This window comes from Eleginops maclovinus, chromosome 16, assembly GCF_036324505.1.
Source record: "Eleginops maclovinus isolate JMC-PN-2008 ecotype Puerto Natales chromosome 16, JC_Emac_rtc_rv5, whole genome shotgun sequence".
In the NCBI taxonomy this organism is placed as follows: domain Eukaryota; kingdom Metazoa; phylum Chordata; class Actinopteri; order Perciformes; family Eleginopidae; genus Eleginops; species Eleginops maclovinus.
Window position 1 is genome coordinate 13,893,823 of NC_086364.1, and position 130,654 is coordinate 14,024,476.

General features: G+C 40.5%; 9 protein-coding genes across 15 annotated transcripts; 3 read left to right on the forward strand and 6 right to left on the reverse strand.

Annotated features, from left to right (window-relative positions):
- Positions 1–5,731: 5,731 nt before the first annotated feature.
- On the reverse strand, positions 5,732–44,594 carry cyth1a (cytohesin 1a). 4 transcript variants are annotated; one of them, XM_063904219.1, is made up of 13 exons: positions 44,338–44,594; positions 19,443–19,525; positions 17,290–17,354; positions 15,828–15,894; positions 15,620–15,738; positions 14,586–14,666; positions 14,359–14,471; positions 13,315–13,463; positions 13,121–13,233; positions 9,326–9,404; positions 9,157–9,225; positions 8,593–8,747; positions 5,732–8,282 (listed from the first exon to the last, which is right to left on the reverse strand). In XM_063904219.1, exons 1-13 carry the CDS (start codon positions 44,354–44,356, stop codon positions 8,204–8,206), a joined length of 1,191 nt encoding a protein of 396 aa, XP_063760289.1. In that variant the 5' UTR covers positions 44,357–44,594; the 3' UTR covers positions 5,732–8,203. The 4 variants fall into 4 exon arrangements, with proteins under 4 accessions (XP_063760289.1, XP_063760287.1, XP_063760288.1 ...); XM_063904217.1 differs by lacking the exon at positions 44,338–44,594 and adding an exon at positions 39,343–39,702 and having other exon boundaries at positions 9,326–9,402; positions 13,122–13,233; XM_063904218.1 differs by lacking the exon at positions 44,338–44,594 and adding an exon at positions 32,284–32,539.
- Positions 44,595–45,902: 1,308 nt separating this feature from the next.
- On the reverse strand, positions 45,903–60,577 carry usp36 (ubiquitin specific peptidase 36). The gene is made up of 20 exons (XM_063904141.1): positions 60,473–60,577; positions 57,359–57,624; positions 57,016–57,237; positions 56,624–56,734; positions 54,808–54,910; positions 54,567–54,634; positions 53,766–53,836; positions 53,572–53,654; positions 53,358–53,469; positions 53,130–53,270; positions 52,047–52,147; positions 51,817–51,955; positions 51,356–51,715; positions 50,472–50,696; positions 49,895–50,019; positions 49,092–49,781; positions 48,669–48,892; positions 48,272–48,460; positions 48,057–48,172; positions 45,903–47,947 (listed from the first exon to the last, which is right to left on the reverse strand). The coding sequence occupies exons 2-20, from the start codon at positions 57,609–57,611 to the stop codon at positions 47,816–47,818; spliced, it is 3,465 nt and encodes a 1,154-aa protein (XP_063760211.1). The 5' UTR covers positions 57,612–57,624; positions 60,473–60,577; the 3' UTR covers positions 45,903–47,815.
- An 889-nt stretch (positions 60,578–61,466) lies between these two features.
- On the reverse strand, positions 61,467–68,562 carry timp2b (TIMP metallopeptidase inhibitor 2b). Its single transcript, XM_063903509.1, has 5 exons — positions 68,174–68,562; positions 63,358–63,458; positions 63,160–63,265; positions 62,934–63,058; positions 61,467–62,836 (listed from the first exon to the last, which is right to left on the reverse strand). Exons 1-5 carry the CDS (start codon positions 68,301–68,303, stop codon positions 62,639–62,641), a joined length of 660 nt encoding a protein of 219 aa, XP_063759579.1. The 5' UTR covers positions 68,304–68,562; the 3' UTR covers positions 61,467–62,638.
- A 6,543-nt stretch (positions 68,563–75,105) lies between these two features.
- Positions 75,106–79,145, reverse strand: LOC134877459 (galectin-3-binding protein A-like). The gene is made up of 6 exons (XM_063902958.1): positions 78,975–79,145; positions 78,627–78,733; positions 77,673–77,879; positions 77,198–77,332; positions 76,484–76,775; positions 75,106–76,338 (listed from the first exon to the last, which is right to left on the reverse strand). Exons 2-6 carry the CDS (start codon positions 78,709–78,711, stop codon positions 75,309–75,311), a joined length of 1,749 nt encoding a protein of 582 aa, XP_063759028.1. The 5' UTR covers positions 78,712–78,733; positions 78,975–79,145; the 3' UTR covers positions 75,106–75,308.
- Positions 79,146–79,269: 124 nt separating this feature from the next.
- cant1a (calcium activated nucleotidase 1a) lies at positions 79,270–85,973 on the reverse strand. Of its 4 annotated transcripts, none has more exons than XM_063902963.1 (4): positions 85,791–85,973; positions 80,920–81,588; positions 80,229–80,432; positions 79,270–80,140 (listed from the first exon to the last, which is right to left on the reverse strand). In XM_063902963.1, exons 2-4 carry the CDS (start codon positions 81,563–81,565, stop codon positions 79,770–79,772), a joined length of 1,221 nt encoding a protein of 406 aa, XP_063759033.1. In that variant the 5' UTR covers positions 81,566–81,588; positions 85,791–85,973; the 3' UTR covers positions 79,270–79,769. The 4 variants fall into 4 exon arrangements, with proteins under 4 accessions (XP_063759033.1, XP_063759030.1, XP_063759031.1 ...); XM_063902960.1 differs by lacking the exon at positions 85,791–85,973 and adding an exon at positions 84,003–84,126; XM_063902961.1 differs by lacking the exon at positions 85,791–85,973 and adding an exon at positions 82,828–82,995.
- Positions 85,974–87,356: 1,383 nt separating this feature from the next.
- On the reverse strand, positions 87,357–90,946 carry syngr2a (synaptogyrin 2a). Its single transcript, XM_063902964.1, has 4 exons — positions 90,711–90,946; positions 89,169–89,406; positions 88,880–89,019; positions 87,357–88,744 (listed from the first exon to the last, which is right to left on the reverse strand). The coding sequence occupies exons 1-4, from the start codon at positions 90,807–90,809 to the stop codon at positions 88,544–88,546; spliced, it is 678 nt and encodes a 225-aa protein (XP_063759034.1). The 5' UTR covers positions 90,810–90,946; the 3' UTR covers positions 87,357–88,543.
- A 1,014-nt stretch (positions 90,947–91,960) lies between these two features.
- LOC134878561 (transmembrane channel-like protein 6) lies at positions 91,961–99,653 on the forward strand. Its single transcript, XM_063904667.1, is given in 18 exon segments — positions 91,961–92,149; positions 92,665–92,927; positions 93,017–93,166; positions 93,245–93,353; positions 93,441–93,528; positions 93,600–94,025; positions 94,027–94,034; positions 94,120–94,264; positions 94,691–94,834; positions 95,790–95,944; positions 96,172–96,262; positions 96,434–96,531; positions 96,604–96,699; positions 96,793–96,868; positions 96,960–97,093; positions 98,123–98,299; positions 98,429–98,507; positions 99,176–99,653. Coding segments are annotated over 18 exon segments (2,388 nt in total). The 5' UTR covers positions 91,961–92,081; the 3' UTR covers positions 99,257–99,653.
- Positions 99,654–99,839: 186 nt separating this feature from the next.
- On the forward strand, positions 99,840–101,728 carry LOC134878562 (heterogeneous nuclear ribonucleoprotein A2 homolog 1). Its single transcript, XM_063904668.1, has 5 exons — positions 99,840–100,313; positions 100,425–100,523; positions 100,630–100,725; positions 100,860–100,988; positions 101,159–101,728. Exons 2-5 carry the CDS (start codon positions 100,443–100,445, stop codon positions 101,279–101,281), a joined length of 429 nt encoding a protein of 142 aa, XP_063760738.1. The 5' UTR covers positions 99,840–100,313; positions 100,425–100,442; the 3' UTR covers positions 101,282–101,728.
- Positions 101,729–101,933: 205 nt separating this feature from the next.
- Positions 101,934–105,134, forward strand: cenpx (centromere protein X). The gene is given in 6 exon segments (XM_063903139.1): positions 101,934–101,980; positions 101,982–102,033; positions 102,926–102,977; positions 103,184–103,237; positions 103,313–103,401; positions 103,945–105,134. Coding segments are annotated over 6 exon segments (309 nt in total). The 3' UTR covers positions 103,960–105,134.
- Positions 105,135–130,654: the final 25,520 nt, after the last annotated feature.

Genomic DNA, 130,654 nt, shown 5'->3' on the forward strand with positions numbered 1-130,654 from the left:
TATGCATGCATACAGTATTCATATGCGAAAGAATAATGTACTTGTTATCCATATGGGTCTACAGTCATGAACACATGCAAACATGGACACACACACTTCCTCTATAACACAATAGTAGTAACTTGATCCTCAGCTGTGCCAGTAAGTCCGACATTTCCGGATAGATTTAGTGTGTATGTGCAAGGTTCACACATCATGTTTGTGGTCACTGTCAAGTTAAGATTGCTGATAGCAGCGGTGATATGTGCCAGGCAGAGGAAAGGGACATTTCAAAGAATCTACAGGGATTTACCTGCTACATTGTCTGTAATCCTAGAGCAGCCAGGATAAGGATCACCTTTTCCTTCAAATTCCAAAAATCTAAAAGGGCCAGATGTTTGAAGATACTACCCAGGATGCACCAGTCACCAACAGGAAAGCTTTGATCATATTATTCCAACAATCGGTAAACGACTCCACATGCGTGTATGACTTGGCTTTTCATGACCTTGCAAGAAATAACTTTACAGCAGAAACAATGAAGTCATATAAGGGGACTAAAAAGAACCTGGAGTCATTGGGAGTGTTGAATAGAGCCTATTGTTACTGGTGCAGGTGTGAGCTACAGCAGCGCTCTTTCATCTTCTCAGTCATCATCTGTGAGTTTTTGTTCCCTGCTTTTAGATTTAGCTTTTAAATACGCTGCAGCTGCGTATTCGCTCAGTATATATTTATGTATTCCTTTGTCCTTTGCACTTCAGTTCTCTGGGCATCAACTGCAGATATCCCCTTTTGCATTGTAGATGTACAACTTGCACTTTAAAGTTGTTTACCTCTGCACACAGAAACCCAGTTTCCCCGAGAGGCCTAACAGAGAGAGCACTTGTATCATAAGCCTTTCCTACATATTTCAGATATGTATTCTGATTGCAAGCATCACACAGAGGAGCTCAATGTGGCTTTTTACTTTGACTCTGACCATCAAATGCTGTTATAGAGTTTTGGATCAGGGATTAGAAAAGGAAAACTGGAGGCCTCTCTTGCTCCTTCTCTTTTCAAGGTATTTCCTTTTGTCCCCTTCGAGCTAGGCACTCCCTTTAGACAGGAAATTCTTTTGGAGGCGCTCCAAACCATGGCCTCTCTTTTCCCTCCTTAACTAGGAATCTTGGAAAGAGGGTACAGTCTGTTCCAATCTCCGACATGCATGTAAACAAACAAATTGCCTCTTCCAGAAATCGCTCCCTTTTACACATCAACCAGCAATTCTAGTCTGAGATTTCTGTAATGCCTGTACTCATTTAGTTGCACAATATTCTGCAATCAACATTAATTAATATACAGGATGCTACGTTAAGATTGTTTTTTTTATCTTTTATTATGAAAATAGCAGTTTTTACATGTTATTTACATTTTTACATAATACATGATACATCATACATATGTATTCAAGCAATATCCTTTATGGACATATTTATTTTCTCTTATTCAAAATCATAAAACTAATAAACACCTCCTCCAAAAGCAAATTCAGCAAACCAATAAACAAGAAAAACATACAAAAATCAAGGAAATTAAATAAATCATATAAGAACAAATTTGTCCTTTTTTCTCACAGAAATGAAGCAAAACCGTTGCTTTTCAAAAATATATTTCCAAAACTCCGTTCAGTACAAAACAAAGACCTTTTGTGCTTCTTTTCACACCACACTGAAAAAGTTTCCCAGAATAAGAGCCACCCACAGTTCAATGAATGCTCAGAAAAACATCCCACAATACCATTTTCCCACTGGGACAAACAACCCTCTGTGTTGTTCACACAGTTATACTGCAGCCCTGCATCAGCAAGTTCAAATACCAAAAATATTACCAGAAAAAAAGTTTCCAGTAATTTGAATTGGTGTAACACTAAGACGGCATCTATCTATCCCTTAACACTGATCTTTTTGGTCAAAATGTATTAAGAAACTTATACTTACATTTAAACGGATTTCTAAGTTTTAATCCTAAATACCAGTAAATGTCATGAAACCAAACTGCCTTCCTGTAAAACAGTTCCAGCACTTTTTACTAACTACACATGATTATGTCTATTGTTTAATAACTAGGGTCATGAAGTCAAGCATGCTTCTGTTCAACCAGAAGTATGTTGACAGGAAGTGAGACGGAACCAGTTTGTTTTTACACCCTTTTAATTTCCTTACCAATCTAGGAAGTCCTTGTAATACCAGGAAGTGTTCCTTTTGGAAAATTGCATTCAATTTGAAGAGAGATAAAGAGTATCTGGTCTCAAACATAATCCTAAAGTGATTTATTCACTAAAACTAAACATGCAGACTGCAGCTGCGCAGTGTTTTTACTATAGTTTAATGTTAAGATTCAGCTGTATAATTCAGAATTCCAACTAAAGCAAGGCCTTAAATCTTTATTTTCTTTTGTTCTCCAACTAGTTTTAATAAGATGTTTTGCAAGCTTTTGCAAGCGGGCATTTTTTTTTTTAACTCCATGTTTGTGGGAACATATTTTTTATGTGTTTTACTCGCTGTACTGAACCCAAGATAAAGCTTTACTTATTTTCATTATCAGCGTTATTACCTCATTTTCAACTGTGGCTTACACTCTGGTGTTTGCATTAAGTGTGTGTGAAGAAGCGAGCGACAGAGAGATACGGAGAGAGATAGTGGAATGGGGGAAGGGAGGGCGAGACTTTGTTGTGGTTGTTTGCTTTAACTCCCTTTCTCAGAAATCCTGCCCCAGGGATGAATTCAGGGTCCTTTAGCAGAACAGGAGATTCCTGAAGTGATTTGAGAAGGATTTATTTTTCCAGTAAAGCAAAAAATCTGCTAGCACAGTACCTGACATGTACATGCACCCCAAACACTGGTTTTTAAGGTAACTGCAAAAATAATGTGAGTATGAGCTTGTCTCCAATCAGTCTCTGTGTTCAGGTGTTTTTTGCAAAAACATGCCAATGGTGTAAAGGAAGATCTGATGTTCTGAGTTGGTCTTAGCTGCTTGTTATTGATTAAGAACAACTGCGACTTTCAGGACTTAGTTATTTTATGCACAACTTAGAAACCTGTTGAAGCGTGCTATGATCAGGTTTGAAAACATCAACCATGGCTGGGTTGCATTTAAGTTTGCGTGACAGCTATCATGTGTGCACAGGCCTGTCTGTGTGTAACATTCTTTGGCTGCATGAGCCTCATACGAGAAAGGGTTCTTCTCATGCCAGCTGAGGTCAGGTCCGGACACCGTGGGGTGCTCCCTTCTCCCGCCGCGGTGGGCTGGGAGGCAGGGGGAGGCCTCAAGCTCTTCTGGGAAACAGTCTGGGCCTAATTGGAGCCTGACTGGTTTCACATGTCTCCACTTACTGGAGGAGACGGAGGATCGCTCTGCCTGGCCTATGAGAGCGACAGTACAAACCAGGCCTTTCCCCCTTCATCAGCATAACCACACAGAAGTGAATTCGCCAGCAGGCCTGACGTGACAGCATGGCTGAGTGATGTGGTCTGCTGTGTTTCAGTGCAGTGAGGTCAGGTGGGCTCTACTGAGCATTATATTATGTTTTTTAAAACTTATTGGACCTTTCGGTACAGTTCGTTCCAAGGATCTCATTTCTGTACAGTGTATGCACCCTCCTACCATTGTTCCCTGTGAACTCATTCTGGGTCATGAATGATGAAACCTCCCCTTCCAAAAGCATATCACATTCCCCTTGTCATGCACTCAGAAACCTCAATCTCACAAAAACACGTACAAGAACAGCCTCCTCATGTGCCTGCATATCCGAGCTGCAGTAAGAAATATGAGAAGTGAAGATGGTGAAAAACTAAAACTTCCCTGCTGCTGCTGCCTCGACACCACAACACATTCTCTAACTTTTCCCCCCCTTGCCTTGGCAACATGCCTCCCATTTCCCATCATTCACGGTCACCTACTGGGACCTGCGTTGTGTTTCTCAATATCTTCTTTATCATTCTGTTTGATAGCAGTGGTGCTAAATATTTTTTTACTCCAATGTAAAAACAAGAATGGTCTGTTTCCAATCCAACCATCATTTCTTCAATAGCACTATGCAAGGATGCATAACAGGATTCAAATTTTGCAATTGTTATTATGTTTGTTCATTGCACATCTGGAACAAATTGTATCATAATTTGTCCCCAGTTCCCTTTAAACACTGCAGGCAATTGCCCAAAGGAAAATATACAAAAAGCCTTGGATGTAAGATTTGCTGAGAAAAACAATATTTTAATCTTACACAGATCAAAGAATTGTTTTAAGCAATTCTCTCAGTCAAGATAAACATGTCTCAACCTGAATAAACTCTCACAAGATAACTGTTTCACTTTATCGCTGTACCTACTACTAAACGTTACTCGCATGCATCGGCAGCTCTGTAACTACACTGCATGTGTCAGTACCATTTAGCATTTACTGTGAATGTTACAGAGACTCAAGCTAATCTGTGTTCCTACGAAGTGCTTCTGTAGCTGAAATGTCGACCTAAACTGCTTTCAACTGCGTTCTACTCTCTTACACATTTACGACGCTATCAATCGTACATACAAACACGATGTTGAATTGAAGAAGAAAACAACATTTGCTTCACTACTCCAACTTTTTACTACAGAGACTTTTTGGCAACTGCCCCATCGCCAGAAGTGGATTAAGTATTCAGATGTTGTACTGAGTAAAAGTAAAGGTAACAACTAAAAGCCCTGCATTCAAAAGTACTGGCGTATTTCAGAATAATATATATGATGTTTTAATTATAATTATTGATGCATTAAAGTGTCATCAAAGATGGTAAAGGTGCTTGTGAATTTTCCTCCAGGTGTAACTGATTTGAGTGTCGATTATATTCCACATTATTAATGCAAATCTGCAAAGTAACTAAAGGTAAAAAAATAAATGTTTTGGAGTAAAAGAACACCATTCACCTCTGAATTGTGGAGTACAAGTATAAAGTAGCAAACAATTGAAATACTAAGTACAAGAACCTCAAAATTGTACTCAAGTACCGTACTTGAATAAATGTACTTAGTAACTTTACACCTCTGCCCATCGCTTATTCATACAGACAGAGGCACACAATCTGAACCCTCCACAAGGTTAATAAGATTATTTATTTTGACCTATAAAATCCAAGCGAAGTTCACTAGACACTAACAGAAATCCAAAGACATGCATATGTATTTTCAACTACATTCCCTGAATGCTCATTCCATTGAGAAAGTCATTTATATTGATTGCTTTTCCAGGCATCATTTAATATGATACATATTCACTTGTAAATATCGACCTCTCCCTGCTGCCCTGACATTTGTGCCATAAATACTTGCATGCAAGCTTGTGAAAATATAGGAAATGTTAAGTTGCTGCATAAGACTGGATTCAAACAGTAGCAGGAGAATGGGCTTTTTGTTTAACCAAGGGTAAATGTGGTTAGAGTAACGCATTTTTTGGCAGTTGTGCAGCAGAGAAGGAATGATTCAATTTTCAAGGCTGCCCTCAAGTAGCATTCAGTTTTCATAGACATACAGCAGGATGGCCACACTTAACCCATCATTTAATGTGTGTTGATTTGGCATAACTGTAATTTGGTTACAACTAATAAGCAGTATGAAAATACAAGTTATCTTTCTAGTTGTTGAGCCCCAACACTGCTGATCATATACCGCCCCCTGCTGGAGTGACTTCATGACTGTAGAGAGCTGACCGGTTGTGTAAAAGACTTTCCTAGCCAGTGTTGTGACAAATTTGTCTTTATTTTTAGCTTGATTAAATGGCAATGATACAAACCTCAAATCAAACATCATTAAAGAGAATACCAAAAGAACAATGGCACAGCTAATAGGAAACAAAATGAAGACAAAATACCCACTATACATTTTAAATATGTACAACTTTGATAAATAAACCAATACTGTCTAGAATTATGATTGTTTTGCATTTTTCATAATTTCCCTAGGATTAGTGCGTAGAGAAGAGCAGAGAGGAAAAGAACCAGGAAACAAAGAAGGCAGTGAGTGAGGGTCATGAGCAGCAGGCACAGATGAAAAACACGACCGCTCGACGCCCAGCGCCGACTGTGATGCAGAATAGTACTGTCACACAGTTCAGTTTGCCATTCGACAAACCGACTGCTTCAGCATGACCATTCGCCACCCTGACCTCCATGTTTTGGTTCAGCGCAGTACATTCCTCTCACACCTAGCAGTTTTGTATTGTTTCACATCACAATTTAGATCCTGAGTCGGGACAGCCCATTCTTTCGCAGGCATAGCTTTTACTGAACCACACATTTATTTGTGCCACGTTAAAGCCTCTATAACAATATGTCATATATTATGTCTTATACATAAACAACCTGAAGCACAGTTTTGTACAAAGATCAATGAGGTCTGTAAAATGCATGTGATTTGTTTTACCATTGATAAAGGTATCCCTGTACAAAGCAAATCAATATTAAATGCAGGAAATAAAGATGAAATGTTGTCGAATGGGGGAAGAAACTGTCGCTAACCAGTAGCTTTTCTCGTGATGTTTCATCTAGATCAGTGGTTCTCAACTGGCCAAGCTTCAGGGCCCACTTTTTCCTTCGTCAATCAATCACGACCCAAAGTTATGAACCACTGCAGTTATATAATATATATATATGCAAGGGAGATTATATCCCTTCAAAGAACTAAAGTATACTTTAAAAAAAGTTTAAACTGATGATGGTCATCACGTTTTCTAGAATCAGAATTGAACTTTAAGAAATAAAAAAGGCACATATTGTTTGTATTAAATAATAAGAGAGATTTAGAATCAATCCTGGTAACTCACCGCACATGAAAAATGTGACAAGCTGAAATCCCAATCCCTGAGATTTTTAAAAATACTATCATGTAAATTACGTATTCTGGTAGAGTCTGAGAAGAAAATAAATACATCTATTATTATTACCCGGCATATTTCATAATATTTAATGCCATTTACCGTTTGTTATTTTGTCCTGCCAGCTGAAGCTGCTGCTCCTCACAGACAGGAGAGAGAGAGGGAGAGCGGCTGTGTAAATGACTTAAACTTGTGGATAAACTTTTGGGTCGCGAGAGAACCACTGATCTAAATCGACCCGGCCACATGCAGCAGTAACTTTACTAAGAATAAAATTAAGTAATGGATTTGTTTTAAGACAAAATAATATAAAAATGTATGGGAAGAGAAAAAGAAATAGGGCCACCATTTCTAATTTCCAGACAACTTACGAGCTCAAAAAGAAGCCTAGGGTCACAAACAGTCGTCCCTTTAAAAGACACTAATCCTCAGGATGCGTCTCCAGAACTTTCAGGAAATGAAGAACATGAGTCAGATACAACTCTGAGACCCCGTCCAGACATGCATACACCCTCACCTGCAGCGTCCCACAATGCAGCTTCACATTTACAAAAACAGTTCAGTCGGGGACACAGATGAGGCTTCCACTCCTCACATGGCTGTCCTGAACAGGATCCGTGTCACGTCGAACCTTTCAGAACGTCATACCAAATCTCCTGAGTGGCAACTTTTTTATGTTTTCTTTTTTTTTTTAAGTATAAAACTAACAGTTGGCAAATCCGACCCTCCCTCCCCCCCACCCTACCCTGCAGTTTCAGTTGCAAGACCTTTTGCTTATTAACAAAAGTAAACAAACAAAAGAGGAACAGACATTTAAAGCTGTAAAAATAGACACGTATTACCGTTACATATTAAAGCACGTCAGAAAAGGTATTTACTTTTCTATCAGGAAGCGAGGAATATTTTGGTTGGAGTGTCACACGCGGTCAGACCTGCTGAGTTTAGAGGATGTGTGCTACGGGGGACTGCATGAGTGTATGCATGTTGTGTGCGTGTGCAACAATGTATATGGGAATTATGTTGTTGGTTTTCTAAGCATCTTCAAAAGGGGACTTTGCCAGCTTATACAGCAAGATTTCCTTTCAGCTTCATAGACAGAGAGCACAAACAAAGCTGAGAGAGGAGGTTAGAGGAGGTTAACGGACACTTTGGCCCGACTCTTATCTAGAAACCCCAGCATGCTTCCTGTTTTTCTGGCCTGTAGAGTCCCAAGTCCTAGAGAAATCCCCTGCAGAGGTCTACAGACCTAAACCGCGGCCTCTGCACCCACCCCGGCAGGGCGAGCAGATACCCGGGCCCCCTGCTCGGTCAAGTGCAACATCTGGAGCGCAGGGTAGCTCTAGTGCCTCTTCATGGACGACACCTTCTTCTTCCTGGCTGCCAGCATCTCGTAGAATGGGTCCCTGCTGATGGCAGCTCTGTGGACGCAGAGGGAAAAGTCAGTGTTCCTGCTCTTTCATACTACTGGGATGTAAGACATTAGCATGCAGGTAAGGCACAATCATGTGCAGAATGTGTATGCAGACTTGTTACATCTAACATCTGCAATAACAATTTCAACATAATCAGGACTTCCATTTTTTTCCCCTTCATATCTTATGGTTCCTTGAAGAAAAACCTTAGAGCGTGATTAATCCGAGTTCAAAGCGACACAAAAATAGGATCTATTGCACTTCACATGCACTTCATAATGGCAGGCCTTTCAGAAGAGAAGGAAACGTGTTTTACTTGATGCTGTTCATCCATTCGTCCTTTTCCTCCGCTGTGGGGGCGGAGATACGGTAGAAGGTGTGGTTGCCCTCCACAACGCGTCCGTCGGCCTCAGTCTTGCAGGCTTTTATAACCTGGTCCTTGTTGTCTGGGATGAAAAGCTCAAAGCAGTTCTACAGGTGAGAAGAAAATGGAGGTTAGATATTATAGAAAACATAATGCCTACATAAAAACAACTGTATTCATCAAAACAATTCGATAAACTAAAACCTAATTTACCGACAATTCTATTTGTGTGCACTATCTAGATTAAGAAATCCCTCTTATGGTATTTTGTTCACTTCTTTATTGTGTTGTTAGGACCTTACTGCCAGTGAAATTGATGAATTAAACTGCCTTTCAAGCTGTAATTGTCACTTAAATGTGAAAAAAGCAGTGAAATTCTGCAAATAATCCCAGGTTTTAATTTCCTAAAAAGGGCAGCACTGAAATGAATCCTCCATTGTTGTCAATTTAGAAAATGTCCAAATCCCAGTTCTGTGTGTAATCAAAGAAATGTCCAGCAGAGGAAGCTGTACTCACAGGCTTCTTATCCTCCACCTCCTTGATGCTCAGGTTCTCCAGTGGGATGATTCCTCTGGGCTCTTTGTCCTGAACAAACACAAAACCTGTGAGTGAGAGTGCTGCACACGGGGGACAGCGAGAACAGAGATTGTTCTCCACTGTGACTGAGGAACTGAGTTGTACTCACTGTGGTGTACTCAAAGTAGTACAGACAGTTGTCTGTGAGGATGAACCACCTTCTCTTCCAGGTTTTAACACGTCCTCCTGTGGAGCAAACAGCAAGCGTCAGAGAGGCTCAGCACAACGAGAGACAGCGAGAGAAACGAGCACCGAGGCACCGGGTCGAGCAGCAGACAGGCAGACAGATGTATGGCAGACAGACAGATGACAACTACAGAGGACTTCTTTAACTGCCAGCTATTCACCCTCTTCCACCATTGCATCATGCGCTCACCATCACCACTAGTTGAGTTATTTTCCTGACTTTATCCTTTCCCCTAATGCTATGCGATAGAGCTCCATGAATGTATTGGTGTGTCTGGGAAACATGCTCACTGTTTCTCTTTCATTAATAGCTGACTCGGAGGAATGAGTGTGGAAAGCCAGGATCAATAGACAGGATTCCGATCTATTTGCTTTGCACTCACTGAACTTAATGAACTACTGTCCAAATGGAGTAACTAAGAGACAGGTATAAACGTGGAAAGCAGCTCAAACGACTGCAGGAGGAAAGTAAGGCTGAGGATTAACTTCTCTTCCTCGCCCAGCGGGGGCTCTCTGATCTGTAGCTGACCTCTGACCCCTTTTGTCATCCATAGTTCCTGTGAGGGGGATGCCTGATCACAGTAGCAGATGGCACTCTCTATCTGGGAGGATGGGATGCCAGCAAACAGAGGCTCATTGAGCTCTGCGCCTGCAGCTATGCTCAGCTTCTCTACAGGCATCTCAGACTTGAATTTCCTGTGTGTTAAGTAACTTCTAAGTCTTATAGTAGCAGTGTCCGATGAGTGGGGGGGGACTCGATTTCTTTCTGAACTCGACATGAAGACCTAAGCTTCGTCTAGACTAAGTTATCCCACCACCAATGTTAGTAGAAAGCTGCATTGTGAAACCCATCTACCAGGAGAGTGGAGGCTTAGAGGGAGTTTGTATACATTTAGAACACACACATTTGATCATATAGCAGCAGCAGCAGCACTGTATATGATATCCCATCACATCACAGATGCCATAACGGGTCAAACACTTCAGTCTACACTGGTTATGATCTACAGACACCATCAACACACGCTTCACCCGACAGGCAGAGATGGAGAGCCCCCATCGCCACATCTCCACTTGTCAGCGTGATGCCAACAGAAAAGCAGACACACAAGAAACACACAGACGCGATGGCAGAATCACACAGCTGACGGCCCGAGGTGATTGGTTCAGTCGGAGGTTGAGATTCATGGTCATGTCAGTTCCTGTAGCTCCAATGTAAGAGAGATGACCGACTCCCCCTGCAAGAATATCTGGGACGAGGCGGGACGTCCCAGCAGATTGTTGCAGGGGTATGTGCCCTGGACCTGAGAGGAGGGGGGGAGGGGGGCACCCATGCAAGACCGGACTGTGGGAGGCTGGGAGAGTAAAGGTTTGGTGGGAACAGGGTTTGTTGTCTAGTTGTTTATATTTTATGATTCAGCTGAAAAAGAAACTGATTTTATTCTCATTTTTTTTTTCACTTCCTGTTTTGTTCCAACAACAATGCAAAACCAAACCTCTAAAACAGGGGAGTCCAAACATTTTTCGCAGAGGGCCACATACAGAAAAAGATACAAAGGGCTGGGCCCCTCACTAATGGGGAGGTATACATCCTCATAAATTAAGTCATCAGTGAGTAAAATCCATCAAATGTAGGTAAATTTATCTTGATAACTGAATATGCTTTAAGGAAAAACGGCTTTCCATTAATAAGCTTTCATTTATTTTGTAACAAAAAGGTGTTGGCAGCTTTAATTGACCGAATTTATTAGAAAATTGGGCTTATTTACAAATTAATACAGTGTAATATATGTTTACATTTAAGAAAAGCACAACTTTCATGTGTATGTCATGTATATTCCATTATCATGCTCAGGCCAATTGAAATTGGACCCCGGGCCATAGTTTGGACACCCCTGCTCTAAACTATGTAGATTTCATGTGCATGGGCAAGCAATCATGAATAAATCCCCTTCAGCTCGCTCCTCTGCCCACGCTTCTCTCCCACAGTTTGGTCCAGTCCAGCGCCAGCCGGTCCCCACGGTTACCCTTCAGATCCATTTTACAGCATACGATAAGAAGAGCAGAGCCACATGGTGGTGCATTATTCCCTTTCCGTGCAACCAGAGAGCAAACAACAATAAGCTGATGGGTTCCTGGTGAATTTGGAGAGTCAAGCAGAACTCTTTTGTTGTGCTCACTGTGTGGCAAGAAGGGCATAATGCAGCTTCCAAAAAAACACAGATCAAAGAGTGACCACCACGGCATACAGAGAAAAGAGAGGCAGGCTGGTCACAAAGCCTCAGCTCCCCGAGCCGAGCCCATGGTGTGGCAAAATGAACCCGCTGAGTGCCCAGCCACCACCCACAGAGATAAAAGAGTGTGGACAGACCACCAATGACAGACTGCACAGACAAACATCTGAAGTTCAAATGAGTCAATGGAGAGACAAAAATAAAGACAAATCTGCAGCAAAAAAACACAAAAAAAAAGCCCTGCCTGAACATTTACAAAACATGAGAAATAGAACAAAAAGCATGGCGGACCACCAAAAGCACCCGAGAGATGGACTAGCGTTTGGGAAGAGCAGGTGTACATACCTCCTGAGGAAAGACAACAGCCAAAAACATGGAAACAAACAAACGGAGAGGAAAAGAAAACAAAATAAATCAAATTAAATGATAAGGAATTATTGCACCACAGTCCTGTTAATCTGGTTCCAGGGAGGCTTTGATGCACTGCTTTACAGTTTTCATTTTGAGGGGTCAACAGATTTTACAGATCTGCTGTTGTTCCATCAGCCCACAAGGGGGGGTTGTACTCAATGCCACAGCTACTGTAAAGCACTACATTAAATATCACCTCCATTTTTGTTATATCCAGTCATTTACCCCTGATTGTTTTATTAAAAACGGCCAATCCAGAGAGAGATATTCTTCACTTTCTCGTTTAAATCGGTTGTAAAGATTCACAGTGATTGGAAGATTCAATTTCCCGTTGAACATTCATGCGCTCTTTAATGAAATGAAGTGTGAATCTGTACAACAGAGAGAGTTCTCAGAGGAAACGGAGGATGAAGAGTTCAGGGGTCCAGGTTTGTGCTTTTCTTTTGGTATTGTAAGTACTGTGACATTAGACATCCTGGGAAACATTGGTTACAATACAGCTGCATGTATTAGCATCATTGTGTTTAAGTCAAAATAATGTAAAAATGACCATCAAACATAAAACTTTAAAAATGATGTGTGATGAGAGTTTCCACTAAGGTACAGTCAGTGCGCTTTACTTCTCCAGTAAGATCTGAATTCAAATGTCTACAGAAAAAAGCTTAATCACTCAAAAATGCCCTCTAAAGTAACATTTTCTCAACGTTTTGTTTGTGTATGGACTTGACTTACAAGCAATAAAGTGATCATTGTGCTTGTGTGTATGAATCTGCCCTGTGGTCAATAATTCAAAGGCCTCCACATGAGGTTGTCTGATCTCAAAGTCATATTTATAATACATGTAAGCGGGTAGCGATGTCTTCAGATGTCTCAGGTCGAGTGTCTATCAGCTCATACACACCTCAATTTATACACACACACAAGGTAAACATGGGTTATCACTTTTTGTAGTCTTGAGATACTGGACCAATATGTGCCATTATGAAAACACAATGTAATCAATCAGCAAATGAGAATTAGGTCGGGGGATTCGTACCCAGATAATTGTGCACGTGCATTTCCAGTTTCACTCACCCAGTTTTAGCAGCCAGCCCTCTCTGTCTGGGTTGAAGAAAGTGTGTGTGAGGTCATTTCCGTCGTCCTCTGGGATTTTGAAAGGCTCGTTCTTGATGCTGTCGTACAGATTCTGCGATAACAGGAAGTGGAGTGTAAGCACAGAGCGGGAGGAGAGTCATTCACAGTAACTGTGTCATACATCCAGACTGACCCGGAGCAGGTCTTCAGGAAGGTCTCCCCCTTCGTTGATTCCCCTGTTCATGGAGATGAATCGCTCCACAGTGGGCTTGTCCTTCACGTTGGGGTTGTGAAGGCTGGTGTTGAGCATGATGATGGCAAACGACAAGATGTAACAGGTGTCTGTAACACACACACACACACACACACACACACACACACACACACACACACACACACACACACACACACACACACACACACACACACACACACACACACACACACACACACACACACACACACACACACACACACACACACACACACACACACACACACACACACACACACACACACACACACACACGAGAGTTGAGCAAACGGTTGCTGTTTACCATAAATCTGCTGCCAATGTTTAATTTAGTGCTTAAATATAAATGTAAATCAGCCGAGCTGAAAGGACTGCACTTAGGGGATCGTGGTGGAATGGAGAGGAGCGGATAGGCACAGCTTCGTTAGCGGGGAGAGTGGGCGGGAGTGAAAGGCTGCGAGTGGGCAGCTAAGTATGCGAGTGTTTCTGGACGTGCACTCTAATGTGTGTGTTTACTAAAAGTCAACGTGGCCAGCACAAGACTGATGCAGCAGCACTTAATCGGGCCTGTTAGGCTGTTGAGAAGCATGCATTATTCACATCCATCTGCAGCCGTGTTGGAGGCAGGCTGCTCGCTGATGTGGACATTATTTCCCAAAAGCCAGACGCTGCTGCAGAGCACAGCTCACCTCAGCAGACGTGCTGTCTGCTAAACAAAGCACTTTAGGTATCAGTTCCGACATGCAATTAGATCTCAATGCTATATGGAAAATGAAGTCCTTCATGAAGGAAACAAGTTTATCTGCAGTAAAAAAAACAAGTCTTTTAATAGGCTATTATTAATATTGCAGACAGAAATGGCTATATTTGAGAGTAAATAAACCTTAATCTGAATTCATTATGTTGTTTGTTCCCCTGCTCACACTCGCTCTTTGGATTTTGACGACAACACTGAAAGCTGCTATCCATGGTGTGCTGCGGTACCTGTGGACTGGAAAACGCCAGGGTTGCATTGGCAGTAGCGCTGAGCGAAAGCCTCCATCATGCGATCGATCTTCTGAGCTTCTCCCGGTAGCCGAAAACTCCACAGGAACTGTCTGTGAGGGAACACAGCTCAGTGTTCAGCAACACTCACTTCCACTGTGAAAGAGCTCTCAACACTGAAACTGACAAATGGGAGGATGCATGTTTCTGGGGAGAGGCCGTCTTACCTCAGGGCCTGGACCAGGTTCAGGTCTGTGAACTCATGAAGCTCCACAAAGGCATGAAGGACTTCGATATTGAAGTCATCTCTACAGGGACAAAAACAGAGCAAAGGTCTTACTGGTGTACATCTGAAAATTGGATTTTCTACATAACCAAGGCAAAAAAACACAGGAGATTAACGCTGCAACTACAATGATTATACTCATCATCAACTCATCTTCCAATTATTCTCTCAAATACCCAACTGATTTTTTCAAACTGACTAAAACCGCTCGCTGCCTCATTTGAAAAGTCAACTCCATCAGGAGTGTGATCTGACTCATACTAAAGGCTTGATGTCTGTGGTATTCTGCATTATTCCATCAAATATAATAGAACAGGAAAACCCCCCCACCACCTCCGTCTCATTTATCATCTGATCTTGATCATGATATCATCCCTGACCTTCAGGCCCCTCACAGTAAGTGATCTTCCCTGTGGGATCACGGGAAGGCTCTAAGGGAGCTCTCGCTGACAGGGTCTTATCCAGTCACTACTGTTCCCAGTGGACGAGTGACCAATCATATCTCAGGGCTCTCACGCCATTTCAGCCTCTCTTTGATGAATCAGAAACACTTGGAGAGGTGATGACAGTCATACTAAGAGCCTCCATCCTCTGCCTGAGCTCCATTTCCTGGCCCTCAGAGACACACCCTGACTGTAACGCTGCCTGCCCTACAGCCCCTGGGCAGCGCGTGCTGTATGTCTGGAGTGCAATCGTTGTCTTCCAACACGTGCGTTGTCATGTCTCTTGATCACGTCACATGAGTGAGTAAGATAACCAAAGACAGATGCAGCAACAAACATCTTGAGAGGATAAATGTGGGTCCAATGTACTTGAAAGGAAGGGTGTGTTCCTGACCAAGAGGAAGCACAGCAATACGGAAAATATGCACTCGCCATTCGAGGTTTTTATCGACCACATGGATGGCTCCGGGTGAGTCATGGTGGAAGATGGTTAGATAGAGGAAAAAAAAAAAAGATCAGTCTTCATCCTCACCTCTCTCCGAGGTAATCCCCGATGGCTGTCTTGTTGAGGCCCTCGCCTTTGTAGAGGAACTGAGCAATGTCGTCGCTGGTGTTCTTCAGCAGGTCGTTCTCAATCAGGAACTGGATCCCCTGAGAAAGAGACCCCAGGTTACTTCCTTCCGGAGAGCATGTGGACTGAATCACATTGCTGAAAAACCCCGACTGTTTCTTCCACCTACCTTTTTGGGGTCCATGTTGAATTTCTTACGGCCCATGGCCACCTGTTTATTCCTTTGCATATTTTTCCTGGAACACAAGAGGGAAGGTTGTTTTTAAGTCTGGCTTCGTGTCAACACAATGTACATACAGCTCCAGAAAAAAATGAGGAGACCACTCCACATTCATCTCCATCTCTACATGTATGGCAGCCATTCCAGTGTCCGTTGAATTCCAGCAGAGAAAATAATCACGTAACTCAAAGAAATTTCTACTTTTCCATAGCTGTATATACATGTTCAAATCAAAACTCACCTTTTCAAAACTGCTTTTAATCTGTTAATTAATGTTGTGTTTTACATATTTTAGGTGTGTTGTTTTGAGGAATTTTACCTCTGTAAAGTGTCTTTAAGTTTTTAGAGAACATTATTATCACATAATCAAGCTCTGGTATTTCTGGCAAGAAGGGATTCAACTTATATTACCATTTACAATCTCCCAAAACTCAAGGAAACGTCTCGAATAGCTTGTTTAATCTAACCAACCAAAACCCAAACATATTAAATAAAAAATATCCCAGAAGACTCAAGACCTGGAACTGGTTTTTTTGGGGTTATTTTGGCAAACAATTATCATTGCTCCACTGTGGATATCTGTATGCTTTATGGAACGCAAATCCAACGAATGTCTCGGTCAGTAACACTAAATGCATTTGCTTCACTTCCTGAAAGTGTCTTCCACATAAACATTGGCCGAGACTGGCCTGCCCCCCCCCCCCCCCCCCCCCCCCAATTGTGACGACAAAGCCTCGATAAAGCGTTTAACATCATGCATATGGGAACGTCTCATTTCTCAGGGCCTGGAGTAATTCAGGGGTCAAAGTGCATTCAAAGAGTCCGCTGTCACCATGGCTACATCTCCATCTCCAGCCGGTGAGAGGTCACCACTTCTTCTTCCCACTAATTCGCTCCCAGCAGCATTCCTCTGGGCTCTCCACTGTCTGACGTTCAACAGAAGAGGCGGCACGGCAACACGGACTACAATGCACTTCCTTCAGAAATGGATTGAAGGAAACTTTGAGAAAGTGCAGTTACCCTTAATGGGTTTTATATCCAAGAAAGATAATTCGGTAGCTGATGGGATCCCTATCCACTTGAGTAGACCAAACATCAGCCCTGCCTCCCCTGGGACGGTCCATTGTCTGCCTCTGCCCGTACACCCACTGCATTATTCAATGAGGCCTCTCATAATGGGGGTGCGCCTGATGAAACATTTAAACTGCCTTAAAAGCAGCATTGGCCATTTTAGGAGCGATTTTGGTTGTGAGCAGATCACCAGACCTGCCCATCGAGCATATGAATTATTGATAGCTTCATTTGCTAAGTTAATAGAAGGCAAGCAACAAGCCAATACATGCGAAAGAGAGGGAAATTGTTTGTGAAGGAGGGGGGAGGGGAAGAGAAGGGGCGGTTCCTTTTTCCTCACCTCTCCTCGGTGGAACCCAGGTTCTCGATCTCACTCGTCACTTCTGCTATCTCATCCTTCAGCCGCTGCAAGAGAGATGGAAAATGTTAGATTAAAAAATGTCATCCATCAGATGCCAGATCATTTCCCTGAGCTGGGAGGAGCGTGGATGGGTGTGACCGACACAAACAACATGCAAAGTGTGTGTATGTCTTGATTAAACAGTGCCGAGGGAGAGGCCATCATCTCTGAGTCACCTCTGTTTGTCTAGAAGCCAGGTGGCCTTTTATCATATCCGGCCTTTTATCTCAGAAATACTCACATCGGAAACCAACGGCTCCACAAAGAGCATCTCATGCTCCTGATGAGCTGGAACATCACACACACACACACACACTGGTGCCCTGCCAGCTCTCCTTAGTTCCCTTTAACCAAAAACGGTCTACAGTTAATCTCATATAGACTCACGTGTTTGTTTGTTTGTGTGTGTGTGTGTGTGTGTGTGTGTGTGTGTGTGTGTGTGTGTGTGTGTGTGTGTGTGTGTGTGTGTGTATGTGTGTGTGTGTGTGTCTGTGTGTGTGTGTGTTCTCTCCAAGCAATCCTCTTATTGTGAATTCGATTAGGCGGAAAACATTGAGGGATAACCGCAGTGAGATGGCGTAAAAAGTGGATTGTATTTTGTGTAGCATTTCAGAGATTAATGGTCTTAGAGGCAGGTTTAGTCGATCCAGCCGGGAGCACTGTTGCCAGCCCGGCGCAGGGGGGTGTCAGCGAGATGAAAGTGTGGAATAATAGAACGTAGCATGAGAGGATGTCCCGTACAAGGGTAGAGTTGATCCTTAATCAAGAGAGAGGCTGCGACTAAAAGGTTACAATCACGGAGCCTCTCCATTCAAATCCAGATGTGGCGTTAGTTTATCATTTCTCATCCATAATACATCTCACTATAGGCCAAACCACAAAGGGAACATGTGTGTTTTCAAGGCCTGCACAATCACAACACATTCCTCAGATGCTTTCCTCCACAAACAAAGGCTGTACTCATATGGGAAAGTGGGTGTTTGTGGTCAAAGGAGGGTGTGGGAGTTGAGGAGGAGGAGAGGGGTCAGTGTGCAGACTACAGAGAATGAGAGTAGCTGGGGGGACTCATAAAAAGAGAAGGTGTCGGATCATGCCTCTAGCGTTTGTCCGTCAGGGCCAGGGGAAGGTGAGGGGCCCCCCGAGACGTCTGGAGGCCAACTCTCCAGAGCAGGACAGTACTGTCACCCCAGGGTGTCATCTGCTTAAAGAGCCGAGTGACAGAACTGATCCGAGCTTCAACAACCAGCTCTTCTCTGAGGCATGGATAAAAATATGATCCGAGGTCGTGGACAGGAATCAAACTAACCACTTTAGGGACATTCGGCCAAGCTGATTTGAATCCTGGCTCTCTTTGGAAATCGGAGAGTGTTCGACTGGCTGCATGAGCATGTTCCTAATGAGAGCATAATCCTGTTTATCTTATTTTCATACTCACGTTTCATTCAAAAACACATTTAAATGAAAACATCTAAACGAGAGAGCTTGTATCCATAAAGATAGCTCTTTGTTTATACAGGGCATCCGTACAAACACAAATGGCTAACCAGTTAGAAATGGTTAGCTAAGGAAGTGAGCCCTTTGGCAGGAAATACCTCACATTCCTCTCGGGTTGAAATGTTTGAAATGAATTCCTTGCTAAAGGAACATTTGTACAACTGGGGAGGAGATAAATGTTTAACCAAAAACAGAGGAGTTGTAGCTGAAGGCAGTGGAAGGATGCCAAATGTCTGGACCTTGTCAGTTTGAACATTAAATCCCTGTTCCTCTTGAGCCCCTAAATCTCCAGAGGATGGGCGGTTCACTTAAATATTCTATTAAGATTAAAGCAACTGGGATTTTAAGTGTTAACGAGTCCAATCCTTATAAATATAAAGCTGTATCAGGCAAACTTACTATTATTTTGTTGTAGTCACTTTTTTGTACTGATAAGTAAGTGTATTTTCAAAAAATATTGTCCCAAAAGATCCCAAACACCTAATGAGATTAAAAAGGTTTAAGATTAGAATGCTTTTAAGCCCATTTACTGTTTCGGTTCATTTGTGCACATAATCATAACAACAACAAAAAAACCCTGTATGCTATCCCAGTATTACCTGAATGTCCTCCAGCAGCTCCTGCTTGCGCCGGCGGATATTCTCGAGCTCCTGCTGCTCCTCGGGGGTGAGGTCGTCCGGCACTGGGGAGGGATGAGAGAGAGGATGAAAGGTTAGGACAGTCGCCGAAAATATAATGCACCTTCTCTATCTGTCTCCTGAGGCGTGTCCCTGACTCTCACAGAAATGCTATCAGAATTCTCCCTGATAGAGGGTGACATGATAAAGCGTGCGGAGGTCTAGCTTCAATGAGAGTCATATAAGAGTTTTCCCAGCAGCATCAGATATTGTAGGGAGGAGAGGACCGCAAACACTCTCAGTGAAGGAAACATCTACAGTAATTGAAGTGTGCACTAGCAAGGAAGGAAGGGATCAAAGGTGGTGTGAACTGTCAGACTGAAGCCAGGCAGCACCAGAGAAGCACAAATGTGACAGGTCTCAGAGCTGCTGTCACTCACACTGTAGGCAGCTATAATAAGCTCTGCTGAGTCCTGAGGGGCGAGCTCTGTGTCCTGACCGATGGACAAAGTGTGTGTGTATGTGTGTGTGTGTGTGTGTGCACACAACCTGCCCTACTAGCATAAAGGGACACCAGCAGTGTAACTATAACAGCAATCTAAGCACAACCTCTGTTTTTTTTTTCCTTTAGCCCTGCGCTTGAAGACATTTCACCGTATTGCTTCGCCATTCTATTTTGGACTCCCATTCGTCTACCAAAAAAAGGTGAGAGGACAATATTAAATGGCAACTTTCAATGTATTTAAAATGCCTTCAATCTCGTTTTTACCTGCTGGAGAAATGCATTAATAATCCACCTGTAACAACAACGATTTGTTACTGAGTTTCCTGTAAAATCATAACGAAAGTCTGCGCCCTCTGAGGTTCGAGAAGCAAACCATGTGTTTTTGTAGACACAGAACAAAAGATCCTTAGTGACAAACTTTCTGGACACTTTCACTCATTCCCCCAGTTCCTAAGCACCAGCCCCCTCATGGGCCCTATCATTACCTCAGCAGCAGGGTTCAAACGTTAAAAGGGGTCGAGGCGAGGGTTGACTCTGCTAACGGTTAACAAGCTAATGGTGATAGAGTTATGGAGAGTCCAGAGGAATCTTCAACACAAGGGTTCAGACTACTCATTTCATAACCTTCTGTACCAACGATGAGCTGGAAAATCTTTACTAATTTAAACAGAATAAAAATGCAACATTTTCGCGATTAAATGTGGACGCAGTGTACCTGCAGTAAGAGGTCAGTGAATGAAGGTTAAAAAGATCATCAAAACCTGGCGCAGCAATCGACGAAACAAAGACGAGGCAAACCATCCGGAAACTATAAGCTCATTGTGCTTTGTTCACAACTTTACAGCGAAACATAACAGCTTTTTACATTTTCCCTTATAGAAGATTCAATCCTCGCTTAAAATCCTCAATAAATGTTATCCTAGAGATAAGATCTATATGTGGAAGCACTTTTAATAACAGAAGGTATGCTCACCTGAACATATTGAAGCAAATACCCATGACATTTAAAGGAATGTCTGCTTATATTTAACAGGGATAATAGACAATAGAAGCCCAGAACAAGGGTCTTATAGTGGGCTGATAAGGATCCCCAACACAAAGCCATGTTGTCTTCTCCTCTTTCATTCAGAGAGCTGGGGGAGCCGTCCACACACATCATACCTCACGGCCTACAGTCTCCCTGGCAAACCAGCCGTTTGCATCCCTAACGTTCCGGGTATCCATGGCAACAAAACTGTTCTCACTTACAAATGAAGTCCTTGCATGACTTTTGTTTTGGGTCAGACAGTTCCCTCACATTGGAGGAGACTTGATACAGACTGAGAAGCATAAACAAGCACACAGACACAAATGCTAAGCTAAGTGCTGACAGGTTTAAGTATGTTTGTACTTCCAGTATTTATTGACCCTGTCTGAGCTCGACTGGGTCAGTGGTAAGTTTCTTCCCTTCTCTGGAAGTATGATGTGAGGTTGGACGGCTGGTGGATGCAGAAGAAGAAATCGAGGACCAACACAACAACAGCATTCCTGGTTTAAAAGCAGGACCAAAAAGAAAAGGAGACAGGACAGAAGAGCGGCAGAAAAGGAGACTATAATTTAAAAGGAACTGAGCAAAGGAACGTTATCATTTGAGGAAACCATCTCTGTCTCAAGAGCGCAAACAAAGACCTTGTCAAAAGTCGGTAGCTTAGCCCACGAGCAAATCCTTAAAGGGCAGGATTTACCTACCAACCCATCTGCTGTCAGCCACACAATCAGACTTATAGCCAACTCACATCACTGCCTCTCTAAGTTCAGCAAAAAGGATCCAGACCACATCAGGGAAAGGAAAGGCCCCACCAACGCATGAGCCTGAGGTTGGGCACCAAATGGGTGTCTTTTCCCTAAAACCAGCGGACGAGGGGGGGGGGGGAAGCCCGTCGAGCTAAGTCAATGCTGAGCCCTGCTTGTTTTCCTTCTGTCTGGGAACACTGTCATTCAGCCATCCTCTGTACTGGTGATGTCAATGGAAAGCCGCCGTCATTAAGAACCAATGAGGTAAATGAAGTAAAGAAAGGGTGATGGCTTTAAATCTGTTTCTGTACCCCAAACCCAGTGAAAGCTGATCATCTTTTACCTAGATTAAGATCCATGCATTGACAACTCAATATATCTATCTCTTCGGTGCAGTGAGAGGACGATAAAAGAGGAAATGTGGCATGTTTTAAAAAATGTATCACTACTCATCTGCTCTGTCTATAAGTCAACCCAAGAGCCTCTCAACAGGAGAGGGCCCTAACAGCAATCTGCTGTTTTTTTTAAACTTTTCAACGTTCTGAAAGAGAAACACGGGCCGCCCACATCTTCACTTCTTCAGGGACACTGCTCAGAAAGGTCATTCGAGGAAATTACACGCACACGGAGGCATGCGTACGAGAAGTGAAGTCGTGCACATAGAACAGGCTACAGTCACATGCAATGACATACATGCATAACACCCACAAACACCGACGCCCCGAGCCAAGCCCCAGCTTCTCTCGCTGTGCCTGGCAGTGTGTCAGCACCAAACAACCCGCGTTTTGTTTCGACATTCAACAATAACACCATCTGACTGGAACTGTCCGCGCTGATACTCAGAATGAATCTGTTGCATCACTGAAAACATGTCAGCACAGGGTAGCAACCAATCGTCTCTGTTGGCAAACAAGGTATAGCAAAAATAAAAGGAAGTGATACTGTAATTACTGGCAAACGTAACACTTTTTAACGGATAGGTTATACATTAACTGGGGATTGAAGAACTTTATAACACCAAGTTGCTGCAAAATGATTTGTGTCATTTCGCCAAATGTGGGCCAGTATTTTCTGAGTGCAGTGGCCCTCATTAGTACAGAGTGCTGAATATCATAAATGTATTACTCATTATGTTCCTTTAAATCCCCTTCAGTTGGCTTTCCCTTACGTAAACTGTTCTTGCAAAACATGATGTTTTACCGTAGTTAAATCCCTATGGTGCTTTATTTTGAAACCATTCAACCGTTTGACCGGGTATGTCCTTATTTTGAGCTACTAAGAGCTTCTCCTCGATGGGGTAAAGCAGTTTTTAGTGAGGGCTGGGTCAGCGGAGAGCTGACATCAAGGGAGTTCCCAATTATAGCTCCGTCTCCCACCGCGGCGCAGCCCACTAATACACATCCTGATTTCCATCATGGCAGAAGAGGCAGACGTCTCATTTCCACCCAGGTCACTGAAGAACTCTCCTCGGAAAATAAGGAAATTAAAATCTTAAGTGCTTGTAGGATCTCTCAGCCCAACCACCCCCCCCCCCCCCGTCCTCACCCTCCCTGCAGATGTGACCCAATTTAGGAAGCTCCTCTCAGCTCAAAACGACTCGTATTAGCTGCCCCTAGTGACTCAGTTACTGGACAGGGTCCGTTAGGTGGACTTGATAATACATGTGCTCCACAGTTTAGTGTGACAGCGGATCTATCCTCTCTAGATCTACGGACCCACATGGAGACCTCTCTGAATGTATTTCTGGTCCCTGTGAACTGCTGACTACGCAAAGAGGAATACATCTATTTCTGCAGTTAAGTGTCTGTACATCATTTCATTTTGATGAAGTGTAAGCACTGATCAGATGAATGACACTGAAGATTCTCTCTCCATCTGTTCTGTCTTCAGTGTTTCTCCTCACAATCTTTCAATCAGGCTTGATAACCCTTCCTGTTTTTCCTCTCATGTACTCCATCTTCATCCCTGACTTTCTTTTAGTTTTCTGGCAAATCAAATCTGTTTAATACATCCACCTCCCCACTCCCCCTGTTCCTTTTTAACTGCAAAATGCACCCTTCACCCCACCAAGGTCCCTGAAGGCTCCAATCAATCGACCCTTAGCCAAAACCAATGAAAGCTTAAGCTGTAACAAGAAACAGTCGACTTCATGATGCAACATACGCACACAAACAATCGATTATGTGAGCTGGGACGGGCGAAAACACACACGGGTAAATCAGGGTCTATTAAGAAAGCTTTCTGATCTTTTCTGCGTGAACAACAAAGAGCGATTCAGTCTCATCCGCTGATCTCTGATCCGAGACTGAATCTCATTACTACAGTACACCCCAAGGGGACTGCACACACACACCACACACACACACACACACACACACACACACACACACACACACACACACACACACACACACACACACACACACACACACACACACACACACACACACACACACACACACACACACACACACACACACACACACACACACACACACACACACACACACACACACACACACACACACACACACACACACACACACACACACACACACACACACACACACACACACACACACACACACACACACACACAGCTTGAAACAAAGCCGGGCTGTGAAGGAATGCCAGAACAGGTTCACCTCTGACCTTCAGATCCATTTCTGCCAAACTGGACCACCAGTTATGGATCAGAAAGCCACAAAGCATCCACCATGACCTGGGCCTGAGGGGTGGGAGGATGTGAAGGGAGACAGAGAGAGGAGAGACACCAGGAGAAGAAGTCCTGTGTGTTGGCCAGGGAGGCGTGGGTCAGCGAGTGGCAGGAGAACACAGAGACAGTGGGAAGAGACGTGGGACGATCACAGATTTCCCTTTGTGTCTGAAAGCGGCCACTCATGGAATTCCTCAACAAGGCCCAGGCAGGGGACTGATGGCTTCAGCATCCTTGGCTTTAAATGCGCCTGATATGTATTTATTGGTCATCCCAGCTCTCTTTCGTGCCACTGAGAACATTAGTAAAGTGAAATCACCGTCCGACCAAAGGTCATAAACACTTTGTCTCTGATGACAAACCATCAACAGCAAGAGACCCTACTGACCCCACTGCCTAGTCACTGGCCTGCTGCATCGACTCATTCATCTTAAGTGTCATTGGGTTGAGCTCAAACCAGGCTGGAGATTGACAGGACAGCCCAGCAGACAAAAAGTCAAACCCCCTAGCACTTTAAATGATTTTATATCCTAGCTGTTTTTATTTAGACCGCACACATTATGCCTGACCTCACTGATTTAATCAAAGCATGGCTGTGGGTGGACACAGGATCAATGAACACGTCTCAAATGACATCAAAGGAGAGGAAAACAATACAAGATGAATTTAAGAGCTAACCTGTAAGAGAGTCCTCCAAAAAGCAAATATATGTGTATATCCAGAGAGCTCTTCCTCTTCTCTACTTCACCTAACCTCTGTTCCTTGATATAAAAAAAGTCCTTTCCTCTGTCAGCTGCTGTGGCCTAATGCAGGCGGGCCAGAAGTCCACATGCCAGGCGGCGGAGAGAAGGAGCCTGCTCCTCCAGTCACAGAGAGACACTGCCGGCTTCCCTCAGCTGTACGCTCTCAGCTCCCAGCATGCTCTCAGCAAACTGACACAGTCCATTTAGGAAGTCTTACTCACCCGCCTCTCTCCCTCCCTTTCTCTATTCTGCTGTCACTACCGTTAACGTAGAGGCTCCACCCAGTGGCCGTTCCTTTCCCTGCCGCCTGCTCACTGTCACACACTGACACACACACACACACACACACACAAGCTGGCAGAGTCAGTAGTGTTTTTCCTCCTTTCATTTCTGTCCCTGCGTTGCTTTCTCTGTAATAAGGTGGTGGCAATATCAAGAAAGCCCTAATGCCCAAATGTCTCTCTTTAAATACAGAGAGGTGTTTGATTAATCGGATGTATAATTCATCAGGATTGTCTCAGTGAGATGGTGTTGTGGATTATTAGAAAAATATTTAGGGAGAAATCTGAGCTGTATTCCAATTAGTAGCTGAGCTGTATTCCAATCCATGAAACTATTTCCTTGCTACTATAGTAATGGTTGACACCTAGACGTAATAAAATAATTACAATAAACACATTCACAAACAGAGTTTTAGAAGTGAAGATGGTTTATGCTATGACTATAGAATGTATACTGCCTGGCCAAAAAAAAGGTCCCACACTGTAATATTTCGTTGGACCGCCTTTAGCTTTGATTAGGGCACGCATTCGCTGTGGCATCGATTCCACAAGCTTCTGCAATGTCACAACATTTATTTCTGTCTTGCATTCATTTTTCGCCAATATCTTGTATTGATGACGGGAGATGCGGTCCACTGCGCAAAGTCTCCTCCAGCACATCCCAAAGATTCTCAAACGGGTTCAGGTCTGGACTCTGTGGGGGCCAATCCATGTGTGAAAATGATGTCTCATGCTCCCTGAACCACTCTTTCACAATTTGAGCCTGATGGATCCTGGCATTGTCATATTGGAACATGCCCGTGCGATCAGGGAAGAAAAAATCCATTGATGGAATAACCTGGTCATTCAGTATATTCAGGTAGTCAGCTGACCTCATTCTTTGGGCACATAATGTTGCTGAACCTAGACCAGACCAACTGCAGCAACCCCAGATCATAGCGCTGCCCCCACAGGCTTGTACAGTAGGCACTAGGCATGATGAGTGCATCACTTCAGCCGCCTCTCCTCTTACCTTGATTCGCCCATCACTCTGGAACAGGGTAAATCTGGACTCATCAGACCACATGACCTTTTTCCGTTGCTCCAGAGTCCAACCTTTATGCTCCCTAGCAAACTGACGACGTTTTTTCAAATTAGCCTCACTGACAAGTGGTTTTCTTACGGCTACACAGCTGTTTAGTCCCAATCCCTTGAGTTCCCTTTGCATTGTGCGTGTGGAAATGCTCTTACTTTCACTATTAAACATAGCCGTGAGTTCTACTGTTGTTTTTCTACGATATCATTTAACCAAACGTTTAAGTGATAGCCAATCACGATCATTCAAGTTTTTTTTCCGACCACATTCCTTCCTCAAAGATGATGTTTCCCCACTGTCCTTCCAGTTTTTAATAATGCGTTGGACAGTTCTTATCCCGATTTTAGTAGTTTCAGCAATCTCCTTAGATGTTTTCTCTGCTTGATGCATGCCAATAATTTGACCCTTCTGAAACAGATTAATATCTTTTCCACGACCACAGGACATGTCTTTCAACATGACTAACAAATGAGAAGCTACTCACTGCATCAGTTAGGGTTCAATAACTTGTTGCCAGCTGAAACATAATCACCCAAGCAGTAATTATCCAATGGGAGGCTGTTATCTATTTGCTTAGTTAAATCCAGGAGGCGACTTTTTTTTTTGGTCGGGCAGTGTACACTGTATTTTTAGGAAGTGTGTTTTTTTTACTCCAGACACATCCGGTCACCACAGTGACGTAGTTATGAGCTGTTGGTATGAGTCAGCACTTTTGAGCCAGGTCTTCTCTGCTGAGGAGTCGTGCCATCATTATGACCTCCAAACCTCAGTTTAACAAAAGCCTGTCATGAAGACAACCTTTTATTTTAATAAAAAAATCTGAATCTGTAAAGTTAAAAGTTACTAAAAAAGTGGCTTCAAGTGAGGTTAAACAATGAAGTAGCTTTTAATTAAAACACTCAGTACCTCAGAATTGTACTTCAGCGCAATACTTGAGTAAATGTACTTTAACAAATCACACCAATGGTATTATCCCAAGTGATTCATGCCAAAAGATCGCACAGCATTCCTCCTGGTCGTGTTTATACAGCATGAGTGTTGACTCGCCCCGGGTTGGTCTGCCTCACAGAGCAGATGTGAGCGCTTGCCTCATGTCTGCGTATCTTTATGAGTCAACCTGGAGCCCTCTGCTGAGCCGGCTGCACTCTGCAGCTGCCTCTCACTCCTGTCAGTGTGGGATCCATTTGTGGAGAGGATACAGCCGGCTCTGACACAGAGGGATGATTTATATCCTGGATTACACAGATCATAGTGCAATGACAGAGGGAAAACAGGTTCACTTCATCATGCTATAATTATCAGTATTGTTATTTAAATTGAAATAAAATAAACCTGCAGATCAAGATCCAGCACTTTGTCTTTGAGTTACCTGGAAACTAGAGAGTAAAGTAGATATCTTAACAAGAAAATAAATACGTATAGAGTCCATGTTTACTGCACTAGTTGGCTCATTACTGTTTTAAAGGTCCCCTATTATGCAAAATGCAGTTTTTGCTGTGATTTATACATAACTGTGTGTCCCCGGTGAGTAAGGAGACTCAAAGTGTCAGAAAATACAACCCTCTCTCTTTTCCTCCTTAACCACATCTCTAAAAACGGGGGTACAAACGAGCTGATCCAGATTTGCTGCCGATATGACGTCATATCGGAAATGACGGCTGGCTTTACATTGAACTCCTGGCAACATCCCATCCACGTGACACCTCCCAACCGGTCCCCCATATACAGTCGTGTTGTATAGATATGGCCCTACAATATATTGTTCAAATACAGCATAATAGGAAACCTGTAAACAAAAGCAATGTGTTCTCTCTTCATTAGAGGTTGCAGTATGAGTTATGATCTGGTGAGCCTGTAGATTTCTTGGGAACCACTGCACTTCCCAGTTAAAGAACCCCCCCCCCCCAGCCTTGTCTGTTCGTCTGAAAGCCACCTGTAGTAGTTGTATTGTACCTGAGAGGGGTCAGGTGCATGCCTCACTATCGAGTCACGGTATTCTAATGCATGTTGATCCCCTGATGGAACATGAACATCCCAGAAACAGTTCACAGTCTGCTGGCTAGTGCTTCAGTGAAGGAATGCAGAGACCAGAGGCTGGGTGGAGGCTGGAGCTGGAGGACGTATAGCTCCAGTGTAAAGCAGACATACAGACGGGTCGGCAGCATAAACATCCTGCAGCTTCCCGCAGACAACCCATCAGTCTGAACACAAGAGATCAGCTTTCTTAAATAATCTGCGCTCGGTTTTATTGGCGTTTATCAACATTCATTGTTTTGGTAGGCCAACGGAGAGGCTTCTCAATGTTTTTCCTCAAATGCGGAAGTGCTATTTCTACCCTGAATGCATGCCTTTGTCCTCCAATGCTGCTGGCCTTGATTCTTATCGGGGCTGAACTACTATCAACATCCTCTCCACACACACACACACACACACACACACACACACACACACACACACACACACACACACACACACACACACACACACACACACACACACACACACACACACACACACACACACACACACACACACACACACACACACACACACACACACACACACACACACACACACACACACACACACACACACACACACACACACACACACACACACACACACACACACACACACACACAATGGGAAAGCTGGGAGAGTCAGTAGTGTTTTTCCTCTTCTCATTTCTGTCCCTGCGTTGCTTTCTCTGTAATAAGGCGGTGTAAATGTAAGCCCACACACACAAACTGTGGGATTTCATTTCCTGTCAAGCATATTCACAAACTCTCGGCTTCCTGTTTGTGAGCCAATGTTCAGTGGAGGAGTGAAAGCTGTGGTTAAACTGAAACATCCTGTGGAAAATGTAACAAATAGCTAATATCACAACATTGGGGCATGAGTGTTCAAATGTGATCCGAACCGTGCACAAATAACAACATGACTCCAACAGAGCAGCTATTCAGCTCAGCATGCATTGTTTACCTCTTGGTCTAAAGTTATATGGTGCCATGCATTCTTCCTTTTGAGATAAAACACAAACAGTACATAGTCAATATTCTAAATCATTTGTAAAATCAACAAAAGATCTGATAAGCAATTCTCAAAATCTTCTTTTCCACATCAGGAGCAAAAGATTGAAATGCTTTCAGTTGTTTCCTGCAGTACAAACAAATCGTACACAAATAACGCCGAGCAGACGACGACAGCACCAACAGACCGGGACCAGACCCTGCACGCACCACAGCTGGGATTGGTAGTCAAATCAGCACACTATTAAAATGGGTTGTCTGCCAAGCGCCATTTTACATTTTTAGGCCCCACCAACGGTACGGATCATAGAAGTCCTGTATGTGGAAGATGAATGCAGGCATGTCTATACCCGCTGCAAACAAACCTGTCAGCTCAGGAGAGAAGACGGAAAAATTAACTGCAGGCTAAAATGTGCGAGAGAGAGACTGAGAGAAAAAACTGAATATTATTATAAAAATTAAGCATGGATGCTGAGGGACTGGCAGATCCTGACACACACTTCAGACAGCGTTCCCTCACACATATGAAGATTGTTTGATATATTTGTGGAACACAGAGCGTATGTCTTCTCACAGGCCGGCCTACAGACAAGTTTATGACAATAAATACAGCTAACAAATAACAGTCAACTGTGTTCAGCTAGATTCAGAGGAAACAAGGACTTTGTAATGCAAGTCCTCTCGTTATCCTGACAGGCAGTATCTTCATTAAATCAATTGAATAAATGTTAAAAGTCTAAAATGTGTCTTAAAATTAAGAGACACAAACTATCAGATCACAAGGGGGCATGGTCAAATTGATTTCCTTTTTCTAACTAACATGTTAAGTTATAATTTCAGAGAGACAAATAGCATATTATTAATATTATTATTATTAATAATAATATTAATAATAATAACATGTGAAAGGCTTGAGCTAGCAATCCTTTGGAATGTGTTATTAATAAAGGCCTTAAACAATTAATAAGGACAGAAAACATAGCATTTAATGTCCTTTCTTTTGATTAATTAAGTTTAGACTAGGATAGTGTGTGGGTAAGGTCTTTCTTTAAATTTGATTTAAAAAAGGACAAATTAGATTATTTCAAAATTCTGACCAACATTTTTAATTTGCTTTTTTTTTGGTCTGCTTTTGCTCTGGGTTTACCCGCTAATGACAGGCCATTAATATTTGTTGGCATGTTTGTCTTTGATTATTTTATAAATCTAATTCATTTTGAATGCATATAGAACAATAAATCAACAATGAAAATACTCATTGATCCCCGAGCCACATAAAGCCAAACATTACTGTGGCAGGTTGCCGTGGTTTAAATACTATGTCATTATTTTCCTGCCTCGTTCATTGACTGCTGGTTCTGCCCTCAAACTGTGGGCTGCTGAGATACCTTTCAGACCAACAACAACACCTCACTGCACTATAGTAAACACACATTTGTCCAATTGCATTACAGCAGTAATTGTGCACCGGCCTGAGAGCGAAGGAGCTCCGCAACCGAAGCAGAAAAGAAGGCTAAAATATGATTATGGGCAGAGGATGGCGATTACCAAACCACCGGGGCATTAGTGCCAGGCAGGGCACATTGTTCTGCCGTGCGCCATTAGGTCTCTCAGCACCAATCATTAGGAAACCATTAGTGACAACTACTCTAACTTCCCAGACCACCCACCTCTAAGTGGCAGAGACAAATGGACTCAACTGTTCCCCTCTCTCCTCCTTCATCGCTGAGGCAAAGAGTGTGGAAGTTCTGTCTCTCCATCAGCAGAACAAAAGAGCAGCAGCATATAACAGGATCAGTGGCTCAGATGTTCACTGTTCTGTAACACGATTAATCCTGACGCAGGGCGAGGGTGCTAATTAATGCTGCCAGGCCAACCAGAGAGAGGCTCAGCAACAAAGGGTTTGTGTCTGACTCCAAGGGCGGCTCAATCCTTTATTTCTATATACTAATGGAGTTATAACTATCCTTTTAATACGTTTAAACAGCTGTTGGAATGGGGATAAGAGGATAACATCACAATTTGAACTAGGATAATGTTAAAAATGTAATTAAACGTTACGAATGACAGCGATTTGCTGCAATGCTGCCATAGGAAGGAGCTACTGTCTGTTCTCACACCTGTTGCTCTTACAGACCAGCAGTCACTGAAAAATGTGTGGGGCATCAGGGGCCACAAGATTCAATGTGTTACTAAAGTGATTATACATTTGGTTAAGAAATAACACATGCAGAAATATAAAAGTGAAAAAAAATTATGAATATATGAAACTGACTATTTATTAATAGTAATTTACAAACAAAAATGGCAAAGCTAGCATACAGGGGATATTTTGTTCGTGTATGAGTGTGTTCTGTGAATTAATTTGGGTTTTTAAAAGAAGCATTTTTCAGACAAGTGACTGAATTATATAATATTATATAATTTGTGTTTTTATACACGTTTCCCACGTTTAGAAACCCGCAACAGAATTCACATAGCTGACTGAGTCAATACAATAGAGATGGGAATGGAGCAACACCGTAAACAAGGCCAAACGATCCAGCGCTGTACACACGCTTCATGAGTTTTCCCTAAAGTATTTCACCCGTAAACAAAGCTTAAACTTCCCCTAAACATGTTGGGTATCCAAACTTATCATGTGAGGATATTTCAACGATTTTCAGACGGAGAGAATGTATTTCCTGACTGCTTCACTCACCTACGCCGTCTTCGGATTTTAACACCATGCTGTCTCCACTGGCAGGTCCGAGTTGAAAAAGTTACTGGCTTCCGAGCGACACAACTTTGACCAGTTACCAGTTTCGGTAAATATATTGACCTGTTTTATAGGTTTTTCTGCCGAGTTAACAAACACACTTGGTAATGGTTTCTTCGGTAAGTGAAGGGTTGCTGTGTCGACAGCTCAAGGGAGTGGTTAAAAGAGCCGAAGGAGGACTTTAACCAACCGATCTATCCTACGCGCGTTTCTCTGTCAAGATATGCGGCTGGACAAAAACAATGAGCTTCCGGTTAGGACTTTCACAATACAATCTTCACGAACAACTCATTAAGTCCTTTACGAAACGGGGTAATCACGGCCGAGGTAAGGATGGTTGAAAAGAAGAACATTTGAATTGCTATTGATTTTTGTATTGGGTCTACAAGATAAATAGCTAGATTACCAACTAGCATCAAAAGTAGAAAGTACTTGTGGTATAATTATTATTTTTATCTCCAGTAGTAGCTAGCAGATATATTAATAATGAAAGAAAACATCATTAGCGTAAGCTATCTATTAAAGATATTCATTGACGCTAGAACATTTTGAGTTACATCACTGTGAGTGGTATGAGTTTAACAACTTCCCTCCGTGTAAAATGAAACGTATTAAGGATCCAAATACAACCTTAACATTACAATACGTTTGGATAAGACTCAGCAGATATGGAAGATACAAAAATAAAGCTACTGATAAGTAAAGTTCTTTGCTATTAGTCTATTATTCCAAATTGGAACTTTTATTTGTAGGAACTGCTCCCTATCCGGTTACAGCTTCCCATCACTGCTAACTTTACGTTGCTTAGGCTGAAGGTGCAGCAACTGGGCCAGATGACGAGTCTGCTGTCTGCGTTCTCACGCGCGCGCGCGCACACACACACACACACACACACACACACACACACACACACACACACACACACACACACACACACACACTTCTGTTGGGACAGGGTTGAGTGGGGGCAGGGAGAGAAAAGTGATTGACACACACAGGCACAGCCGTTCACAAGTGCTGATCTTGTTCCTGTGAATTCACCACATCCGCTGAGAGCAGACGTGTTTGCAGTCAGACCTTTATCCCTTCAGAGAAAAGCAACAACACTGGTCTGTGGCAAACACATAGCCTCATATTTACAAGCAAACACATTTTAAAATAAAATCACAGTCGGGCTATAGTCCCATAAGTCTGATAAAAGCTTCTTAATTGATAGTTTGACCACACTTTAGCTTATTGAATTAGTTGCAATTTATTTCAGCAACTTAAACCAAGAAAAAGCTAAAAATCGAAAAGCAGCTCTTTTTGTCATTAGGGATGTTTCAGTTTGTTTAGGTAAATAGTTGCTTGATATTAACCATTCGTTATTACACAGCTCAAAAAGGTGAATCACAGCAACAACACTACAACCAGGAAGCAAAGAAACTGATGTTTCGTCAATGGTAAAACTGGTTCTAACAAATCCTGGTGAGACTGCCAGGATTAACCTTGAGAGTTTTGTGCATCTGCACAAAAAAAGTATATTTTTAAGGTGCTTTCATGTTCATCCTGGCCCATCAACACAGTAAATTAACTTTGTATGCTGACTGTGATTTAAGGTGCAGCTGATGGTTGCTCTGGCAGGTAGAAATGTCCTGGATTATTTTTAAGGGAAAACGGTAACAGCAAAGCTAACAAATTTGCCATCCATATGTTAAAAGAGACTAAATCAGCCTGATGTTTGTATAACACCTGCTGGACTGTGCTGCTGTCAGATAGGAGAGGGCCTGTCGTTGCCTGTCGAAATATACACAGGAGTGCCAAGAGGAATGCTGCACTCACAGCCAGGAGATAACACCTTCTCCCTGTTTTTCATTTCACCTCCCCCAATCCTAGCTGTTTCATTCAGAGAAAAAATGTGTCTAAATACCTAAAGCATAAAATCCCAAACCCATCCCTGAAAGGCCTTAGTCTGCATTGGTCACTTCATTTGAGGAGCTCGGCTTCAAGCTGTGGCCTATGAATGCTTCAGTTGTGCTGCACAAACTCAACAACTGACAATGTAGTTTGTGAAGTGAACCCTGTTCACACAAAGTTTCTATTCATTGTTAGAAGTTCATCCATTCCCCAGAGCACTGCTGTAAAGCTGTCCTAAAGAACCCAGTACCAGTGAAACCAGAGAGCCGTTTGACCTTTAAATAAAGAGATCCTCAGTTGATTTCAACACTTTGTTGTCTGCAACTTCCTGACAGCACTGACCCTTGAATAAATGTGATGTTTAATATGCAAGCGTCAAAGCAGCGTCATACTGGATTCTGAAGTGTAAAAGAGGGTTTTGTTTTTGTATGTTTGAGACATTTCCTAAAAGAACAATGTTTTCTTTTTTATCACTCTTCTCTGTTGTTTAGGAGGTTTTAGTTAACAATTGTTAGCCCAATTCCATTGGCAAATTTAAGGCAATACAATTTTTAAAAAACACCTTCGATTTTTTAACAATTTGAACATATTTAAAATGAAAAATACTGGTAGGTGATACTGTATGTTTCCATTATCTGTTAAATTGTTCTGAAAAGCACATCCGCTGCTCTATTGCCGCTATTCGGACAGAGCTTCTTTTGACAACTTTCCAGTAGTTAAATCTGCTTTAGCACAAAGCAGCTCAATAACATCCCTGAACATTTTGAACACACACAAGCCTTGTTATGAAATAGCTGATGTTCGGTCTTGGCATACTTTGTTAAGCCCTTGGATTACAGTGTGGTTGCATGTGACAGAGCCGATTCTAGAGAGCAATCCTGGCAGTCATGTTAAAAATGTGCCTCCGAGCTTCTTGTGAAAACCGGCTGACCAACTAATCAGGTCTATGGACATTGCATAAGCTATGCTGGCTAATGATGTCGCCCCCCATTGTTTCCACAGAAAGTTTCCACAACTGGTTAGTTAAAAAATCTGGCTTTAAATTCTGAAATGTCCTTGGATAGAGTCAACACTTTTTTATATGCCAGGCAGCAATACATTTGGGGAACATGGGGGAAAATATTGTTATAACAGGATTCAGAGGCCAATATATCACTTGTACTGGAGTACTGGATCCTACTCTTCCCAAAAGGCAACTTGATAGTCTTAATATCAGTGTTTAGTAAACGTCAAGTTTTTTAAAATTCAAGACCCCTGTTTTTAAAGCCGGCTTCCTAAAATGTGTACATACAGAGAAAAAATAACAAGCAAATTTATCTTGATGATAAACAACCCTGTAATGGGAGTCTTGCCTGAAGGGTTAGGACTTCAGCTTCTGTTTCCATCTATGTGTGCCTGGGGCAATGTAATGGTTTACTCTCCACAATCATCATGACTTTAACTGTAACTGTACCACAGGGTTGTTCCTGAAAACACATGGCTCTTTTATTAGCCATACCATCATAACAACACAACTTAAGCTACAAAAGCAAATCTATGTGTTTAAATAGCCTGTATTAGGTTGGAAAAGTGAGAAGATCCGTTTTTACCATCAGAAGAGATGCCAAGAATGACCCCTGCTGATCATCTGCAGTAATTACAGCTCAAACTGGACACATATCACTAAAACTATCCTTCAATTATGAATTATCTCTACGGGCAATAATCTGGAAAGGCCTACACACATGCCAAATGTATTAACATATAATGTATTTATGGAATCTATTTACAAATAAAATGAGTTTCCAGAGTTTAGTTCCTGCTTGAAAGAAGGAAACAACAGCCATGAAAAATTCCTCTGTTAACCATTGCGACTTCTACGTGCATGGCAGACATTCTTTGGCATTAGCTTCATCTGGAGTTGTGTTGCTCCATGTCACATGACTCACTGCACAAGCTGATTCTAAAACCACTGCTTTCCTTTTACAGGTGCAGTCAGAGGTAAATCCATCCTGTAATTTTGGGAGGGAGGAGGTGTGTAAACCTGAGCCATTAATTACTGACCTGAGTCATAATATAAGGAAATAGCTCACTTTTCTGATGTGTTACTGAGAGAAAATAAATCTGTGGGCAGCCTTCACTTTGCAATACATGCATAAAGCGTCTACAACATGCTCTTAACGTTTCCTTAATAGCACGATGGTATACTTTCTAGGGTGTTTCTTTTGCAGCAGAACTCACATACTCAAACATTAGATATACATACAGAAATACTGTTATCACAAGATGTGACTTAGCAAATCATTTTATAGACAGAGTATTAAATTCAGAGAGCTCTTGCTGAAGTTGGACAGCCTGTCTAGAGTCACTCTTCCTCAGGCTAGACTCAAAGCCTTCTGCACTGCATACATTTCTGCAGTTGGCATCACCCTAACAAGCCTTGGTAGACTGCAGGCTGACAAAGCATTTGTTCATCTGAGATGCATTATGCATACATGTTAGGGAGGGACAAAATAAAGCCCCTTCTGTTCATGAGTTAGATGAGTTAATGTCAGCATGAATGTACAGTACATCAGCAGTGCAACAATAGGAGATACAGTAGGCCATTAAGAGACACAGTATAACACACAATGAAAACATTATTTTCTACCACAAAATCCAATTTCATCAAGATTAAAACCAAGAACTCAGAGAAGAACAATTCCTCCCATGCAATCAGAAGGATTTTACTTGGCTTACTTTATTGATTTCATTCGCCTTTGTTTTGATTCCCACACACGCCTCTCTGAAGCTCTGGCAGGGTCTGTTTTGTTCAGAATCTCAAACATATCGAACTGTGAGTTACCAGTAGAATATTTATCTATAAGACATCATTATGATCGTCTTTTATGTAAATATTCAGCGTTCATTACTTTATCATTATACAAAGTTGAGATCCTTAAACGGGAAGGTTTTCATCCCTAAAAGACTATGGGGTTTGGTCCCCAAATTACTAAAACCTATGTAATATGAAGTTTAAAAAATAAGCCAAGGATCTCGAGGATCCCACACAGAACATGAGGGTTAGAGGATCAAAAGCCAAAGAGGTTGGGAGGCATTGCTATAATCACTTCACCCTCCTTTACAACAAGCTGATTTGGCAAATATTCTGAACACTCTTTCACTGACGGTGCTCCCAAATAAATCACTTTTTCCTGAGTTGCCACTGGAGCCCACATGGACTAACTTCCATAAGAAAAAATTGTGGCAAAGACCGGGCCTAACAGAGAAGACAGCACTGATATAAAACGGCTAAATTATTATCACTTCTTCTTGGGGCGATACTCTGTCTGCTATCAGTCCCAGTCTGGGAACATTAATTGGGCATGTTGAGTCACATTCACAGTGACTGTGAAAGTTAGACAGTAACATTTACAGTCTGAAAGGGCAGTGACATAACACTGTAGGCCTAATTAGTTAAGAGGCAAAGGGAGAGTGACTGAGAAAACAGAAATAATCTATATAAATCCCCCTGGGAAACATAAATACTTTGGGAAATAAGACGTCAGTACATACGGTCACGTAGTGAAACAGCCAAGGGACAGTTATTTACCCATCGCTCATGTTTACATTGTTTTTTCAAGTCAAACAGCATTTGGCTCCATTTCAGGAGTGATTTAGTAGTGATGCTGATACAATGAGAACTCACGACCGTTTGATGAGTCACACATGAATCACTACCATGATTCATGATTAAAAACAGAAACACCAACACTTATAGAACGCTGCCAATTCTCTTCCCACCACAAGGAGTCCAAAATGCATCGGCTGCCAATTCAACATGTAGGTTTTCATAACAGTTTAAGCAAAAATACTGACACTTGCAGATGGGTGACAGCTGGAAAAAAGCCTTTGGGAACATATTATGTTTAGACTGGAGGCTAAATATTCGAAATGACAAACCGCTGACATATCAAACCAGAACTGGTTCTTCCATTCTACTCAATGTGTCATGCAATTTTTCTTAGCTAGCCAACAATCGGATGAACTCTGCTGTCACCATGTTCCTAACAACAGAACAATCTAGATTACTTAACATTTGAAAAACCAAATCGGAAAAAGAAGTTCCCTCTCTCGCTTGCCTATGGTGCTGATTCAGGTGTTTCTAAAATTACTGAGACAGCACTGTTTCCCCTTAGCCACGCACTCAGTCAGCTGATTCCCCACAACCCAGCGAAGTCACTTGAGTCATGTCAACACTGTCTGCCAACATAGTTTTAAACACTCCCAATAGAAACCTGTGCACCACCCTGCAGTGAAGTGTAGTACCGTTGCATCACCTAACAACCAGCAACCCTAAACAAACAGAAACATAAACCAGCTCCATCACGAATTCAGATTCTGGTATGACTGCAATGAAGTGAAGGGTTACATCTAAAAAACAGATGGGGAGTACGAAAAAGCTCCTAAAGAGGTCAACATCTAATCCAGCTCCACTTCTCCTCCATCTGTTATTAAACTGGGAGTTGTTTGTGCAGGTTAGGATGCGATCTCTGTAAACACAACAACATTGCTGTCCCTGTTATCGAAGAAGACAGCAACAGGGACAAAAAGAGAGACGTTTTCATGCTGGGAAAAAGCAGAAACATGTGGCTGTTTTTTTTATTTTTTTACCTGAGGTTTCAGTGTTGCCATAAAATTTGCTCAATGTGTGAACAAGGTTGTGAGAAGTCATCATGACAGGTCAATCAGTTTGGGCTGTGGATAGTGTGTGAGATCTTCTGGAGATTAGATCTACTCAGTCAGTAATAACATTAGCTTGCTCCCTCTTAGCACCTGTGTGTGTGCACAGAGGTTTAAGTTGTGCTTAATGAGAGAACCTCCTTAGCCACGGGAAGCTACCTCTATTTCTGTCCCACTGCTATCATCCCTGCCATGTGTTTGTGTATGTGGTCAAAGAAGCACGTACAAGGACACATGCACTGCTAATCAACATATTTTTATCGACAGTATGATAATTATTTGAATTGATGTTGATTTATCTATTAAAAGCCACGTCACAGCATGACAATAATGCAACAACAAGCAACCTACAAACAATCGTACAACACCATAGGCACATTTAGACCCACAGTTGTGTGAGTTTACCTGGAGCTTGCTGAAGCGGCTTCACGGCTGGACACAAGAACGTCTGAAGGCTAGACACGCAGAGTTCACTCACTGACCCCATAGCTTCTGAGTGATGTGTGTATCTGTGAGTGATCTGTTGGTGGCTGTGTGAATGCGTCCTCCTGACGATTCAGAGATAGAGAAGAAAAAGGGGAAGATGCAGAGGCCCAGAGGTCCCCGCTTTGGCTGCTGGGAGTCACTCAGTCCATGAAGATACTCCAACTGTAGGGTCCTCCATTCGGTCACTCTCTGCTTCACCTAATCCCTCCCCAGCTGCTGGATGAATCCTGCACTCCCCGGCCAGTCTCTCACACTCACCTACTTTCACTTCGCTCTCGATTAGAGCGAATGTGCAACTTGCCAGGACACTGAAATCATTTCTGCTTTCGCCCAGTTCCCCTTTTTTGCTGGTGTCTCAGCCTCCCTCTATCCTCCTCTGCTCTGCCTCTCTCTTCCTCTCTCTCTCTTTCTCTCCCACTAGCACTCTCTTGGTACTTTCCATACTAATAAAAGCGGATATTCTTAGACATAACAGAATGCACAGACAAATGGAAAAGTCAGTTTGTACTTGAAAGCGTATGTTAATGTACCTTTAGGACAGATCTCTTTGTTCTGTTACTTTTTTTGTTGCTGCAAGCTAGTTTGCCTGATACAATGTAAAAACCACGGGAGGATTAATTTAAGAAACAGTTCATTAAATGTTTGACTGTGCATCAGGCTCATGGAGAAATATCAGCAACACATTGCTTTGTTTTGTGCACTGCAGTGTTTGAGTTCCATCTCTACTGTAGCTTTTTAGCTTCTAGTCACTCATCATTTTTTTGGCTTCAAAAGCCTTGTATATAAATTCAAGATATCATTGTTGCTTGGCAACAGGGTGGAAGAAATAATTTGCTCCTGGGCAAAATACTGTGAGCCATTTGTTTTGATCAGATTACATCTTCAAAGCTATTGAGGTTATTCACCACGACACAGTCACATTTTCTGGGTCTTGAAATCACACACACACACCCACCCAATAAACCGGTCGAGTTCTGCTACAGATGTGCTCCTAATCATCGCAAATCAATTTGATTTTGCACTTTCAAAAATGCTTACCAACTCCTGAACTCCTGCCACTCTGAATTAACCTACCTGTCAAATACACACAGTCTCTAATAACAGCTCTCTCATTTAGTTTCAGTCATTATTCATTTTCAAGTCTGCATTTTGCAAGCATGTCAGGAACTCAGGCTAGCTGGCATTACAGAACTAGCTATAACTGACATATACTGCATTTATTCACCCTGCAAGGCTCTGACATGACCTCTGACCTAATAATCATTGCTCATTTCCTTGCCAAAGGGCTGATTGCCCTGGAGTGACCCCTTGCGTGAACTGCATAGTCAGTCCTGAGCACTTTTTAATGCTGCAGCTGCACATCGCCTTGTCACAGGAGGAATAGCGACACTTCACACGCTAAAGTCAGCACAAATGTTGTCTTCCCTTTTTTAATATGCATATTCCTCCCCTACCACTGAGCTCCATATAACCTCTCTGAATAAGAGTGTGTTGTCAGCAGCAACTTAGTTAGCACCTGCCGTATAAATAAGTAGACAGGTGATACTGTATATAGGTAGGTAGGTGGGTGGGCGGGCGGCGGGCGGGCAGGCAGGCAGGCAGGCAGGCAGGCAGGTCAGGCAGGCAGGCAGGCAGGCAGGCAGGCAGGCAGGCAGGCAGGCAGGCAGGCAGGCAGGCAGGCAGGCAGGCAGACAGACAGACAGACAGACAGACAGACAGACAGACAGACAGACAGACAGACAGACAGACAGACAGACAGATTAAAGCCATAAATGCAAATAAACCATAGCAATAAAGGTAAACGTTAATTTAATATGGCCAATAATGCCTTGTAAGGTCTTGCAGGTTATTTTAGTGCAACACAGACTTGGAAACACTGATTGCAGTCACTAAAGGATGGACTCAAAGGTTCCCTGTAGAGGTTTTGACATAGCCCTGTTAAACAGTTTTTTTAGGATCGGTTCCCCTTTTTGTTTATCTCATGTAACATTCAAGCTTTTTGTATATTTAAAGTTATTTAAATCCACTAAGGATTTTGGGGGAATCAACATTCACATGCATGCTCAGTTCAATTAGGTGTGACAAGTAAACGGTCTGCAGTCATACAGAGAAACATGCTGCTGTCTACCCACTCAGATGGTATTAAATGGATTAAAGAACTTCCTGTAGCATCAATACATTTCACATAACAACAATATGTAGTGCAGCCGGTGCCGCAAATTTAGTCCATGCCTTAAACTAGACCTTAAACTAGACACACACAGTCACTGTTATGCATACATGCCACCAGGTGGACATAGTACGGAACAACACCTTTTATTCTTAAGACCAGAAGGCGTCAGTCATACACAAAGTAAAATGTATCATAAAAAAAATTCAAGTAGAAGAACTTGTGCTAACTTGAGTGTGTGCACATCTAGCAGATAACCTGAAAAATACTCCTGTGTTTCTCTTCAAACAGTCAGTTAGGTAGACACATCTCCTGTGTGATGAAAGAGTTTCCCCATATGAGTATAAAACCAACCGAAAGCTCGCTGAACTGTGTTGGTGGAACTCCTACACTGTAGGCATCACATTCAGTGATTAACAACTAGATGGGTTGAATCAGAACAAACACCTACAGTTTGCTGAAACAACTCAACTAAATGCTCACCAGAATAAATCATTTCTGGGAGAATGTGGATTGAAGTAACCCAAGCCCAATTTTCACTTCCACTGCCTCAGTGCCTTTAACACCTTTCTCTATGTGCTTCTCTAAATCTTCATCTCTTTTTTAGTGGTGTAGATTTAATGATGGAAAACAAAGGCATAATGCTTTCATCAGCCTTTCTTGGTTTAGTAAGTAGGTCTACAGTGCAAGAGCAGATCTGGATTCACCTTGAAGTCACCTATTTCATCTTAATTTCCTTTTAAATCTTTTAGTTTTCATGTCACACTTTTTTTGTTGTTGCTAGGAATACGATATGTCTGCACACATCCTCTGAGATTTGGCTGCTGCTGCTTTGACAGAGTATGCTTTGAACAAGAGAGGAGCTTTGTGCAGGAGTAAACCTGCCTTATGTTTGGTAGAGAGTGGCATTATACAGTCAACATTATTACAGACCAGTAGAAGCAACTATTTTTCAAACTAAGAGCGAAGGTGAAACCCACAACCACAGAAACCACACCTGCAGCTAGTGCACCACACCTATAAACTAGCACACGGTTTCCTTTGTGTGCACACAGATCTTTATGCGAAGGAAAACTGAGCTGCATTGACAGGTGCAGGTATTGCAAAAGAGCACGAGAAAAAAAAAGATGATGATTTTGACAACGTGCAGCTCAAAGCCTTTGAAGTTAGGTTTGAAACCACCCAAAGAATCCCAAGATTGCTGATTTAGGGAACCAGCACCTGGCAACATCACAGTTCAAAAACACAGTATGGTAATTCTGTCATAAATCTTTAGTAGGTCGCTTTACACATGACTGTAAAATGCAAAAATCATTCTCAAATACACAGCATGGTTCTGTTGCATAAGTCTACATCAATAATAAAATAGAGCTGTACGAAAATAGTCTGTTAGAATCTTGACAGCTGATGGATTATTTCTATACTCCCTCCTTCTCAGCTTCAAGTATGCTGAACAGTCACAGCGCTCAGGGACAGAAAAGATGATATGACTAATACTTACTCATTCTGATCCACAAGCTCCTGATTAAACTAAAGAGGTGTCAGGGACAGTAAGAGTGTTATATGAAAGCGCTAGGAGTTTTGGCATGTCCCTTCTCTTTTGCTTCACACTTAAGCAGATAATTACATAATCATTGCCCTATTCATTGCACATAGGAAAGTACAGACAAGGGAAGACAAATTCAAATGAATATAATTATCCTCTCAGTGCCCAGAACAAACATTATGTATGTGAGAAATCACATGTTCCTTGTGTCTATGTCAAAAACACAACCAAGAGGGAATACTTTAGACATGTAAGTGAAGAGACACAATACAGCTTTATCACTTTAAAAGCCCTCATTGGTTGTTTTTTTTATCTATTATATGTGACTCAGTGAAAGCAATGTGGGGTACCAGCCCTCCCTTCTGTGTACAGAGATTCAGTTTGGCAATGAGGCCATTGCTGATGGTTCTATTTTGAGATGCATTATGCTCACAGAAAAACAAAACTGAAGTGCTAAATAATTGAAAAGAAGCCTCTATCATTGCCTAAACTGAGCCATCAGCAACTCATCATGGCCTTACATCATCAGGGTAGGAACGAAATCAGCCTGATTCAGAACTTCCTGTAAAGATGTCTTTATAGCAATGAAGACAGTTTTACAAGAAGGCATTTTGTGAAACTGTGTCATCTGAACAGCCTATATACACCTCAGAAGAGAAGCCAGCGTATAAATAAATCCATTTTGCATTTCAATTCCCCCAGGAAGGGAACTTTTGTCTTTCACTGCATCAATTCTACTGTCTATGTTGATTTATACAGTGTCCACCATGCTCACACTGTAGCTGCAGTGCGATGCTAAATAATTCATCAAAAAGATAATTTTATACCCTTTTGGCAGTGAGGGGGCACCTGTATAAGATGCCATTTAAATACACAACAGTATACTCCCTTTCCTGTGAAAGCGTTTCAATGTAATCAGCTAATGAGTCCCTTTATGAATTAAGGAAATTATACATGTGCACAGTACAGTCTGTTAAGCTGTCATTCTAACAGTCCCAGCACACTGTCACACTGACAGCAACATCTTCACTCAGTAGGCTGTCTGACATTTCCAAACACTTGGCAAAGCAGAGCACGAAATTTGAAGCCAGCTACGCTTTAAAAACCAAACATACAAGGGTAGTCAACTTTAAGGGGCTCGACTCTAAACGTTTACAACATACAAAACAATCTATACAAGAGTGGGAGGACAACAAACCGTGGTTCTCCCCCTCCATCCTGGTGGTCCTGATGCTGCTGCAGGCGGCACAGTCCGGGGATGTCTCTCGCCAAGAGCTCGCAGCAATCCGGATACCCTCCTCCTTTTCTTTCCGGTGTCCTCCTCGCTTTGCTCACCTCCCAGGTTTTAACTTGATGGCAGGCTCTCTGAATATTTTCGACAGCTCACTCGATGCTGGTACTTTCCAGATTTTGCTGTTTTGTTTGTCCCCAGTTTAAAATGTGTGTGTACCGATGTCGGCTGGCTGTTGATATCCAGAGGAGCCGGGGCGCATGTTAGCCCCGCCCATCCCAGATGTGATGTCACGGTCCAACTTTGAGATCTTTAAAACAACTATCCTGAACATTAGGACCTTAAATAATTGATTTATTTCACTATCTCAATTTAAACTCTTTCTTCTAAAATATATTTAACAAAAAAAAAAACACATTTTAAAAACGTGTTTCCCATAAACCTGACTTAACATTATCTGTGTACATGTCCTTCTCCCCCTCATGTATCTTTTTAAAGTTTCCTCTGATATGTTCACTTAATGCTCTTATATTTATTTGTATCACCTAGGCCAGGGGTAGGGTACAGCCCTTTAGCCCCTCTGCAGTGGCTGCAAGAAGCTTCCAGAAAAAAATAACATGGAAATACCTTTAAACTTGATATGTTGTGAGAAAACCAAAAGTAATGTCATATTAAAAGACAGTTCCAGAACAAACAAACAGCTTTTCCAGCTTAATATGTTATACGGGTAAAAAATATATCATAAGCGTTTTAGCATTTCTCTATATTTTTAATAGATCATCGTAGATGAAACAAACTTTTTTTTAAACAAAGTATAATTACATATAAAGACCTCAAATAAGCTGTCATGTTTTGCAGCTCCCGACTAACTTAATTTGGTGGCTGAGAGGGAATATGGCTCTTTTAAAAGTAAAGGTTGCCGACCCCTGACCTAGGCCCTTTACTCATTTGTTGCTGTTGTTTTTTCTTGCCACTTGGGGGCAGCAAGAGTACAGTGAATGGATGTACAGCTAACGACTAGTATTTATGGAGCAACATTATTCATTATACATCTGACTCGTGTTTTGGACCACTGGTTAATTTAAGTCCAATGTTCACTCTTATCTCTTTTTCTATTCTGTACCAATTCCTTACAGCCTATAGCTGCTAAATGCTACACTTAGCTTAGCTAACTAGCTTGTTTAGTTGCCATCTTTCACTGTGATGTTTTGTGCTGAGCAGGAAGTGAACACTGGGTTTAAGATTTAATGTTTTTACAGATAAAAACGTGGATGCTGTGGTTTAAAAATGTTACTATAATTGTATTAGTAGATTTAAAGTTTTTAGGCTAGCCAGCTCAATTGGCCTCACAGAAAAATGTGTATGATTATATTGGCTTTCCCACATAATCACAATCACAATGAACATGTGACTTGACTGATCACTCAAAGGATTTGGATACATAATTGCTTAAAAATATCAAATACCCTCTTTTAGAGTCCTGACTGCTACTTTCACTAAAAGTGAAATGCAAAACAAAAATCCACACCATCTCACAAAAGTCACAACTTTATTGCACCTTTATAGTTAACTATAATGTGGTAGGAGCCACTTTCATTATGAAAGGTCTCCTCCCTGGTCAGAAAAAGTGGTGCAAAATATAGAACCATCAATGCAAACATGTGGACCGTCCATCCACACTGGTAAATGTTCCTGTGTTAATTTGAGAGTCACACCCTGTGTCGATTACACAGCAGACAAACATGTCCTATAGAACTAAACTGCTGTAGTCTCTTGTACTGTACACACCACAGTGACATAGGGAAGGTCTTGCATGAAGACAACTCACTCACACATGAGCAAACACATTTGCAGATAATTGCTCAAGTTAACATCCACCGACTGATCTGAATATTAGTAGCACATAAAAGATCTGTGTCTATTCTTCTTTAAATTATATATTTATAACATTAAATCCTATATTTTTTAATAGCCAATTCAAGGCAACATCTCTAGAATGAGAAGAAATGCATGGGCAAATCTTTACAGCATTGGTGGGAAACAGGTAGCACAAGATGGACTGTACACGCTTCTACTCTGGCAAAGCATTTTTTTTGTATAACGCTAGTTTCTCTACGCATCTGTGCCAGGATTGTTGCAATATGATCCCATTGTTTCCACACCTGAAGTACTTTGTATAAAACTATTTCTACAGGATTTACAAGAAGCAAAATGGTGGTCCTGGTTAGGGACTACTCTATATGGAACAGGGGAGTCTGATCCGTGATGAAAATGGGATTCTGGTTTCCTGAGTCTTAGCCCAGTTTCTAGGTGACCAGCATGAGCATCAGAAAAATTGCATAGAGATATAAGATACAAGGGGAAAATTAATTATTAGCATGAGGCAATCCCAGTCCAACAGTGCCTCAAGTATAAAATGTAACCCCTTTATTCCAGAACATTGGTGAAGAACAGTTTGTGAAAAGTCAAATCTCCAAACAGAGCTCCTGAACGCTGGACTGATGACTGTTACTCCCAACAACCCGAACCTATACATGGCATAACACATTATGAGTTGTCAAAAACCAATAAGGTCCAGGTAAACAGGGGCAAATCATCCAACAAGTGGCTCATGAACACAACCACTAACAGTTGAAACTGTTAATAGAAATTGGCGGAGCATTTTTTTGTGGCCTTAAATGTATCTACATTAAATCTGAAATAAAGAGGATTTGCGCGGGGGAGAAAAAAAGAAGGAATTATAAGCAAAAACTAGCACAACTAAAATCAAAATGAACCTTTGTATATTTTAAACATGCATAAGAAAATAGTGGCAATTTTAAAGCTTCATTTTACCAACAATATGCAGGCAAAATGTGGTCCTTAAAAACAAGCCACGTGGCACAGACACTGCAGCAAAATAAAATGTTGGCGAACAAAGGTATAAAATAGGTAAATCATACAGAAATCTACAATAATATATTTGTTGATCTCTTTAATTTAGAATAGGAGTTTTTAAAATGTCCTACAAACTGAGCTCTTATGTCTGCAAAAGTTGGCTCTGAGATTGTGTTCAGTTTCCAAGCCAAGACAGCCAAAGTGTGGCACACATGTCAGTCTCATTCTCAGCGTACACATCTCGACTATTTCTTTTCATAGAAGCTGAATATTGTTACGGCAATACCAAAAGGCTCAAATGAGGCCAACAAATTAATTTTGGAGGTGTAGAGGATTGTAGAAAAACTTGATTCAGCATTTTGATAAAAAGGGGAATAGATTAGTCAACACTGAAGCCAATATTTCAGGTTTGCTTAAAATTCAGATTTTGAGCTTTTTTCTTTCGAATTAAATTTTGGTTTCAAAACAAGGACTGAGAAATTAAAAAAAAGGTAAAAGTACATAAGTTTGGTATACAGTGTTGTCTCAATTTCCAGTCAGTATGAGCCTCAACAGCAAATCTGGACTCTCATCGGCGGACTCCAAAAACTCTCTTCCCGCCGGGCGTAACGGACCACTTGCTTCGCCTTTCCTGGATCTGTTGGAAGATGCTGCTGCCACCTCTCCACTTCTCTCTTTTATAGTTTTTTATTTTCTTCACCTGTTCATTCAGACAAAACAGGAGAGGATGAAGATGAGAGATGGCAACAATGGGTCTTAAAATGAAACAAAAACGATTTAAAAAGTACTCTAATGTATTTTTTACTCACCTTTCCCCTGTCAAAGTCTTCATCCCACTCATCGATCACAGTGTCACACTGGGCTTGGCGGACATCTTCGGCAGCATCTCTACTAATAGCAGAGACATCTCCATCCCAACTAAGGACTGAATAAGACAAACAAAACATTAAATTCATATAGTCATCTTTTTCATCTATCAAAGTGTCTTCCATACAGATTATCAGACTAACATCCTGTGTCTTACCGTCTGCTCCGTAGGCCTTATCTGTAGAGTTCTTGAGGAGCTCCTCTACCACACTACTTGTCTTTTTGCCATCCCAGGCTACAGAGGCAGCAGGGGCCGGGCTGTCTCCTATCTCACTTATATCAGCCGCAGGCACCTGGCTGCGTTTGTAGCCGTCCTTCACTTGGCTGTCCCACACCACCACCCTGGCTGGAGTTTAGAAAAACAATGAATTCATCTTAAAAGTGTACCGAGTAATGCTCTCAGTGAAATGACTGGCCACAGATGAGGCTGTTGTGGTGCAACAATTTTCTGCAAACGGCTCTAATCAAAACAGAGGGGTATAGTCAATTCTGTGTTGGCATGGAAACAGAGTATGTATGTGCATGCTGTATACAACATGTGCATGTTTGCATACCTGTGTTGTTACTCATTTTGCCGTTCTCCTTGGTGTTCTCTTTGGAAGGAGGTTCCACTTGTTCAGGTTCATCGCTGTGTCCATTCGAGCAGCGCCTGCTCTCCTCCCACAGGCTCACCTCTTCTTTTAGCTTCTTCTTCTTCCTCTTCTTCACCTTTAATTGCTTTTTCAACATTATCAAATCTCCAGTATCGTTCTGTGTGACAGTGGCAATCTCTGAAGTTCTGTTGGGATAAAATAAGTTCAGTAACTTTATTGCCCGCTGGCAGCATCGTGGGAGTTTCTGCAAATGTCTAGTTTTGAGCCTTTCCTATCAAAATGATAAGCTTGAAATTAACTTCAGACAGCATTTTCTGAACAGATATAAAATATATTGGGAAACAAAAACATGCTTAACCAAACCAATCCTAAACATAATCCCACCTCTCTGGTGCGGAGCATGCTGAGGCTGTATCCTCCAGAGCCTCAACCATCTGCAGCTTCTTTTTCTTCTTCTTCTTTTTCAACTTTACAGAGTCCTTTCCCTGGTCTTCCGGATTTGACTCGCAAAGCGTTGGGGTTTTGGTAGCTAACTGAGGTTTTTGTTGAGGCTGCTCTGTATCTGGATGGGATGTAAGGCTCCACATGCCACCCTGGCACCAGTCCTCTTCCTGGTTCGATGTGTCCAGGTGAGAGGGGACACACCCCCTCTCCTTGGCTTCCTCTCCATCTTCATGCTCCTTCTTTCGCTTTTTCTTTTTCTTCTTGCGCTTCTTCTCGCTGGCTGACTCCACAGGGTCGGCCTGTATCAATGTAGCTGCGGATGTCACTGGGTCTGCGTCACCCTCCACCTCAGAATGCCGCCGCTTCTTTTTCCTCTTCTTCTTTTGGTTGGCTTTTTGAGCTGTAGCGCTGTTGAGATCTGGTTCTTGGACCAAGGAGCTGAGGTTGTTGGAAGACTTGGGGCTCTTTGGGCCGGCATTGTGAAGCCCGTTGGTTTTAGGAGAAAGGCTGGCGTTTGGTTTTTGTGGAGTGGAGAGAGGGGACTGTTTCTGAGGGCTCTGCTGTTTGAAGGATCCACTTGAGTGGGCCAAAGGTGATGACTGGACTTTAGGTGAATGGAATGGTACAGCTCTGGGAAGAGAAAGGGAGAGAACATCGGGATTATTTCTGCTAATTTTCAAAAAGATGGACAAATCTGTATTCCTTGCGCTTTTCCTATAAGATATGGGGTTCAGTGTTCATACCTGTGAGTGTGGGTAGGTGAGGCAAAGGTGAGGGGGTTAAGTTGATTTTGATGCGTGGGGTCACTGGACAGCTGGCGTGGCAAAGGGGGCAGAGCATCATTGCTGCTCGGTCTCCGGCTGCGAGCCTGCAGTTATCGACATAAATAAAAACTTGGTGGTCTAAAAAAATAGCCATGAATGTGACAAAAATAAGGAAGAGAATCAAAAATAATGAAGAGGGAGATTAAAGGAATGGCAGGAAGGAAAAGATGGAGGGAGGAAAACAAAGAGGAAAGGGTATGGCAGAGAAGAATTAGAAATGGTTAGAAAAAAAGAACAAACTGAAGGAAAAGAAGACAAACTCTAAACAAGTGCTATCATGTGGTTGATTAGACAGGCAAACTACAGAAGTAGCACGTCACGTACAGCATACAATAAACTACAAAGGGAGAGTACTTGCCTCTATACAACTACTTATTGAAATCAATGGTCAAATTTAGGAAAGCAGTGTAGATTCAGGAAACAGGTAACCAAGGTATCATGAACGTTCAGTAAGGCAGGAGGTGATGCTGCGGCTGTGGATGGGAATGAAGTTCACCTTCTTGGCTGACAGGGCCAGTTTCTTGGCCGGTGGAGGTGACATGGTGCTGGTGGCTTCAGACGTGATGTTGTTGAGGGCCGGGGTTTTTATTTTCGCCGTCTTCTGTTCCTCTGTGCTCTGAGAGCGCTCCACGCTCTTGGCTGGGGACGCCAGGGCGAGGGAGCCTTTCCGTGGGGTGGAGGGAGTGTCTCCTACTGGCGCACTTCTGGTACCCACAGAGTCCTGGCCGGGACAAAAGGCACCCATAGGCTGCGGTTATGCTTCTGTGCAGCTACACCTGTTCTTAAATGGCTTTTATGCATCCCTTTAAAACTCCCAAAAATAATCTGTTGTAGTGTCTGGGGCCATTTTACACATGCTTATTTATCCAAATTCAGTTTTGCATCAGTTTGCATTTGTGTTGAGGAAATCTGACTTTTACATTCAAGGCCCCTACTTGATGTTGTACTTGTGTATTTTTGTTATAAATATTACATATGCAGTCAAGCTGATAAAAAAAGAATCAAAAAAAGTATATCAAAATAAAAAAAAGGTAAGTTTCACTACAGAAAGAATTGTTTCATGTTATCGTAAACGGAATATCTTTGGGCTGTTCAACACTTACAAATTATCTGGACAAAAAAAAGCAATGCTAAGACTGCACCTGTGGCTTAAAATAAACAGTTTGTTGTAAATAGCTTGTATACATACCACTGATCAATTGTACACAAAACATATTTTTCGATCACAATGAGTCTTAATACCTCCAAGTCTAGCATCTAACTCCAACCCCACAAACACTCTGCATCTAGATTATGTCATTGAGTGATAAAAACCGTGGTGGTCCTGCCATTGAACAAAAATGTGTATTTCTCTATTTGCTTATTCGGTGCAAATATTACCTTGGAGTCGGATGTGTCGGCAGACGAGGAGTCAGACAAAGACTTGAATGAGGTAGACGCTGACATGCTTCTGCCCTCGCCACCCTGCTTCTTATCTCCCTCCGTCCTGCTGACCCCGTTGGAAGGGGTCGGGGTGCCGCAGCGGGACTGCACCTGGCTCTGGGGAGACGGCTTCTTCAGCTTCTTGAAAGGCTCATCGATAACCGTTGGTCCACCTGGCAGCTTTGAGGGGCCATTGGAGGACGACCCCCAGTTGTTAATTCTGGGCTGTGGCTGAGAGCCCACACCATTCCTGGAAATGGGCAGGCCCAGACCACCGTCCATGGACTGGATCTTACGCAGCTGTGCAGGCTCAAGTTTCTGAGAGGAGGAGTATGGTGTTTAAAAGTGGTATTTAAGCACAGCAGCCCATAACAAATCCATATTTCCAACAGTAAGCGGGATGTCATGTAGTCTCTTACCTTAGTGACCTGCGGGGAGGAGAGAGGCCCGTTCAGATTAGACCTCTTAATCTGCTCAGACGACACACTGTTCTTCCCAGGATGCAACATGGCCTGTTTGGTAGTCTGTCCATCTGCATTCTTCTTTGTTTCAGGGATCCTTTAAAGTACAAATGAAGACTCCGGTTTATTTCATTACATAACCAGACAACAGCTCGTTTGATCTCTTGCAGCCCTCGACAGCGCCTTACCTCAGGTAGAAAAGCACGTAGGCCTGCTGGTTCAACACCACCTTGATGTTACTAGAGTGCACCATTGAATCATTCATTTGGTACCATTGACCGTTGCTTGCCTAAGAAGAAATACAAAAAGAGATATTCCTTTAAAATAAAGAAGGCTGTGAAATGTTTGAATTGAATGTTTATGATTTACAGCTCAACCATTTAAACAGTTGAGAAACACAGGAAGCAGAACATTATGATGCAGGCTCAGTGAAATCAGTTTCCTTTGAGATCAGATTAGAATTTGTACGCACGACACGATATATACGATGAAACAATGGGAATGTGTTTCCTGTCAAATTTTGCATTACAGTTTAAAGCGATGCCGTTTTCTTTCTAATGTGTGTGGCTGTATTAGCCCATTAAAGGAAAGAATGTTTTGTGGCAATGCTGGACATGCGTACTGTGACTTTGGGATTTTTCCAGGTAATTCTTTGGATTATTCAAAAGCAGACTGCTTATAATCAACTGTTTATCAATTTATTTTCTCAGAAATATATTATATTTGGTTTTATATTGATCATTATGTATATGATATATGATATAAAACAACATATACCATGATAGAAGATTCTTTTGAGCTAGAATTAAGAAAAAAGGACAAAGTAATGCATCTGAAGTCATACAATATTGGAAACAAATGTTAAGACTAAAAGTTACTAATTATTTTGTAATCTGCCATATGTTGGGCAAAGTTTGGTTGTGTAATGTGATAAATGTTAAAATTGAATAAATACATAAATAATAATAAATAACAAAAAATGTTGCTACTGATAAGTGAAGTTCAAAGCCGTTACAAACAAAAGAAGTTTCAAATTGTTGAAGTTTAGTTTTTAGAAATTAAATTTAGCTACTCACTTCTTCTATGTCTATTCCTATTGTGTTTTTGTATCATTCCTTCAGGTATGATGTTAGAATATTTTAAGTAATTCGTTGGTGAAAATGTTTAATTTGAGACTTTAAAGACTGCGTGCCTTAATTGTGCTAATTTTCTTTTTTTTCCTCATTAAATCATCCTCAGATTTTTTTTAGATTGTGTGCTGCTCAGCTTACCTTCACATAGCAGTAGTAGTGGCCAGCGTGGCAACTGTAGCCAGAGTGAACCAGGACTGCGTAGAGGCCGTACATAACAGGGTCGCCCGAGCTCTGAGACATGTAGGGGCGGATGTTCAGAAACTCTGGGTAACCAACATCCTGGGAGGAAAAGCCAAACGAGAAATATGAGATCACTGAGAAATGAAACAGCCTTTTCAAGAACAACCAGTAGTGTTAAAATGTCACCTTCGTTATTTTTCCACCGCTGAAGTTGGCAAACCTCTTCAGTGAAACGGTCAGCACGTTAGATGTTCGATGGACTGTGAAGCGCTTCGTCGCTGGAACCTTCTTTTTGCACCTGCAGATAAGCAATGACACAGAAAAGATTATGAGACACTCGTTAACATTCAAATATATATTTTTAATCCATAACGTTTGCAGAATCCATGATGGCACTTACTTGGCACACATGTAGGCATTCTCCCCACATAGGACGTCTGGTTTCACAAACAGTTCAAGGGCACGAACAATGTTTGCCGCTTGCTGAAACACACAACAAATGAAATGCATGGTGTCGGTGAGTCACGTTTAAAACCAATAAGAAATAATATCTCCATGGAAATAAAAGGTTTAATAAGATCTTGTTTACCATACCCGAATCTCTACAGCGATGTCCAGATAAGGGTCATACGTGTCCGACACACTTTTACAAATAGAGCATTTCACTGAAAGGACATTTAAAAACAAACGCGAGTATTAGGTTGGGTTCAGAAGAAATCAATATTAAAATATCACTAATATTTACATTTCAAGTTCTGTATATCCTACAATTGCTAAATGCTGTATCTTATAAACACATGTATGAGCTCAAAATCGCTAATTATTGGGAGTGAGTTTGATAAATGATATTTAATATCTGAAATTTGGAGAGTTGAGAGACATGCTGCGCTACTTTATCTTTTTGAAATTGTATTTCAAATGAAACTATAAAAAGGCAAGTTACTTGTCCTTATGCAAATGGGATTCATTGGAAGTGTAACTACACATTAAGAGAGTCTCTTTAATATGTCGGGAATGTGATCTTTAAAAGAAAAAGTAAGAATACATGTAATCTTATTTTGCACCATCAGTAAGTTTTTAAAAAGCTCTCAATTCTTATGACCCCCAAGTGTTTGGTTTGGAAATAAAGGCTCATTCAGATAGTTAAAACAATGTTTTTCGTATAAAGCAGCGACTGCATTTTACTTTAGAACTGCATGTGTTAACGCAGCATAAAGAGAATTGAACTACATCAAGCGGTTTTGGCAATAAAGATTTTGTTGACATGTCTTTAGTCAGCTGGGTAATGGATCAATACATAAAAAAGAAGCATCAATTGTCAAATTCATAATGAGAGAACAGCTCTATAGGCAATATTTGTTTTACATTTCTTTCAGAGAACAAAAAAGCTATTACCTCTTGACCTGAGGTAACCTCCAAAGATCTGGTGAACCAGGGTTGTGGCCTGGGTCGTCCTGTCAAGCCTAAAAAGACAGGGAGAAGAACTGCTCAGAACTACCTTCATCCCTTTGCTGCTGTTTAACGAAAGTAACAGAGACTCGCCAGTGAGCTTCCCTACCAGGTCTAGCTTCACAAAGGGGCTCCAGTAAAACATACACACTTGTAACACTTTAATGGAACCATTGTAAAGCCTTACTTAGGGTAGCCATTGAGACAGGCCTTCTGCATGGCGTCGATGGTGTACCGCAAAAATTCATGAGCATCCTCTTGGCTTCCAAAGCGAAAATGTCTGGCAATTTCTGTGAGAGACAAAAGAAAAAGTAAGCTTTGTGCTAATTAAAGTATTCCAACCCTGAATGCATTAACAAAATGAGGACAATGAATCATGATTTAGCCTCATCACTTACTGGAAAAGGAGAGTTTAGAGTAGATGTTGCAAGATTCTTAACGGGCAAGCAATCATCACTGCTTTAGGCTTATTAACCGTTTTAAATAAAAGCGGAGCCGAGTGCACAGAAGAAAATGTTCATAGAATAAATCTTAAACATTTAAAGCTTATATGTTTCTTTTAAATGATTTCCCACAATTCAGAGACATGATGACAACAAAAGGACAGCAGAGCAGCTAGAGGAAACATCAACAATCCTTAAGTCAGCCAACATTCGTGTCCTGTCAAAATACGTTTCTGCATAAAAGCAAAGGGGCTTCATAACCAGACAACTTCCTGTCGGTATTATGGGATGCAAAAGGTGCAAACAAGCTAGTGTTTCCTATTTAATGACGGCAACTGGACAGCCATTTTTTTTTTTTTTTTAAATGAGAAAATGTATTCACAATATTTATGCAAAGTGGTGGAGCATATGCGCACATTATAGAGTAGTAATCAAGGAAGATGATTTATTGAATATGTTGTTAAGTTTAAAGAGTACACTCTACTGGCTTCTTACAGTGACTATAACAAAGGTTAGTTCCATATGCAGTAAAATGACCATGACCTCATAAGCAGCTTACGACGTCAGCAGACTGACATCCCATCTAAAAGCCTCACATTAGAGATAATGTACGGTTATTTCCTAATGGAAAAAGGCCTTCAGAATTATGTGGTCATTCCTGGCATAGCATCGCTGTGCATTTATGGCAATGAGTCACCCCTGAGAGGGAAGGAGGAATAAGACACCATGCTCTAATGACCCATTCAGGGCGATGCATGGGGGGGGGGGGGGGGGGGCGACAACATCTAGTGTATATGAACTCTGTTGGCATATGATCCTCTGGTTTTATTCAGTGTGAGAGGCAGTGGCTCTGAGACCTGTGGTGCTTTCAGGATCAGTTGCAGTAAGCTCTTTTGATTTTAGTGTGATGACATTGCGCTGCATTTGTATTTTTTGAAGTGTGTGGGGGGGGGGGGGGGGGGGCCACTTCTAACTGTGGGGATGGCCACCAGCTAGACGCGTGTGAAAGGGAGACCCTGAAAACACAGGGTGCATCTTAGAGCTCGGTTTGAAACGGAGTGAAAATGGTGGACTGCACAATTTTGTGCTAAAGCTGCTCCTCTCAGCCTGCAGTCACAAGGAGACAGAGAGGGCATTGGGGAGGGAGGGGGGTGAAGGGGGGGAGGGAGAGGTGGAAAAAGAGGCGCAGGAGGTGGAGACTTGATTGCAGCAGCACATAAGGAAGTAGCAGGCAGGTAGGGAGGGAGGGAGGGAGGGATGGGAGGGGGAGCTTTTGTGAGACAGCAGCACAGTACCTCACCGTGTCAAGGTGCAACTCGCACCTCATCTCTCCTCTACATGCTGTTCATTCACAGCCAGCACTCTCACCGCTCTATTTTGCACTGTGGTTACCGGCTGTCACATGGGACACGGTGGCCAGCGCTGCGTCACCGCGCCTCGAGCATTTTCAAACAGGAATTCAGGTGTCTGTACCTCCTGACAAAACCTACTTTGATACTAGCGAGCTCAGAAACAATCACATGGTGTTGAAGGAAGTGGAGGGGGGTGGGGTTTACTTACTTTTCAGGTCTCTGATGAAGGAGACAGGCTTGATGGCATTGCCTGTGTTGGCAAAGGCTTGGATGATATGGTTCTGCATTATACAGATCATACAAAAGCCTGACTGGTGACCTAAAACAAAGATAAACACAATGAAAATCTGAGTTATTCTGAGGTCTTTATCAAGGTGGGAGACCCTCATCACATATGGGCTAATTCAATTGTCATTTTGTATGTTATGCATGTCACCTGTAATAACAACACATAATAAGTCTGGGTGAAATTAAGTCAGTAAATCACAGTCTACTGAATGTTTCAGGGCAATAATTAAACGTGTGGGTTTAAATATGAGTCAACAATAGTAGGAAAGCTGGGAGTTTGGCAGAATTGAAGAGCATGACTCAAATACTCACAGGCACGGCTGTGCTCCTTTGAGAGTAAGTAGTTGGCAAGTGGCGGGGTGTAGGTGAGACACTGCACCGTGGAGTTGAGGAAGCAGGTGTTTCCTAGGTTGTGGAGACCGGCTCCCACCCTGTACACCCGCTCCCATTTAAGGGCGAGCTTATTCCCTGGAAAGAGCATCTTCTGTGGGGCAGGGATCCCATCGCTCTGGCCCCCAACTATGTTCTCTGAGACTGAAGAAGAAATGCAGTGAATCCTGTGTAATTCTCTGTTGGGTTCACTTTTATGGCTTGAACTAAAAAGGTGAATATGGAAAATGTCAAACCATCAAAATGTTACAGTTCAATTGCTTACCTTGCCTCTTTATTGGGGTGGGCTCTGTGGCCTTCTGGCCCGTAGCGCCCTCGTTCCGGGGATTGAGGATAACATATTTGTTCTTTAGGCTGTCCAGTTGATATGAGAAACCCTTGCTGGCAGGCTCAAACTCTATCTTCTGCAAGAGGACCTTCTTGGCAGAAGAGGCCAACAGTTTGTTGAGGTCGCCCTCATCACCAGTGTCCTTTCGACCAGGCTTTAATGCCTCTTTGAGTTTATCCACTATCGGCATTGTTGGAACATCACTGCAGAGAAAGTTGGACGTCATAAAATGTTCACAAAATGACTTGAATAGGCTCACAAAAATGAATAACACTCATTTCCTATAGGGATAAATCAAATGTTCTATTGGATCTACAACAAAGCACCTCACAGTACCTTGACTGTCTTTCTCTTTTTCATTTTCAATGTGTTGAGACTTTAAACTGTCACTATGGCAGTGTCAATGGCCCTTTGAGCTGAACAGCACCATAAGTAAACCTTCAGTTGAGCAAATAAATGTTGAATTTATATCTCAGATAATCACGTAAGTGCCCAATAACACCCTCTCCAGGCCACAGATCCTGACGTGGCTCCACAAGAGATATAAGGACTGAATGCATCCGAGAAGCCAGCTGGGTCTTGGCAGCTGTCCCCACAGTTATGTAACACAGCAGACGTTGGTACGGAGGGTGGCGGAGAGTGTATGAGAAAGGGAGAGGACAAGCATGAGAGCACATGAGGTGTAAACAGTTGCTGTTAACTGCCATTTATCATGCCTGCATCAATGCTTTATTGTTATCTTCCACCGATAGGCATGTTTCTTCAGTTTTATCTGCAAATCATCGTGACTATCAATCACATGATAAATAATATTTGCATTTGTTATATATTTCAGTGTAAACAAAAAGAAATGTCTGCAAGACGTAGCCCATTGATTGACTTCTGACGTGTTAAAAGGCAGCAGGCTGGCAAAATATGTTTAGTGCTGACCAAGGGGCATTCACTATCCTACTGCTCCAAACACAACAAATCCTTCTTAAAAAAGGGAAAGCATTACATCACGTAACAGTTCGACACGAACACCAAAGCATCATGATCATCGTGCTCATCAGAGTAGGCATTGACGTCATAAAGAGGGAAGGAGGGCTGAACATGCATTGTATGCACAAGGACACACTGACCTTCATGTGATAGTGATACAACTAAAAAACGGCAAGGCCCACAGGGACTCTACTACCTGCAGTGATGCAACTGCAAGACCAGGCGGCAGGGTTGATACACTGACCACAACACAGGTGTTTTAAGTGGGCAAAAAAAACATTTGTTTCATCACACTGCACCATTAAATTGGTCAGTTAGCTCAGTACTGTCTACTTGCGAGCCGGTGCCTGGACTGACCCCTTCATCCACATATGAATACTACCACCATTAATGATGCCAAAGACCTGTATCTACCAAAAATACTGACAAGGGATTTGCATTCAGGTATAGTCTCTACTTAAACTATTTCAAGCAACTGCAGTGTATTTAATATGCTATTACCTCTCAATATGACCATGGAAACAAATGGCACTTTTAAGTCCTCTAATGATTTATATACTGGCTATAAACAATATATAACTGCTTGTCTTATATTTCAGAAGTACTCCTCACACTGACATGCTTATACACATCATTGGAGTTGTGAATATTATCTGTAATCTGCTGAAATACATTAGTAATGCAATCACAGGGAAAATAACAGCAAATGTGATTTCTTTTCCAAGGTTTCTGATAACATACACTCGTAGATTATATTAGCACCACTACATAAGAGATTAAAAAATTCATATCAACAGTAGCCTTCACATGGCCAACACGACACACTGCATTGTTTCGAAATGTTTACTTTAGGGGAAACTTTTATAGAGCTCAAATCAATCTCAAACTCTGAACCATGCGGAAATATGGCAAAAATCGATTTAGTAACAGGTGCATTTGAAAAACTGTTCATAAAGCTACAATATTTGGTCAAATATTTGATTACATTATTAACTCAAATAAAATCATGAGAGATTTAGCTAAATCTCTTTTTTTTTAAGCAAAAATGTTAAACTTAGGCTGGTTCCAGCTTCTCCAATAGGATGAAAATGTGTTTCTAAAGACTAGACACAAGAACGCAAGCTGCTTCTCCGAAGAAAAACTAAATTGATTTGCAAATATGTTCATAATGTCATTTTAGATCATAGAGAAGTTCACCTGGAAAACAAATATGTAATGACTTCAATTGCTTCCGTCACGACTGATACAAAAAAAAGTAAACAACTCAATACGACATATGCACGTTTTATGATGCACCATTTGCAAAAATTTGGAGAGCAGATAGAGCACTATTAAGGTAGTTGGATAAAAAAAAAGGTAAGGCCGTTTTGTTCAATTATTTAACTATTCAAATAGTGTTGCTAACAAAAATAAAGCTGCTCCACCAGTTAATGTTTAAATGAAAAAAAACTATTTATAGTAACCACTAAGCACCTCAAATCACACTAACCCACTCGTGGACATAAGGCAAACGAGGGATTTTTTAAGGGAGCACCTGAAGGCAGCACAGCTACTGCTGTCACTTCTAAAATCCCTTCATTATTATTGATACATTTGACAGCTACCTAACTGTCTGTCTTTTGGGGTTTTCAGTCCTTATGGTTCGTCATTATCGTGATTGACTCCACTAACCGGGCAGCCTCAGCACTCCAGCTGAAGTCAACTCATCATAGCCTAAATGCTAAGTTGCTAACACCGACCACAGTTAGCGGTGATGTCGACCTGAACAGTCTTAAGTTGAGACAACCCGTCGTCGTTACTTCGATCTATAACTATATAATTCTGTGTTTGAATATTAGCCATTTCTTGCAGCCCGCCTTATCGTCTTCCGCCTGTTTACTTGACAGTAGCAGCAGCAAATTAGCCAGCGAGCTAACTTAACGTGGCGAGAGCCTCCCTCAATGTGGGTTAGCATCTCAGCGACCAGGTGGCTAACAATACCCAACAACCAGACAGTGTGTTAAACTTAATCATCACGGAAATATATGCTAACACATATTACGGCAATGAAAAAGGAAATGCTTTACTAACCTTTTAGTTCACTCGTCCAAAATCGTTAACAGTAGAGCGGTGTGCTTCCTCGGCTGTAGCTTTTGGGTCTGGTATTTTCGCCCATGCTGCATTATCAGAGGGCGGCGACAATAATGATTGACAGGGATGAAAGACCAATCGGAGAATAGGTCACACCGTAGCTGAAAGGCTCAGCCAATCAGCGCTTAAACTGAGGCAGCGCTGTCGGGAGAGAAAACCACACGTGACTTCCAGCCACCGCTGTTTACCATTGATGCAATCGGTGCAATTCATATTATAATTTATAATGTAATCTCACAACAAAGAGCGCTGGTAATTCCTCAATTGTATGCTTATTTTAGACTCGAATAATTGAAGTTTCCTCTCAAACACATTAAAATCCCTCCAGGAATGAAATCGTTTCCCTTGTGTCAATTTCCATATTTCTACATGGTTTGACCACATATATTTCACTGTCGTAAAATGCCATCAGAAATCATCACGGTATACGGACTTGTATTCTAACTCATGTATCCAACAATCACTATGTTATATTAATCTCTTATTTACATTCAAGGGTATTATATCATCCAGATAAATAGACTCATATTGTGCTCAGACTCGTGAAGGAATGTCTGTGAATTTCATATTTAGTTTTCTCCACTAAGCGGCAGCAGATTGCTTTTCAAATGTCGCAAAGAGTTACTGGTAGCCTAACTACTGTCAAACATTTCCCTAAGTTTATTATACAGTTGTTGTCTGTGTCCTGCTGTAGGACTTGTGCCTGCCTTGAACTAATGTGAAGTCATGTTTTCTCTGCACAATGTATCTATTCAAACTAAAACTATGAAGTAGCTTTTCTGTCATTTAAACTAAATGTGTTTTGTATATATATATATATATGTCTAGAAAAAATATGATTTTAATTTGTTGCACTTAATGTTGACTGCAGGAGTCATGTGAATATGGACACAGTACCCAGTGACGTGTAAAAAACCAAAGCAAAGCATCAAAACAGGGTTTGGCATTTAATATAATAGTCAAGACGTACAGCATTGTTTCAGCTGGACATGCATGCAAAAATCATCTCAAATGTCTCATGTGAAACCAGCACAAGACATCATACTAACTACAGTTACCAAGAATCTTTTTACATTTATGACATTATGACATTTGCTCAACACTTTAATACGCATAACAAAGGCTGCAAGTAATGGATGTTTTGTGATTGTATATTTTTAAACTCAATGTCCCAAAAGATGAGCAAGCCAGAGTTAAAATTCAGGCAAACAATTTTAATGCACATTAAAACATTTGCTTGCAAATACTGGTAAAATATTGGTCCCGTCTTTAAGGTGTCACTTGTAACAAAAAGTATCAAAATATCGGGGTCTTTTCAAACATATTATGATGAATCATAAAACATTTTTAAATAAAATATGCTAAAGCATTACACAGAGAAAAGCTGTTATATTAAAAAAAATAAAGGATTCAATCTTCTTTTTGGACATTTTTTCATTAAAGACAATATCACTGTTTATTTTGTTAATCAATTGGATTTACAGTGCATTCTTTTTTATTCAGGATAATTAAAGACAACATTTAGCTAAAACACTGATTGTACTTGCTCTAAAAAGCTTTGCCACACTTTAAACAAAACAAAACAAAAAAAAGAAAGAAAAATGAAAAGAGTTTTGCATTCGCATGAGAAATAACCTAAACCAGGACAGGCAAAGGCTCTCCTTCCTGTATGTAGCTCTGCTCTCACAAGTCAGGACGCCGTTTGCCAGCTAATGTTATCTATGAATATACTAATTAACATAATTGTTACAGTTTGAATTTATGTATGTATGTTTTGAATTATAGTTCACTTTAAAACAAAAACGTTGTTTCCAAAAAAAGTAAATAAATTCCTAAAGAACTCAAATGCTACGAACATTAATACTGAATTGTGATGACTAATCCTTATCCTTATTATTTCAGCTGACAGAGAAATGGATTATGAAGAAGTGCTTTGCATTTAGGGGTAGAAGTGTCTGAAAGGGCTGCATTTTTAAGATGAATAAGTCCTGTAAATAAAAATAAACAACCTTACCATAGAAAACACACCCTATGGCTTTTTAAGAAGAAAACAACTAAAGATGAATTTTATCTCAGACATCCTCACACTATTTGTCAGTGGGGGAATTAAGGGTCTTCGATGTCCATGAAATCCTTTTTGGGTGGTGCTGACCCTCTGTACCAGGCACAAGAGTCATCACTCCTCTTGATACAAGCAAAGTGTTTGGCCTGCCCTCCGTTGACCGTCTTCATAATCAGCCAGTCCGTCCACAGACACTCCGCCGGGCTGCTGATCATGCAGGGGATGGAGGTGCAGCGGGTGATCTGAGGATCAGAAAAGAAACCAAGATCAGGGATTACATTTACAACTCGTGCAACTCGGCATTTTTAAAGATTATTTTTGTTTGTGGTCATTTTCCACCTTGCATCCACAGCCCATTTCATAGCGCTCAGTCAGGCTCTTCTTCTGGGTTTCACTCAGTTCATCCCAGGGCTTAATGAAGTCACACAGTGTGATGTGCATCGTCCCGTCAGACTTCAGTTTGCCTGGGGGAGGGAAAAGTGCATTTGATGACATAAAACAAAGGCTCATTGAAGAACGATATTTGTTATTTTTAGTGTTATTTGAAATGTGGTAAAAGTTGTACCTGTGATAAGATACTCCTTGCCATTATTCTCCAGGGTCACTCCACACACTGCAGAAATGGGAGCGGTGTAGATGGCATCAATATCATTGCTGGGACCTTTGAACATCTGACAATTCAGACAAAGCAAAGTACATTTAGAGTCATATAGGAACAAGTTTATACCCCAACATGAATATGATTGCTTTAAATCCCACGTACCTTGATTTGTTTGATGTCATACTTGATACGCTTGATGGTGTTTCCATAGACGTCATTGCCAGCATCAACCTCCTGCTTTCCAACTACCTTTCCCCTTAAAACTGCAAACAAGACAAAAACAACCCATATTTACATACAAGTAATTTGAAGACATGGGTTTCAAAGTCAAACACCATTATCATTTTAAAACTGAACAGGATATTAGTCTGTCTGTATCTGATCCAAGCCCTGCCCAGGTTTGGCATGCTAAAGTCAGCCACAACACATTGCTGTGGCTTGGATCTGAGGAGTCTGCATCTGCCAGGTGCTGGGAAGACAGAAGCAACATGAGTGTTTCATCAGCTGCAATCAGAGCGAGGAATGTGTGCTGCCTGCTCCCAGGCCGACACAGGAGGAAGCCAGTCAGCAGTCTTTGAGCTGAACTAGAATGCTCTCCTTCGCCCCCAGGCCTCTCTGCCGGCCTGCCTCTGTGTCTGGATAGAGGTTGCTGACATGCAAATCAGCCTCTCTTCCTTTCTTGTGAAACCTTTCATTTTCTCTCCTTTTCTCTCTTGCACTCATAAGTTTCAGCTCCTTGATTCAGCGATGTTTTGACAGTGGAAAAAATAGAACAGTTCAAGTGGAAAAACATCATCAAAGCCATAAGAACGAGCCTTTGAGCTGAGTATTAAACACAAGAATATGTTTCATATGTTTCACATTCACTGCTTGTGTCATGTGAATCCAATTGTGGATATGCAGTGATGACTGACTCACTGTACTACTATGCTTACAAGATGATATTCAAAAGTCAAGCTTTTAAGTGGACTTGCGATAAAGTTAATGTATAACAGATGTTCTCTCTGAAGTCTCAGTTCAAGTCGAGTCTTTCTCAAGGTGGCAGCTACTGACCGCCTTAGACCATCACCAGCCCTCTGCCTTACCATACAAGCCTTTCACTTGATTTTAATATGACTAATGTATGAAGCTGCAAGCCATATGTGCCCTAATTCATTGACAATAGAGTTGTAGAGTTGTCTCCTTTTAAGGTTCTAGTGAGTCAACACACAAAAAAACAAAAAGGGGGAAAAGGAAAGTTTGTGAAGGCGTGATGGAGTGAAGAGGATGGTTGCGTACTCAAGGCAGGGGAACAGAGGAGAACACAGACAGGATTAACAGTCACACAGCAGAAGTAGCCAGCGTCTTTTGCAAACAAGAAGAAGCCTTCAAAGCAAGACTGATACAAACCTACAAGTAGTCAGGGAGAAGAGGTAAAGGGCAAAAAAAAAAAAAAAAAAAGGGAGGGAGGGAGGGAGGGAGGGAGGGAGGGAGGATTAAGTTTTAAGACAGGAAAATTGCAAATTCCCTCTGTGCAGTAGAGTTGCTGTGAAGTTTCAGATATACCGACAAAGTTGTTCACACTACAGGAAGAATGTATAATGGTAAACTTTACCAAGTGATAACCTACTCCAGTGAAGATGGCTTTAGTTTACATATCACAACTTGAGCAAGTTTAAAAAATAGGCACAGTTTGTAAAATAAATTGTGAATTATTGGGTTCATGCATATATACATCGGTATATAATTTGAGGGCAATTTTGGGTGAAGGTTTAAATGACTTTCAACATGCTTAAATAAACAAATGATATCATGTTATCTTCCATTCATTATTTGCAGAACATCCACATTCCAGCTTTTATCATGAACAATTATCAATAAATCCAGAACAAGCTCCAATGCACTAACACATTAATCTATGTCTTAAGGTGATATAGTGTGCATTTAACTCCCGAAGCTTAAGTTATTTTCAGTCATGTGATGATATATAGTATAATTCCAGCAGGACATGATTTTATTAGTTTTTTACATGCTGACCAAGCCCTATACACAACATACATTTCAGAAAACTGGGGACCAAGGAAACCATCTAATTTGCCAGTTACTGATAAATAAACACAATATTGTGTATGCAGCATTGTCTTGAAAATACAAAGAGGGAAGGACAAGAAAGCTGAGGAATGTCCTGTAATTGCAGAGCCTGTACATCTGTTATCCTTTCGGAGAAGCCGCAAAGTGGGAAGACTTTGAATGATGAACACTAAACTACACATCCAAACAATTACTCTGCTGAACCTTTACAATTATACATAGGTTTAATTCAACCTTAATATTATTAATTATTTGTTTACATTTTCATGTTTTTTATTTCTTGCGTCCAATTGAGGATTGTACAAGATGATAATAATTGCACTAAAGAACTACTTGCACTACCGTCAAACTGTGTTGATTGTGTCAAACATATGTATATATTACTTAGTTTTTTTTTCTGTATACCCCCCCCCCCCTTGACAATAAAGTGGACTTTGACTTTGATAATGTACAAACGTTTACACGCAGTATTGGACAGGTGAGTATTGTGGTATTGTGTATTTGCTTTAGAGCATTACATGAACCTGCCTGACCAATCGATGCAATGCATCACAACCAGTGATGCTGGAGTTGAGCAGCTGTTGTGAGAGATATTCTATCTGCTTTGTTTTGTCTTTTTTTCATTTCCCAAATGATTAGCACACTTTGTTCACATAACGGACTCAGGTACATTTAACAATCACAGAGAAAATGTGGAATAAACTGCAAATCCATAATGAGTGCAGCATATGACTGCACAGCATTCCTGTGCGTCAGCCAAGGACCCAAGGGATGGATTTCAATTTATGAGGAAATATTTTTTTGTTCCTGCTCTGTCTGTTTTACAAGACACATGGAAATACATGTTTACAACTATAGCTGACCTGCTGGTGTTTTTTGAGAAAGGAAAAAAAAAGGGGTCTAGTAAAACACTGAAAGCTGAGGTCAATTAGGTCCCATTAAGATTAATGATCTTACTCGGTAACCTACTTGTATGTTTTATTAGGAATTATATTTGACCTGCATTTTTCATGGTAACTGAATTTTGCCTTCCAATAAATACTGTATGAAGTACAACAGAGCATCTGTAAAGTGAAGTTGCAACAGACCCTAATGTTGCAATGGTTGCAAACGTAATAGTAATTTCAGAATACTTTGTTTGCCCCTTTCTTAAGAAATTCACTTTAACCGAGTATGAAATAGATAGATAGAATCGGAGGGTGAAACCCTCTTTATTAGTCACCTACATGCACACAGCAGAGCACACACAGTGAAATGTGTCCTCTGCATTTAACCCATCCTAGTGCTAGGAGCAAATAGTCGATGCAACTAGTACTTGTCTGACAGTATACAGTAGGTAGGGGGATCTCAAGACAGTGTCTTACTATTAACATTGTTTTAATCCAAATAACTTTGTTTTATCTTACAAATACAAAATCGCCTGGACAGTTGACCAGAAACTCAAATAAAACATTAAAACTAAGGAAACATATAAAGGCAGAACCAGCAATGTTAAATAACCACCTTCATTTTAGTGTGCTAGCTCAACAAAACATATTTTGCAAAGTCAGCCACCCATTAATTTTCTCTAAAGCAGCCACAGTGACTTTACATTCCATAAACGTCACAGCTTAACTTGTTTAAGTATCAAGACCCTTTAGGCCAGAAAGGCTGATCTTAACAAAATGATGGTTTATTCAAGTAGTAAGGTCTATCCATGGTGCTGAAGCAAGGTTCGGGGGGTAAAGGTCATGTTAGGAGCTGACCTCAGTGTTGAAACTGATCAGTTTGAAATCACAGTAAATGTTAAATGTCATCTCAGCAAACTTTCTTCCCTTTTTTAGTGACGTAAGGTCAGAGGAACTACTTTTTTTCCTTTTCTACAGTAAACTCTCCCGCAGGATAATGTGGTTTCTTTACCCGCCAGCGCCATGGAATCCAATGGTAAAGAGAAGCCTTTGAATAAGTCAGCTTCTGTATACATACCACACATTCAGCCAGCTCACAACCAAGAAAAAAGACCCTCAGCAAATGTAAAAAGCTAAACAAGCTGGTCACTGTTGAGACTCCATTAGCTTAAGGCCTGTGTTGATGCAGCACCAAGCAGTTTTCTGTAATAGGTTAAAAAATGTATTTAGAAAGTACTGGGAAAAGATCCACATGACCTTTAAGAAAGAGCAAATCAAATTGCCATTTAGCAGTCATTACGGAAGTGCACCATAAACCTCTCAACCACTGATTTAAGGATGGTGGGAGTCCTTTGTTTTGCATAATATAGATGAGCCTTACTCCATCCATAGTTTACTCACCAGATGAGATACCAATATCTTTTTATTCTAATCTTGTTTTATTCCAGATATGTTTCTAGATTTCTGCATGACTTGCTTTTAATTGCTTATTTAATTAGCTCTTATTATGGGAATGTTATGTACTAAAAGAACTGAGGCAAAATCCTTGTATTACATCTGATTATAGTGTAAATAACTTGGGGGAGACTATAATTAGCCTCAATAAAAAGCCATTGATGTGGCAAAAATGCTTTGTAAGCAATATTGTAAACACTTTGAAAATATGTTTGTTTTTGTTTTTTTTCTTGTGTTCACAACAAAAAGTCAGATAAACTGGTAAATAACACAAAGGGCATTTATGTCGCTGTCAAGGCTATAATATCAACATATGATTAAAGAGAGGAATAGAAAAAAAAGGGGGAGGTCAGTGGAAAGAAAGCTTGAGAGACAGAAAATTCCATCTTCTTCCTCCTCCCCCTGTAATTGTAAACACAAGAGTAGGAAAAGTTTCCCTCTAAGCATTTAGACCAAAACTTTATTTGTCAGCAATCCATGAAAACATCCTCCACATCATATATTCAAATACATACTGACTAAATGCTGCATCATATTCATTCGTTTGACTCACTGGATGGACTTACCAATGTCTGAGTTGCAGAACGCCTCCTGAGGATGCGCTGGGGAGCAGCTGCAGGCTTCTGCTACGTCTTCCCCTCGCCACAGAAACAGGATGGCCAGAGTGACAAAACAACCGTTCGCCGTCCAGGTCATCTTAGAAAGCTGTTTGATTTAAAGTAGTGGAGGAAAACGTGAAGGAACACTTTAAAGACCAGCTTAAAGGAGACGAAGCAGATGTATCCCCGTGAATAACAGACAGTCCACTAGTCAGAGTATGAGATGCACACTGCATGAGAGAGAGTTCATTCCTGTTGAAGACGGCACTCGGAGACTTCCTCCTCCAAATCTGTTTTCCACTACCGTCAGGAGCAGCCGTGCTTTATCACTGCAGGCTGGCGGCAGACTCCTCCCTTGCTGAGGGCTCAGCCAGTGTGCTGCTGCGGTTCAGTGGAGGTCTTGGGCATCCAAAGTTTTCACATCCACCCGCACACCCGTCACTTTCTGTCACAATAGCTACTGTCGCATGAATGGGTGAGACATACACGCACACGCACATTCATTCTCTTTTTATGGAAAGTTTTACGTCATTTCACTAAACCAGTGGTGGCCAAACTTTTTTCACTGAGGTCCACATCCAGAAAAACATACGAAGGTCTGTGCCACTCACTAGAGGTGTGGTATATTGCCTCTTAAGTTAATTTATAAATGACCAAAATCCATCAAATTTAGGTAAATTTAGCTTAATAATTTTATATACTCTAGGAAAGAAAACAACCTACATTACAGCTTTCCATAGGGTTTTATTTATTTTGTTACAAAAAGTGTTGGCAGCTCATTCCTTAAAACAGAAGCCTCTGATTGCTTATAATAAGGGGAAATATGAAGGGTATATTTCAAGTTTGTTTATTTTTTATTAACTAATATTTGTTACAAAATGTTTTCAACCTTAATTAACTGAATTTATTTGAAAAGTGGGCTTATTAACACATGAATACTAAAGTGTTATATATGTTTTCATTTGTGTTTAAGAAGTACAATATAAGAAAATCACAAGTTTAAGTTGTGGGCCATATTCCATTATACTTTTTGAATTTTGCTGAGTGCCATTTGCCACAGTTTGCCCCCTGGGCCGTAGTTTGAACAATCATAACCCCAGGTTTTAACATTTTACCTTGAGTTTTCCTCAAATCTAACCCAAAAAAGCCCTTTAAAAATAATGAGATTTAAATAAAACGTTATGGCTGGTGTTCCCCTATCTTAAGTTATTATCTTTGTGAGCAGAAAAAAGTCAGCAAACAACTATGTTGGGGTTTTGCCATCCCAAAAATGGAACGGAGTATTGTATCTCATATATTGTATCCTATGTAGACCATGAATGTGCGTATGCATGTCTTTGTGTGTGTGTGTGTGTGTGTGTGTGTGTGTGTGTGTGTGTGTGTGTGTGTGTGTGTGTGTGTGTGTGTGTGTGTGTGTGTGTGTGTGTGTGTGTGTGTGTGTGTGTTTGTGTGATGGCCAAGAGTGAGATGCAAAAAAAATGATTATCTCATATTTCTTATTGGAAATGTGAGGTTGAAACATAGCCTGTCCAAAAGTAACACAATATTTCTACCAGAACCTCCAAAGAACACTATTAAACACATCTTGAAACCTATCATGTTTGTTTAAGTGTTTTTCACAGTTTAAGTGAAAAAAACCAACTTGCTGTTTTGAGAGTGTTTTTAAAAACACTGTTTCTCAAAACACTGTTTTTCAAAACAGTCTGAAATGTGTTAAAATTCCTGTTATCCTCTAATTTAATTTAGATGGTAGCTGTGAGGCTGAACTACTTTGGATTGAACCCCTCTGACCTTCAACCTAAGGCCACACTGATAGCACATACTTTTTACAACACCGGCTCAGCTACGATTTAACTTCTTCCCCTTTTTCAACTTCCCTTAATGGTTTTGCAATGTCATATGTACCTCAAACCTGCAATCATTGATTGTCACTTAGCAACAGCAAAGTACAGTAAACACAGCAATTACTTAATATCAAGATGATGTGGTGAACTTTTGAACACTTTCCTTCTTACAAATCCCGCAGGTATGAAGCAACATTATCATTAATTTGGACCGGCAAATGTACGATCAATCTTCACTCTTCTTTTAGTTCTGTTTAGGGTCTCTTGCAACTCCACTGGGAAAAATGTATCTCTTTAGCTGCTTAGTGTTTACTTTATGTTCCCCAGCTTGTTGCTAAATGTGTCTGTGTGCTGATTGTTGCTGAGCAGGTAACATACTGTGGTTTTTATAGTTTATTTATGGAGAACCTGGGTCAAAAATGGCGCCATGGGAGATTGAAACAAAACAGTAAGATGTGGGAAGGAAAGGTAAACAAAGAGTTGAAACTATATAAATCCAATGTTAAGCCAATGGGAACTGCATATTCAGGTGATAGCAGTCATTTTCATACATTGTCACTTTAAAGATGATTACAGGCATTCAAACCTTCAAGCTAATGAACATTCACTTTTAAAAATTCTGATGTGGGTCCAGGGTCATCAACAGCCCATGCCTATAAACCAAATCAGTGGGAATTAATGCACAGTCCGTTTCAGAAAAAGACTGTAACAGATGAAAATACCAAGCGAAACAGGAGTGAAGGAGGAGTGGGGAGAAGTGACATCATCCCCTTAAACTTAATAGATTCAATCTGGGGGCGATTCCCCTAAACGTAGGCTATTTAAATCCCTCCACTCCTCCCCTCCTCTATGAAAGAAACATTATTCAAGAGTTAAAGTCAAGAATTTGACTTTAACTCTTGAATAATGTTTTTCTCTTGAATAAAGTTTTTCACCCCTTACTCATGAGCATAAATTGATGGCTCCTCTGTTGGAAAGTTAGGAAAAATATTTGAGTTTTGTATCCTCCCGTGTTGATTCTGGCTTAGAAACAAGACATCACAATCATGGCATGGTGTGTATGATGATTAGAGCTGATGATAATTAATGTAAAGAGAGAGAGAGAGCAAGAGAGCGAGAGAGAGTGTGAGTGTGTATCTGCTGTGACTGCCTCACTGTCTTACATCATATTTGGCCACAAACTGTCTTCTGGCCACTCCGGCAAATATTTCCACTCTTTTCCACAGTTGAGCATTTTTGTCTGGTTGCTTTTCCACAGCTCTTTTACTTGATGTTTATGTAAACCAGGCATGGAGACAGCCGGAGCACCGAGGAAAATGGTAAAACCAACTTGTAATGACTCATTTACGCTGCGTGTTTAAAGAAGAATTCAGAATTTTCTTTTCCCAATCTTCGGAGATAAGGAAAAATCCCAAATTGTTAGACGCATGACTCTTTAGCAGAGGGGAAGTTACTGAACACAAAAACACAAATTAAGGGTGTGGGATAGAAATTAAGACACACGAAAGGAAGTGACACATCTATTACCAAATGAGTAGAAATAAGCCTCTGTTTCTTTCTAGTTTACCAAAGAAATCAGAGGAATTGCAGACGCCTGTGTCTGGGCAAAGCCTGCCTCCCCCTGTCCAAACAGTCAACTTCCTTTGCACTAATATGCCGACTGATGTGGCGGGCTCTGCTCAGATCCCGGCCGTGTCCCATGCTTCTGGGCATATTTCAAATGACCTCACAGCATGACTATTCTGTGCTATTTCCCACACTGCATCTCTCCCTTTAGAACAGGGTTTTACACGGCAGTTAAGATCTGGATTATTGTATCAACATTTGGTTTTGATATGTTGAAAGAGGGCGGATTTATCAAAGAAGTGCAATGTAAGCATCTCCCTGTGTACTTTACCCACTACAAACTCCAAAAGGGGCTCAGGACTCGCCTGAACCTCCATGCTTTAAATTACAGACTTGCAAGGCCAGAAATACCCTTAAAAGGAAGTGCCCGGCAAGAAGGAAAATAGGGTCTCATTGCGGGAACTGGTGGGTGCTGTGGCAGTGACCCACATCCTTTGACTCCCACCTCCCCTGCCCTGTTGCCTGCACTCATCCCACATTAGCTGACCAAAATGTAACTTCTCCACTATCTGAATGTACGCCTTCTCCCCGTAACCGTTTTGTTTTGATGTGACCCAGCCTCGACCAAGGGGTAATTCCCATCATTTTCCATGCAACAGTGCAGCTATTCCCATTTTATTGGTTGCAATGGGAGGGAACAAATCAGCGTTGACAAATTCACCTCAGAGTCAGGAACAAAAGGAACATGATTGAGTGTGGGGTCAAATGCTCTGCACTGTCTGCAGTTTGGTGTCACAATGAATTAGTCACAATGACTGGAATGGTCACATCCACAAAGCATCACTACAGTGTTTTCATTGGGTTTCCCTGGAAATGTTTCAGCACTGCATGAAGCCACAGAAACTTTCACTAGCACGTAACAAACCAGCAGGCGAATAACATGTAAATGATTATAATAATTTCCTCTATGAGGCTAGCAGTGAATGACTATGTCTGGGGCATCACTACGACTGATGAGCAAGCTGGTGTTGTGCAAGTGTTTAACCTCCATCCATTTCCTCACAACTACGGTATGTTCCAAAGACTGTAGTGAAATTGACCCAGTTAGAAAAACGTTGTTGTTGATTGTAGTAAAAGAAGAAGAAGAAGGAACCCTCAGTCGTCCCACAGAGGGGAAATGTACATTCTGCATTTGACCCATCCCAGTGTTAGGAGCAGTGGGCTGCCATATGTACGGCACATGGGGAGCAGTGTAGGGAATGGTGCCTTGCTCAGGGACACCTCGGTAGGTCTTTCAGAGATTTGAACCGGGGACTTTACGGTTCCCAAGCCCCCTGTTGCAGGGACTTTGCAGCATTAGTTTATTTCTTTGACACATCCAATCTCAACATTTTTTTGCAGGAAATATGCATATTCTTGTGGACTTGTGAGGCAAATTAGCATTCCCCTGAAAAACTTTAGCCTAATAATGACCCTCCTTTTCAGCTTTGTTCACCTTCTCCCAAGTAAAATATTCAGCTTCAGCTTCTCAATGGTCACAATATTGAACAGCTACTTGCTTGCTTTGTTTGTCTTTCATTTGGGCAGTGTATAGTTGGTTTATCAGAGCTGTTTTGCATAAAACTGCTGCCATGAAAGGCTGGGTGAATAGAATCAAAACAGCAAATTTGCAGGTCTTAAAAGCAAATGAATAAAATTAGTGATATTAAACCTGTACATTTGACTAACTGCAGTTAGGTAATAATCCTTTGTGGGTTCATTAGTATGTGTTAAAACGTTCAAATTACATGTAGCTATTTGATTCATGGCAGAAAATAAATATCAGTGCAACTTTTAAGATGAAGAAATATAAAGCTAAAATACATAACATTAAAAATGTTCTGTTTCATGCTATGTGATCACAACAAACACGTGTTCTATAACAAAAGGTGAAATTGGACAATTTTGAGAGGGCATCGGCTTCTGATTGGTTCAATAAGATACATGACTCATTGTTCATAAAACCAAAAATGTCTAATGTCTGGGGCGAACCTAAAAAAACAAAGAAGACAATGGGTTGTGGGGGCGATAATTTGTTGGGTGAAATGATACAATCATTAAAATGCATCCAGATGTTACAACAAGCTAAATGATGAAATATCTGACTTTCCCTGGTGAATACATTAAGTGGTTTACTTAATCTGGACTGACGTTGTGAATGAATCACTATACAGCAATCTCTCCTCAATCCGGCTGAAGTTACTATGATTGTACAACCCTCTACCAGGAGCGCATGTAAAGGAGTTGCCTTTAAATATACACGGTGATAATTGAATGACCACCTGATCAATCTTCTTTGGTCATGCGTTAGTGCGACAACAGTCAGTTACACTTCTCAGAAACCCATGAGTCACTGTGTATTATTAATTGTGGCTGTCTAACACACCTGTCCTGGCATGTTGGCCTGCATGTTGTCAAAGTGTGACTGTCAGTGTGTGTGGGAGTGGGTGTGTGTGTGTGTGTGTGTGTGTGTGTGTGTGTGTGTGTGTGTGTGTGTGTGTGTGTGTGTGTGTGTGTGTGTGTGTGAGACACTGGGATCATCTGGTAAGTGGTGAGCACTCAATTGCTTGGGAAGATTTCGTGATTCATAAAAAGGAAATTTATATCATCCGTAACGAAAGCCGAGTAAACACAAACCCCTTTCACAACCAGTGCCTTATCTGATGGCGTAAGATGAGGCAAAATGTTCAAAGTTTGTTGTTTTCATTCGGTTTGTGTAGAAGCATGATGATGAACCACATTTTAATTGTTTCAGCGAGATACAACAAAGTGAATCTTTAAAGATAAAAAAACATGTATTTAAAAAAAGCCCTTTTGTTTTAATCAGTTGATAAAAAATGTCTCCAGAGACTGCAGTAGGGCATGAGATCAGCACCAACATGCAAAAATTGATTTCGAAGTGACCCTTGACCTCAAAAATCCCAAATAGATATCGAACCATGAAATATTAATCACATAAGGCTACAATAAGTAGCCGGTTAGCTTAGTTTAGCACAAAGATTGGAAACATGGCGGTAACATGACTCTTTCTTAGTGTATCAAAATCTGCCAGCAACAATTCTGAAGCGTATCTATCAAATACCTTATTATATATAGTTTGTTTGATCTGTCAATGTAAACGAAACAATTTAATAATTTTGGCAGTTATGGGGCAGATATTTCTTGGCTGGGAACAGTTGCGACTCCAGGAAACTTCTGGTTGCAATCAAGAAATAATCTGAGACATAAAAGTTTTTTACACTGTACAGAATAAACAAATGAGATAAGCAATGTTAATTACGGAGGTTTTAAAGTGATATCAGGCAAATGTGTTCGTTAAGGTTTGTAGATTATATTTAACATTTATATTAAAATGTGTCATTTTGTGTGTCTCACATCTGGATAAACTCCCCCCTGTTAGGATATATATTTTCTTTTGCTTTTGAGAAAAACAGTGCAGACACACCCAAATGATATAGAAATCACTTTATTTATTTGCCATTTAAAAAAAAGAAATTCAAGAAATGATACTTGAAATAAACAGCTTGGTAATACAGGTGTATCTAATCAACAGAGAATATAAGGGGGAAAAAATCACACAGAGTATGTGTAGCTTAATTGCAATGTATGTTAAAGAAAAAGATGACAAATTGATCAGATGGCAAAAATATTGATCAGACATACTGTGGTCTCACAACAAAGCGGTAGGAGAACTGGTCATCGGGACAGGGAAAGGTGAGATCCTGGGTCATATTGACACTAATGTAAGCCAGGTTTTCCTTGAAGTCCTGAACCTGAGAGATGTAGTTGCCTTGGCATATCAGCAGCAGCCGGTTACGAAACAGGATTTGTTGGTTTTTGGGGAGGCTGTTTTGGGGATTCAGCCTTGCCACTGGGAATGAGTTGCACCTCATGCCTCGGTTTGAACATTCTCTTTGGTTTCTAAAGATATTAGCCTCCCAACTGATCCGGTTTTGCTTGAAGAGCAGGCTGTTGTGGATTGGTACGTTGAGCCACAATGCTGGGATTTGATTGTATTGATTGTTATACCTAGGGTAAGTTATTGGTGGAGTTAATACAACGCTCCATGGCTCAGAGGTGTAGATCCTTGTCTGGTAATGATCATTTTCTATGCTGAACCTTGGATTGGCTTTGAGATAGCTGAAGAGCAGCATATTAAACTGGTATGCTTCCAAGAGGTTTTCCTGATACAAATTCTTATGAGTGCTGTAGAGAGAAGAGTTGGACTCCAGGTCATAAAGTGCTTCAGCGGGGATCATGGGGAAACGAATGCGATTCAACAGGTCATGCTGGGTGGTCAAAGTGGTTGAGTTGCCCTTTTCTTGGATCCAGCTCTCCACAGTCTGCAGCAGAACGTATTCATCTGGCACCACCAAGTCTGAGCGGAGCAGAAGGGATCCAAGGAGCTGAACGGAAATGTCGGTCCAAGCAGGGGACATGGTAAGATTTTGGTAGTTCCAGGCCAGATACTGAAGACAGTTCTCTTCCAGGACAAAGTCCCCAGTCTTCACTGCATATTCATAAAGGGACACCTGGGTTTGGTACGAAGCATCCTCTGGTAGGATTTGAGAGAAAAGCCGACCTGTGTCCTCCATCAGCTCCTTTAACCCAAACGTGTAAGCTAACCAGTGGAGGCACTGCACGGAGGAGAAGGCAATATCCACCTTGCGGGTGTAAATGTACCTATGGAGATTGTAGAATATTTAATATACTCTTAAAGATGTATTACTTTCATGTGCTTTTTGTTACATGCTGAGAAAACAAATGTATGATATCAATAGGAGTTTTGTATCTTGAATCAATACAAGCCATAATAATTTCAGTATACCTGATGAAGGTGGTGACATGAGGTTGGCAAGACTCGCTGATGTTGATCGTGATGTTATTGATCCCCTCCGAAGCATTGAAGCGTGGGAATTGAGAAAGTATAATTTTGTGCGCGCATATCGTTGTCTTAACCACCTCCTGGGTCCCGTCGTCCTGTATGTTATCAGAAATACTCTGGACTAAGATCAGGAAGTCACAGCCGTCACTGCTGTCAAAGATTTGGCCACGCTCTTCAGAGAGACTGATGCTGTGGTCCAGCGAGTGAAGAGAATCACGTTTCGTCAGGTTTGAGTCTGGAACCACAAATAACTCTGATGAATATTACATTAAGTATCACTTGAGAGACTTGTATCTAGTTTGCAGACTGTACTTCTCCTGTGTCTTACATGTTCTTTTGTCTAGCACCTGATTTTTATAGTCTGACTATCTGTTCTTGGAAAAAAGTTTGCTTTATATACAGTACTTGATCTTGTCACGCTGTACAATTAGCATTATTAAGTGAGTAAGTCAAGTTCAACCTTAAATAAGAATACTTAAGTATGTTCATGAATTGTTGCTTATACTCTTTAGATAATCTGTTATATAAAGCAATGCAGATTTGTTGAATCTTAACTAATAATGCTGTTACATTTTTCAAATAATCTCCAAACTATTTTCATGTGGACTATCCAATAACATTTTAATGCATGCATTTGGATAGAGTTTAGATACATACAGCTTGTTTCACAAATAACTCCAACGTCCTCTTTGTGGGAGCAGTCAGTCACTCCCCAGCTTGTGAAAGCACATTTTGACAGATAGCTCTCTGTGCCTGTACATGACAAGTCATCCAGCCAAATAGGTCCAGACACTATAAAGTAAAATAAAAGGTAATTACATTTGTTAATTGGTCTGGCAGTAACACATTATACAACTCTGGGAAAAAAACAAGAGACCATTCCAAATGTCAATCTCTACATGGCAGCCATTCTATTCCAGTGTCGGTCGAACTCCAACACAGAGAGATGTTGTAAGTTGTTTATTGAATAAAATAAATAAATAGTAAAACCAGTGAAACTGATAATGCAGCTTCATTTTTTCCAGAGCTGTAAGTGACATTTTCTGAATGTGTGGTCTAAGTATCACATTTCCCCACTCATTACAATCACTTCACTGCCCTCTGGTGGGGAACAAAAGGAAGTAGAGGTCACCTTTTCCATAGTTCTTCCCAATGACAACAGATTTAGCTCCGGGGAAATGGAGCTGACGACACACCACCTGGGCCTCAGCCATGTCCCAGCTGTCATCACACACTGTTCCCCATTTCCCATTATGGTAGATTTCCACACGGCCCTCTGAGACACCGCCTCCAAACAGCCTCACATCACCTTCCTGCAGCACAGGGTTTGTTCGACTTTCTGTTTGCGAGCACAGGGGTAGGATATTAACCAAGGCAGAGAGGTGGTACAAACATGTGGATGACCTACAGTCTGCGTTGAAGGTGAAGGGTCAGAATATATATATATATATCTGCAAGCATAATAGTTCTTACATAGTTTATAGTTCTGCATTTGAAACTAATAAAGTATGGTTCCCTTCCATTAAGATTTCCAGGAAAAAGCAAAAGCACTTTAATAGTTTTCACACAAACGAGCTATAACAGGGGTGTCCAAACTTTTTTCACCGGGGGGCCAAATACAAAAAATATACGAAGGTCTGGGCCCCTTATTAGAGTTTAATTATATTGCCTCTTAAGTTAGGTTATAAGTTAGCAAAATCAATGAAATGTAGGTAAGTTATGCTTGATACTTCAATATGCTTTAGGAAAAAAACAGACTACACCACAGCTCTCCGTAGGGCTCGCTCAGAGTGCTTATAATAAGGGGAAAATGAAGGGTATATTTCAAGCTTGTTATGTAAATCAGTTAATGGGTTTTTGTTAATCAACTTAGATTTGTTAGAACATGTTTTCGACTTTAATTGGCTGAATTTATCTGAAAAGTGGACTAATTAAATAATGAAAACAGTGTAATATAGGTTTACATATTGTCTAGTGCTTGCCTTATATTTAAGAACAATATAAGACCAGCACAAGTTTCATTTGTGGGCCATATGACATTATCCTTTTGAATTAGCTATAAGAGCTATAAGCTTAATTTACTCACCAAACATGCTCAATCTCGATGCACTTCCAGAGACAGGGAGAAGCAGCAGAAGCCACAGAGTGAAAACCTTTTGATGTGCGAGCATTTTCAGCTGCACAAGTGGGACTCTGACACACAGGATGACAGAGTCAGAGAAATATGCTCTACTGTACTTCACCATTTAAGATTATAACTTAAAAGTATTTTTGCTTTTAACCTTTGTTTCAAAGAGTGATTACAAAACCTGTACCCTTGCCCCCCATTTTTTACTATAAAATGTGTGCATCACAACTTGTGATTCACAAATGAAAGGTCCAGCTTGACTAGAAGAAAAAAGCTAACTCCTTTAATATAATAAGACTTCATTACCTTTTGTCCCTGGTTATGAAGTGATCTTGTCCCAAAATGTGCTTCTCTCATCTGGCGTCTGTTACACCAATCTCACTTCTTTTAAAGTCCTGCCAAAAATGTTTTCGCTTCTCCTTTCCCTCAGTTTCATTTCACATAAAGTGGGCAGTTAGGGTGTTGCATAACAGTTTCAGGTCTGGTTGCAACTTGTTTGAGAACAATGTCTAACTTCTTGTCTGACTTATTTTTAAACAAGCCCAGTGTGACTAAAGCAACAAGATTCAGGAAATAAGAATCAAGGTTTTTACTCAAGTCATCCCACCAAAAACAGTACATAATTTATTGTTCCACAAAATGTCCTTCAAAGAATGATGAGGTTCATGAAGAATAAAAGCAGGCCTTGAGTTATTTCACTGGAAGTTACATTACGGGTGTGTACACAATGATATTCAACAAGGAGCAAAGGGGTAAACACCTTTGACCCTTTGAGAGTGTACAGTATGTGCATGGAAAAAAAAGATCAGGGTCTAATAAATCAGTATTTTGTACATTCATTATAAGAAGGCTACAGTAATGTGGAGGGCCACATTTGTCTTAGGAAAAAGATGATCCATCTCAAGACATGCTGGCATTGTTTGTGTTGATTGGCAATTTCTCAAAACTATATTTTACAGCCCATAGTTCGTTTGTACTGAAAATGCTCCTCTAAGGGTTGGAGTTTTGCCTCAATGAGGACTGGCAAGAACAGTAACTTCAACAGTGACTGGATTGTAAACAAAATGGAACAGTGCAGTGGCCTCAAGCAAGTCTCTCAGTCTATATGAACTCAACGCCCTCATATTTTACATCCCCAATCTTGGTTTCGGGCAAAAGGATGCGTCCGTCAAGCGTGAAGGCCATGATGTACGTGGCAACCTTTCCCGCGTCTTCCTCTGACTTGAGAGCGAGAATGATCTGGTCGTCTGTATTCGGGACAAACTTGAAGGAGGAAAATCCATGAGTGGGGTTGAGCGGACCCACCCGACTTACAATGATGTCTTTGAAATCTGGCGAGCAGCTAAGGGCGAGGTTTGTGGCACGACTCTCGTCTGCCGTCTCCTCGTAGCGCTCCTTGCTGGCGCGGCGAGGGAGAAAAAACCAGCGCTGCAGGGTGTCGCTCCACGCTGCTGACTCGTGGATCATATACCCTGCGAAGATTTTTAGGAATACGGTAAAGTGGCAACCAAGACAAATACATGAAAGGAATAGAGAGTCGTATCAGATTGGCGTCCTCACCTGGAGGCTCTATCCCTGCAGCAGACTTGAGAGAGTGGTACTTGGGAACCCAGTTCTCGTGTTGTACGTCCCCTCTGAAGCCCACTACTTTCACCCACTCTGGGTTGTTGTTGACAAAAATGCCTTCAGTGGTGGTCCACTCTTTCCCCAGACCGCCGACGTACAGGTGCTTGTCCTTCACCGCCAGCCACTCCGCTTTGAACCCTATCAGGAGAAATAAAACAATTATTTAATAAAAAGTAGCAATAAAACTAAGAAATACTCAATTAGAGACAAGAGTCCTGCATTCAAGATCATTTTTAAGGTAAAGCACAAAATAACTATCAGTAAAATATATTTGAAGTTTAAGTGAAAGCTCTTATAATGCGGTAAAAGCAGCCGCTGTGAGGATTCAGTATCAAATATACACATTGTTGGTAAGACGGACATTGTACCCTTTTTTGCCATTGTAGCTAGTTGAGGTGGTGCTAGTCAAGTCGTATTCAAACTAGGGATCTAGCCCCTTCAGAGGGTCAAAAGAGAGGGGTGCAGTGGGGGTAAAAATTAGCGAGTTAGTGTTGCTGAAGTTTAGTGGAATTATAAAAAAGCATAAAAAGGCAACACAAAGTAAATAGTAAAATAGTAATAGTAATAGTATGGTATGCTAATAGTAAATTACTATTCAACAGCATCAGAGAAGGGTAATGCTGACCTTTGGCCACGCTGCCGTCACCGTCAGGTAAGATGACCCACGGCACAATATTGTCACCGTCAATGTGGTACACGACACCCGTCCTGTCGTCGACGCTGTAGAGCTTCCCATTGAACACGACAAGCTCGGACAGCTCCATACCCCGGCCTTTCTCCGACAAGTGGCTCTCCAGCACCACCTTGTCTGTATCCCATTCAACTGCTACCTTGTCACCACTTTGGGACACTAACAGATGCCCCCGCCGCATGTAGCTGAACCAAGTCAGCTTCTTGTCACTACGAGAATTTGTGTCTAGGTCGGCAATGACCCCAATGCGGTAGCGAATGCCCTGCGGCGTGAGCTCAGGCGAGCTGAGAGGGTAGGTGTTGTTGTAACCGATATCGGATTGCTGCATGTCACTGTGACCGGGTTTCCTATTGTGGGAGTCGTAGGATCGGGATCGCAAGCCCGCGCTCAAGTGCATGAAGAGCAGCAGAAGCAGGGCCAGGGAGACGGCCACCGCTACGATGGGCCTCCACTTAAGGCGGAAACGAGGGTCAGTGGTGTTGGCCATGGACGCCAACATAGGGAGACCTCCGACAGAGATACGCAGCGGGTTCATAGGCTCATTCTGCTCCAGTCGTGTGAAGCCTGGGGGAGCAGGCATGGGGGACGGAGGCCTGGAGTGACCTGCCGAAAAACACAGAGAGAATGTAAGTCCATTTGTACAACACACAGCAGGACAGCAGAAAAAAGACAGGGCCTCATCTGTGTTGCCTGTGGATACAGTGATGGCTTTCAGTTTTTTACTCATCGTTAACAGCTTATACTTAATACTCCAACTATAGAGGTACATTTTGTTGTCCTTCAACAGCAAAAACCGGCCTTAAAAACAAACAAATCAGCCTCTTCCATAGTCAAAATCACAGTTTAGAAGGCAATTAGGAACACTTTTTTTCTGAAGTTCTAATCCTGTCCATGTAAATGAATTATTGACATTGTGAATGTGTAAGAAAGTCATTTTTCAACAACTCACTGTTTTGTCCTCTGAAATATAACAGTATTTTCCCTCTTCCTTTGTGTGTGTGTGTGTGTGTGTGTGTGTGTGTGTGTGTGTGTGTGTGTGTGTGTGTGTGTGCGTTTTTTCTCTATTTAAATGGTGTGCTTCAGATGCGTTTCCTGTATGTCTGGAGCTGAATATGGTTTAACTTTCAGTTCCCTGCGACCTTAAAGAGAGACTATTTGCTGAACAGAAGCCACTCCTATTCCAAATGATGGAATAATGTTCAAACATAAAATAACAATAGCAGCAATGGAGACGAGTCATGAAGTCAGTAAACCGACACAGCAACGTTTGTTGAGGATCAATATCTATCAAACATTGTGCAACCAAAACTACTGATCATATCGGACCCTAGTAAGGCTGTGTAGGAGTGTATTACATCGAGCATAGGTGTGTTTATTGCTCATTAATTACATTTAAAATTTACAAAAGCAGGAATGTTATTTGTTCTTTGAAAATTGACTTGATTAATATGGTTATTTTTTCAAATACAGGTCACAATTCAGGTTTCACAGGATCATTTTTGTTAAAAGTAACTTCAGCTGTATGTGTACCACTGGTTTATAGTTGCAGTAGACAGGGAATACTTGTTATACCTGCCTTAATCCTGGGTGAAATACCTAAACCCAACTCAAGGGCTCAATGTAAACTTCTTAGCCAGAAGTGTAATACAACACTTAAATGAAAGCACAAATATATACATGTAAAAAATTGGTTTCCACAATTGTAAGAAACTATCAGTGACTGTAATTGAAAGAAAAACGTAACAATAATAATTTATCTGATGACTAACAAGTTTCTTTCAAACCTCACCCCTGGCTGAGCCTGACATTTACATGATTTATCAATCTCCTCTACTCACATACTTTCCATAAAGCGTTTGTTCGTTCGCCAAACAAATCCTTAGTTACACGGAAATCCTTCATAGAGATTTACATTTTCAATTCTGGTAAGATAATTGAAACCTACAGTAGTAAGAGCTCACACAAATGAGTGTATGCCAAGTTTTACGTCACACAAGAAGCAGGAAGCAGTCTATGTTAGGTGAATATCAGGTGGCACTTCAGGGATTTGTGAACGTGGAGAATGGGAGGAGCCTTAGTGAATATAAAATGGAACTGTGAACAGGTAAATCAAGATGTACACAACATACCAGCAGATGTCACACACACCACTCTCACAAGCAATTAAAAAGTTACTTCCTAACCATTGTTGACGACCAATAACTTATCATAATCAGCTTTCAAGCAAAAATCTCTAACGCCATGATTATTGTTTCGGATTTATATCTTAGACAAGTGAAAATAGAGAATAGAGGAGAAACAACAAAGACATAAAAGACATAAATAAAAAAATAAAAATTAAGAAGAGGTTAAGTTTCTAGCTTCTTTGTCTTACATGACCTATATTACATCTTGGAGTTAGAAAACAAGACATGAAGAGATAAATGATCCTATTTTAAAAAAGGGATTATTTTAATGTTGTGTGTGATTAGTCGATCAATGAAAGACAACAACACCTAAAATAACAACTTAAAATAATACTAAATTAAAGTAAGGCTGCTCAGTTTTCTTTCTTTATTTGATACAAAGTTGAGAAGTAGTGCTGATACTTGGGTTTACACCTGAACGTGGATAAAACACATGTTGTGACATTACAAGCAGAAGAGGTAGAGCAAACTGTATTTCATATACTGATATTTGCTTAACATCCCGACAGACTAGTGTGACGTGTCTGTCCACAGCTCAGGGGTCCCCAGCAGGAATAGTAAAACACAAAATGTGTACAATTAATCCCAACCACATTCCAGGGTCCTCTTGACTCGACCTCAGCAGCTTTGCACTCCTGTGGCCTAAACATGGCTGCGTTTCTTCGAAAGGAGCACAGGACGTGAAAGACTCTTTCATAAGGGGGCCCCCCGAGCCAAACAGCAGTCCATTATAGCAGCAACATCAGGCCTCGCACTCTGAGGCAAGAAACAACCCTATCCGAAATACTCTCAGATATAACCTTGATTGAAACAAATGAATTAAAAGCTTACCCCTTCGTCTCCTCCTGCTTGACATTGTCATTAGGATAATTTCTCTGTGGAGCAAAACCTCCAAAATAAGTATTGCGCTCTTTCTGATAACTGATTATTTGCAGTGCAACCATGACTAAGGATTGTTTCAAAGCGGGTGGACTTTAACTAGACCTGGATTATGCTCCAGTCCAAAGGGGCAAACCTTTCAGAAGGCAACACAATTCATGAAGTTATCATTCATCATAGCCGACAAAGGGCCAGGTACCAGAGGTTAGAAAAGCCTTTCTTAGCAGCACAATAACTTTATCTGCAAAAAAGGTGGAAAGCTTTGACTCCTGCAGACTGAATAGGAGTTTTTTTTAAAAACCTGCGGTCATTACAGGAGCTTGAATGCAACATCTGTGAAGCAACAAGTACTGTGTGAGCGCTGTGAGTGGACTGAGGCCAGAGATCAGCCTGATAACAACAGATTGCGCACCACAGGCTAAACTTACTTTCAGATGTCAAATGGGTAAGGGACTCGTTTAACTACTCCTGGGCTTCATTAGAAAATAAATATGTTTAAAAGTCAACAAAAACATTGAATGATGCACAGTTAAAGGAAGGACATAATATATAATGTAGGGTTGGGATTAATGACAAAGTAAATAACATGACATGTTAGAAATTTGTCAACTCAGAGATGTTGTTCTGAGGAAGCTACCCATTTCATATTGAATGTAGAAGGTAATGTAGAAATTCTTTGAGCATTTTTGCTTTAAAATACTGCTAAAACGATTACTTGGTTAATGTTTCAGCTCTATTTAAGTATGGATTGGTGGACATGCAACTTCTGTCTGAGCTTATGAAAGTTCTTCCCATAGTAATTTTGCACAATAGCATGGCATGACGTAAGAGACAGAGGTACGATCTTAATACATGCATATTCAATCGTAAAATTTGTGGTTCCCTGCTATAAAAATGTGAGTTTCTCTCCTTTGTGTCGCCCTACAGGATGACATCTGGGGAGGTAGGCTTCAAAGGGAACAGATCAATGACCCAGAGAGAATATGCAAGGCCCATAAAAGTTCACTTATCGCTGTAGGGCAGATTCCCAATCCTTTGCAAGTCAAGGCACTCCCAAACAGATGTGCATTAGTGTCAGAACTTGATTTAATTTTGCATTTATCCATTCAGAAGAAGCTGTATAATAAAGGCAACCACAATAGTCGTATTTAATTATTTCTCATTTAGTTTTGAGACACCTGGGACCATCTAAGAGTCCCTAGATGGCCCTGGGACCCTGCTATCAGCATGCCTTTAATTCACAATCCACTAAAGTTCACTGCAAAGTAATCTAAATAAAAAATACACTGTTTGTTAGTAGAGCTGTTTTGTTAAGGGATGCAGCAGTTGTTATTGTAAATATTCTTCTCTCTTTTTGCACTATTTTATTTATCTTATTTGCACCATGTATGTTGAGTTGTTGGAGGAGCATGGGATATAAGATTTTCAATGCCAACATGTACGTTGTATATGCTGTGCATATGACCAATAAAACCTTGAAACGTGAAAGCAGGTTGTCACCCTGACCTCCCTCACACAATATCTTATCTTCGTGTGTGTGTGTGTGTGTGTGTGTGTGTGTGTGTGTGTGTGTGTGTGTGTGTGTGTGTGTGTGTGTGTGTGTGTGTGTGTGTGTGTGTGTGTGTGTGTGTGTGTGTTTTAGCCCATGACCCCTGTCCTGCCAGCAGCGCAGAGGTTAACACAGATGCCATCACAAATGGCTGCGTTCAGAGAAACCTCCTCCTCATGTTTTCTACTCACCGCGGGTGTTAGATGTTCAGCTCGAGGTCCGCCGGTGGTTGTAGCTCAGATGACATTATTGTAAGTCTTCTTTCATCGGGTCCCTTTTCCTCCGTGTCCCGTTCATCCGACAACAGTTCATTACTTCCTGTATGCACTGATGACGACGGCAGCGTGCACAGCATGCGCACGGTGGGTGGAATAAGGTTTGTCAAGCGGTGACTTCACGTGCTGTCGGAAATGTGAAACTTCACTAAAAAAAAGTAGCAGAGCAGGAATATACTGTTAGTAAAAGTCATGCATTTAAAATCTTAATCAAGTAAAACTCCAAAAGTATTAGCATCAAAATATACTTAAAGTATCAAAAGTTACTGTTTTTGCAGATTGGTCCATTTCAGAATCATATAACTGATATGTTTTGATTATAATAAATGATGCTGCTAGTTTTAACGACTTTATGCTGCAGGGGCGCTAATGAATTTTCTCCAGGTGTATTTAAAATCTTATTTAAGCGTTGATTGTATTCCACATTATTAATCCAAATCTGTAACTAAGATAACTAAAGGTATTCAATACATGTAGTGGAGTAAAAGTAAACTATTTACCTCTGAATTGTAGTGGAGGAAACATAGCATAACATTGAATACTCAAGTAAAGTACAAGTATCTCAAAATTGTACTTAAGTACAGTACTTGAGTAAATGTACTTAGTTACTTCCCACCTGTGATACTACAGCTGTATGGATTCGACCAAAACAGCTTTAATGATCAAATTGTACCACAACTAACCAAATTACCCCTAGAAAATCGTGAAATGTCTGGTTTCCACATTACATAAATAAGAACTTAGACATGCATAGCTTTTCTTTTTTTTTTTCTTCTTCAAATGTTAAACAAAGAAACCTTGATTCAGTTACTTCACATCTATTCACAGTACTTTGTCTTGGCTTATTGTTGCATGTCTTCTTTTTCCTACTTAAAAGTATGGGGAAATGTTTACTGCATGGCACTCAGTTTCCTACACAACTTTCTTTTTTGTAAATATTGTATTTATTTTCCATTTGTTGCAATAGTCTTGGCTTTTATAATTGTACCATTTTGTTTATTTTTGCCGCCATTTATACCAAAGCAAATTCCCAGTATGTATAAACAGATGCATGGTCATGCACATGTGGTAAAAGTAGAAAAAAAAAGTCAAATTCCCTAAAACTACTGTATCACTGAACAATCTCTCTAAAACCCAATCACACACATTAAGGCTCTTCTATGTGATCCTTTTAATTAAACATGGAGTTTATTTATTTCTATTCACTGATCTTCCAATGAAACTGTTTGAAGTCCTGCCTTACACTTTGAAAGCCTCTGGTTATATATAATGTGAGAGTACCATTTTTTTTGTTTATAATGCTCTATTGAAAAATGTGCACATAATACTTTATGGTCTTTCCATTGTTATAGGAAGTGTCCAAAGTTCGTCCAAATTCCCTGACACAACCACTATTCAAATATTTGTGGAAGGAGCACAGCCCGACACAGGATCCGGGTGTTTTCTCAAGAAGAGGATATCAATTATGAGCTGACGCAGAGGTTCAAAACATTTTTTTATTCTGCGTGTGATACAGAATTCTGTCTAAAGGCACTTTAACAGGGAAGTATTGTAAAGCCATCGAGCACAACAGTGAAACTGCAACACATGCAAAGGCAGAATTACAGTTTTGAAAAAGCAAAAGGAAATGTGGGTGGGGAAAAAAAATGATGGTCTGATTGTCATGTTCTCTGATTTAAAATATTAAATTAGGTAATAAATATATCAAATAAGCAAAACATCACTGAATTCCTGAAACCACATTTTGGCTGAAACATTTGTGAAAAGGGTTTTCTTTTAGAATCTAAGTGAACTCAAGAAAGGCAAATTAAACTTCTACATAGATAGCTGATGCAATTCCATGTATTGGCAACCTTAATATATATTAAAAAAACACCCTTATGTACTAATACTAAATAGTAACTGTGGCAGAATTGAATTTGTAACATTAAAATGAACAATCTTTGGTCAGAAATTAGCAATCAACTGCCTAACAGAAGTGATTTTCAGTGCATAAAAGCCATTTCTCAGTGGTTGATTTTTAAGAAAGGAAAAAAACATTACAGTAGTACTAGTTACAGAGTTTGTATTGCACCCATTGATTTGGTCACATGGGTTTGTTTTGAGGTCAAAGATCAATGTGTAAGAAATGGTTACACTAAACTACTGTTGTTGAACTTGTGTAAATGAATTTTAAAAGAAAATATATGAACTAATCAGTAACATATTCCTTAAACTAAACAATTATATTGTCCATCTAAAAAATGCAAAGCCAATTTCCTGGCAACAATAAATCCTAACCTGTTTGCTAATTATTGCTTTGACACTTTGCACTCATAAGCTAAACAAAAAGGTGCACTGTCAAAACTGTGGCTGGTCTGGTACAAAGACAACCAGCGCACAGTCACTCTTAGCAAAACTTTCTCCTATCAAAAAAAATATCATAATTTCAACTTCCACCTGCTCTGTGTGGCACTTTAAGCAACACAGCAAACATCCACCACATGTTACAACAATGAAATTAACTTTAAAAAAAACACTTCAGTGCTTCCAAAAATGTGCATCACGTTCTGCAGGAAGTAAGTGGGAGTGCAGAGAACAGTCTGAGTTGTAAATGAAACCGGTGGCACACATGTTTATTTAAAAAGCAAACTCTCCTGTTTGGATTAATGCATTGGAATCTCAGTCCTTCAGTAAGCTGGAGGTTGGTACTCTCCCGGCTGCTCCTGGTTGTGGGAGAAAGGCGACTGCTGGTAGCCTGTGGGGCCGCTGCTGGCGTACGGAGACGGAGGGTATGGAGTACTTAGGTCATTGGCTGGGTCTCTGTACTCCTGGTCAAACTCACTGACGCCTTGGCGATACCTTCCAAATGCAAAGAAGCTCAAGAGACCCTGTTGAGAGAAGCTAAGAGTTGGTACGTGGAGTTTTTACACTTCTCTTGCACATTTTCCCCCAGCTTAGGTGTGTGTTATTAAAGAATTTATTAATCAATTGCTGGTAGCACTTGGTGGTGATGAAAGGCTCACCCAGGTGATGATCGAGAAGAAGGAGAAGGCCACGATTGCCCGGGCGGCGTCACCAGAGACAGCCTCAGTGAGGTTGGGGGTTTTAGACCACTGGCTGGCCAGGACACAGAAGCAGATGAACCATAGGAACGTCCAAACCCCTGTTAAAAAGGATGAAAGCAGAGAAATAAATAGTCAGGATTAGGATGAAATATGAAACGGAATTAACCTCAATGAGGCTGCACTTCCTGTTTTTAGGCATGGTTCCTGTATTGTGCATAAGCAGTCTAAAGTGCAACATGACTCTCACCTGAGAAGACCAGATCTCCTATAACAATGAATTTTCTTTCTTTGGCGTTGCTTATTTGTGGGAAGTAGGCGTCCAGAATGAGGAAGACAACACAAGCCAAGAAGGCCAGCACTCCGATCCCGACGCCATAGTTGCAGGCGCTGTCGTTGCTGTTGAACATGCATTTGGTATCTTGCTCCTTTGATGGGTTAATGTAGCCTTCTGCTGTGATGGTTGCAAAGACCACGATGGAGAATAACTGCAAAGGAGAGACAGAAAGGGTTAAAGCTGGGAGGGGGGTGTGAAAAATGCATGTCTCAAGTGAAGCAGCTGCAGCAGCCGTGTGACTCTCATCACATGATTCACATGACCAGTTTTAACAATAAAAAGTCATAATATAATACCTGTTAAGCCAGTTCAGATAAGGAAGCAGGGCAGATGAAGCATATTCTACTTTAAACTCATTAAATCTGGCATAAGAAAGTGTCACATCTTTTGAGAGTGATCTTTGTTCAGAAAGAATTTTCGTGAATGAGTAGACCATTCGGTTTCAAGCTTCTCAAATGTGACGAATTGCTACTTCTATGTTTCATCATTTTTTAGATTTAACATAATTGGGTTTTGGACTATTTGTGGTCAACAGTAATGAAAAAAAATGGTTAGTTGCAACACTACATTGACATATTACCGATCGTTCATTGTACACGTTTTTCAACTAATTACAAAATCTTATTGATGATATTTAGGACCCTTTTGTGCCTTATGAGCCCCCTCCCCTCCCACTCAGGGAATCTTTAACTCATTGTTTTTTTCCCCCACTAATCTAAAGTCAACACAGAGGTGACAAAGCCTTTGCTGTCAGGGCTAATTGAGTTTGCCTACTTAATCAAAAATCAAAAAGATAAACAGAGACCAAACTCTGCATCAACTTTAAAATAGCTTTTTAGTAATGCATTTAAATTGTTGTGACTTAGTTGTCTGTTTGCCTGTTGTAATTGTTGTAAAGCACAAGTGTATTTAAGAGTGTGATATCAATAAAAAGTATTATTACAACATGTAATGTCATCAAAACAACTTAATCTAACCGACCTATCAAGTTTTACGGATTTAAAAGCTACTCTGTACGGCAACAGATGACGCTGTTAAAGTTTAATTCATGAGCTCACACTGAAAACACGCCAGAAAAAAAAAAAAGACATCTTCTGCTAGTTTTAACTCGACCTTTTCGACTTTTCAGAGCAGAATGAGCAACACAAAATGCCAACAAGTCGTCCATTATCAGATGGAAAACACACAGTTTGTGGTGACACAGCACTGGACGTGCTAGCTAACGTTAGCCTATGTCAACAAGTGGAACAGAAAATCATCCAATTTGTTACTTTTTCTAAATATTATTTATGATTTTCACAAAAAGCCCACTTCATATCTACTGTTGACAGCTTGTACAGCTAACACACAGCATTTTGTTTTCATTGTGTCGACCCTGGCAGCTCACATCTGTTAACATACATGGATGTGACAGCTGGCTAATTTTGATGCTAACTTTTCCGTGTAGTCACTCACCCAGCTCAGGCAGCGCAATATGGTTTGAGGCTGTTTTACAAAATGTACCACATCGAAAGCACCGCCAGCCAGTGACGCCCCGTAAGCGCTGCTCTGCATTTTCTTTCCAACAAAATGTGTTTTTCAAGCGATATAAAAAGACGTGCTGGAAGTTCTTCCTATCAAAGTTAGGGCAGTTTCGTTTTGTGATAACAGCTTCCTGAAAACTTTTCAAACACCACCCCTGCTCTGATGTGTTCACGTGCTCCTCGAAAACAGCGGCTTCAGAGTGGATTAAATAGTACGGTCTTGATTTTCGGCGATGTTTTAACCAGAAAAATTAAGTGACAATAACCGTAAAAGTTTCTACGTTCATTTAGAAGGTAGTATTTTATTCCATATACAAAGAGGACAACAAATGAGGATAGTCGAGATAAAACAAACAGAGTACATTGCAGGGCTTTTTATATTAAAGGGCGCAAAGTAAACGTCGCTGGAGTGTGCCTAAAATGCAACATCAAAGGCAGATAGGCTTACTATTAACATGAATGTTTTAAAAAACAAATAGTATTCATACTCACTGAATATGTATAAATATTAATGTAATCAAAATAATAAGTGTTAATGTACTGCAATTTGTTTAAATTAAAGCAGGTTGGGTTGCAATCTCCTACAATTATGACACACATTTTAAAATCATAAAGTTAGATTCTATTGAAATGAAAATAATTGACTTGTAGTGTAGTACTGGACGTTTTTTGTAATACTCTGGACTGTTTGACCAATTTAATGTAGGGTTGCAGTTTCTCAATGTATCCATCGGATGGCAGTGTACACCCAGGGTTCCAACACACTCAGGTCAAACAATCAACCCCACAATACCAATCCAAATGTGTTCAATTATTATTGGATAATCAGTGAAGTTTTAATAAGCCTTACTGTTTTTAATATCAGCTAAATTTTGTCTTTTGTATTCAGTTTTCTCAGGGTTTCCTCAATATGTATTATTTATATTATTATTATTATTTAATATTTATTAACATAAGGCACTTTGTGACTTGTTTCGAAATTCTCTTAAAAAATAAGTTTAAAAAGTAATTATTTACTCTTTTTTTTAATGTACTATTACCCCATGCATCCTGTAAATGGTGTGTCAGAGACGCTTGCTTGATTGCACTTCATGAGGTTCAGGCAGATTAACTTTGCACCAAATGTAAATTAGGCACAGCTGTGCTGAGAGAGAGAATGAGAAAGAGGAAGTCTGTATCATGTGTTAGAGTGTTTAGTCACATATAGAGTGCCATAATGCTCTGTGGTTGTCTATGTCACTGATGGTGAAGACTGAGCTGCAGGTAGCTGTGCGTTTGCAATAAACGGAGATCAAGTAGGACCATGGCATACAGCGTGAACAATAGTCAAACGGATTCTGATTCTGATTCTGATTCTGATTCTGACTTTGAGTAAGTCCTCTTTAAGACTTAATTTCAGAGTTGCTTTACTTTGTGATGATTGGCTGTACCTGATTGTCATTTCCTCTGCATGTTTTTGCTATAACGTTTTATATTTAGTCTTAAGAAGCACAACGTACATGAAGCTGTTACCTTTAAACAACTTTAATCGAAGTCTAAGTGTCCAGCACTAAATTGTCTAACTTTTCAAGTATATTTTATTTGTATTAATGTTTGTCCATGCTCTTACCACGTTTTAGAACAGATCATGTTCAGTTATTCTTTGGCACAGCTTTCAGGGACTTTAGGTTTGAAGCATCTTTGCATGCACTCAGTGTTATATTTGAGGCCTTTTGCTCTTTATCTGGCACTAGAAAGTGTCTTTCAAGCAAGATGTAGTAAAATTGTTTAGTAAAATGAAAAATCTCTTCATGGTAATTCAGGGTAAAAAGATGCATTTAAGATGCAAAGTGTCCTATACTGTATACATGTTTCTGTGGTGAGGGTCATTATTTCCTCTCTCTCAGGGACATGGGAGGAAGCAAACCAGGTCAGGACTCCTTCCAGTTTATTAGAGAGCCCGCTGACAGCACCCAGAGCTCTCCTGAGTCCATACAGATGGACGTTTTTATGGAATGCACAGGTGCAAATAGAGAAAATCTTCCATTCACTGCAAGGGACCACATGAAAGACAAGACACTTGACGCAGTGCAGATAAAATCTCTGCAGAGGCATCACTGGTCAGCTGCTACTTTAAAGGTCCTCTCCTCGATGCCCAGTCGCACTGCTGGTGAGATGTAATCTCCTTCGAGTGTCTTATTGTTGGTTGCCAATATTCATACACACATGTGAACACTGAAATGCTTTTTGTCCAAACAGGAAAAAATAGTGCTGCAGTTATTCCCAAGTGTGTGAGGGACACATCTCAGCTACACCAACCCCAGACCTCCTCCCATGATTCTTGTCACCCCTCTGGACCAATCCAGGGTGACTTTGTCCAGGAAGATATGGAGGAAATTAGTGCTGAAGGTGAACAAAAACCAGCGTTGGCTGTAGTAACTCTGAATGTTTTAAATAACTTGGTTGTTTCTTACTTTTGCGTTACAGAAAACCAGAATGAGCAGTTAGTGTCCAAGCTCAGAGGCCTCTCAGTGAGCGAGGCCATGCGAAAGCTTCGAGCCACGCCACTCAGCTTGGCAGATAAGATGAGAGTGAGGTACATGTTGCACTGAGGACAGTCAATCGTCTGCAAATTTAGTCACTGTGATAACTCTTTCTCCTTTTTTTTTTTTTTTTTAATCAGGCGACTTGCTTTCAGGAACATAGCTGAGAGTTCTTTCATCAGGAGGAATATTGCATGCTACAGGCGTCCAGGCATATACATTTCGAGGGTGAGTGCAAACTCGGGTTATATAAAACCGCTTTTCTTTGAGTGTATCAGTCTTTTGTTTTTTCCCCTCAGACTTGTCGTCAATGCCTGTTCAGCTGCCTCTCCATCCTCACCTACCTCCAGTTGTGGCATTCCCCAATGAAGATACTTAGCGGACGTTTTGGAACTGGAGTGCTTTCCTATTTCCTGTTTCTCCGGACCCTCCTGCTCTTTAACCTCTTCCTCTTCACTATCAATGGCCTGTTCCTAGTCTTTCCACAAGCCGTCAACCCTCCTCATCACGACCCTCATCAAAACAATTTCTCAGGCCTTGAGTTGCTCACAGGCACGGGTTACCTTTCTCAGAGTGTGATGTTTTACGGCTACTACAACAACACTATCCTGATAAGAACAGCTGATCTGCCAATCAATGACACCAACCAGATAATGCCATACAGCATATCTGCAGCCTATTTCTTTAGCATCGCCATCTCCTTCTTCATTATCTGCATCATCCTAGGTGTACAGGTTGGGCAACAAGAGAATAACTTTCATCTCATTACTCTCTCATTGTCTACGGTGTGTTTTTTATGGCTGTATTGTTGTCTTGCAGCATGTCCAAGTCGTTTGGGAGAAGTTTTCAAGTCCTGAAGTCTAACAATAACCTGATAGGAAAAGTTTTCTGTTCCTGGGACTTTAAAGTCAGTAAAAACATGTCCGTCAGACTGCAATCTGAGAAAATCAGCACACAGATCAAAGTAAGAAACAATTTATATTCAATAAAACTCAATAAAGTGTGAAACTCTTATTTTATAAACTTATTCTATAAACTGAGATTATGAGTTTAACTGCAAATTATTTCAAACATGAACACATTAGCTACTGTATATGTAATTCTACATCTAATCAGAGAATCTTATTTTATGATATTCAGTGATATGTCACAGCCTCATTCACACCATTTAATTTTTTGCATACACAAAGGAAGCTTTTTGATGTTAACAGTCATACTCAATGTGACACATGCAACAAGAGGCTGAAGAGGGCCAACTTCTCATGAAGGAATGTTTTAAATTACCTGTTCTAAATGCAATCGTTTGCAGAGCTCATCCAAGTTTTAACACAGGGTGAAGAGCTTTTAAATGTTGATAACCTGACCTTACAAACTCCTGCTTCTCAAACAGGAGCTGCTGTCGGAGATGACCAGTGAAAAGGGTGAAAAGAGCTGCAGGCAGCGACTGTGCTGTCTTGTGGTGCACCTGGCGGCATGGGCTATATGTTTTGCCAGCATCTTCATGAGCGCCATGGCAGTCTACTATCTTTCAGAGGTTAGAGAAAGCATTCAAATAAGTGCTTGTGCAGCTTCAGTGCTTGTCTAGATATTTCTCACAACTATTACAAAAATAGCTCTGATGAAAAAGCACCTTCCTACCGCAGTTAATTTACTTCTCCTTTCTCTTTCCTAGTAGAGACTAACAAAATGTTTCTCTCTGCTGGTGAATAAAACTACAGTGTGTGAGCATCACAAAAACTGCACTGCTGAGAAAGAGATTGTTTAAAATAGAGGATCCCCAATGTTTTCCCCTTTCGAGAAACATTGCAACACCACCTGACTTTGATCAACTGGTAAAATACTGAGGGGAACTATTACAAGTTGTATTTCACTGACATCATGTTATCAAAAGGACAAACTGCAGTTTTATTTTCACGCAGGTCTCTTATGATGTGCAAATTATGCATTGTAAAATTTGCCCTCAAAGCCAGAGACTTAAAACACTCTAAAGTCTCCAGCTATTATGACAGTAATGATGGGAGAAGGATTGGATTCCTCCTCTTTTAGATCAGACCAATTATCGCTTGACAAGAATGTCAAATGTCTGTGAAAAAGGTCTATTCAACATTAGTTCTGTGTTTTTAAACATAAAACTGTGTGCAATATACAATACAAACAAGTGCAATATACCCTCCTGCAGGTTCACTTTTATTTTTGTATTTCTGTTTGTTTTCAATTGGCATACAGTAGCAGTACTCTTTAATTCATGGTCACTTTTCTTAAAAAGAAATGTACTGCTACTTCTTTTTTTTTTTAACATACTGTACATATGTGCTATCTTGTTTTAGTTTTTTACTAATTGTGTTATTAACGTGTGCATACTTAGCCATTTGAACTGGTTTCCCCTTTATCCGCAATATCTACTGTTGTAATCATGTAAATTTCCCCATTGCTTTATTTCTGGATTTCTGATTCTGAGCTCTTACTTTTATTTATCTATTCTTTCACAGGCTGGTATTTCTCAGAGTTCTTCCAAAGAAACCGATCTGCTCCTGCCTGCAGTGGTGTCGGGCATTAATCTGTTACTCCCCGGCCTCTTCAACCTTTGTACTTGGGTAGAAAATTACGACTCACCCAGCGTATGTGTCTATGTCTCCATCATCAGGTGCGAAGAAGAGCTGTGGAAAAAGAAACAAATTAGTTTACTAGTTTTTTTAATCTGGAGCTTTCAATCAAGCCTAAATCCTCCATCAAAGCTACAAGACGGTTACAATTTAACTTGTAAAGCTGTGTCACATTCTTGAAGCAGTTCTAGATAATAACTGATTTCCCCTTTTGTCTTTAGTTTCCAGTTATGTTGCCAAAAAGAAATTCTTCTTATTGTTTTCTCAGGAACCTGTTGTTGAAAGTCAGTATTGTCGGAATTCTGTGTTTCCGCTGGCTGGGGAGAATCGCTATGGAACAACAAAGAGCTGGTTTACACGTAACAAGCATCCTCATTATCCTTGTCAAAATCATAGCTGTGGAGGGACACTGAATTATGGAATGTTTTTCATTCCTAAAGTATTGTGAAACATTTGGTAATTTCCACCTTTTTGTTTGTCCTTTTGAACTCTAATAATGTGACTTACATTAATGTTTCTGTTGTCCTCAGTGTTGGGAGAACTTTGTCGGTCAAGAACTGTATCGTTTGCTCCTTATGGACTTTGTCTTCACCGTGCTTTACACTTTCTTGGGAGAGTTCCTGTGGAGGCAAGTTGGTACTTCACCTTCAATTCACGTAACTTGATCCTGTTGTTTGCTTTAAAACTATTCATCTTTTAGGTTATTTTTCAAGCAAGTGCTAAAGAGGAACAGGATGCCAGTGTTTGACATTGCTCGTAATGTGCTTGAACTCATATATGGACAAACCCTTACTTGGTAATGGACACAACATTACACCACATCTTTAAAACCCATTTTATATCTAACAAAAAAAGAGTGATTCAAATGAATGGTCTTTATTTATCCCAGGCTTGGGGTGCTGTTTGCTCCACTGCTTCCTGCAGTCCAGATCATAAAACTTGTTGTGCTATTTTACATGAAGAAGGTTTGTATAGCAGGTGATATTTCCTTTATTATGTCATACAGATATGGATTGCATGTCAGACTTCACATTCTTCTTCTGGTTTCTCCTCCAGAGCAGTTTATTGCTCAACTGTCAGGCGTCCAGACAGCCCTGGAAGGCCAGTCAGATGACAACACTTTTCGTTTCCCTTTTGTTCTTCCCCTCATATCTCGGTGCTGCTGTGTCTGTCATTTACACAATGTGGATGTGAGTGTAACAATGTTCCCACTCTAAATTACTGTGATGCTCAAGCAGTTTGCTTACTGAAGGACATGTTTGAAATACCCAACCTCAATCATGCATGGCTTTTAAAAAACAGGCTTTGAACATAATGACAGTCTGTGCTCCAAGCATATTCTCCACACAGCTTTCATTTGAAATACAAGAATGGTATTTAGAGTTACAAGTTCTATTGTTTGGGTGTTTACATGCTAGTCCTACATATCTTACCTTTTTATAGTACAAGGCTGGAAATATATTCAATGTTTTTCTTATCAAAAATCCCTTGAAAATGGTCAAATATTATTTTAACCTATACTAAATAGAATTGCTTTAGTCAAAGCCTGATTTGACTTAATCCTTTACGTCATGCCATCCAAAACACATCAGTTCCACTGCACGATTTTATAATGTATGAATCAAGAACTGAAAGTAGTCCAGTAGCCTGTTGAATAACGTCCTCCTAAAACTAAATTGCAAACTTCTAATGGGCTTTACTTAAAAAAATAACATAGGCCTAAGCTGTATATTTTTGCCCCATTATTAATGAAAATATATTTTTCAACATCTTAGTGAGAGATAAATAGAAAGATTGACACCAATGAGGTCTAGTAATGTCAACAATTTCCTTTTTAAAGAATGATGTGTCCAGAGAAAATAAATGGGCTTGGATATGCCTGATGGAATAATGCTTTGTTGGCTCTTTCTAACCGAGCTGTTGACACTATTAATAAAAAGAAAAGCCTTATAACACAGTAACAAAAAACTGAGTTTGGTGGCGTCCATTGCTGTAATTGCAGTTAGATTCTCTTGTATATGATTGCTTCATTGTACAAGTGTTTTTAACCAGAAGGTACACTTTTCAGAAAAATGGCTTCTCTCTAAAGAAAATGTGCCTGGTAATATAAAAGATAATATAAAATCATTGATAATTAGTAAGATCAAGAACTAAAAGGTGTGTTTAAATATCTGGATATACTGGGCCGTATTTAAAAAAAACATGTGTGATGCCCACAGGATTAAACCCTCGACAAAGTGTGGCCCTTTCAGGAATCTCACAACAATGTTTCAATCGGGGCAGCTGTGGATCCAGCAGCAGGAGGACCCCAAAAGACTCCTGTTCTGGCTCAGCTGGGTCTGCACATTTCTGGCGGATAACCCACTGGTCTTATTCCTCGCCAATGGAGTCCTTCTGTAAGTGATGACGAAATAATGTCAATATTTCCTATGTGTGATGCCCTCACAAAACATTTGCTGCAACGTTTCTGAATAAGGATCATGTTTTTAATATTAACCTATCTCTACTGATGTCTTTTTTTTCAGAATAGTGATATATGTTCAAACTCAAGTTGTCGATGGCCAAAGAAGGATCATCGTTCGGTTAGAAAAGCAAATTGAAAATGTATGCATAATCAAACTAAAGTCCATAGACTACAGTCATGCTATAGTGGCTTTGTGAGGCTTATACTATGCTATTATTTAACAGTGTACATTTTAAAATGTTTATCAGCATATTAAAATGCTAGACAATTTACAATTGAAGCTGACGTCAATAGATCATATTTTATTAAAGACCTGATGATGACTAACATGAATGTTAATCTATATAGTACATCAAGATATAGCAACGGATAAGTAGAAATATATGACATTTTGGTGGTCCTAATGGGATCACTATTATCTGTAGGAGCACCATGGATCTCTTTACCAAATTCATATCCACTGCAATTCATCGAATAGTTATTACGACATTACGAAAAAATTAAAACATGTCAAGATCATGGTGGATCCAGAGGTTTAAAGTAAATATAATCATAAAATATAAACAATAACTTAGTCTGGCTCTTTTTTGAGAAAGTATTTATGCATAGTCCACTTTTAATAAAGACTAAGGATTAAGTTAAATCAGCAAAGTTGGTAGTGTTCAGCATCTAGGCACAATGAATGACTCTACCAAACTAAAACGAAACCCATCATATAGTAGTTTAGATATTAGCTTGCATGCCTTTAAAATCAATGACGTATGTACATATATTTCTGAATGTATCTTCTGTATGTCTTTTCTTGCAGGAGGGTAAAGACAAAAAGTTCCTCATCACCAATTTGCAAGCCATTTATGAACGGAGTATTCTGGTGTCGCCTCACAGATAAGGAGGGTATTATCGATACTGTTTCCTCCTTGTAACATATTCTTCTGGTTTGTACCAGACCTCATTTTAAGATGGAAAGGAAGTTGTGCGACCGGTTCTCACAGCCAAACAACATTCACACCATGCTGTACCAGTGGAAAGAAATGATCTCACTGGGGTTAAGCAATGAGAACATAAGTAAAAGCAAAACCAGTAATAGTTTGTTAGTTATTTTCAAATATATTCCACAAAGTTTTGAGTGGTTAATAAACTGGGAGAACATAAACGAACACTGTCTGTTAGCACTATTACATTTAGCTCCTAATATAGGTCAAAATATACTTTTATATTAGATTATGTTGAAGTTTATGCATACTGTCTTGAATATGTTTTATGAAAATAAAGATGTTTGAAAACAGCTTGATACATTTTTTTTTTACATAATAGCCATTATCCTTTTATCTGAAAATGTCTGATTTGCCCAAATCACCACATTTATTGCAATAGTTTTAACATCAAAAAACATTCAACCTGTTATGTAAATGTATGCAGAGAATAAGAAATCAAATCAAATCTGCCTACTGATCAATGAACTTTACACGGCTAATGCTTTGGTAACAAATAATGATGATCTTGTCTTGTCAAAAAAGGAGACAAATGAGAGATATTTCAACCAGCGTTAATTGCTTTATGTAGAGTTTGTTTGTTTAGTCAATATCATAGAAAGTATATAATCTAGGAAAAGCAAACCATTTAAGCCTAAACAATTGCTTGCTACAACTTTTATAGCTACTACCCTTTAAAACATGTTAAAAATGGAATTTGTAAACCCAATTAACATGTTCCTGTGAGGTCATTTGCACCTGCACTCTTCACATATTTTGAAGTTAAAATGTATTTCCTACTAGCTGCTGAACAAGTTTGGTAACTTCTGGTGAGCTTCACAAGAAAATAACCGGCCACAGATTAATTTGCTGTGACTGAAAAGGACACTATAACCAACTCCACAGCAGGGGACTGCACATTGAGTTGTTTGACTTGGAGGAGCGGGTTGCTGAACATCTAAGGATTTACCTCTGGTGAGTAATAGTTCTATTTTTTAATGTTCTCATTGTCTTACATTTACATGTGGGTACTTTTTCAAATCCTTTTATCTCTTATTATACTTACTTTATTTTATTATTTTCCAGAATCTCATCTTCACTGAGATGGACATCAAGACTCCAAAAAGAGTTTACATTAGCCTTCCAAAGAAACACATGGTGGCTTTGGCTCAAAAGTATCAACTGGTAAACACATTTTCTCATTTCTGTCATCAAAGTGAACATTAATACGTTTCAATGTTTTATTTGCTGCAATATGCCATGAGGCTGATGATTTTCTATTGTTTTACAGGACCATGGGTTGGTTATTAAAGACCTGAACCCCTATATAAATGAAGGATATGTAAGAGCTTACTTTAAAGAATGGGGCACCGTCACAGCGTGTAAAGTACGGAAATATGAAACACATACTGCAATTTTGTCACATAGTTGATACAGTATATACTTTTATACAGTATATACTTTTAACTATGTTTAAGATTTCTGACATTTTGTACCTTTATCTGTTTAATTGAATTCAAGGTTACGCGGAACCCAACATCAGTGGCCTATGTGAGGTTTTCTGCAGAGGATGAGGCAGACAGAGCAGATTGGGCTGGACCTCACTACATTGGAGGCGATGTCGAAGTCAAACGAGTTGTTAGTCCAAAGGTGAGTCTTTTGTCTCTGTTGGAGAAGAGCTGGTCTCATGCCTGGTTTCACTATGTACATATAGACATCATATAGAAAGAATTGCTGATGGGCAATATTTGATTTAAAAAACTGAAGATTTGCTTGAAGACTGCATCCTCAATAGCCAACTATAAAAATCTGTCTTTCAGATGAAGGAGGATTCAGATGAGGAGAATACCGCAGCTGTTTCTGTCCCTCAACCACGGCGTTCAATGGGCTTGGGCTACATCCTGGAAGACGCTCAGTGGTTAGATGAGGGAATGGAGAAGTAAACATATAGTGCAACAGTGTAAATGGATATTTTTGTATTGTGTAAAACTGTCTGTAGCCTACTGTGCCTGAAATAAGATTAAAAAAAAGAAAAGCAACACAAGGATTCATAGCATATATCCTCAGCTACATAGGATCACATATACTGCACCTGTTTGATATTGTTTTAGATTGTGAGTTGCTGTGATTATAATATGATAATACTAATTTTATGTTGTGTCTCATGACAAATATATACCATGGGTGATAATAAAGTCAGACTCAATTCTGTGTTTAATGTTTGTCAAGGGTTAGTGTCAACCTATCTTAAAGTGTCATCTCCCTTTTGTTAAGAGACTATTAATGAATTCAATATGATTTTTAATTAATAAATGATATTTTATGAAAACACAGGGAAGTTATCTTTGATTCACATAATTGTTCTTGAATAAATAACTTTCACAGCTTCAGTCGTCTTTTTCTTGTAATCCACAAATATTAAATACTAATGACGCTTGAAAAATATAATTTGTATGAATAAATAATCTTGTATATAATCATATGTATAGAGATTTATTATAAAGTATAAATGTAGCTATCATACAATCCAAACTATGCTTAAATGATTAAATTAAAATATAACAATTCGTTTATGGTCTACGGAGGGCGGTGCGGATGACGTCAGAGATCAATGACCAATCGCTACACAGAGCGCCAAGTTTCTCACAGCATAGAAAACATGGCGGAGAAGGACGAAGACATTGGATTCAAAAAGGTAGAAGAATATGTTTAGACACAGGTTGTTTTCACCTGCTGTGGTTAAATAATAACGTATATTGCTTCTAACTTGCAGCGTCTATTTGCTTTCAGTAAGCGCTCAGGCTGACCCTTTGCAGAAAGCTTATACATCGTGTTTCTTATTTGTCAGACGATTCAACTTTATACCGTGCTAATAATATTCAGTGCGTTAACTATGTATGTATGCCGAATGGAAAAGCGGTTTAAAACGATTAAAAAAAACCATCTGTTGTCAATATTCCGGGAACACACTGTGTTATGTGTATTATTATCCCATTAAAATGCCGTTTTTTCAAAGGCAGTTTGGTGTGCGGAAGAACGCACGAGCAAGTTACAAGATTATATGTTTTCTCAGTTCGCTTTTTTAGAAAACTAATTAGGACATTGTGCAAATGTAGATAAGTAGATTCTAATTTTATTTTATTTATGACAGGTTTGTGTTCGTGACAGTGCGCACTTTACTAAGTGTAAATCTCATTGGCAAACATAGATTATCATGATTTCAATGGGTTTAAATCTCTGTTGAACATCTTTAGCTTTAAGAAAAGTTATAAAGAAAGAATAATTAGACGAAATGAAGATGTCAGGTAACCTGTTTCGCTGATGGTAGATCGTTGTGAGGACTTTTGATTGTGATTTTGGTAGTATTTGTAAGCAGCTGTGATTTTACTTATTACTTTTTAAACAAGGGGCAATTAAATTAAGATGTTCTCCCTGCTCCTTTACTTCATGAGCTACAAAACTGCCTGAAGTGTACATGTTTTGTTTTATAATAATTGTCATGAGTGGAATAAACAAATAAACTAATAAATAATCCCGAAAGACAACTACTTTGACAATGTACTCCCTCCTATTCTCCTTGTGTACAGGACACAGTAGGCAAACTCTTGTCAAGTTTCTTTAAGGAGGACAAAACCAGACGTGAGTTGGATATAATGTCTTGATGTAACAATTCCAAAACCTTTTATAATTGACTTGACAGCTCAACAAATCTCTCTCTTTCTCTCTCTCTCTCTCTCTCTCTCTCTCTCTCTCTCTCTCTCTCTCTCTCTCTCTCTCTCTCTCTCTCTCTCTCTCTCTCTCTCTCTCTCTCTCTCTCTCTCTCTCTCTCTCTCTCACACACACAGTCAGTGGTAATTCTTCGCTGCTCATAGCAGAGATGCTCAAAGTATTTGTCCGAGGTAAGAAGTTTGGTTTGGTATAATTGTACACAAATTGCTTCATGATGAAACCTTGAATGTGGTATCTCTTTCCAGAGGCTGCTGTGAGATCACAGACACAAGCAGAATCTGAGGACTGCGACAAAGTGGACATCGAGCACTTTGAAAAGATCCTGCCTCAGCTGGTGAGTGACTCGATCAAATTGGGGTTCAAGAGCCATACATAAAATCATAAACTGCTAAGTGTGCTGTGTAATCTTTTTGTTAATAGGACCAGCAGGATATTTTAAAGCATGTTTCTACTTTGGCTGCTGAATTGAATTCTGAATTGTAACAAACAATAAGCTTGGCCCTTTCCAATGATACTGTTTAATTAAATATAATCACAAGAACAAATATAGGCCCATCGCTTTATTATTCTCATTAGTGATGAATCTGCAGATTATTTTCTCAAGGAATTGGTCCATCGTCGCTTTAACTGTATTATTTTGCCATTCCAAACGCCAATATAGCATAAACAGAAAGCAGAACATCTCCATATTTGAGAGGTTTGAAATATTAGCTATTTTTACAATAAAACATTCTTTATTATTAAACATCAAAATTGTTGGTGATAAAGATCTAAAGGGAAGTACAATAAATGTTCCTTAAATCCCATGCAAAACCAGCTCAAACTGCTAGTAATATTTGAATTCCAAATGTTAATCCCTCCCTCTTTTGCAATGCAGCTGATGGACTTCTAGCACGGTGAAGCCACACGATGGAGCCAGAGTGTTACCTTCTTGTTCCTGTTCAAATCCAGCAACTTCAATTCAACATGTTTATTTTCTTTGTATGACTGCAATTTTATAATCACTCAAATCTGAGATTACATCAAGATTTTCATTTTGTGTGAATTTGAGTCGTGTGATTTTAAGTAGAAAGCACCGTGTACTGTGCACACACTTTCATGCCACCACCAATAAGGCCCACCTGTGCTCCTCTGCACCACAACAGGTGCTTCCAGCATGCTCCATAGTGCCCTTCATCAAAGCCTCCTGGAGCAGTTGGAAGCAATTAGAGTAATAAGGGGAGCAGCCAGTCCCTTAGATGATGACAAGTGCCAGGAAAAAAGGAGTACCCCCTCCGGCCACTTTGAAGTTCCCTTTTGCTGTCCTGCCATGTTTAGTTAGAGGTGGGGGGAAGGGCAAAGGGGACCTCTGGCGCAGGGGGAAAGTTGAATGGGAGTGTGCGTGCACGAATGTGTGCATGTGTTAGCTAAACATGGCCAGAGACCACACGCATAGATATTCTGTTTGAAAGGAAACATAACAAAACACATTGGAACATGGTCCAAGAGGAGCAGGGTGTAATTCTGAAGGTAAATAAACAAAGAGGCGAGTAGTAGAGGTGCTTTCTCTCCTTTCACCACAGCAGAGGGGGAAGTCGGGCCTACAAGGAAAGGGTAATGTGGGGTTTTCTAACCCAAGGGCCTCAGATGGTTTTCCACCCGCGGTGTATTTGACCAACATGTCTTCACTATGAGTCAGCATAGCTGTACAACACCTCACACTATTTATTTGTGTGGCTCTTGAGTGAGTCACAACGCTTACAAACATGGCTCACATACAGCTGGAAGCAACTGCGGCTAAAGTCAAGAGTCCAGGCTCCGATAGGTGCTCAAGGACACAACACCTGGAATTTGACCCAGCACCTTTTTAGTAGGGCCCAGACTGGATTTGTGTTTCCCAGGAGAAACGTCCGCAGCAGGCCTTCATGAGAAGGTGTGTTTGGTCGAGTGAAGTTTATTTTAATGGTGCCGTGAGGACCACAAGCGCAAAGAAAACTGTAAAAACATACATTTCATGTCAATATGAGACTAAATATCCTCATACATTTGGATATCTTAGTACAGCATAATAAATGGATGTCATTTTCAGATTTTTCCAGACTGTTATTTGCCTTTACCAACTGTATACCCACATAAGTAATGACTGTCAAATGTTATTGTTTTAATATTTTGTGAAAGCACCAATAGTCAACTTTACAATATTGTTGCAATATCAAAATTGAAATATTTGAGCAGAAATTTGCCATTTAATTTCCTCCATATTACCCAGTTGGATCCGTCATCTCTCTCTCTCTTATCCACACTACCAGTTGTTGGAACGTCTCCGTCTTGATGAATTAAGGGCACTACTGTACAACTTTTCTCCTTATGCATCTTAGTGGAACAAATTACATCTGAAGGCAGTATTATTAAACATACGAAAGCAGTTAGGACAAGAATGGGGAGGGGCATTGAAGAGAGTAATGAGTTAAAGCTTTTTCTTGATCATACATTAAAGGCAGGGAGTGTCGACAGCCAGTCCAGACGCTTTGGAGAAGCTCTGGAGTGAGAAGCGTTTCCCAGGAGAAACAGACTGATCTGTCTCCAGCGTTCTGGATTGTCTTTGGACAGCACTGCGCATGGGACAAGGCGAATATCACTCGAAGCCTTATTTTAGCCAATAGCCAATAGCAATACTGACTTTATAGAGGCACCATTGACTGGCAGGATTATTTTTGATGATAAACTAAAACAAAGGCATGTTCAGGTTCTGGGAATACCTGTCCTATGAAGGTTTTTAATCCATGGAAAAAATACAATCAGAGGTAGTTGCCGTAATCAAGGTAAACGGTGATGCTTGTCTGGTGGAGTCGTCTGCATCGGAGTCATTTGTGTGATGATTATGTCAGATTTCACTCTTTAATTCCTGACTCATTTGTCTGTGGTTGTTATTTTCTATTAGAGTGACACAGCTTGTCCCACCTATCACATTTTCTGCCACGTAAAGGCTCCTTTATTTTCTGGCCCAAACCACAGTCCTGTCTATGTCGAGTGATCATCATAATCCCCCCATTTCCCGGACTTTTGGATATTCAGATAGCTGTAGCAATATGCGTATGAGGTACATTAAGGGTTATAGGCTTATGACACATTAAAGTCTAGGAAATACAAATAAGATATTCTGTCATGCGAGTAAATGAATAATTCTCTGAACTGACGAAGACGATACAGGGGTCATCTGCCTTTTGTGTCATTTTTACACAAAACACTTCAATTACATTTGTTTTGGAGTATTTATATAATAAATATGTGATGGCATGCATCTGTTCTCAGAAGTTTGTGTGCATGTATGTGCTTGCATGCATGTTGTGCTTGATCTAGGGCTGTGATACATTAGAGACAAGAGGCCCTTGTGGCCCCCTCATGGGCATGGAGCTTTCTAACCATGGAGGAATGCTGCAGGGGACACAGAGCGAGTGAATTCCTCTTAGATGCTCCACACGCAACTCACGCACACATGAAAAGTAACAAACATTTACAGCGCTGTCAGAAAAACACAAACAAAACATGGTCGCGTTTGGTGTGCATGACTTTTTCTTTTTACAGAAAGCTTGCGTGAGTGGAGAGAATGCAAATACAGAGGCAGCATGTCGACTGTATTTACTGCTGTGACATGAGGGTTTCCTGGAGGCCCCGGTCTCTCTGAGGGGCCTGGGGTCCTAAGGCTAAGCTTTGTTAAGGAGCCACGGGGCCCACACCGGGGATGATTAGAACATACCTGGCAGTTTGAGCCACTTGGGCGCTCTGCTAGGATCACTCCTAACTGGTTGTGGCGCTTGGCTGTTAGTCTGAGGCTGGAGATGGTCTGCTGCTGTGCTCTGTGTATCGGCCGGGCCTTTGGTAGCTGCAGGGGGCGGAAAGGATTCTTCCGGAACCAGTGAGGTGGATGATAAGGTCAGAGACCTTGGCATGCAGCTGAAGAGGGAAAAGGGAGCGAGAGAGATGTACAATTAGGCCCACAGCTGGGTTATTTCTGGAGCCCTGTCCTACTACCTTAACTACATTACCCTCCTCTTCCACCACAAGTCTGTCTCTACCTCCCTCCTCCGTGTGGTGGCCTATGTGGTCAGGGCATAGGGGATAACAACAGAGTAATCCCCTTACATAACACTGCACAACTTTAACGAAACAAGACCATTCAATTATTTTTGGGAGCGTCTAAAAATAAAGAAGCAGTTTGCTCAAGGTGACGTCAGAAGGGGGGTGTGTGTGTGTGTGTGAGGGGAGTCGGACCTCAAATGAGCCGCCAAGACCTGACTGAACAGGAGGTCAGCGAAGCACTCTATTTTTAGGTCCCATTAAAAGCAGTGGTATAAAATTAGTCCTGCACTGACCCTCACAAGGTCTGTCAGTCACGCTTAGCGAAGCTGTGAACTTGGAGGTCACGCACTTAGAACGATGAAAGGGCTGATGTTTGGTGATATTTAAAAAGGAGCAAGTAATGACCGAAATCTCTTTAGCTGTGGCAGGTGGCACAGTGTGAGGTTGGCTTTTGTTAGACTGGTTTAAAGACTTCATCAGCAGATATTTGAAGCACTTGGTGACTGGCTAATATTAACTGCAATAACACAGAACATATTGTTTGGACAAAATTGGTGAACAGGGCAAACTGCTGCCTGATTTTGATGTCAAATTGGAGCAATGCTGTAGAAAAGACCATCAAGACCATTGTTGTTGTTGAACAAAAATCTCAAGGTGGCCAGAGTAAACACGAGTTAAGAGGATATGGTCCAAAACAAACCTGTCTTCCAAGTTTTCTCCACAAGGCCAGCATGTTGACTGTCTGTCCTCACAGTGGTCGGGGGCACCGGAACTCTAAATTAGCCCTGGTGAGTCAACAGGACAGTTTTCATGTAGACAAGGGCTCATGTCAGATTGAAGGAGAGGTCAGGATGTAAGGTTCAAAGGTCAGGATGCAGTGTTGGTCTTCGTCTTAAACAGCTTCCTGTCTGCTGTGTTGTGCAAATCTAAACGGTAATCCCTTGTGATACAGGTTCAAAGCAAAGGGATTGGCTCACCCTCTGGTACAGGTATGGGACACATCACTCCACTTGTAGTATGTCGGCTTACAACTTTGATCAAGACTAAAATATCTCTCCAACTAAGGGATGGATTGGCATGGAATTTTGTAAAGACATTTATGTTCACTAGAGGAGAAATCCTTTCAACTCTGATGATCTTTTGACTTTTCCTCTTGAACCACCATAAGGTTGATATCTTTGGATATTGATTACAATTTAAATGGGTTGCTTATGTTCATTTTGTACAAATATTATTATTGCCTAAAGGGTTTAATCCTACCCCTGATTTTTTTCCCATGGTCACACATTTAAAGTTTTGACTGAGATGTCGCTAAAAGTATTTGATGGATTGCTTTCATTGGTTCTTCATTTTTGCTCATCACCAGGTAAAAAAACAGACTGATTAAATACTAGCATAACTATTGACAATCCCATCAGCCTCAGCTGTAGTTAAAAATGTACTATGTTAGCATGCTAATGTACCAAGATAGTTTACATAGTAAACATTATAAACATCACAAGGAATCGTCAAAATTAGCAATGCTAGCTTCGGTTCAAAGCTAGTTCCAACTCTACGTGCTGTTAACTCGATCCAGTGGGTTTAATAATGTTATACAGAAGGATAATAAACATGATTGATCAGTTGATGTAGTATTTCTGGTCGTCTAATCTAAAAAATCAGCTTGAATAATGCAAGATCTTTAGCAGCAAATTTCACTAGTACAATTTATTTGACAGCGATTTACTTCAAACAAATCCTGAACCACAAGCTTTGAGATTTCGAGGTCTGCCCTTTATAATTTATTTGATCTTTGACATAAATGTTTCATTTAATAAAAAGAAAAAGAGTTGCACCAATGCTGCTTCTCACTCCCAGACTTTGAAGGTGCACCTGTTTCTGCTGGAGGGAAGGTAAAACGTCAGGGTCAACAGGAGACACGGCAGGGTACCTCGCTGCAAGGTGTCTCTTATTCTGTAAAAGCCAATTCGGGTTCTTTGTTTCTCTGGCATGAAAAAAGGGCGACCAGCAGAGGTGATTTACCAGCTTGCCTTAACATAAAACTGGAAATAAACCAGAGCTGTTGGAAACCAATGGCCTGGAGGAGCAACACAGGGATGGAGTTAATGCAAAGCTTCACATCACACAGGAAAAGCTTGGATAATGTATGGTTACTGCTGTAGGGGACAGTTGGCTTTGTGACAATTTATAATAATCAAATGCAGAAGAACAAGGTGCTGGCACAAGATGATCTCTGACCTTTTAAGACAAATACATTATCCCTATAAACTCTCTCCCTTAAATGTTCTAATACTGGTTTCCAGACATAAAATGTAATCCCCTGTCCAAAAACAGCAAAGGAGCAGATCCCCTCACAATGAGCCGTAATTTAAAAAACGCCTCTCCTTGAAAAACAACAATAAATTTGAAGGGGCTTCAAAGGGGCCGCTGGTGCTCGTACTTTTCTGTACATAAAACAAATCACCGCTATGTTCTTAAAACACTCAATCGTTCACCTTCGAAAAACACGAAGAGACTGAGAGACATGAAGCAGGCAAAGAAAAGAGAGACTCATTTGACTTATTACGTCTGAGGGACTGATCGCTAAGCAGCCTCTCTGTTTTATCTTTAACTCTCACTTTATGTAAAGGTTTTCAGGTAGTTTTAATCCGGTGATATTATCTAACAAAAAGCTATTTTTTAACAGCCTCATGTTTCTCATCATGGTCTATATCAGTCTTTTTAGGGTGTTAAATGACCCTGGGGGGAAAGATACCTAATTTGGGCTTAAAGCTAATCATCTGTTAAATATAAAAGCATCAGGATAACTCAAAGGGTTGAAGCGGGACAGTCTACTGCGACCAGATATCCTGGTGGTGTTGTTGGATGTTGTATTGATACACTATCCTGGCTGAAAAGCTTCATCGGTGGGAGGGCAATATCCTGCATCCTGATTCGGTCAAAAGGCAAAGCCATGACATGTCTGAGTGCCCAGAGAGAAAAGGCCAGGTGTTCCCCTGTTCCTCTTCCATTTCCCCCCACCCAGCACTGATCCTGCTAACTAAATAGCACCAGGGAGCTATCACTCCTGGCACTGACACCAGGGTCGCTGAGCTGTGGAGCTGTGTGGGAGTGAGGACATTGATTTACAATTGGTAAAGCAGAACACAGACTCAAATTAACAAAGAAGAAAAGTAATCATAACTTCTAAGTAACCATTTGGTAATCCAAATAAAAGCTGCAGTAGGATTGACAATGCTGCTTAAATATGTTTCTAAATTGAGCTGCTCATTTCTTTTGTCTCTCTTTCCTAGAAAAAAGACCCTTCAACAGAGAAATGGTTCAGAGTGATGATGCCGAAGTCGTCAAATACAAAATTCACTGAGCAGTGTGACACACTTTTGTCCAAAACAAGAGCCATACCACTACTTCTTGAATGATTTATTGGTTGTTTTTTTAATTCATTATTTAGTCACCAGCAAATCACAAGTATACAAATCCAGATTTTAAGCAAAACTAGGTACCATAGAAACAAACATATAAGCACTCCCTATTCAATTATCTTATATTGTGTTGCTCACTTTGTATTTTAAAACTGCGTGTGATTAACAGCTGAATCAAAGAAAATAGTTCAGTTTTAAATACAGGTGTTTCAAGCCAAATATCAAATACATTTCCATCCCACTGAGGTCATGGGAAAAGTTTACAAACAGGCTATTTTATGAATGGGTATCCTAGGGTGTTGAGCTGCTGACCCAGGTGGAGAAAGCACAGGAAGGACAGAACGTAGCACGCACTTTGCTTTTGAGGTTAGGAAACCTTGTATATGCTGACCCTATCTCCTTCCTTCATCTTTCTTATTTGAAGAAATATTGTCACAATGAGAAAAGGAAGGTCAGATACTCGGCAACAATGTAAAAACATCAGCCATCAGAGCTTTTTTCTTCTTCATTGCATCTCAGACGCCGAGAGGGGAAGCGGAGCTTGTACATCCACAGCTGAGTAAACTACTTAAGTCTATATTATATGGCTGCAGACATGATTTTTAAAATGCAAAAACCTCAAAATGTGGTAATGATAGAGATAGACAAACAAAGCCATGTTTGATTGCCAGACTTCCTTTGTTATTTCACTGTGTGTTTGAAGTCTTGAGAGAGTGAGTGAAATCTTAGCAAACTGTCTTCAGTTTCTGGACTTTCTCTGAATCAAAAAATGATAAAATCTGCTGGATGGGATTCACAGAGGAGTACGCTTTGACAAAACACTACGCGACTACCAAATACTGTAAAGGCATCCAGTGCCTTGTCTTTCCCTGAAATCTCTTATTGTCCTCTAAAACCAGCTGTGTTAAACCTGTGTGCAATAAGATAAGCTGTGGCTCTGTTTCCTGTGCTGCCTACAGTATACATATGGCCTAATCACTCTCTAGTGGAGCTAGCGCGACAGATGTTACAGTTGCATCCATATTGATCGTTCACAGACTGTTTACACTGTCTTCATTCATCTGTGCTATGACCATTCCCAATTGGATCCATTTGCCACCCGAGTCTGGTGGTTTACATAGTGGAGCCCCTCCGGCATGTGGAGCCCATGCTCTTTACCCTCTGCTTATTACGTGACTGCACACAAGCAAATAAATAAAAATGAAGATGTATGTCCACAAGTAATCCATAGAGAGCAGGCCTGGCCGGTACGAGATCTAAACAGAATCTGATGACTGTATATGTGGAGTGAGTTAAACAAGTGACACAGATTATTATGCTTTGATCTGCTAATTATAGTGGAAAACAACCTGGCTGTGATCAGTCTGAAGGCATTACCTGAATTTTCCACCTTGCAAACAACTGAAACTGTCCAAGGCATAAATGAGGAGGTCCAGCAGGTAAAGTGGTTTGTTCTACTTGATGTTTTAATGTAAGTATTTATAGGATCACAAACAGAGCCACAGCTGAAAACATCTTTGAATGTTTCTTTACCTTAAAACTATTTTTCCTATAAGGAACTATAAGTCCCGCCAAAAGGAAAAAAGTTGTGAACATGACATTGACATATTGTCATGGTTTACAGAGAGTTTATATTCCAAAAGTTGAAGCAAAAATGTGTTTATTTAAACCTCTAGCAGTTGTAAAGCAGCATTATCATTCATATGCAGGTTATGTTTCAGGCTACCAATCCATTACTCACTCTCTGCTAACTGCTGGGAATAATACCGGACTTTCAGAGCTGCTAAATTCTTGAATATGTTCACCAACTACTTGAAAAATGTGCCTGTGTGCTGTTTGGTATTGATCACTGAAAACAGGCTGAAAAAAAATGAGATGTTGAGAGTTGAGAGTGAACCAAAACAGTAAAGTGGAGGGGTAAAGGAGCTGCAGATTCATTTTGGAGTCTCTGTTGGTTTATAAAAAATAAAAAAACATGCCTTTTTGTTGTTGTTTATGCATTATTTTTACATTTTCTTGATACTGTATTAAATGTATTGTACATATACACTTTTCCACTGTTCATTTGCACATAGTGGATAAAAGGTTGCACAGTATGACCTAGCTTACTCTAAGTGTATGTTTCCTGTATTAGCCAAGAAAACGTTCAATGGCTGTTTAGCTGTCATTTTATCATGCCAAGCTTTTGGGCTCCACAAACACATTAATACCTGCACCTTGGTGATGCCTTTAATTGCAATTTAGCAATAAGCTGGCTGAAGGATAAAGCCTGGGCTAAGGGGATGTTGTCAGGTTTAATGAGGCCCTCGCTGAAAGAGGGCTGCTGTGTCGGCACCACCAAAGGCTGCTTCATGAATTCACCTCCAGTGGACCAGAGTGGTCCTGTGGGGATTTGATGGGCTGAGGGAGCACAGACTGTCTCTCCCCCACTGTGGGGGTGTGAGGGGCTGCAGTAGCATCAGCAGCCCTTGGTGTGCATGGCTAGGCGGCCAGAAAGCACAGAGTTGAAGCTGTTTTAAACGCTTTGCCACAGAGCAAGGTGCCACCGAACAGTGTGATACCGAAATGTCAAGCAGCGATGATCTAAATACAATTTCCGTATGTGCATCAGCAACTGGTGGTTTCTAACATCACCTGGCTGGAAAGAGTAAAAATGGCCCTTTTTGCTCCATTGGTCGACTTGTAGAATGAAAGATATTCTGCCAACAAAGGCAAGAAGAAGTATAGCCACAAATAGCCATATGAAGACAATGACATGAAGCACAAAGGGGAACTGAACCAAATAAAGAAGTAATGACAACTGTGAACTCCTGGCCCATATTTAAGAGGGGTACATGGTTCACAGTTTCACATGGAGTCCTCCGCCTCCAAACCCATTCCAGTTACTTTGATTCTTTATTCATCCCCCCCGCACCAACCCCCTCCTTAACCCCCAAAACCCCATCCTTAAATCCAGCTGATGGAGGCTCTTTTGTCCACAAGCACCCAGGCAACAACATCAAAGGGCTGCTGGATGTAAATGCATAGTGCCTGAACAACAAAACAAAACAGAAAAATAAAGAAGTCCCGGAGGGGATGGGAGATATTCACAACAGTACCCTGGAGAGGAAAGGAAAAAGGGCTGCTATGTACAGGAGGAAATAAAGAAACTGGGAGAGGATGGAGAAAGAAAAGGCACAGAAAAGAAACAAAACACACCAACTTGCTTAGTAGCAGTCGTTTGTCAGACATTCATCATCATTTACTGAATATACAAAGGTGTGGGTTTGGTCTTTCTCTCTTTAATGACCATAATAAACAAATGAAAAAAATGAGATTACACTTTGTATGAGGCCATTATGACATTTTCTTTGTGCTGGGTCATCAAAGCCCATTAGGGGACAGTGAAAGGCCTTCCATTGCCGTTCATGACCACTTCCTCATTCACTGACAGCTGAATTGGAGACTTGATGGATTGTTGTCCAAGACAATGTAACGCTTTTGGACTGAATGCTTTTCTTTGATCTCACTGGATGCCCTTGAAGCTTTAACAACGGCTGATATGTTAACAACCGGCCTGGATATTTGAGTTCTATCCTCCAACTACTGCTATGTCAGTCAGATCCATGAGGGGAATGGGAAGGTGGGAAGGGAAGATAAAAGCCTTTTATCTCAGCCCCCATGTGGGACTCCTGTAGAGTCATGCTTAGAGTGGCGGCAGGCCTTGTCTCGTACCCACAAAGTACCCGCCACTGACACGCTGACTCCAGAGACTGGCACCAGGTCTCCAGCCAGCGCAGAGCAAACCCTCTATTCCACAGAATGAAGGAAACACAACTACATCGGGTCCACAGCTTATAATTAAAAGTCCTAAGCCTCAAAGAGCACAGCATCTCTATCTTAATGGTAGGCTTCCATCTGAGGCATTGCTTTAATACTTACTCTGTATCCCATCAGATAGTGATGTGGACAGAGGAGGAAGAGAGACATTAGGACTACAAAGAACACATGTGTCCCATCCAGGATTAGAGGTTCACTCTTCCCTCAGTAGCCTAATTGCTGGATTGGCCAGATCAAGATCACTTCATTGAGATCAAGGCCACTGTCTTCCTCTTGTCTCACTACTCTGTTGCACAATAACCCAACAAAAGCAGCGACAAACCAAGTCGCAGAGCAAAGATGAATGTAGTTCATGTTTAGAGAGCATGTTGTGTGATTAAGGGAAGCCCACATCAAACATTGTGGCTTAGGAAAAACCACCAGTGGAAAAACAAGATGCTTCTTCTGTGCAGAGTGGCGCAGACTGGAGATGCTGTTGTTCAGAAGGCAGACCAGCCCAAACTAACCCGCCTGTCTGTCTCTGACAAACAGGGAAACTAGAGACATCATAGACTGCAGAGCAGCTTGGAAGTCATTATGAGTTAGAGTTCGGGAAGAGCTATAGACCTCAAAGAAGCCAAACACAACAGGTTAGAAGGATGTTAACATGCATGGAATCTAAGGAATTAACTCTACTATCTTAGTGTTTACTGAACAATCTACAGTATTTCATTCTATGACCAGTACACATTTTTATAAAATGGACATACATGGCCAACATAACTTGTTTCAGAGGTATGAATACAAACATGGACATAAAACAGAATTGAAAATAAGTATATCAATTTAAGCCATGACCTATGTCTGCTGCTTTAAAAGAGGGACATGTTTTTATAAGAAAAATGCTGCTAGAAAAAAAATGTAATCTTTAAAAAGAAATAACATTTCCATACATTTCTATACATTGGGCTAAAACCCAGAGGCTTGCGTGGGCTCTATCATGTATAAGTTGGAAATGCTTAATGAAAAGTATGGACAACACTCCTTTTTCCCACGGAGAGAACTTCTCTGGGCAGAACAACAGCAATATTGTGGCCACATGTGCGAGCTTGTTTACTTACGCTTGGCTTTTAACTGCAGGAATCTCATGATTTAAACCACAACATAACAGAGTAAATTATTAGCATGTTACTGCACGACACACTTTTTCCCTTTAATTTGAACAGGAGAAAGTGTGCATGTGTCGAAATACATCAATGGGTATCGTGGTTAACAAACGGATGGAGAAAAACACAAAAACACACAGGGTTCAGCAATCTCTAAAGTAAAGAGATGGAAAGTTTATTTTCGAAAACCTTAATCATGGAAATCTCCCCATTAAACAATAAGCTGTATTTCATCTCTCCTTCCCAGTACCACATCAAACAATTCTAAGGTCAACAAGGGTCAGCGAAAGGATTTGGATAATGATGAGGCTCAAAGAAAAAGATTGAGGGTGGTGAAAGAGAGATGGTATAAGGAGGGGAGGGTAGCTGATGGGAACAGAAGAAAGGATGGGGCCGGTGGGGAGCTAGAAGGTGCAAAGGCTAGGTCTTGTAACGACAGACCCCCTGATTACATTGTTGCACAAATAAACAGGCCCTGTGCAGGCTCCCTGGAGTCCAGCTGCGGTGTAGGAGAGGAAAGCTTTTATTTCAGGGGGCTAATGTTGAGCTAGGCAATTGATGGGATGGGCCCTGGCTTTCTACCCGCACAGTTTCCTTGCTTATCCATCAGCAAGTCAATAAAGAGGGGAACGGTGCAACTTTTCATTTGAGAAGGTTTTTGATTATGTGTCATTTCCTGCACTTAAGAGGCTTCCTAGTAAATCAAGCTATTGTTGAGTTGACATGTTGATTAATAACTGTCAATCTCATAGAGCTATAGAAATAAGCTGCTATGATTAACAAGGGTAGGGATGGGGGCTATCTGCTTTTTTTTGATGATGAGGGGCCATCTGTATGGGGTCAGATAAGTGTTGGAGGAAAGAGAACAAGAGAGACGAGGTTCAGATGCCCTAGAGCCACATCTGCAATCGTCTTTCCTTCACCTCCGACCATTACAGGGTCCAGGTCCTCTCTTCTCTCTGTGTCCTGCAGCTATCAAGGCCCACATCAAGGCATGTCCCTGCCAAATGTATGCCCCCCATTAAGGGGCCATCATCAGATAAACAAGATAAACAAGTCCAATTCCTGGCAGGACTGATCAAAGGACTCAATGTTAACCCCATGGCCAATTTCAAGTAGGCAGAAAAATCAAACACAGATGAGGTCACATGGAATTGGGGGAGGCTATCCATTGTCCCTTTATGGGCACAGAAAGGAAAAGGGACAGTGAGGCGGGTGGAGCAAAGAATGGAAATAGTTTGAAAACCCAGGGGGCATGCAGATACTCTCTCAATTGCATCCTTGAAAGTTAAAATCTTAGAGGAACTGCAGCCTTATCTTTACAGCACAGACAGGTGCACCTGTTCACCACACATCAAGGAAACATAGACGGTATGTTGCAACAGACAGAGACAGAGTAATACCGAGGGCAGCACTCCAAGTTGTAAAAGTAATATTGACTACTGATCTTGTTGAATAACGCGCACCACTAACCCTAACCCTTTTTTTTCCTGCATCAATTTACTTGGTAGATAATTGTGTCATCCAGACCTAACACTTGTGTACTTGGTTGGATTTCATTAAACTTTTCGGCTCTGGTGTCATCATTCTTTTGTAAATACCTTGTTTCTTGAATGCCCAAACTTTCCCCATATGCACCTGTCAAATGCAATGAACAGCTGAAAGACAACATCTTGCCAAGTATGCTGATTTGGGGAAAGATCCAAAGAAGACGTCAAACCAAAATTGGTAAATTAATAAACAAATGGAAATATCTTCTTGACTTCAAGGTAAGACAGAGAAGAGGCCTGCTTTTGCTCATTAAATCAGTTCATTCACATTCACACAGACCAGACCAACGAAATTCCAGTGGCTCTCTCTCTCTTTCTCAGGAGGGCCATATTGAATTGTAATCAAAAGATTATCCCAGAATAATCAAACAGCCCCCCATGGGACCACCCACACAGAGTAGAGAGAAACATGAGACTGGCCACATGCTCTGCTTTTCACCAAAACCTCCATGGCACGGCCAATACAGGAAGGCGCGAGAGGAAGGACAGATGGTTTTTTGTCCAACCACTTTTGACAGATGTGGTCCTTTTTTGTGAATGGCATCGTCACTTATTGGTTGATTGATGGAAGCATCTTGAGTAAGAGATATTTAATTCCATCTTATAGTTAGGCCATGCTCCCTCAATATACTGTATGTCATTGTTTGGGATGCTAGCTAATTGGAACAGCTTTACTCTCAAATTATCCTGATAATGACAGGCCCGGTCTAAATTTAGCTCAGTGACAGACCTCTTGAATGTCATAGCTGGAAGGAAGAGCCGTAAACAAAGCTGGCAGAACTTAAACAAGCATGTGACTGCTGCGCTGTGCCGTAGAGTCCGTAGAGATAGGTGAATGGCTGCACCACATCAGGTTTACTGAAACAAACACCACAGACTCTGTTTGAGGCTTGTGGTTCATCTCAGGGCTTTGACTGACAGAATAGCTATGAAAAAGACAAGGAGGACGCTTCATCAGTAGCCTGCCAGATGCTGGTTAAGATTGTGGATGTTGTTTTTAATCAGAGGCCATCCATTATGGCTAACTGAATGAGGAGATATTTTTTTAGAGGAAAGAATCACTGTCAAGGATTTAATTCAAGTTTATGTTTTGGAACCAGATAATAGGAAAAGTTTTCTGCATCAACAATACATTTTCTTTTTAGTCTTGTTGGGTGGAGGTGCCTGTGGTAGGTAGTGGGTACATGGTAGACAGACCCCACCCAATTTCTTCAACCCTTGTTAATTAAAGACCACAAGTCATCCATAGAGATTTGATGGCTTCAAAGAGGCTTGGGTGTCCTCTGCTGTAATTTCAAATGACTGATTTCTGTTATTAATTATACATCTTAAGTGCCTTTGAAATATGCTATCCTTCATCAGGACGACTTCATGTCTGGTGCACAAAAAAAGATTTAAGAAAAAAGAGAAGCTGCAATTTGTCGGCACCAATGATTCAGAGGTTCCATTATAATCAGCAGCATTTCATTATTATTTGTTGGCTTGGTTTTTTGTAGAAAAACACCCACGTTTGACGTCAGTGTATTATTGTCATTTCAAAAGTAGTCTTGGAAGCAGAGCAGGGGTTGTGATTGAACTGAGAGCTGCCCTGGAGCTGTACTTTGAGGAAGAAACCACGGAACCACAGATAATGCTTTACAGTCCACTAGTCTCAACTACTGTCATCAGATTTTCACTTAGGACACTTGAAAAAGATTGTTGTTCCAGTTTCCTCCAGAGAGAAGGCCATTGCACTGATTAGAAATTTGAGACAATCGGAAACCAGTGAAGGAGACGTGAGTTGATTCCTTCAGAGAATAAATCTAAAAACCCAAAAGGGATTGCAAAGGAATTTAGAAGGTTCATAAGAGTCTAACAAGATAAATAAGCAATTTCTGACACTTGCCTTGCTGTCTTCATCATCTATTGTCATCTGGGCCGAGTTTATGGTCAGAAAACAAAAGCATCAGGCACACAATAAAAATGAAACCACCTCTGTGGACTGGTTGAATACGAGAAAGGCAGGAAAACACAAGATCAAACACCGCAAAGTCTCTTCCTCGTCTACTTTCCACTAGTGTAAAGTCTTTTCAGGAGACAGGGAAGGCATCTCCCTTTCATCCTTCACCACAGACAAACATAGACATATAAAAACATCCATGTTGAAAAGTGGCAATAGTCCTTTTAATTCCAGACTAACCCAATGTGAAGTACTTAATTACAGAACGGTGGCAACCCAGCCCTTTTGAAAATTGCACTTACAGTAAGACCTTTGAAGCAAATACTTCCTTTATCCTATTTTTTCTTTTGTTCAAAATGTTGTCTCTTGTAAAGCATGCCATTGACTACTGTGGTTTTTCTAGTGGGTCTCTCTCTTTCCCGCCTGTCTCCATCTCTGTGAGGCCTCCGCTGATCAAAGGCCATCAATCCTTATGGACCAGCATCGGAAGGCAAAAATATTTGAAACACTAATTAGTGCGTTGATTTTAACCACATTTTTACATTGTCAACTCCCAATGCCGCTTCAGATGTACAAATATTACACAAAATAATATTAGGAGTTAAAACATCTAGTATAGTTGCTTTTCCTTGTGGAATTTACATATAGCCATTGATGGTTTTGTGTCCGACTGTTTTTAGAAAGTAAGTTTAAGGAAACAGCATTGGGTGTGAATGAAGGTTTAATGCCTTTGTTGACCTTTATTACTAAAGTGTTACAATGCTACGCTGCACTCAAAACTGGCGCTATGAATTAGCCAGGTGCTTCTTTACAAACCACTCCAAGATTCCAAATGCAAACACAAATAACACAAACAATTTAATCAACGCAAACATGTGGTAAATTATCTCACAGCGCTCAGGTGAAGCAACTTCAAATGTGGAGTGTGATCCCATGACATAATGCCCGGAAATTAAAAACAGACGTTTCCATTTAGTTTGACAAGATTCTGTTCATTCCTTTCTGTTGAGCATAGATGTCTGATTCAAGTTAAAGATTTCTTCTGCATAAGCTCATTAGTTCACCCAGTAAAGGTAAAGCTTTGTGGTTGTACTGGCACCAAACCTCTACCTGAAGCGATCGCAGTAAACTGGAAAGTGAGAGAGGTGAGTTGTTTCACTCTCATCTTTCTCTGAGGCATCCGTGGGTGATGCTCTGCCAGGTCCAACCTTCGGTGTTGGGTTCGGTAGTAAATCAGCTTGCTCTCCGATGATCAAACGCTTGTAGTTATTTCGCGCGCTTTCATGTAATCTCATAAAAGGCGGAAAGCTCTGATGGATTTAGCCTGCCTGCCTGCCGGCCAAGCCAGCCGGGCCTCCCATGCTGGTTTCTCAGTGTGTGTGGCTATTCAGGTTTTGTTTCTAAAAATCAGAAACAAAACAAGGAACAAAAGAATGAATTAGGCTGCGTTGAAAGCACACCACATAAGTGTCAATTCCTTTTCTCATTATCCGCACAGAGTCACTAAAAAAGGTACAGTTTTCAAGAAGCCACATTATTAGGTCGATGAATGCAGATTCTGTTAAGGTGAAGTTGTGGACAAAGGAGGCTTAATGCATGCATTGAGCTAAACTTAGAAACATCCTAAAATGTTTGTTTTGAATATAGGTGGCAGCAAGAAAAGATGAAGCATCTTGGGAGACTAATAAAACGTGTCAAACCACGACTCAGAACGAAGAAGACAAACATCAAAGTCAATAGACCGGCTGTTTGATCTCCCCACGTTTCTCATCTCTTTTTAACATCACTCTGGGCCTTTTACACTCTGGTCTTCATTATCCTCCTCTTCCCTTAAAATCATTTAAAATCTATCAGGGTCTGACACGAGATTGTTCCAGCTAAAGAATAAGAGAGAGCGGTGTAGTGACCACTCCGATACACAACATTTACCAGCCGATAACACTTCATCTCCTACCAAATAACACATCTCATGCAGGATCTTGAGTCCCTTTGAACAAAACGGCTCGTAGTTGTAATGAATGTTCTGTTTTTAACCTTCACAGAGGCTTATGGCTCGCTTTTTGACAAATGGGCAAAAGGAGATAAAACGCTAACACAGACACCCAATCCCTCCTCAAACTAAATAAATCAACAACCTTAAAAAGGCAGTGTGTGAGTGGAGAGCTTCACATTAGCTATTTCACTTTTGGCTGTTTTCGTAAAAGCTTTCATAGACGGTACAGGCCTTAAACATCACTGATAAATGGATGGTGGGTGCTGGTGTGGTTAGGGTGTATCAAACATGTTCTGGTAAGCCAATAAAGACCAAAAATGCTGGCAACTGCAGGACAACTCATTCACAGCTTTCTAGTAGTGGACCAGCTTGGGGAGGATAGAGGGAACATCAATGGTTAAGGTCCTCAAATGAAAGATTTTCCAAAGCATTAATTACTCCTAAACACTTGTCAGGATATTTGCCTGTGGTCAAAACTGAATGTGCTTTATGTTTGTGTAACAGTGTCATTATGTGTATAGTATGCCGGCATATGTGCGTGTAGGAAGCCTCAAAGAGACAAGACCGCTTGTGCCCATGGCGTCTGGGTGAGCTCGTGACTGTGCCTGTTTAACTCCGCTAACAGAGCACCGTTCCACAAAGCCCATCACGCAACCCACAGATGTCCCACAGGACAGACAGGACTGCTCAGCAACCAACAAGAAGCAGTAATAACCCCCCAGCCCACACACCCAAGCACACAAAACACATACACTGACACACTGGATCTAGTAGACTGCACCAAATCTTCTTCAGAACATTAAATGTGGCTCCAAACTATTATGGGTTTTGTCTGCACAGGTTTTCAGATGTCTATACGTTGTATAAACAATCCCAACAACATTTTTTTATAGTTTCCCTGTTTCCCTGGATGACCCATTTTGTTTTCAAGTATTTCTTTGGTAGGAAGTTGTTACGAACTCACTGGTAAATTATGAGTCATCAACTAGGCTTAAATGCAAAAAAGGAAGCATTGTAAAAGATGGAGAAAATTGTCTGGTTGGAAATTATGTTTAAAGATGGCCACTTGGTTTAAACATGAGGCATTATCAACGTAACCAATGCTTTTGTTGAAAGCCTGCCAGTTGTAGTGTAATTATTCAGTATTTGTGGTGTAATTACACAATAAATATCGGCTACACTGATATAGTGATGGGGACCAAACGGTCCACAAATGTATGCTCTTTGGACTGAAAACATACCCACAAGCTTAAATCATTGTAAATATAACGGTACAACAAATTAGCATGTCTTGCACTTATGTAGTTATTTATTAAATCAACAGTCTCTTCTTCTCTTGATTTTTGATGCCTATGGGGCAATAACATTTATATGAACATTGACAAATAAATGTTTTATTAAAATCTGTGAAAAGCCATCAGACGCAGAGATGAAATCAAGCTTTTTTTGGGTGTCTTTACATTCACAGGCTTCTTTCCAGAATTGCCTGGGGCTGACATGCAACGTGGGCTCGGACTTCAAAGCCTCCAAAGAAAAATATATAAATACAAAACCATTAGCCAGCTTGTTTTCTTTAGTTAACATTTCAAACACACTGCGTAGTGGATCGTGTTTTCAGTCCCCTCTCTGTAACGCAAATGTTGATGTTGTTTTTCAAATGGTCCCGAGGCAAACTGCAGTGCCACAGCTGGAAAGTCCTCAGCACCCCTAAAAAATTGCTAAACAACCTTCTTTGGCTTCCCTGCCAGCTTAGTACTAGGATACAATTTGCATTTGGCCCTCAGCAGAGCAGAGCCACAAGCATTGGTTTCAATGTCAGAGACGGGATGAACATACACAAACCTTAAGGTGGCATCACAGAGGAGAAAGAATGGGGGACACCACTGGAATACATCATTATGTCTGACATATCTCAAGCATGGTCGGGGGGCGTGACAGCCATTTTTATTAGAGACACTAAGAAGTTTATAAACAGAGCCACTTGACACAGTGAACTTCTGATTCGAGGGTGATCCTCTGTGTAGACAGATTACCACTTCATTAAACAAACCAAGACCTCAAAGAGTAACAAGCCCTTGGACACGCATACCACAGAGAGCGAGAGCAACTGGGACCCTGTAGCCACATGAGACAGTAACAAACTGTCTGTCCCAGAGGTTATTACAATTCCAAACATTTATTTGAAGGAAATCAAAATATGCGTGTCTTTTTTGTCTTCCCTTCTTACTTCTGCCCACAAAATTACACTCGAGCAATAAAAATGTTTATATGTTAGGTACATAAATGTTTAGGAATAGCACTTTGAGACTATTTCTAAACCAGCTGAGAGCTGAAATAACACCATAAAAAGGCACATGAATCAGTAAAAATAATGCTCAGAAGAAAAATAAAACCTTCCTCTATTTCAAGTAGCTATTATAAAAGGCACAGACAGCTGTCAGGAGAACAATTTGATGTGTGTAACCGCAGTGCGAGTTTAACCGGAATAGGCCATAAAAACATAATGAAGCTTTGGCTTCAGCAGCATGAAGGCATGCATGACAAAATCTGTAAAAAGTGATGAAAGATATAACAATTATGGTCTGGTCAGCTAACTTTGAAGAGGGAGCATTTTTGTTAGCAAAGGCATCAATCTACTTAAGTTCAAACATAGCTATATAAACAGTCTTCAAAGTATATTTCAACATTTTGGAAAATACATTTATTTGATTTCTTCCGGCAAGTTGGATGAAAAGATGAATTCTTGATTTATATAATCATGAAAGATGATATGTAGCTTATCTTAGATAATATTAGCTTGGTTTAGCTTAGCACAAAGACTGGAAACGGGGGGAAAAGGTACCCCTAACCTCCTAACCCTAACTCTAAAAAAATCCTCCCATAACCTCTTAAACTCACAAATGAATTTGTTACATTATGTTTGTTTAACCTGTGCAAAACAGAGGTGACCTTTATCTAACTTTGGGAAAGAAAGGAAATGTATTCATAAAATTAGGAGAAATCACCAGATTTAGTAAGATACCAGCTTGACAGAATTTGAATTTCAGAGTGTTAATCATTGCTGTGTTAGTACCAGTTTCAGTTAACTCTGCACAGTGAAACGCTGGACACTGAAAAATGATTTCATCTGACCGATCAGAGACAAGAAACAGATAAGCGCTGACATAGTTACACCACTGCAGAGGAAAAACAGACCCGTTCTCACTTCAAAGAGCCAGAGGGATGCTTTTAAAAATCACACCGGCAATAAAACGACAACAGAATTTCGTCGCTTTTCCACAACATGAAAAGGATTTTTTAAAGTTACGTCTCCTCAAGTGACTCCCTCTCTCACTTTGCCCCTAAACAAAGTTCATATTGGTGGATTGCTGGTGCATGGAGCTGACGCTGTTTACATGGGAGATATAACCATGGAGCGGCAACCTCTTTTTACATCTCAAAGAAAGAGGACAACACAGTGAGATCTGGTGTAAGGAATAAACAAGGACAAGGCCTTAATTCTCGAAAATCACTCATCAACCAACAACTTAATATCATTTCTATGAATGAAGGGAACTTTTTGATGCCTTTTATCCTGTTTTCCCTCGGTTGAAATGCCAGGAGTTGAAAATAAATAAACCGAGGTAATTACCGCTAGGTATTGACAGCAATGAAATCCTAGAGCAGCTGAACCCCTGCTCCCTCACATAACTTTCTGAAAGTTTCTTCAGACCGGAAGTAAAAGATGTGCTTTTTTTTGCCTGTAAACTAAATACATGCATTACATAATATGCACTATTCACTGATTTCAAAAGGATCAAAATGAAAACAAATACTGACAAGGGTTTAGAATTAAACGTAATGTGAACATTGCAAAAAAAGACACAGTTTGTCACCTGGAGGAAGTCTTCCAGCTGGTTGTCAAAGTCAGATTCTCTTGTCATAGGAGAACACAACGGGCCGATAAGAGAAAAGGTAGGACAAAATAGAGACAAGAAGATCTGAAGTGCTGGCAGACTGCTGTCATGTTCTTTGTTTCTAAACACACAAACAATGCTGTTGCTTACATTGTATAAGGAATCACGAATATGGAATAAGGTGGCACGAAATAAGGCGAGCAGGTCGAGAAGAAGGTGACAGGTGACAGCCTGCAGTCGAGCTGTATCTGAAATTAGAGCAGAATCCTGAGCAGTTGCAGCTCCCTCCTGAGGTCGCTGTTTGAAACAGCATAAGCTGCTTGACACATCTCTTACTTTCTAATTCATTTGTGATCCAACATCAGGAAATTAGCAAAGAACTCAAAGAAGTGATTCATAGGAGAGTATTCTGTCTGTGTTATACAGTGGAGGGCGGATGTCCTGCAGGGATCATACAAGATAAGCTGACGTGTGAAGTATTGATTAAATATTTAACAGGACTTTTGCTTTAAATGCTAATTCGTGATGTAGAAATGTGCCATGGAGAACTGATTAAACACATGTTTTGGACTATGTTATTTAACAACATTTTGTTATTCTGATAAACTCAAAAATATATCTTCAAATCAGAGGGATGGAAACCCCCTGTTGTTGAGACAAGTCAGATAAAAAAACAAAATCTTTGAGGTTTTTTTTTATATTTCTGTTACATCTTGAAATGCTTGTGGCAAATCGATCCATCCCATATGATCCAATTCATTATGAAAATATGTGAATTGAAAATCATTTGAAGGAAATGAAGCGCAATGATACACATAGTAAGACCAGCGATCGGAGCACCCGTCATTCACTCTTGTGTTCAATTTTACCCTGCCGCATTCCACGGCTTCCTTTGATTCCCGCTCTTCATATGTGGCAGTCACTCTGTGCTGAAAGAGAAATTAGAGGTAAAGATGACAAAAGCATTCTGCAAATTACAAGGCTTTGTGTTTACTATTCTGAGCTCAAACATGACATTCGGTCCAGCAGCATGCTAGTCTTTTGGCTTTTTCTTTGCTTCAGAAAAAAACAAAACAAGAAAATACCACAACCAACTGGAAGTACAGAGTGAAAAAAAAGGCCATAATTATAGCAGAGGATAAAGAGAGGGAGAGTGAGTCCCCATCAGGAACTCTCCTCTGCTCATCTTCATTTGTCCCTCACATGAGAGCGCGGTCAGCTCTGGTCTTGTTTATCGGAACTTGTCAACAGTCATTCCAGTAATGACTATATATCCCGATGTCATAGCGTTGGGCCCTTGATGGCAAACTCTGAAGAATTAAATACACTGGCTCAGTCAGATTTATACAAAAACATGATTGTAATAGCTTTGTAATGCCATTCCCAAAGAGTGAATCAGCTATGACAGCGGGTTTGGCTCATGAGCCAAATCTAAATAGAATATTTACAAATGTTGACATTTTAAGCCTGTTGTCCATGCAATTTTGTTGATTTCTTAGCCTGCCATCTGGACACGGATGAAAATAGATTGTCATGTTGACTAAATACTTATTATAAGATAAAAGAACAGCCGCAGGAAAAAATGACATCTGCAGGGACAAAAAAGTCCAACCACTGACAACACAGACTCTTTGCTCTCCCATCACTGTTGCATGTGTTAATGATGAATGTTAATTTCTTTATTCCTTCTATTTCATTATTTTTCATTTTACATGAACTTTTTCCTAATATACCTCTTCAACTAGCTACTGCAAGAAAGTCATAACCTAAAATGCTTTTGTCTCTGTTACTCTCATCATCTCAGAAACAGTTATACAAAGCGCAGTCAGCAGTCATTTAGAATTGAGAAGCTTTCATTAGCATCCCTCCATACATTTTTCCTGAATTGAGTTCTGATAGGTTCAATAATCACTGTGTCACAGCTTTGATCAGGAATAACCTAAAATGTTTTTGTCTCTGTTACTCTCATCATCTCAGTGTTGAACTTGGATTGTTTTTTACTCAGGAAAACATTTGAGTGAAAGCAGACAACACTGAGTCATCCAGATAATGCCATTCATTTGAAATTGAAGACACAAGATGTTACAGACTATAAGAAAAGAATCTCTTCATCAAAGGAAAGTGACAACTCAAATCGAAACAGTTATACAAAGCGCAGTCAGCAGTCATTTAGCTTAGCTTAGCACAAAGACTGGAAATAGGGGAAACATGTAGCCTGGCTAAAAGTAACAAGACTCATTTGTCAGTACCTGAAATCTTAATTATTTATATAGTTTCCTTTGTTAAATCTTTACAAAAACTAATGTTGGGTCTACAAGCCAGCTGGACAGTCGCCATGTCTCTGTTGAAGTGTTGCTCAAGAGCTTGCTGTTGTAGTTGTATTACAATGACTGGGAGCTGGCAATCAGCATTTATTTTTAGAGAAAGGAATTCAAATATATGATTGATTGACGCTAAACTGAGTTCTTGGAGTGCTACAATATTTTATCTCAACTTGCGCAAATGTTTTGTGAGCTTTAAATTTGCTGTTTTGTTCCGACAGAGACAGGCTAGCCATTTCCACATTTATTTTATCAATTAAAACAAAAGCTTGACAAAAAAAGAAGAATTGAGAAGCTTTCATTAGCATCCTTCCAAACATTTTTCCTGAATTGAGTTCTGAGAGGTTCAATAATCATTGTGTCACAGCTTTGATCAGGAAGTCATAACCATGTTTCCTTGACCTCTGCCTTGTCTGTCTATCTGTATGCACACACATGCTAAGATGCCTGACCTTTATTGTATTTCCCTTCAGGCCCAACCTTCCGCTCTCGAGCGGATATCAAAGGCCTGCATTTACAGTTATCTCTGCTTGGCTGCGCCAAGGAAGTAATCACTGGAGGTCAGGGGTCAGTGCTCTGGCCTAAGACAGAAACATCAACTGACTGACATCGACTTCAAAGGAAAGTGATCCTCTGACAGACTGTTGTTTTAGCCGGGAACTCTGGATATCATAATCAGGAGGGTGGAAAGGGACAGTAAGAAGCGAGAGTGGAGTGTGTTGTCGAGATCGGTTGGGGGACTTGTGTCTCAGAAGAAAAGCACAAGAGAGAAAGGCTACCTTTGAATAATTATAGCCAACAACATCAAAGAAAAGGATCGAGTTTGGTCTGCTTAACCTCTGTAACACAGAAATGGAGTAACAACAAAAAAAAAGCGTCATTTTTATTTCGTCCTGTTGTTATTTCTCTGGTTGGCGAAACCCAAAACCATGTCAAACATAATGGAAAATATCTGAGGTCTTCTTTTATTAACCAGGAACAGCTTTGATGTTTGACGTCTTTATTTGTTTTAGAAGAAGAAAGGAAAGGGGCAAAATGGCATGCAAACGATCTTCTTTTGGAGAGAGCACACACGAAAGGGGAGGAATGAATGATTTGAGAGCAAACCAAGCTTGTTCATTTTACATAATCAATTAAACATCATTATCGGCCCTTTCAAGACTACCAAGATCAAAGACCAGTAGGAAATTATCAAAGTGACAGCATTTTGTTTGAGCACTAACCCCTTCCTGCTACTGTGTCTCACTCTCCATCAAGTTCACTGCCTTGCTACAGATGCCATGAAATAACAAAGGTCCAAAAGCTGCTTGGCTAGTGTGTATTTAAAAGTTTGTTGATGCTGCAAAGATAATTTAATAAATTGATCCAAATTTCCTGTACCATTTGCATGCATGTGATCTGTGTCTAAGTTCTTGGCATTGTAAAAACTAAAAAGTCTGGAGAATGTTAGGAATTGCAGATCGCAGAAATGTGGCAAAGTGATTCAATTGATTTTACAATGGCTCTCAGGGGGAACACAAACTGCTCCATTACTGTAGAGTGGGAATTATCCACAGTAGTTTTGACAAACTACTGACATACTGTGGAGTAGGTGGCTTTCATTAACTCAATTTGAATTGCAATTAAGCAAAACTTGGTGAATTACAGTAGGTTAAGTGAAAACATTTGATGAGAAGCACGGCTATACAGAGCCACTCTTATTCTGTAAAACTGGAAAATAAATTGGCTTAGGGTTTGGTGCATTTAGACCTGTAGCTGTGTAAGAAAATACAAAACAGCATTCCAGCTATCAAAGGCACAAACCACAGACCATCTTGGGTGTATGTGTTCAGCAACTGGACACTTCAAATGCATAGCAACGGCATGAAAAGGAGCCTCTTCGGCGCGCTGGGTGTGAAAACAGGTGGAGGGGGGCTAGAGGGAGTCTTTCATGGACATCCTGTCAAGAGAGAAGGGTGCACGGGTGGAGCAGCATCACAGCGTGCGTAAGAAAAGTCAGCATTTCAGGGTGGTCAGCTGGAAGGTTCAGGAGGTCAGAGAAACAGTGTGTGAACTATTCTACAACAGGCTACACCATCCAGGTCTTATCACTGCTTCCTTGTTGGCTTTGAGTTTCCTTGCTGATGGGGGCCACTGACTCTGTGAACAATCTAAAACATTGACTCTTAGACCCTGTGGGCACCTGATATTAACAAACTTCTTCAGGTGATCCAATCACAAAAGGGCAGCTTTTAATCCACACCTGCTGTTTGAATGTATCGCCTCATAATTGCAGTGCAAAGTTGTGACCAGAATCAGAATTTCACATATGAGAAATGTGTCTTAGTGTACATGGCGCATACATAAACATAGTTAAATAAGATGAAAACTAAGAAAAAAATGACAAAACATTTCATAAAAACAATTGAAACTATCATACTTTAAGACGTAGAAAATAATTTACATGAAATGTGGATATACCAAAAAACTTCATGCAGTATACTATTGCAAAGTACTTGGAATAATAAAATACAATTAAATATGTGCTGTAATGTTATGGAAGTGGATGAGAGGTAGCTTCTGTACAAATGTGATCAAGTCTCACTTCAAATAAACCCTTCGCACCTGCAATTACACATCTAAATCATTTCCACATCTAAAAAAAAGACTGGGTCGGTTACCCAAAACGTTTGAAGCACTCCTAATGTATCTCTATGGGATCCTTTAAAACTGTCCAGACATTGTGGATACACCAGATCACATGATTTGAGAACTAACTTGAAATGAGAAAATGGAGGAAATTAAGGAGGGTGTCTTTGTTTTGAAATGCGGTAGGATGCAATAATGTTTACACAACAACACAAATGTGGTCAATTGCATTCCAGACCACCTTGGCAAATGGTTTGAGTGACCAGATAACAATGTTTCTTAGTGATAATTTACTCTTTTTTTAAGCGCTGTCCACTTGTGAACTGATCGCACACATTTAAAAACCAAAGTGTAAACATCAATTGCAAGTTTTAGGTTTGCTTTGTCACTGGTGTGGGGCTTGAAGAAAGCTCTAACCCCATATTCTTTTCATTTGACAGTCATCCTAAGCATTAACACTCCTTTTATTGACTGCATTCTGTGTCAGGATGTCGAGCTGAAAATATGTGGCTATAAGGGCCGTTAGTAGTTCTCTCACGCTTTGATTTAATTTTCAGATGAGCCTTTATTCTTGTCAGGTTAAATAATATCATTCCTTAAAAGTCAAGTTGAGTTTTCCAAGAGGCTTGTTTATCCTTAAAGTATCCACGATTATTAATGTGTTAAGTTATTTGTAGCATTGAAAATATCAAATTAAAGATATCAACTTCCAAGTAATTTCATACAGAAAAGAGCAGATAACTTTTATGAGAGCAAATTATATGATAAGAAAAAGTCTTGTATATTTTGGTTGGGTTTGAAAAGAGCATAGACAG

Excerpts from the sequence above, each read along its gene's own strand:
- syngr2a (XM_063902964.1), bottom strand. The coding sequence starts at position 90,809 with ATGCAGAGCAGCGCTTACGGGGCGTCACTGGCTGGCGGTGCTTTCGAT. Across the intron at positions 89,020-89,168 it reads AGGAGATCTGGTCTTCTCAG|GGGTTTGGACGTTCCTATGG; the intron begins GTGAGAGTCATG and ends CCTTTTTAACAG. Across the intron at positions 88,745-88,879 it reads TCTTCTCGATCATCACCTGG|GGTCTCTTGAGCTTCTTTGC; the intron begins GTGAGCCTTTCA and ends TTCTCTCAACAG.
- timp2b (XM_063903509.1), bottom strand. The coding sequence starts at position 68,303 with ATGACCTGGACGGCGAACGGTTGTTTTGTCACTCTGGCCATCCTGTTT. Across the intron at positions 63,266-63,357 it reads ATGACATCAAACAAATCAAG|ATGTTCAAAGGTCCCAGCAA; the intron begins GTACGTGGGATT and ends CTGAATTGTCAG. Across the intron at positions 63,059-63,159 it reads CAAGGAGTATCTTATCACAG|GCAAACTGAAGTCTGACGGG; the intron begins GTACAACTTTTA and ends TCCCTCCCCCAG.
- LOC134878562 (XM_063904668.1), top strand. The coding sequence starts at position 100,443 with ATGGACATCAAGACTCCAAAAAGAGTTTACATTAGCCTTCCAAAGAAA. Across the intron at positions 100,524-100,629 it reads TGGCTCAAAAGTATCAACTG|GACCATGGGTTGGTTATTAA; the intron begins GTAAACACATTT and ends ATTGTTTTACAG. Across the intron at positions 100,726-100,859 it reads GCACCGTCACAGCGTGTAAA|GTTACGCGGAACCCAACATC; the intron begins GTACGGAAATAT and ends ATTGAATTCAAG.
- LOC134877459 (XM_063902958.1), bottom strand. The coding sequence starts at position 78,711 with ATGCTCGCACATCAAAAGGTTTTCACTCTGTGGCTTCTGCTGCTTCTC. Across the intron at positions 77,880-78,626 it reads ATCGAGATTGAGCATGTTTG|AAAGTCGAACAAACCCTGTG; the intron begins GTGAGTAAATTA and ends GCTCGCAAACAG. Across the intron at positions 77,333-77,672 it reads TGGGAAGAACTATGGAAAAG|TGTCTGGACCTATTTGGCTG; the intron begins GTGACCTCTACT and ends TTTACTTTATAG.
- cant1a (XM_063902959.1), bottom strand. The coding sequence starts at position 82,887 with ATGAAGGATTTCCGTGTAACTAAGGATTTGTTTGGCGAACGAACAAAC. Across the intron at positions 81,589-82,823 it reads AAACGCTTTATGGAAAGTAT|GTCACTCCAGGCCTCCGTCC; the intron begins GTGAGTAGAGGA and ends GTTTTTCGGCAG. Across the intron at positions 80,433-80,919 it reads TGACGGCAGCGTGGCCAAAG|GGTTCAAAGCGGAGTGGCTG; the intron begins GTCAGCATTACC and ends TTCTCCTGATAG.
- cyth1a (XM_063904217.1), bottom strand. The coding sequence starts at position 39,424 with ATGGGGTCAGTGAGTGAACTCTGCGTGTCTAGCCTTCAGACGTTCTTG. Across the intron at positions 15,739-15,827 it reads TCAACATGGACCCCAAAAAG|GGGATCCAGTTCCTGATTGA; the intron begins GTAGGTGGAAGA and ends TCTCTTTCTCAG. Across the intron at positions 9,403-13,121 it reads GGGCTGGCTGCTAAAACTGG|GAGGACGTGTTAAAACCTGG; the intron begins GTGAGTGAAACT and ends TTTGCTCCACAG.
- usp36 (XM_063904141.1), bottom strand. The coding sequence starts at position 57,611 with ATGCCGATAGTGGATAAACTCAAAGAGGCATTAAAGCCTGGTCGAAAG. Across the intron at positions 53,655-53,765 it reads ACATCGCTGTAGAGATTCGG|CAAGCGGCAAACATTGTTCG; the intron begins GTATGGTAAACA and ends TGTGTGTTTCAG. Across the intron at positions 52,148-53,129 it reads ACTACTACTGCTATGTGAAG|GCAAGCAACGGTCAATGGTA; the intron begins GTAAGCTGAGCA and ends ATTTCTTCTTAG.